Source organism: Geotrypetes seraphini, chromosome 3, assembly GCF_902459505.1.
Source record: "Geotrypetes seraphini chromosome 3, aGeoSer1.1, whole genome shotgun sequence".
In the NCBI taxonomy this organism is placed as follows: domain Eukaryota; kingdom Metazoa; phylum Chordata; class Amphibia; order Gymnophiona; family Dermophiidae; genus Geotrypetes; species Geotrypetes seraphini.
Genome location: NC_047086.1, coordinates 301,973,474 through 302,117,652, shown reverse-complemented (window position 1 = coordinate 302,117,652; position 144,179 = coordinate 301,973,474). Strand labels below are relative to the sequence as shown.

General features: G+C 42.8%; 1 protein-coding gene across 2 annotated transcripts; it reads left to right on the top strand.

Moving 5' to 3' along the window:
- The first annotated feature begins 61,565 nt into the window (after positions 1-61,565).
- ETAA1 (ETAA1 activator of ATR kinase) lies at positions 61,566-110,803 on the top strand. Of its 2 annotated transcripts, none has more exons than XM_033937470.1 (6): positions 61,566-61,993; positions 67,804-67,938; positions 70,013-70,089; positions 75,349-75,467; positions 89,688-91,861; positions 109,768-110,803. In XM_033937470.1, exons 1-6 carry the CDS (start codon positions 61,759-61,761, stop codon positions 109,878-109,880), a joined length of 2,853 nt encoding a protein of 950 aa, XP_033793361.1. In that variant the 5' UTR covers positions 61,566-61,758; the 3' UTR covers positions 109,881-110,803. The 2 variants fall into 2 exon arrangements, with proteins under 2 accessions (XP_033793361.1, XP_033793360.1); XM_033937469.1 differs by having other exon boundaries at positions 61,567-61,993; positions 67,801-67,938.
- Positions 110,804-144,179: the final 33,376 nt, after the last annotated feature.

Sequence of the window (144,179 nt, the reverse complement as noted above, 5' to 3'; positions counted from 1 at the left end):
ACTATAATCAAAAGAGAATTTTACTCTGCACTAAAAAGGAAATGGATCAGCAGAAAGGATATTATGGTACAGTATTTACAACACAATGGTAAATTAAGTTTTCACATTAATTCTGATTTCTGTCCATAGAGTGCCTGACACTAGTGTGGTAATATATTAAAAAGATAATTATGTTAACAGTTATGTATAATATAACAATGTCGTTTTTCTCCAAATCCATAAATTAGAGGGGATTTTCTGCTTAGGTTCAGGTTTCTTTTTTAAATTGCATTCATATTTTAGCTTACATGAAAGTCCAAAACCGCACATGCCTTACTCCAAATCCTGAAAGCCCACTTATCTTCCATCCGAAGAACACGGCTCAGATGACTTGGTTTCTGAAGGAGGACATGAAAGAAAATGAGATTAGGCTATTCTTTGGAGTACTGTGGCATGAAAGAAAAGGGGAACCTGATGACTGGTGCAGGAAGATCTCCACAGAAGCAGAAGCTCTCTTGGGAATCTGACTTTTGCAATACTGAAAGAAAAGGGGCACCATCTAGTGCTTTTCCTGAGCAAAAGCTTTTAATGCTGTTATGGGCATATGCAACAAGGAATACAGCCTACTCAATTTAGAAAAAGGTGCTACATTTTAAATAAGAACAAGAAAAGGTTTTACCACTCACACAGTAACAGACCCTGTCCTACAGTTCATAATGATAAGAATCAAGTTTCCGGAGCTTCCTGTAGCACAATTATCAAAACATTACACTAATGCGTATTGTATCTGAATATTGATTATTGCAATATTTATTATTTTCATTTGATTTTTGTTTAATGGCTTTAGTTGCCTATATAGACCTTAAAAATCACTTTTGCAGTATGAGGTTATTGCAAAGAACTGCTGTTGCATTTAATCTCTCTGGCAACTTCCGTGTCATTAGAGATAGCTTTTACTGAGAAAGATTTACAGGCGATCATTTACTGATTCAGAGGGTCAATCCAAAAAAGCTTGCTTTAGAGCCGCATACTCATGGCTTACAACATGGCTTCTAATGCAAGAGTAACATCCAGTTTTTCCTTTCCAATGCAGTAAACAGATTACATGCAAACAGGGCCTGCGTATAACTTGTGCACTAATTAGGGAGTGCACATAGGATACATGCGCACAAGTTTCTGCAGTACGGGAAGCCAATGCTGTACATATGTCTGAGCATAAAACATATTGACACACCTCTGCGCACTTGCTAGAATGATATTCTGTGTAAAATATTTTGGTGATGTCGATATTGAGGCAGAGAATAGCATTCCAGTGCATGCACAGATGTGTGTCACTAAATTTTTTCTGTCTAGACCTGTGCACAACTGTAGTTGCTTTAGTGCAGAACTATCAAATCCCCGTTTTTTTGTTGTTTGTTTTTTTTACCCATGCTCTTCATGGAGGCCACAAAAAAATGTTAGTGGGTCTTGTGTGTTTGCCGGAACAAGAACTGGCATGCATCCCTCACAGATGCTACTGCAGAAAAATGAGCTAACCCTTCTACACTTCCTCAGACATGGCATTGTGATCGGCCTTAAAATCCTCTGGACACTTCTCCGCACTGGGGCAGAATAGCTAATAGCCTCATAACCAATGATTATACTACGCTATGTGTTGGTGTTTAATGAAAGGCTTTGAGTAAGGTTAGCCGTTTGTCTGAGGCTTTTCTTTCGCTTAAGTTATAAGCTAGCTTTCTTGGCTTGTGTGGCGCTTATGTCTTTGAGTGATATTTTTGGATTACACTTCTCTCCATTCCTCTCTGTTTTTTGTGGTTGTACACAAAATCTGTTTTCTACATTGTGTGCCCATGAATTTGTGCAGAGAGGCTGCACCAACACGTTTGCTGCATTAGTCCCTTTGAAGGGGCAAGGGGGGAGTAACCTGGATGCGATTCTGGATGCAGTCTCACTCTTTGGGTCGCTTGAAACTATGAAGGCTGCTGAAGAGCACTCATACTCTGAAAAATAAGGCAAAGCTCCCCTGCCATCACAGCAATACCCACAGACTGGAAACAGCTGTCAAGGAAGCTTGCCTGTAATTTATTTTTATTTTTTTTTAAATCTTTTTGCTATGCCCTTTTCCCTAGGCCACTTTAGATGGTTACTAGTGTTTCACTTTAGCTTGGGCTGAGAGTTTGGAAGAAGACAACCAAAACTGATAAGCCTATGAAGAAAATAAACCGGAAGAATCAATGAGGCATGTCTATGAGGTAAAAAAAAATCACAGGATATCTGCGATGGTTTTCTGCTTCATGTCAACAACTGGTGAATGGAGTCTGTCTATTCTATTAAATATATCATCAGTCATAGCCCTACGCCTGGCACAACATGCAAATGGAAGTGGAAAGGGAAGTCTCTTCATGACTCCACAACTCAGGTCAACATGATCAAATCTGTTTAAAAAGAACTGCACCATCATACTTTAATATGTTGCAGAAAGAGAGCAGTATTTTGAGGAATAACAATATCAAATGGTTGCTAATATGGCAACAGAATAGGTTACAGTGGGATATTTCTTGATTTTGTACTGTACAATTCCTTGCCATGCTACGCTTACACCAGGTTGAGCTGTTCAATCAAGCCCCTTCTGGGATATTTTTCCTCCGAAAGACAGAGAATAAAACAGCCCAAATGAAATCATCTCTGTAAGATGAATAGTTTATTTTTAACTTTGAGAAGACACTGCCTTGTTATTTTTGTTGATCTTCGAGAACTGAGTAGATGAATTCCTTAGTAAAGTCACTGTGCACATTCCTTAACCCTGAAGTGGGTGGAAGGATTAGATGAAGCTGATCCTGAGGCATTTTTTTTAAATCATCAGCAACACACACCTTGCCTGTGGGGTACTTTCATGCCATTTTTAACCTTTGTAAGCTTCTTTTTTAGGTGTGTTTTCCTGCACAAGAGAATCTACTGTGAAATTCTGATGGTAGTGGCAAGAGCGTGAAGCCAGTTTCTGTGCCAAGTCACTGGCAGAAAGACAGTCTGATATTTTCCAAAGGCAGGAATAGAACAGCTCAAGCTACAGACAAGCTTGATTAACACTGCAGTTTCCCCCACAGAGAACAGAATCATTTCTGTTAACACAAAAGAAATACTGAATTTGCTAGCAAGCCATGTTATTCCTAAGGGATACTTGAAAATTGCATCCTGCCAAATCTGGTTAAAACAAATGATGGCACTCAAAGCTGTTGACCTCTATAAGCAAATTATTTTTATTTTAAAATTTGATAAAGCAAATAAATAAAGCACTATTGGGAGCAGAGGGCACTCTGGTAGTGAGAAAACTAGACTAGATGTCAGGACTCTTGGGTTCTAATCCAAGCTTTTTTCTGGATCTCTGATACGACCTTGGGCAAATCACTTAACCTCCTTGTCAGCATGTCAAATAAATGGTATCATATTGTAAATGGTGATACAATATGATGGCAGATGATTCCTTTACTAATGTACTCAAACTGTATTTTGTGTAATTCAAAGCAGAGCTGGAAATTCCTATGTCATGCTCTGAAACATGATACAAAAGTCTGAAATATGCATTGTTCTTAGGAAGGTAAGCTGCAGCTACATTGCTGAAAATGTTCACCTGCTTCTGAATAGTACTTTAAACCCATTCCTAATGCCCAAGTCTACCAACAACACCTGGGCAATAATTGATAATTGTTTCCCCATCACTATCATATACTACTGGATTCCATATATGGTGTCCAGATTGGGTCTGGGACGATTCATCATGGCCAGTTCAGCACTGAATCAGCCGTGATACATGGTCCCTTTTGTTTATGCCTCTCTGTTCTGCTGTCCTCAGTCCAGCAAGTCTCCCTCTGAGGTTGCCAATACCAATCCCGAAGCTCAGCTTCTCTTCCATGATGTGCAGGCAAACATTCACCAAATTGCAGGCACTCCCCCCTCTTCTCCCGTTCCACATAATTCAGTATTTGGGAGTGTGATGCCCCCTCAGCGCCCATCCAGAACATGTGATGCCCCCCACAGCCCCCAAATTTCAACCATCCCCCTCTCCTCCCTGTGCCCTGTCCCCTCTCAGAATGGCACTCTTATCTCAGCTTTCCTTCTCTAGTGCCCGTCCCCTCTCAGAATGGGATGATTCATCACGGCCGGTTCATCACAGCTGTGATGAAAAGACCTGCAATGAACAGGCCACAATGACTCGTCCCATTCCAGTCCAAATTTGCGTACACTCCCGAGAAGCACATGCAAACTAATTGAATAATGATCTCTGAACCATTAATAACTGGGTACTAACAATTATAAGATTATTGACACCCTCCCCCCTCCCGTGTTTTTCTCAAAAGGGAGAATGACTATATCAGGGGCATTCTAAAAACCTACATGCATAGCTGTGGAATACTGGATCAGTGTGTCTAACTTGGGTGCCAAAATTTACACCAGATATAGCAGGTATAAATCTGGTGCCCACATAGAGTGACATAATTTAAAAAAAAAATGTCTAAATTCGTTTTGGGCCTAGGGTGCTAGTCACCCAAAGTTGGCAGCATCCAAAGTCCATTCTCGAAAAATACATCCAAAATATTTTTTTTTTTGAGAATCATCTAATTATTCGTCCAGCCATTTGATCATCCAGACCGCCAAGTGGTCTATCTTTATACCGCATCCTCGTCCAAAAAAATCATTCAAGTCCAAAACGCCTAGAATCAGACCTTTTGGATGTGGGAGGGGTTAGCAAAGTGATGGACTGGCCACCCAGACATGGCAACACAGTAGTGGGGCACCTTACAGGGCACTCCTGTGAACTTCACAAAAAAGGTGCCACATAAACATCGCATAAGAACTCCCTTATAAGTCATGGTGAGCCCCCCCAAACCTACTATAACCACCTGTCTATTACCCCAATAACCCTTATAGCTGCAAGTAATACCTATATGGCAGTACAGTAGGGTTTTGGGGGGTCTCACATTTTTCACTATGAATGCAGTGGTTAGAGTGGCTTATGGGCCTGGGTCCTCCTCTCTATGGTTAACTAGTCCACCCCCCAGAGTACTTAAGCCACCTCTGTGCAGCTCTACTAGGCTTTCCTATGCCAGGTGCTGATGTTTTGGAGGCAGGTATGTACGTTTTTATTCCAATTTTTATGGTGGGGGGTCAGTGATCACTGGGGGATTGTGTGGGGCTCTGAACTTTGTGTCTACAGTAGTTATCTGGTTAATTTGCATACCTTCTGTGCACTTAGACCTGTTTTTAGATCACCTAAGTCAGTTTCATAAAACATTCAATTATCGCTGCAGGACAACTAAGTTTGGTCGGCCCACATCCTGCCTACATTCCACCCTACCCACTCCTCAAAAAATGCCTCTTTTCTGTCTGGACGCACAGCAGCAGTCAAAAGGCCTAAGATGCCTCTAGATACGTCTAAAATCCATTTTGATTATCGGTACTTGAACAACCTGTCTTTTAGGTTGTCCAAGTGCCGATTTAGATGGGTTTTAAACGTATCTTCAAGTTTGATTATGTACCTCATAGGTCACAAGAATTGGTGCTAAGCACTATTCTATAAAGGGGCCCTTTATAGAATAATACTAGGTATTTATTTTCTTCTGAACCCATTTTGAACACCATTTATAGAATCCTGCCCTTAGGTCCTGATTCTATAAACAGCACCTAACATGTAGATGCCAAGGAGCACAAGGGTCAATCACAAGCTAGGCACCATTTATTGAATCATACCTAGCTGCATCTAAAGAGATCTTAGGTGCCAGTGGGTGTTAAAACATGAGGCACACTCTATTTATACCAGGGATTTATTGGCCTAATTAAAGGCACTTAAGTTATGTACCTACCGGTGACTAAGTCAAAACATGCCCAAGATTTGTCCACAATCCACCCCTAACCAGGCCTATTATATGGTAGGTGTCTTGGAGTAGATGCCTACCTCAAAGTTGTAGGTACTTGCCAAGTTAGGCGCCTACCATCATATTAATTATGATTTAATTGTAATTTTCAATTAATGGCACTGATTAAGGCTTATTAAATAATTAAGTTAGAACATAAGAACATAAGAACATAAGAAGTTGCCTCCGCTGAGGCAGACCAGAGGTCCATCTCGCCCAGCGGTCCGCTCCCGCGGCGGCCCATCAGGCCCATTGCCTGAGCAATGGTCCCAGACTATCCCTATAACCTACCGCTACTCTTATCTGTACCCTTCAATTCCTTTATCCTCTAGGAACCTATCCAAACCTTCTTTGAAGCCTTGTAACGTGCTCCGGCCTATCACAGCCTCCGGGAGCGCGTTCCATGTGTCCACCACCCTCTGGGTGAAAAAGAACTTTCTGGCATTTGTTTTAAACCTGTCTCCTTTTAATTTTTCCGAGTGCCCCCTTGTACTTGTGGTTCCCCCGTAATCTGAAAAATCTGTCCCTGTCTACTTTTTCTATACCCTTCAGGATCTTGAAGGTTTCTATCATGTCTCCTCTAAGTCTCCGCTTTTCCAGGGAGAACAGCCCCAGCTTTTTCAGTCTGTCAGTATATGAGAGGTTTTCCATACCTCTTATCAGTTTAGTTGCTCTTCTCTGGACTCCCTCAAGTACCGCCATGTCCTTTTTGAGGTACGGCGACCAATATTGGACACAGTACTCCAGATGCGGTCGCACCATTGCACGATACAGTGGCAGGATGACCTCCTTTGTCCTGGTCGTGATACCCTTCTTAATGATACCCAACATTTTGTTTGCTTTTCTTGAGGCTGTGGCGCACTGTGCCGACGCCTTTAAAGACGTGTCCACCATCACTCCCAGGTCTCTTTCAAGGTTACTTACCCCTAGCAGTGATCCTCCCATTTTGTAGCTGAACATCGGGTTCTTTTTCCCTACATGCATGACCTTGCATTTCCCTACATTAAAGTTCATTTGCCATTTTTTTGGCCCATTCTTCTAGCGTCGTTAGGTCCCTTTGCAGATCTTCGCAGTCTTCCATGGTTTCAACCCTGCGGGCGCCTAGGTGCCTAACTTTAAGCATCTTTTATAGAATCAGGGCCTTAGAGGCTTATAATCAAAAAAATAAAGACATCAAAAAACTGTCATAAGTCGGCACTTGGATGTCCTAATCGCCGGGACGTCCAAGTGCCGATTTCAAAGCCGACTTTCTGCACTCTAACCACTACATTTATGGTGGAAAGTATGAGGCCACCAAAACCTAACAAAACTCTACTCCACTGCCTGTAGCTTTAAGAGCTATTTGGGTGGTAGGTGGATATAGTAGTTTTGGGGGAAGATTTGGGGTCTCACCAAAATTATAAGGGGGTTATGTTGAGATGTATATCTGGTACCCTTTATGTGAAGTTCACAACAGTGCACTATAAGGTGTTCCACTTTTGGTAGCCAATGTGGCCAGTCGATTACAATGTTGGCCCTTCCACATCCAAGTGGTCTGGATTTTGACGTTTTAGAATTGGATATTTCTATGGTCGAAAATGGGGTATAAACCTAGGGGTTCTTAGGTTGGACATCCTTTTGGCCAAGACGTCTTAAAAAAACATTTTTGAACGTCTAGCAGTTCACCTTTCAAAAATGGATGTTTTTGTGTCTCTGAATTTGGACATCTAGCAGGAAACATCCAAATCGGACTTAGATGTCCTTTTTGAAAATGGCCCTCATGGTGTACATTCACTATAAAATGCTACCTAATTATTCACTCAGACTGACTGCCTGTGATGATGAGGTAGGTATAAGCGCTTGTAGAATTCTGGCATCTTCTCTTTACATTTAAGGAACCATATAAACCTAAAGTATCATAGTATCTATTCCAATTCATTAAGCACCAATGCACACATCTATTTTCTATCTATGCCTGTGTCAGTTGAATAGGAATATCTATCTATCGAGATGGATAGATAGATACTGCATGCCCTTGGCAGTGAAAAGGAATGTGCAATCCCAGTGGTATTTGCTTAATGCTATGCAGCAGATCTGGCAGAAAATGGGCAACAGTTCTTTAGTAATTCAATACTTCTCACTGAACTGGGGTCTGAAAAGCTTAAATGGATAATCTACACTAGCACAAATATTTCAGAAGTTGCAACTTAAAACTCTTGACTGAATACTCCAATTCCCTATTTTGTTTAACCTCAGGTAATTTTTTTTTCCTAACACCAAAATTTACTTCAATTAAACCATATTAGTGAAAAGCAAGATTTCATTGAGTTTATACTTTGAAGGCCCATTCTTAGCTCAGATGGAATTTTCAAAGCTGTGTCAATTGTGGGGGTCATATATTAATGGTTAGCACATGCTAATGCCAGTATCATATGCTATTACTATGGACCCTGCAGCACAGCGTATGTGTTAATGGCATTAATGTGCACTATTAGTAAATGACACCCTGTGGCAACATAGCGTGGAAAAGGCACATAAAAAACTCGCCAGTTATAACAACGCATTAAAATTTAGGTCAGTCCACCCTGAGTCTTTGAAAAAGCACTGCTTTGTGCGGTTTCTTATTGGACTTAGAAAAATAATTGTCAGGTAGAATAGGCTGCATATTGGCATTATGCAACCCTAAGACTTCAAGGGGAGAGTGTGGTGCAGTGGTTAAAGCTACAGCCTCAGAACCCTGAGGTGGTGGGCTCAAACCCACATTGCTCCTTCTGGCCCTGGGTAAAACATTTAATCCTCCCCCATTGTCTCAGGTACATTAGATAGACTGTGAGTCCACTGGGACAGATAGGGAAAATGCTTGAAGTATCTGAATAAAATTAATGTAAACCATTCTGAGCTTCCCTGGGAAAACAGTATAGAAAATTAAATAAATATCTATAACAAAAAACTTCAGACTGATTTTTAAGTTCCTTAAAATTTCTATTTCATCATTTATTTATTTTTTTGTAACGGCAAACTTACTTCTTGCAATTTATATTCCTTTCTGTTACTTGAATGATGGATACATTTTTTTTTTTTAAATGAATGCATTTTTTTTCCCCCTTGTGTTGTTTGCAATGGGTGAATGTGCCAGCATCGCCTCTTCCTAGGTGTGAGTCCAGGAAGTGACATCAGAGGAAGAGCCGGTGCTGGCGTGAGCAGCAGGTTGGGGTTGCTACTCGCTCCGCGAACGATAATGAGGTACGGGTACACATGTGGTACACATGTGGTAGTAGGAGGCAGAGAAAGAGCAGGGGGCCAGAGAGTAGGATGGGTGCTGACACCCCCATGAAGATGGCGCTTAGGACAGAACCCCCCCTCCCTTACTACGTTACTGTTTCCAGCTAATGGAGTTGCCTTCAAAACCTACTCCAGCCCATTCTGATCTATCTTGCTATCTACATAGATGGTAGAAGTTCATTTGGCATCAACTTCACTTCCCCACTGCTGGAGCTGCCATTTAAACACCACTCCTGCCCATCATAATGAACTTATAGCTGTTGATCTGTCAGTTTTGTTTTGATACTGTCCTCTTTCTATTTAAGGATCCATACCCCCCAAATTCTATATATGGCACCTAAAAAGTCGGCACTGACTAGTAACTCTATAAAAAGCGCACTGTAGAGAATTGTGCTTAGTGCCACCCAAGCAGCCTTACGTATCACTAGGCATTTTAACTTGGCCTACATGTTTGCACCTAAGTCAGGCACACAATGATGCCTATGTAAAAAAAACAGGTGCCTATCTTGAAAATACGCCCACAATCTGCCCCTAACCACACCCGCCTTTAACAATGCATTTTGATCTAGGCGACTTTTTATAGAATCGCGATTTTCAAGTTGGGCACCTAACTTACAATTAAGTCCAATTAACAGCAATTATGAGGTGTTAATAGCCAGTTATTGACATCAATTAAGCAAATTAATTAAGTTAGGTGCTTCCATCAGCTAGGCACGCCAAATGTAGGCGCCTAACTTTAGGCAAAATTTATAGAATTTGAGGGGTTGTGACTATCCCATGCATTTTTTAACTTTGTCACTGATTTTGTCTCCATCACCTCCACTGAGAAGTTATTCCAGGCATCTGCCACCCCCTGTGAAAATATAATTTCTGATGTTACTTCTAAGACTACTACCCCGCAACCTCATATTATTTCCTCTAGTTTTACCACTTCTCTGTCTCTGGAAAAGATTTGTTTGTGGATTAATAAGAACAGTCCTCAATTTGATCACTAAACACAACAGTAAAAAAACACTGGAAAAGTTTCTGGAAATGAATACATTAGAAGCAGTTACAGGCCTCTAGCAGATTATGAGGGAAGCCATATGGCCAGAAGCAGAACTAGGCTCTCAGCATTCCTTGAGTTGATTTCTGATGCCTTTATCAAGAAAAAAAAAAAAGTTAGCAAACTAAATCCAGTGCAATAACTTTGGAACGACCCAACAAAATGTGCTCATATATCACTTCTTCGAAGCAAGAGAACATTTACCATTTGTGAATTTGTTGGTAAAATAATTTGTGTTTTGTTGAATTTTCATACCCCTGACGAAGATATTTCAAAACATGGCAAAAGTCAAGTACTTTGGTTTTATAACTTAGCAAAAAATTAGAGTTTGTTTTTCATCTGGGCCATGATTCTATAAATAGCATCTAACTCCTAGGCACCATTTGGCACGGTTATCAATCATCCACTAGGCACCATTTATAGAATTGCACCTAGCAGTACCTAAGCATTCTTAAGCACCAATAGGCATTGAATCCTTAGGCACACTACCATTTAGGCCAGGGTTTTTTTGGCCTGAGTGTACCTAAGTCAATCACAGCCAACTCCTCCCAAAATCTGCTCCTAATCAGGCCTACTTGCTGGTAGGGGCCTTAGCATAGATTCCTACCTCGAAGTAGTAGGCACCTGCTGGCAAATTAATTTTTTTAATCAGTTTTAATCGGTTTTTAAATGCACTTTCAATTATCAGCGCTAATTAAGCCAATTAAAAAAAATTTGAGTTAGGCGCCTAAATTTGAATGGCACACAGATCTAGGCATCTTTTATAGAATCATGGTTCTGATGTCTATCTGAATCCCTCTGTTTTTGTGTCAATCTGCTGTGGGTGATATTTAGATGTTAGCCAACGTCAATCCAATCTCATCAGTTTCTTTGACTGGGTAACAAGGAAACTAGATATGGGAGAATCCCTGGACGTCGTATACTTGGACTTCAGCAAAGCCTTTGATAGCGTCCCCCACCGCAGGCTATTGGGCAAGATGAAATCGATGGGATTAGGTGAAACACTTACAGCATGGGTCCACGATTGGCTGAGTGGAAGACTTCAGAGGGTAGTGGTTAATGGTACCATCTCTAAAACGTCGGAGGTGACCAGTGGGGTGCCGCAGGGCTCGGTCTTGGGCCCGATCCTGTTCAAAATATTCGTAAGAGACATGACTCAGGGGCTTCAAGGTAAAATAGCATTATTCGCCGATGATGCCAAACTATGTAACATTGTGAGTAACGACAGTCTGTCTGACAGCATGACGCAAGACCTGGTTTTATTGGAAGTTTGGTCCTCGACCTGGCAGCTTAGCTTCAACGCTAACAAATGCAAGGTCATGCACCTGGGCAACAATAATCCGTGCAGAACGTACACATTAAATGGTGAAACCTTAGCAAGGACTACAGCAGAACGGGATTTGGGGGTGATCATCAGTGAAGACATGAAAACGGCCAATCAAGTGGAGAAGGCCTCATCCAGGGCTAGGCAAATGCTGGGTTGTATCCGGAGAAGCTTTGTTAGTCGGAAGCCCAACGTCCTAATGCCCTTGTACAGAACCATGGTGAGGCCTCATCTGGAGTACTGCGTACAATTCTGGAGGCCACATTACCGGAAAGATGTACTGAGAGTCGAGTCGGTACAGCGGATAGCCACCAGGATGGTCTCGGGGCTTAAAGATCTATCATACGAAGAAAGGCTGAACGAATTGCAACTATACTCTCTCGAAGAACGCAGGGAGAGAGGAGACATGATTGAGACGTTTAAGTATGTCACTGGTCGTATCGAGGTAGAAGATGATATTTTCCTTCTTAAAGGACCCTCCGCCACAAGAGGACACCCGCTGAAAATAAAGGGCGGGAAGTTTCATGGCGACACCAGGAAATACTTCTTCACCGAAAGAGTGGTTGACAGCTGTAATAAGCTCCCAGTGCAGGTGATCGAGGCCAGCAGCGTGCCGGATTTTAAAAACAGATGGGATGCTCATGTCGGATCTCTACAAGGGAAAGGTCATCAGAGAGCGATTAAATAGGGGGGGTGGGTCAGCGGTGTGGGCAGACTCGATGGGCCTCGGCCTTTTTCTGCCGTCACTTTCTATGTTTCTAAAGGACCGTTTCTTCAGGGCTTATTAACATTCACTATCCTCCAATTAATTAAGCTGCTTGCTCATTCAAACCAGCGTCCAATAAATTGGAGGATATTGAATGTTAATAAGCCCTGAAGAAACGGTCCTTTGACCGTGAAACTTTGGCTAACATCTAAATATCACTTGTTTCCTCACAATTTGGAGCGATAGCTATTTCAGTCCTGCAGTAAGAATTAAATGTGGTAATTTGCACATTCTCTCCAGAAGTTTTTTTAGCCAATGATGTTGGTGGAGGAGGTTTGAGCATTCATGCTCTACCCTAAGAAAACCTGAGGCTTTTTCTTCCGTTGAAAGTGGCTCCCTAAATTAAAAGTGGAGTAATCATTGAATATAATTTAATAGTAGTAGCAAATTCACTGTCAATATAGCTCTTGTGTACTCTTTCCTCATCCCTGTCACCTTTCAGTACTGAACAGCTCTTTTCCATTCTGATTTGTTTAGGATTTTGGTACTCCAAAGAGCGTCAAATATCACCTATGTAACCCTTTCAAGACCCCAGATTTTTTTTCTAATCTCACATAGAGTATGGGCGCTAGAGAATTGATTCACTGTGAATAAATCTCAAAGCCCTGTACTCTGGTGAACAGCATACACTCTTTAAAAACTGTGGTACTTTTGACTGGACCATCTACTTCTCAAACAGATATTATTTAAATTAATAGGTAGACACTCACCATCAGATATTTCAAATTGGCAGAGAGAAAGATTTATAAGCTTGTTCAGCGCTTTGCCGATATCTTACGGTGAGGTATATTTATTTATTGGACTGTCCTATCTTTGTTATGTGTATATGTTTTAATAAGTGGGCAAACTTACTGGCCTGTGTGCCCAATTGCATTTAGAAACTGTGCAATTAGCAAATCATGCATACTCAAAAGTGTGAGTGAAACATACGTCTCAAACAATTTTGAGCATTTGTTTCATCTTTTTGATGAAAAACAAATCCTACATATTTAAATGGTCCCTGTCTCCCTTATATTTATTCCTGGGTAATTATCCCTTAGTACTGAGAGCTTCACAACTGCCATCCTTTCAGCAGCTTTGTTTGTGAAGTGTCTCTGGCAATAATCTCTCAGCATGTTATTATCTATTCCTTTTCATCACATTATTTAATCAATAGGGTAATGTCCTCATATCAGCAGTTCCCAGAGCCGTCTTTCCATGAGTGTTATATAAACTAAAGCAATGCAAGCAGTGCTTGCTAGCATTCTCAGCAGTGGCACAGTGAGGGTGAGCGGCATCCGGGATGGTGGCGTCCCTCCCCCACCCCCTTCTGCATGTGCACGTCCCTTCCCCGTCCCGTTTTAACTTCGACACGAGCAGCCACCAACATACTGCCCGCATCGTCTTCGGCGCTCTCTGTGATGTCACTTCCTTGGCGAGGGTCCCGGAAGTGACATCAGAGAAAGCACCAGAGCCGAAGTGGGCAGCAAGTTGGCGGCTGATTGCGCCAAAGGGATGGGAGAAGAGAAGGGGTGCGTGCACGTAGCAGAGGGAGGAGTGGGAAAGGGGGGTGGAGAGGAGGAGGGGTGCCGGCACCCTGAGCAAGATGGCGTCCCCTCACCTCCCACCCCTTACTATGCCCCTTCCTCAGCAACCTTTGCCAGGAAAAACATCGTATGACTGCCACCTACTATAAAAATGGTGAAGAAATATATAAATAAACATCTGCAAAGGGGGCAGTCAGGTTTGCTTTAAAATGTGCAACTTTCTTCAAATTGGTCGCTTAAGCCCATATTCTATAAATGGCTTCTTAAATCAGGCACTCGTAGGTGCCCTATTGACACCTAACAAGTAGAAAATGCTGTTACAAAAAGCATTTTAAATCAAAATATGTAGGTGCCTATCAGCGCCTTAAAAAAACGGCACCTGCTTTGCACCTACGGAGGCACTTTACAACACCTAACACCACTATAGGCGTGGCTAACGCCGGAAGTGGCGTTAGGTGTTGCAAAGCGCCTCGATAGGTGTGATTCACGCGAAAGGTAGGTGCCCAAAATGTAGGCCTTGAAAACTCTGGCCTACATTTCAGGTGCCTATCTTTCCCAAAGCTGCGATTCTAGAAGCGGTGCTGTTGCGTTATTGACATGCCATCAGCGGCCGTTTTTAAGGCAGCCGACGACAGCGGTGCCATTTATTGAATCCGGGCCTTATTTTCTAACCTCTGTTACTCTATCTCTCCTATCTATATACTCCTTCTTTGCTTACACCCTAGGCTGTCTATTAAAATGTTTTATTGTGCATTGTGTTGAAGCTGTAATGTAACATACTATCCTAGGCCAACACACAACTCCAAAAAAGTGGAAGCTCAATACATAGAGATGAAAGACTAAAGTTCTCCAGTGCCCAAGATTCACAGCCAGAACTAATCTTGGTTGTTGAACCATTAACTGAGCTATCATCGAATAAGTCTTATTTTCTCTAAGAGCTTATTGAATTTTCATTTGTGAATGAAACATATTATAAATTGTTTCTCAAACTGTTGCATTGCTAATGCTCTAATATTAGCTGCTGTGACAGCGTGGTACTTAGCTGGATACCCGCCCGGCAGAAATCCCACGCCTAAAGACAGAAGATCTCCGTTTCGCTCTGTGTCTTTTACTCAGGGCTTCTTCAGAACAGCAGAATATTAACGCTACAAATGAAACAAATACAATACTTGTGTTACAATAATTCTTAACTGCAAACATGCTAAGTTAAAGTGTCCTAGAAAAACCCCCAGAACAACCACCTATCATAAATATTAAACCGAAGCACTTTAATCCCGAAATAAACTAACTTTATGTACTTACTGAACTGCGGTTTGAGTCCGACTTCCCCGCTGTGTGAATGCAAACTAAATCAGCGGGAGGCTCAAAATTTAAAGCATTCTCTTAGCGTCTGACTCACTTCCGGAAATTTAAAAGTTTAGGGAGCCATTTTGTACTAAAAAGTTCTAGTTATTCTTGTTTAAAGAACATATTATGTTATTGTTGTTATTTACTTTAGCAAACATATTTAAAAAATTTTTTAGATTTATATTATTTAAAAAATTTTTTAGATTTATATTATTCAGGAAAACCTAATACAGTGGTGCCTCACACAACGAACTTAATTCGTTCCAGGAGCAAGTTTGTTATGCGAAAAGTTCGTTATGTGAAACGCGTTTTCCCATAACAATACATCGGGCATTCCCTCTGAGTCTCGCCCATGCGGAAACAGGAAGTTGAAACAAAATAGGCGGGACTCAGAGAGGAAAGATCCCGACGTCGGCAGCCTGTCTTGATCATTGCCCCTGCCGAGTCGCCAAAGAGGGCCACAGGGAAGCTGCAAGTAGAAGGGAGATGGTCAGCGGTGGGGGGCAGCATGTGGATTGGGACCATCAGCAGCGTCTGTGCTGAAAGCCTGCCCACGTGCAGAATGCAGCGGATAGGGGCCTCCGGCTCATCTTGGGCGGCAGGGCCTGCGGTGCAAAGCTGTTTTTGCCGGCTTGGGGTGGGGTCACGAATGTGCAGGGAGCCTTCAACAGTGGCTGTCTCCTCTCCTAGCAGCTCTGTACTTACCAGGGCAGTGATTCACTTTGGCAACTTCCCCTTTCCTCAGAGGCGGCAACGGACCCAAGGCTGCCTAAGGAAATCACTTCTGCAGGCAAGTACTGAGAGCTACTGGAAGGAGAGGAAGCCACTGTTGGAGGCTGGGAAGCTGATGGATAAAGGGAGAGCTGCTACTGCACCTGGAGGGAGGTAGAAAGAGAGATGCTGCTGGGAGAGGAAGAGGGAAAGGGATGGGAAGAGAGCTACTGTTGGATAGGGGGAAGGGAGAAGGGAAAAAGGAAGGAAACAGCTGGCAGAGAGATTAGAGGAGGGAAAGGGGAGAGACAGGAATGAGAAAGTAGAGAGAGATTGATTCTGGAAAGGGGGTCAGCAGAGAAATGAGAGAGGGATAAAGATGCTAGATCTGGTGTAGGAGAGATAAAAATGAAGAAAGCAGTGAAGCTGGAATGAATGATGTAAAATGGAGAGAGGAGGCACAGGCTGGATGGAAAGGGGCGAGGGGCATAGAAAGAAGTCAGATACATATGGAAGGAGGAGAGGCCAGACAGTGGATAGAACGGGCAGACGCTGGAAGGAAGAGTGGAAAGAAGATGAAAGCAGAGACCACAAAAGGTAGAAAAAAATCATTTTATTTCTATTTTGTCATTACAATATATCAGATTTGAAATATATATCCTGCTAGAGACATAACTGGGACTGCAAAGCCTAACACTATTCCTATCATGTGTGACTGCAGTATTCTGTTAGCATGATATTTCTGTGTAGCATTCTGTAATAATTTGGCTTGTTCAGTTTTCTTGATAGTAGAGGGGATATATGTGAAGGGGAGGGGAGACAGGGGTTTTGTTGGTCCTTGCTCTGAATATTTATATTTATAAAATGACAATTGTACAGAATATTGTTTCTTTTTATACTTTAATAAAATACGTTCAATATAAAATCATAACTGAGGCTTGTGCAGATGGGATCAGATGGTTTGTGGGGACCGAGCTTGCGGAGACGGGGCGAAAATGTGTTTTTTTATTTCGGTCTTAGTAGTTTGCCGGTCCACAAAATAATTATTTTATTTCTGCCGGTCCACGGGTGTAAAAAGGTTGAAGAACACTGGTCTAGACGATCAAATGGCTAGATGTATAATTAGATAATTCTCAAAAAATATATATATTTTGGACGTATTTTTCAAGAATGGACTTTAGATGCTGCCGACTTTGGGCGACTAGCGCCCTAGGCCCAAAATGGACTTAGACTTTTTTATTATGCCGCTCCACGGGCCCAAGTGCAATTCTATAAAAGATGTGTGCCCTTTACAGAATCGCAAAGTAATCCAAAAGGAAGAAAAAAAAAACAACCCACAAACAAACCAGGGAGTTATTTTACTATGGCGCACTAGCCATTTTAGCGTGTGCCTAAACAGCTAGCGCGCCTTAATAAAAGGACCCCAAGGTAAACCAAAGAAGGAGTGGTGAAGGGACTGAACACAACCTTTAGGAACAAATAAAATTGTATTAAAAGCACAAAATAACATAAAATTATATCATATATGTAAAACCAAGTCTTATTAAAAAGTCCAAGTCTTGTTAATTCACCCTTCCCCACTCCTTTGCTTTACAGAATCACACCTAGTGCCAATTCTTGCTCGTAACTTTAGGCACCAGGACTTTTATGTTTCAAGCAGGTAAACAGCAGTCTTGGTTAGGTAATTAATAATAATAATAATTTTATTCTTATATACCGCCAAAGCCATAGTAGTTCGAGGCGGTTTACAATAAGAAGAGCTGGACAATCAGCGAAATAATTACAATGAAAGTCGTTGAATACATGTAGTTGGTTAAAGAGGTAATCAGAGAAAGGGAGAAAGTCAGAGTAATAGCCACAATGTAGGGACATCGAGTACATGTAAGTAGAATACAGAGATAAGGCTTTTAGAGGTCTTGGTTACAAATCAGTTAAACAAGTTTGTTTTAACTAGTTTTCTAAAGCTAAGATAGGATGAGGACTCAATGGAACCAGGTTGACCTATGGCGCATTTCGGAAAGAAATTAAGACTATATTGTTTGATAGATTTATTTCCTAAATAGAAGTCATACTAATTTCAACAATTTTATTCTGACTATTCTTGAGAAATATGTTGTACTTTTACTATTTGTATTTTGTGTTTCGATGATTGTCCAGCTTTCTTCAGTGTAAACTGCCTAGAAATCGTCTGATTGTGGCGGTATAGAAGAATAAAGTTATGTTATGTTATGTTATATACCTGTTGAAACCTGGTATAAATGCTGGTGCCCCAGTCAGGCTTGCTGAGGTCATATTCTATAATTCAATATGTGACTTTTCAGAATGCCCTGACATGCCCAAGGCCATGCTTCCTTTTGAGACCACATTAGTAGAGTTAGGTGCCATGCGTGTGGCACAGTAGTTAAAGCTACATCCTTAGCACCCTGAGGTTGTGGGTTCAAACCCACACTCCTCCTTGTAACCCTGGGCAAGTCACTTAACCACCCCCCTCCCTCCCATTGCCCTGGATACATTAGATAGATTGTGAGCCCATCAGTACAGACAGGGAAAATACTTGAATACCTGAATAAATTCATGTAAACTGTTCTGAGCTCCCCTGGGAGAACGGTATAGAAAATTGAACAAATAAAATTGAATAGCATGCAGCCAGATACACACACACACATTTTAATGCATCAATAACCAGGGCTCGGCTGGAAGGGGCAGAAAGCAGAGCGGCAGAGATGGGCTGCAGGGCTGGGATTTCAAGCCGAGGACAGTCAGAAAGGACGTTTGCGACTGGTCCCCAGCAGTCGCTTCTTGTGTTGATCGGCCAGCCCAGTCGGTTTCCAAGATTTCTTTAGTGAATCGCGGCCCTGCCTACTTTGCATGCCGTTCCCCTCATTTGCATGCACAGATTGGAATCGGATTGGCACAGAGGTAAGTGAATCAGGCCGGAATAAAATCGGGTCGCAAAGGGGTCGCAAACCGATCGATACACGATCGGTTTGCTTAGTGAATCTAGCCCTAAGTCAATTAACATCAATAACTGGTTATTAGCGATCAATTATTACTCATTAATGGCTTGTTAGCCAATTAAGTTGCATGTGCATCTTGAGATTGTATGCAAATTTAGATATCTAAATCCGGGCACCATATAAAGAATCCAAGGGATAGAGTGCACACTTTCCCAATAGATGCACATATGTGAATCATCATGCATGTGTGGAAAGAGCAGAACCATGGCCCCAATTCTATAAACAGTGCCTAAGACAGGGGCACATAGCACCTGTCAATCTTCAGTTAGGCGCCATTTATAGAATTGTGCCTAGGAAATCTTAAAAAGGACTTAGGCGTCACTTATTTATGCCAGGGTTTTCTTGGCCTACATACTGGCCTAAAACTCCAATTTAGGCACCTACCTAGAAAACATGACCAGGACCCACCCGCAATCCATCCTTAACGCCTTTCTATCTCTGACAGAAAGCTTAAGTTTAAAACTATGCAAAATCTATGGAAAATAGCTAATAAATAAAGTTTGCTGTTTTTTTTTTTTTTCTTTTTAATTCAAACTGTCTTTAGCAATAAACCTACACTTTTCTCTTTATCCCCAATCTTTAAATCAACAAAGCACAGAGCAAAGATTTCACTTTTCCAGAGAAATGTTCTCTTGTCTCAGAAGTAAAAGCTACCTGGGACCTTTCCTCTCTTTATAGCAGGGGTGTCAAAGTCCCTCCTCGAGGGCCGGAATCCAGTCGGGTTTTCTGGATTTCCCCAATGAATATGCATTGAAAGCAGTGCATGCAAATAGATCTCATGCAGATTCATTGGGGAAATCCTGAAAACCCGACTGGATTCTGGCCCTCGAGGACCGACTTTGACACCTGTGCTTTATAGCTTTGATTCTAGGGGGACTGCTTCAGAAAGACCCTTTGAAGTTAGCACAGTAATCAGATTGCCCTAGTAACCTTTGCAGCTATCCTACCTTCCTTACAATACCTCAGTTAACCCTTAATTTGCTTTGAGTTCTCAACCAGGTCACCTCCTCCCACGCCCCTTCCTGCTGTCCATTCTGCCAACCTCCCTTCAACCCCTGCCACTTTTTTTTTCTTTTCGGAAATCACTGTAGAAGAAACTGGATGTCTTCTCTCCTCCTCCAATCCTACTACCTGCTTCTCTGATCCTATTCCCACGCTATCTCTCCCACTGTCATCCCCCCTATATGTCACATCCTCAACCAATCACTCTCCACTGCAACTATTCCCGATGTCTTCAAAACATGCCGTAGTTACACCTTTCCTCAAAAAACCCTTATTAGACCTCACATCCCCTTCCAACTAGTGCCCCATCTCCCTCCTCCCCTTCTTATCCAAGCTATTTGAACGTGCTGTTCACCGTTATTACCTGGACATCCTTTCATCTCAAGCTATTCTTGATCCACTTCAATCAGGCTTTCACCCACTCCATTCCACGAAAACTGCCCTTGCTAAAGTTTCTAATGACCTCTTCCTAGCCAAATCTAAAGGCCTCAATCCTCATCCTTCTGAATCTATTTGCTGCTTTCGACACTGTTGATCACTACCTACTCCTTGAAATGCTGTCCTTACTGGGATTCCAGGTTTCTGTTTTTTCCTAGTTTTCTTCCTATCTCTCCCATCACACTTTCAATGTATAAAATGAAGGATCCTCAACCACTGCTATCCTATTGTCAATTGGTGTACCTCAGGGCTCTGTCTTAGGACCTCTTCTTTTCTCCATATATACCCAGTCCCTTGGTGCACTGATCTCCTCCCATGTTTTTTAGTAACACCTCTATGCTGATGACTCCCAGATCAGCCTCTCCACATCTGACAGCTCTACATAAATCCAGACCCAAGTCTCAGCCTTCCTGTCCAACACTGCCATCTAAAACTATATACCTAAAACTGAGCTCCTTATCTTTCCGCTTAAACCCTCTCCCCTGTTCTTTGTGTCTGTGGATAACGCTCTCCTCCTCCCTGTCTTGTCAGCTTATAATCTTGGGGTCATCTTTGACTCCTCTCTTTCCTTTATCACTCAGATCCAACAAACTACTGAAACATGTTGCTTCTTCCTCTATAATATTACCAAAATCTGTCCTCTCCTTTCTAAGCACACTACTAAAACCCTTATTCACATTCTCATCACCTCTCGCTTAGATTGCGGCAACTTGCTTCTCTCAGGTCTTCCACTCAACCATCTCTCTTCCCTCCAAACCGTGCAAAATTCTGCTGTATGATTTATATTCTGCAAGAGCTGCCGTACTCACATTACCCTTCTCCTCAAGTCACTTCACTGGCTCTCCATTCATTTCCGAATACAATTCAGTCTCTTCTTACTGACCTACAAGTGCACTCATTCTGCAGCCCCTCAAAATCTATCCTCACTTATCTCCTCCTGTGCTTCTCCCGGTGAACTCCGTTCATCAAGCAAGTTCCTCCTAACTGTACCCTTCTCCTCCACTGCCAGATCCAGACCTATCCCTTATATCTTGTTGTGCCGAAGGCATGGAACAGACTGCATGAGTCATTACGTTAAGTTCCATCTCTTGCAGTATTCAAATCCAAGCTAAAAGCCCACATTTTCAAGGCTGCTTTCAACACCTAACTCACACTCACCACAAAATTACCTATGCCTTACTATCATTCTCTCTGCAAGGACTTCACCTATACTTATATGTCCTGTCTGTCTGTCCAAACTAAACTGTAAGCACTTCAGAGCAGGGATTGTCTATTACATGTCAAATGTACAATGCTGTGTATACTTTTCAGTGCTATAGAAATGTTAAATAGTAGTAGTAGTTAACCGTGCCCGCTTTCTGGAAGGCGCCTTGAGCTAGATGCGTACCCTACAGTGGTAGGTGTCTACCGAGCTAGGTGCCTACCACCCAATTAATTTTAATTTAAGCTAGTTATAAAGTGCTGATTGCCAATTATCAGCATTGATTAAGCTTATTAAATAATTAAATTAGGCAACTTGATTAGCTAGGAGTGCTGATCTAGGTGTCTAACTTTAGGCATCTTTTATAGAATCAGGGTCTATGTGTGCATTATGCATTCTCTTATTGGTAGAAGACATTTGTTTCAAATGACTGTCCATCCCTATAAATGAATGGAATTGGGCTTTTATATCTCAGCATTAATTCCCATTGCCCATGACTATTAATGTTCAGAGCACCAACAAAATTGACCCTGGTCCCTCCACAGAGAGTAATAGCAAAGAAGCAAAGAAATCGTGGAGAGTCGATGTCCAGAATGAAGGCTTCATGCAAACAAAGAAATAATCCACATAAAAATGTCTAGGGCCTGAACCTCTGGTGAAACATATGGACCCAACACGGTCCATATTTCGACAGTATAGTCTTCTTCAGGGGTCTCTATTTGGCCCCAAATGCAGGCATGTGGATCACATATTGAACATAAAGGGCTCCTTTTACAAAGGTGTGCTAGCGTTTTTAGCGCACGCACCGGATTAGCGCACGCTAAAATTACCGCCTGCTCAAGATGAGGCGGTAGCAGCTAGCGCGCACGGTATTTTAGCGTGCGCTATTTTGTGCGTTATGGCCCTAATGCGCCTTCGTAAAAGGAGCCCAAAGACTCAATGCAGTAGGGACTCCTGAAGAAGACTATACTGTCGAAACACAGACCATTTCACCAGACCGTTCATGGATCGTTTCACCAGAGGTTCAGGCCCTAGACATTTTTATGTGGATTATTTCTTTGTTTGAATAAAGCCTTCATCTTGGACATCGACTTTCCATGATTTATTTGCTTCTTTGATATTAATGTTCAGAAACACAGACATATATGACAGAAACTGCTTTTGATTCACAACTGCCCTTGTCAGGGCTAAATTACTCGGTTTTCCTTATAGTTCTACCCCTCCCATTATTTTTCCCTTACATTGTTCTCTTTTCTCAGAATATTGTAGTTCTTACCTTTTTCCTTTTGTTTTCGTTTGTCCATGGCTTATGTCTTTGGTTGTACGAACAATTCCCAACAATGACATGTAATGTAAAGTTTTAACCTTCTTTTATAGTTGATGTATGCTGCATAAATTTTTATTATTATTGTACACCGCTTAGAAGTTTGATTAGGCGGTATAAGAAATTTTAAATAAACATGAAACCTGAAACTATCTATCCACTAATGAAACTACTTCAGAAATAATATTATGAACATCTAAGACCACTAATACAATCTTTAATAAATGTAAGGTAAATTTTAATTACAGTTTACGAAGTATACAATACATTTTCTTGTTGTTTTATTTCATTACTTTGGGAAGTACAAATTGCAACACTAGTGCAGTAAAATGAAGATAATTTTGTATAATCTCAGCCCAAAAAAACATCCAATCAGTGTATACCAGAGAAAGCTCAAATTCTTTTAAATAAATGGAGAAAAAGACCTCAGTATTTCCAGGGATATATTACATTGCATTACATTAGGGATTTCTATTCCATCATTACCTTGCAGTTCAAGGCGGATTACAAAAGAATTATCAAGGAAGTAGTCGAGGGATGCCGTCAGTAGATTGGCGATTTGGTTGTCTAGTTTGGCTGCTTGAGTGGCTAGTAGGCCATCATATAGTTTTTTCTGTTTGATTTCCTTAATTGGGGGGTATGAGAATGGGATATGAGTTTTCCTATGTCTGGTTGAGGTGTTGTGGATGAGGCGGTTGTTCAGGTAGCTTGGACTGTCTCCGTATAAAGTCTTAAATAGTAGACAGTAGAATTTGAATTGTATTCTTGCTGGGATTGGAAGCCAGTGCGATTTGAGATATGCTTCTGTAATGTGGTCATGTTTCTTCAATGAGTAGATGAGTCTTAGTGCTGTGTTTTGGATTGTTTGTAGTTGTTTTGTTATTGTTGCAGGGCAGGGGTGATAGAGGATATTACAGTAGTCTAGTAGGTCTAGTATTAGGAACTGTACTATAAGCTGGAATTGTGATTTTTCGAAGAATTTCCGCACGTATCTTAAGTTTCTCATGATTGAGAATGATTTTTGTATTGTTTTATTGATTTGCGGTTGCATGGTGCAGCATTTGTCGATTGTTATTCCTAGTAATTTAAGAGTTGGTTGTATGGGGTAGTTGATTGCATTGATTTCAATGTTGGTTATTGTTGGTATTTTGTTGTTTTCGAGGAGGATGAATTTAGTTTTGTCTGGGTTCAATTTCAGCTTGTGATCTTTCATCCAGGTCACTACTGATTTTAGTGTTTGGTGTATTGTGTCTGTCATGGAGGGTTTTGGTTGATCGAAGGATACGAGAATGGTGATGTCATCTGCATAGCTGTATGAGGTTATGTCTTGTTTGTCCAGGTGGGAGCTGAGGGAGACTGTATAGGAGATAGAGGGGATCCCTGGGGAACTCCGCAGGGGTTTGACCAAGGTTCAGATTTTTCTTTGTCTGATTTAACTCTATAGGTTCTTGATTTTAGGAATCCTTCAAACCACGAGTATACTTTATCTGTGATACCTATTGTATCTAGGATTTGTAGTAGGATACTATGGTCCACCAGGTCGAATGCAGCAGTCAGGTCTAGTTGTATGAGCATCATTTTTTTTTCCTGTGCTAAGATGTTATGACAAATATATTACAAATACTATCTCCTGGATATCACTATTTCAGCAAAAAGCCAATAAAGCAGCAGTTTTTTCTTTAGGATATTTTCTCCTGAAGAAGCTAATAGCAAAACAGGGCCTTGTTTGCGACTGATTTCCTTTTGGGGCGGGAGGGAGGGAAACGTCGCGATGCTCCCATGGCGAGGGCTGAACTACAGCTTCCGCTTCAGTTTGGGTCGCCTCACCCTCACTCACCCCGCCCCATGTTCCTACGTCCTTGTCCCTAATTAGCCCGTCCAGGCCCTGTTTCTCTCTACCCCTGATTTCCCCTCCCCCTCCCCCACCCCCCTTTCCTTTCTCACTCCGGGCAACAACCTCAGCCCTTTTGTCGCCGTTGTCCCCTATTGGGGGGGGGGGGGTGGCATGTCCTTTTCAGCAAAAAGCCAATGAAGCAGCAGATTTTTCTTTATGATATTTTCCCCTGAAGAAGCTAATAGCAAAACAGGGCCTTGTCAGGAAATCTATGGATTAATATGAATTTGAACCTGGGAGTGTCTATTGTTCTAGCGTGACCGTTTTTGGCTACAACCCCTAGGAGTTTGATCTCTGCTATGGGCTTTTGGCAACTGGAGATGGGGCATATTTGAGATAAGTGCTTTTGATCTTAAACGATTTTTGAAATGATATTTGAAATGAACTGATTGAGTGAATTGTAAATAGAGTTTTTGTTTGTTTGTTTTTTTACCAGGGATATATTTCCTATCTCAGCTTTGAAGCTGAAATAGTGATATCCAGGAGATAGTATTTGTCATTTATCCCTGGAAATACTGAGATATTTTTCTCCATTTATTTACAATAATTTGAGCTTTTGTCCCTTTCTCTGGTATACGCTGAGTGGATGTTTTTTTGTGACCTGAGATTATTTTTGACATTCAGCTTACATTTGGTAATTTTGTACAGTCATTCCCACATGGATGTCGCCACATACATACATAAATGACCTCTTATAAAATACTGACTGGTATACGGAGAAAGTGTGACGCAGTGGTTAAAGAAACAGCCTCAGCACCCTGAGGTTGTGGGTTCAAACCCAGGCTGCTCCTTGTGACCCTGAGCAAGTCACTTAATCCCCCCATTGCCCCAGGTACATTAGATAGATTGTGAGCCCACCGGGACAGAGAGGGAAAAATGCTTGAGTTCCTGAATAAATTAATGTAAACCGTTCTGAGCTCCCCTGGGAGAACGGTATAGAAAAATTGAATAATAAAAAAAAATAAAAGTACATGACATGGTGGCATGAACTTTGCCAGTGGGTATGCATAGGGGCAGAGACTGAGTAGAGCACAAACTGACAAAACACTTACACATCTTAATCTTTGTGCATAGATTCATGAAGTACTGTATATGCCTTCATGTGCACCAGCTCTCGAGCAGGTGTTAAGTGATCATGCCTACATTCAAAGACAAGTAGGTACCTACTTAGACACCTCTGCAAGCACCTAATCATGGTTCCCTGTTAACCCTTTCAGGACCATAAGGATCGTAGGCCAATTTTTGTGGTTTTGACGACATTTTTATGGTAAAAAGGGCTTGCAGATGCCAAAAAATTGATTTTTTTTTTGTGAAATATCATTATTTTTTTAAAAAAAATCACACTTCTGGCTTATGGACAGTGTGGCAAGTGAATCTTCTCGTCAATCTGGCAACGACGCTAATGAATGAATGTCGGAACCAGTTTGTTTACATAAAGGCAGTATCATATGGAATCCGTACATATCAAATTTAGAACTGTAGACTATCCCAATCAAAATTTATAGGATTTTAAAGTTATGGGACAAATATGTCCCTTGGTCCTGATTAAATATGAAAAGTTAGAGAACTTGTAAGAGTGGTTTGGAGAGCAGGATTTATTGTTGAATGTGAAAAAAACAGTAGCAATGTGGGCATCACGTCAGAATAGACTAATATGGTCTATGCCTGCTGAACCGGACGTACACGGGTAGGGATGGTCTCGGTTAGGGCACTGGTATTTGAACTAGGGGCCCAATGAGATGTTATTAAGTTTGTAACTTGTTATAATGAGCTGCTTTTAGAATTGTAAACTATTATAACACTTCATTTTTTTAGCGTTATATTAAGTATTAAAATCAAATCACAGTAGCTATTAATCGCTAAAATTAGCACACAGTATCTGAAGAACCTTTGTATTAAATTTTGGAGATGTTTGCAGCAGCTTCCCAGTCAATTAACCCAGAGATTCATTATTTTTAAATGTGCATTAACTATATCACAGATAGCATACAATTAACTATACTTATTCTAGTGGAATTAACTATGCTCTATTATCTTCCATGTTAATAACTAACATAAGGTAACTATCTCTGCATTAACAATAAGGCACAGTTTCTGCCCACTGCCCTCCCCATTCTGCATTAGCTGTTAATGAAATAGAGGAGCAGCCTAATGACTACATGTGAGCTGGATTCTGTAATTGGCAAATAAAAAAGACAGGCACCTAAAGTTAGGCGCCTATCCACGCTTAACGGCCAATTACAGAATCACGCTTAGCAGTGCCTAACTTAAAACCTACAAACAGAACGAAAAACTCCCACCAGAAATGTTTAGAACTACCAAACACACCAGTTGCTAGAGCAGTGCTGCTTTTAGAGCAAAACGAAAGAAAAAGGCTTAGTCTTCATGGGACACAGAGGATTTGCACATTGAACTCTTATGGTGCTATTTGCATGGAGGATGGCCCTGAGGAACTAGCGTCTAGACTGGCTTGTGACAGATAATTTCATGTGCTACTTTTTTGTGCGCAGATTAGAAACACGTTGCTCCTCTTGTTTTAAATATACTAGTCTTTAAGCCCGTTACATTAACGGGTGCTAGAATAGATGTGTCTGTCTGTCTGTGTTTCCTTATCTCTCTCTCCTTGGCCGCTGTCTGTGTCCTTCTGTCTCCTCCCCCCTCCCCGAGCAAAGCTGTCTGCCCCCAGCACACACCTCCCCCCAAAGCAAGCCTCCTTTCCCTCTCCCTGTCTCTCCATGGCCCCTTCTGTCTTCCCCCAGAGCAAAGCTGTTTGCCCCAAGCACACCTCTCCCCGCAAAGCAGCCCCCTTTCCCTCCCCCTGTCTCTCCATGGCCCCTTCTGTCTTCCCCCCCAGAGCAAAGCTGTTTGCCCCAAGCACACCCCTCCCCCAAAGTAGCCCCCTTTCCCTCTCCCTATCTCTCCATGGCTCCTTCTGTCTCCCCCAGCACACCCCTCCCCCCAAAGCAGCCCCCTTTCCCTCTCCCAAGGGGATCAATTCTTACCCTCCCTCCATCCCAGCGTCTTCTGGCCTGCTCCTCTTCAAAGAAGCCTGCGATCATGGTGGCTGGCTTTAGCGAACCTCGCAGGCCGCTCTCCAACTCGGTAGCACGTTCCCTCTGACGCGATCCCGTCCATCAGAGGAAACGTGCTATTGAGGTTGGAGAGCAGCCTGTGAGGTTCTTTAAAGACGGCCACGATCACAGGCTGCTCTGAAGAGGAGGATCAGCGGCGGCGGCAGCAGTAGCGGTGAGCGAGGGCGGGAGGTGTGTTCCCTGCCGAGGACGTGGGCAGGGAGAGAGCTTGCCTGCGCTTTCTCGCAGCAGCAGTTGGTGAGTGAGGGCGGGAGGAGGGGAGTGGCCAGAATGTCCCCTGCCGCTGGGTTCTAAAATGGAACACGGCCACGGATCACACACCACAGCGGCAAGGATCACGCTGTTTTAACAGCGCATGCGCCGGTAAGCTTTTATTATATAGGATTTTGCAGAGGGTGCCTACTTATAGCAACAAAAGTTTTTTTCTGCCTCTGATGGATGGATGGCGGTGAGGGTCATCCCCACCTATAAAAGCAGCATTGCGCTAGCAACTGGTGTGTTTGGTAGTTCTAAACATTTCTGGTGGGAGTTTTTTGTTCTATTTGTATGGTATTATTAACCCCAGCCTCTTTTTTCAATAATTTAAAACTTAGGCACCTGTAATGTAGGCTGGGATTTTACAGATTTGAATCCCACTGCAGCTACTTGCAATTCTGGGCAAATCATCCCCCAATTCTGTAAATTGTCCTTTAAGTTACATGTTCAATTTAATTGCATGACGATCCAATTAGCACTAATAATTGGCTTCTTAACCAGCAATTATTAGCATTAATTGATTTTAATTTTAATTTACACACGTAAATTTGGACACGGGATCTGCATTTAAAATTTACACACGGCGTCAAAAAGGGAGCGCGGAAACGAGGGGGTCATGGGCAGTTCGGGGGTGCTTCTCAAAGTTACACACATAATTATAGAATATGGGGCATCCGCACCTAATTTTAGGTTTTGTACCACATTTCACTGGTACAAATGGTCACACCTAAAGGTAGGCATGACTCACTATTCTATAAATCACACTCAACGTTAATTGTCTTTCATATAATAGAATTTAGGTGGGTTTTTTCCAGTGCTAATTTGTTAGGCACAATATATAGAATTCAATCCTTAACCCTCTATTGCCCCAGGTACAAAATATGTACCTATATATAATTTGTAAACCATGTTGTAACCACAGAAAGTCCCATCTCCTTTCTCCTTAACATACGTTGACCAATAAGGTACTAGCTTAGGGTTGCCAGATTTTGTCCTCAAGAAAAGAGGACGGTCCCACCATTCCACCCATAAACCCACCCCGTTATGCCCATAGCCCTGTCCCATTCTGCCCCCCCCCCGAACCCCGATCTCATTGGTGCCATGTTTGGAAGGCATCGGCGCATGAGCACATGCAACACAATGATGTCACACACAGGTGCATGACATCATCACGTTGCATTTGCGCATGCACAGATGTCTTCCAGATGTGGCCTCGAGTTCAATGGTGCCGGGTTTTGAAAATCTGACCGCACGCCTGGACAGTCTTCTAAAAAGAGGACATGCCCAGGTAAATCTGGGTGTCTGATAACCAACCCTATGTACTTTCACTCTTAACAGGTGTAATTTGTTGTGAGAACTGTTAAGTTATGTGTGTGTGTATGTGTTAAGTGTGTGTGTGTAGCACGGGGGAGGAGTTAACAACATGGGCTACCATTAAGGCTTATTTTAATATTAACCTGGACTATCAGTAACTATGAGTAGATCGCATTGCATCAGATGGGACCTGCGGACTGTGTCAGAAGGGTTCGCCGTTGTGGCAGGAGCAATTGGGTAGTTCTGCTGCTGTGGACATTTGGGGGGGGGGCTTTGGGAGTTCTGGCAGGAAGGAGTGGCCATTCCTCCTGCTTGGAGATACCTCAGAGAGTGGTGGCAGGAACATTTGGGCAGTCCTCCTGTTGCAGACATTAGGTTGTGGGGGTTTCAGGGGTTCCGGCAGAAGGGAGTGGGCATCCCTCCTGCTGGCCGACTTCGCAGAGGGACAAGATCCCTGCTGTGGCCGCTAAACTAATGACAGCAGGGAGATTCCCTTGCCGTGATCGGCTCAGTGGCCACGTCTGTTTTAAATGTATACCAGCATTTTGCTGGCCTACATTTCAGGCGCCTATCGCGGCCTTAGGGAGACACCTAGGGCTGCCTAAGTGCACTTAAGGCCAATTCTGGGCAAAGCCACACCCATGCCTAGCCATGGGTGAGCTTAAGCGGCCCTATATGTCTCCCTAGTCTCGCAAAAATGCCTACAGTGTAGGCAACCTGCCTCGGGATGTTTATTTTTTTAAACATGTATCCCGATTAACTGGTTAGACAGCAGTAGGATGCCTACTGCCTCCTACAATTGGGATGTTGTTTATAGAATTTGGCCCTTTGGATGCAGTACCACAGTTAGAGACACCTCACGACACAGAATAATATAAAAGATGTGCAGGTCAGGAGTGGAGGCGTGGCCTAGTGGTTAGAGCTGCTGCCTCAGCATCTTGAAGTTGTGGGTTCAATTCTAGTGCCACTCTTTGTAACCTTGGGCAAATCACAACCCTCCATTATCCCAGGCAGTAGCATAGTGTAGCCCAGGACAGGGCTCAATAGCATTCTCAGTGGTTACTACAAAATAGCACACCAGCGTGTGACCCGAAATGGAATCACCCTGCAGAACTGAACTGTTTTCAACAGGAACCAAAAATCCCAAAACAAAACACAACAATTGAAGTTCATAGGAAATAAATCAATTTTACTCATTCCTTCCTGAAGGTAAGTAGTTCATGATACAGCTGCCAAACTTGTCAGAATGTTCCCAAACAGCAGCAAACAAAATATCAAAATAAGCAAGCCAACAAACAGCATACAATAAAGTCCTTGGCTTGCTCTCAGCAATGATTTAGTCTCAGCTGTGTCTGAGAGTTCAGCTCTCCTCAGACCTAGTTCTGACTGCTCCCAGGCAGGCAGTTTCAAAAACACAAAAAAAAACAGTTCATGGCACTTATTCAGTAGCACTAGTGCTCAAAGTTCATTAAAGCCTCTGGCCAGTTCAATTCACTGCCAGGACAGGAGAGTGTCAGGTTTTGCACAATAAAGCCTATAGACAGGCTTTCAAAAATTCCCTCCCAGGGTGTTAGCAAAACCTCTCCCAACAAATCACCCTCCTAGCTTGCACAACAAAAATAGTCCCCAAACAGTTCAGAGCAAAACTCACAACTCACTGTTCATAGGTGAAAGCCCAGCCCACCTGCATGGCTTCAGAAACATCAGGAGCATACTCTGTCAGACTCTCCTCATACTCCATGGGCTGTTCTCCTGGAAATAACAGCTCCTCAGCTTGTCCAGCCTCTAGCAGCTCCATGGGTGAAGGTTGGTTGCTCCTGCTTGGCCCAGGGGACTCTCTAGGGAGAAAAGGTTTAAACCCTCTCCCTAGCTGGCCTCCTTGTCTGTTCTCCACTGCTGGCTTAAGTACTCTGGGGCAACGCCCTACTCTGGGTGACTCAGCAGTGTTCCAGGGGCCTCTTGAGCTCCCCCGGTGGTAGCTCGGGGATGAATCACCCAATTCTTCATTACATAAATCAGGCTCCCTCTGGTGGTCACAGGCTAAATTATCAGTCTCAGGATTTACATGGACCTTCCTGATTCCACCTCGGGTTTTCATTTTTACTTTTTTTCCTGAACTAACAGGGACCCTGGCAGGCATCGTGTCTGCCTGGTCACAATAGTAAGGGTGAGTGGCACCCAGGGCAGTGGTACCCCTCCCCTGCCCTCTTCCCAGCCCCCACCCTACCTTGCGTGTGCTCCCTTCCTTTTCCCTGTATCTTTTTAACTTCTCTGGGATGAGGAGCATGCCCACGTCGATGTCCGCTTGCCCTTTGACATTACTTCCTAAGCGCGGGTCTCATAAATGATGTCAGAGAGAGTGCCAATATTGACGTGGGCAGCAACCTTGCGCTGGGGAAGCAAAAAAGGTATGGAGGAAGGCAAGGGGTACACACACGCGGCAAGAAGATCAGGGGCAGAGAGGAGGAGGGGTGCTGTGCCCTTAGGAAGATCACGCCCCGGGCGGCCCACCCTTCCCCCCTTACTATGCCACTGGTCCCAAGTACCATTAGAGCATGATCCCACTGGGACAGATAGGGAAACTAGTTAGAGTAACTGCTTACTATTGAATGTATTGTAAACCGCTTTGATATCTGCAGAGGAAAGGTGGTATATCAAATAAAAGGTAATCATAACCATTATGGATCTAAGGAGCATTGTTGTTGAAATAAATTGCAAGAAATACTAGTTATAGATGTAATGCATTTTGTCCAATGAAATGTATCACCTATGACTTCTTTGTTGAGTCTTATTTTAATATGTTTGAGTGGATTAAGAGGGCAGACACAAATTTGTTTGGTACAGATCTTTTTCTTTGGTCAAGGAACACAGGGAAATCTGTATAAGATTTGAAAGCGCAGGTCATGCTATAAAAATGAAAGATTGTGGAATTGTATACAACTGTCTGCATCATGATATTTGAGTTACATCTGGTCTGTTTAATGGTCAAAACCTATTTTATACATTTATTCAGAACACAGTAAAATGCTATAAAGTCCTATTGACTAATCATTCTGATTGCCTGGCTGATCTTTTGATCATGAATATTGTGACTGGGTGTGGCCAAACTTGCAAAAGCTTTCCTGGAGCACACAGACCTTGGCCAAGTGGTTAGACGAGGCTTGGAGAGTGGAGTAGAGAATGCAGTAAAACACAGACAGGTTTCAAGGTGGAAAAGAAATGTACTTTATTGCATAAAGTCAGTTCAGCACTTTGTATGGCTTCACAGTAGTTCCAATGATGGTGCAAAACAAAGAGAAAAACATATCATACTCAGTTCACACTTCACCTTTTCTTCCACTGCTGGGGAATTGGAGAGTGGGCGGCTTGCTGCTTTCCAGCCCTGTGCTGGAGTAAACTCCTTTCCAATATCAGTCAGTCTTGCTCTGGGAGATGGTGTGGGCTTCCCCTGCTTCCTAGCAGCCACACCCTTTTCTCCCACCCTGTGCTGATTAGAACTCACCCCAGCTGAGCTACCTTGTCTCATATTAACTACCTTCTGGATTGTTCTCAGCTGATTATAGCTCTTCACACCTGGGCTGGTTGGCCTAGCAGTTCCACCTCTGGTTTGTCTACTTCCCACCCTGGGGCATGCTGGGACTGGTAGTTCCTGACCTTTCCCTGGTGCATCCGGGGAGGGGCCTAAGGCTCTGATTGGCCCAGATACCTAAAGCCTCTCCCATAGGAGAAGCCTTAAACAACCTGGGTCAATCAGAGCCTCAGGCCCCTCGATGCACCGGGGAGGGGAAGTCCCACCATTTTGAAGAGGCGGGCCATCTGGCTGGAGGGAGTAGGCATCCCTTTGGCCAGCCATTGTAAGTAAGGTAAGGGGGAGGGGCATGGGTCATTGGAGGCATGGGAGCATTGGGGGGGGGGGGTTGTGTGGCAGTGGGAAAGAGTGGGCATCTCTCCCACTGCCCAGGGGAGGGGGGGTGTCAGAAAAACAGCAAATGGATAAGGTGGCCCTGGATATACAGTTAAGAGCATAGACAGAAGGAAGTATTGCCAGAGACTGAGAAAAGAAGGTTTGAAACCCAAAATCACCAGACAACAAAGGTAGGGGAAATTATTTTATTTTCAATTTCATGATTGAATTGTGCCAATTTTGGGAATTTACATCTGCATTGTTAAGGAAGAAATGCATTTGTTTCTATTTCTCTGGGGTTGTACTGCATGCAGAGTCTTGAATCTTAGGGTTTCGTTTATATATATTAGTACTTTTAGTTTGTGGTTCCGTATTTGCATAGGAGTTAGCTGTGTTCTGGTAGGAATGAATGCTGAGAAGCATACATACAGTGTGCTTTGTGTAGTTTAATTTTGTGGTTAACCATTATGTATTGTTAATATTTTGAGTGTATATATGAAAAATGAATAGAAAAAAATGGCATTACAATTAGTACTATTATGGGGGAGGGGTCTTGGGCGTAGATTGGGAGGTGTCTAGGGCAGAGCTTGTGGGACCCCCCAAACAAAAAAGAGTTCCGCTGCCTATGATTTGTTTTATTCAAATATATTTTATTGAGCTCATCAAGAAAACCAAGCAGCTGCCTATGATTTGTATTAGGCTAAGGTGTCACTAAACAACTTTCTTCTTAGTTTTATTTTTATGCAGAGGACTATAGGAATAATATTAATACAGTAGATGAATATCATTGAAGTCGCCTTTAATTTTTTTAGGTATAGTTTGAAATATGGCTTAAATCACCGCAAAAAATTAGTTTGGTCATCTCGGAACAGTCCACAAAGAAAATTTACCCATCAAAATCTCCGATATGCTATCCCCAGGGATCCACCCCCGATGATTTTTTTTTTTTTTTTTTTTGTTTATTTATTTATTTATCATTTTAATGCATCCTATACAAGATGTTTAAGAAATACAGAAATATATAATTCTCTTAGTCATTTTACATACCAAGAATTGAAATTTAAACATCCATATAAATCATATAATACAGTCCACAACTTGAGGAGAAGAGACAAGATGAAAGTAACACCCCTCGGGAAAGGGGAATATACAAAGGAAACAAAAAACTTTAAGAAATGGAGCAGTCAGATCTTACCTATCCAAAATAAAATTAACCGCAATATTATTAACCTGTATCATCCGGTCTGTGTAGAGATACCTTTACCTTCAAGGAAAAAACCTAATTGGGCAGGTTCAAAGAAAATATATTTACTTCCCTGATAAGAAATAAAACATTTACAAGGAAATCGCAACTGAAAACTTGCCCCCAAAGCAATCACCTTTGATCTATATAACAGAAATTCTTTCCTTCTGGACTGCGTCCACCTCGAAACATCAGGAAATATATATATCCTTTCCCCCAAATAGGAAATCTGCTTTAAATTGAAATATAATTTCAGCAACATCTCTTTATCCTGAAGAAATACCAATGAGACCAATAAAGTTGCTCTTCCCTGAATTTCAATATCAGAGGACCGATGATTTATAAAGAATTGTTAAAACTCTCCCACTGTTGAAACAAATTATTGTAATGTTGCAGCTATTTATTTAATTTGTTTTCTATCCCATTTTCCCCAAAGAACTCAGAACGGGCTACAGGTTAAACATACATAATATATAGTTAGGTTACGATTTACACTGTATTTGCCATAACTTCACTACAAGTTTATGATCCAAATTTTTATCCTAACTTGACATATACTAGGGGCCTAATGCTAATATACATTATACAGTTTAAAGCAGGGGTGTCCAACCTGTGGCCCGAGGGCTGCATACGGCCCAGTGAAGTATTTTGTGTGGCCCCGGTCGAGGGCGATGCAGTGTTTTCCTTTGCTGCCCCTGGGTATTTACCATCTTGTTGGCTCCCTTCTGTGTCTTACTGCAGCGTTTGCACGTTTGTGCGGCCCCAGAAACATTTTTTCGGCCAATGCGGCCCAGTGAAGCCAAGAGGTTGGACACCCCTGGTTTAAAGGTTAAATTTGCCATAGTTGCAGTGCCCGATATTTCAATACAAGTTTTCCTAGCGTGATATGTACTGGGATCCGGTACCAATATACATTTCTTTAGTCCCAACTCATATGCTAGAGTTCTTACTGCAAACAGAAATTGTCCTACTACTGTAAGAGTTGTGCCCACATCGTTGAAAGTGCCTTACCAATTGTATTGTTGCTGCAATTAAATCCCAAGTGCATATTTTTCTTTTTCAAGCTATGTATAGAAATTGTCTCTCAACTATGTGTGCCGCATCATTAAAAGGCAAATTCTATAAGAAGCGTCCAAATGTTAGGCGCCTATATAGGCACCGTTCAGCGCGATTCAAGTAAAATTGGGTGCTGTTTAGTGAATCGTGCTGAGCGGTACCTATTTGGGCACTAATTTTGGAGGTGCCCAATAAATGGGCCAGCTCTAGGAACAACTAAAGCTTAGGCACCCATGCGTACGCTTAAGCACAATTAAGAGCAGCGATTCTGTAACAAGGCGGCTAACACAAAGCTACGCCCATGCCTAACATGCATAGCGCCTAATTTTTTGAAGGCCGCCTAAATTTTTAGAGGCACCTTGCTACAGAATCGCTCTTTTTTGATAGGTGCCTAAGTTTCAATTATTGCTGATTAAAAAGCTTGAGCTTGTTATTCAACTTAGATAGGCGCCTCTATCTAGATTGGCACCAGTGGCGTACATAGGGTATGTGGCACCCGGGGCCCATCATTTTTTGACACCCCCCCATCTATATGAAAAATATGATTTTTAGTAACAATCCACATATCGCACAACAAGAGTGTACCTAGGAAAAGGCAGCATCTTAAACACTGCAGTGAGCACTAGAACACCAACACATACATTGTAAAACTAAACAAACCAGATCCCAAACAGTCAATTAATCCTGTAGTCAATGCCAACTGAAAACTATGTTCTTTTTATACACACAGAACAGAGATACACCCTCGCCAAATATGGAATAATCACAAACTAAAAATAGAAATATGTAGACAAAAGTTAAACTGAACCGCCAAGAAACCAGACCCTGGATACAATGCAACACCACAAAAACAGTAACACATGTCCTCTAATACAGTGCAAAATATAAAGACAGTGGATGTAAATTTGAAAAAAATGATACATAACAATTACCCCTTTACAAATTAACAAATAAAAATAAAACAAATAATGAGAAATAAAAAAATACCATTTTATTGGATTAATCCCCGTAAGCTCAGTCCCCATCCCCGCAAACCACCTGATTCCATCCACACAAGCCTTGAATTGTTTATATTAAAGTATAAAAAGAAACAATATTCTGTACAATTGTCAATTTATAAATCAGCGTCTTCTCCCCACTCTCTCTTCCCCATTTCCCTTCAGCGTCCTCAGCCCACTCTCTCTCCACTTTCCTTCAGCGCACGCACATAAAAACAAGCAAGTAATTTATATCATTTTCATTCTATTCATTCATAGAAATTAAAGTCTAAATAATGCCAGTCATATAACAAAACATGATTTTACAAAAATAATTCCCTGCACAGTCAAGCCTGCAAAGATTAATAGATGTCTTTAAGCAGCAACCCTCCCTCCCTCCCCCTTACCTTTGTGGCCAAGTCAAAATGATCTACCAACAATAAAATTTTAAAAACACAAAGCACGCTATACGCAGAGAAAATGTTAATTATCATTTATATTCCATGGGTTTTCAAAGAGGTCAAGGCAGATGACTTTATGCAATGTCACCTCAGTAACAACTATAGATAAATAGACAAATATTCCCCTCCCTTTTTACTAAAACGCGATAGCGGTTTTTAGCGCAGGGAGCTGCGCTGAATGCCCCACGCTGTTCTCAACGCTCATAGGCTCCCTGCGCTAAAAAACGCTATTGTGGTTTAGTAAAAGGGGGCCATAGTGCAAAATATAGACAGCATATATAAATTCTCAAAGCAGACACATTTTGATCACTAAATTGAAAATAAAATAATTTTTCCTACCTTTGGTAATTTCATCAGTCTCTGGTTGCACTTTATTCTTCTGACTGTGCATCCAATATTTCTTCCCTTCTTTCAGCCTCCTATATGCTTCCTCTCCTCCAGACCTCATTCCCTCCCCAAACTTTTTCTTTGTTTCACCCTGCCCCTTCTGTCTTTTTCTCTCTCTCATACCCCCTTTCTTTTTGTCTGTTTTTCTCTCTCTCTCCGTGCTCCATTTCTTTCTTTGTTTCACCCTGCCCCCTTCTTTCTTTCTCTCTCCATACCTTCTTTCGTTCTGTATGTCTGTCTTTCTCTCTCTCTCCGTGCCCCATTTTTCTTTGTTTCACCCTGCCCCTTTTATTTCTTTCTGGCTCCTTGTCCTCCCCCCTTTCTTTCTTTCTCCCTGCCCTCCCCTATGCCACCACCATTGGGAAAATGCTGCCACCGCCGCTGGGGAATAGGCTGCCACTGCCGCCATCGGGAACAGGCCGGCGCCGAGTTCGCCCTGCTTCTCTTCCCCGTGGGGCCTACCAACTCTCGCCACCCGTCAATTCTAACGTCGGAGAGGATGTTCTAGGCCAGCCAGGCAGCCATTGGCTGGCCCAGAACGTCCTCTCCGACGTCAGAATTGACACGGGGGCGAGAGTTGGTCAGCCCCACGGGGAAGAGAAGCAGGGCGAACTCGGCGCCGGCCTGTTCCCGATGGCGGCGGTGGCCCTCAAGTGGCTAAAGAGCCACAGTTTGCCGGCCTAGGGAGAACACTGGAGGGTGGCCAGCTGTGCACCCCTTGGGACGTAAACCCGTGGCGGACCGCCCTCCCCACCCCCCCACCTTGGTATGCCACTATCTGTACCTCACTCCCTCCCTATGACCAAAAATTCTCCTTTCTTCTATTCCCCGTGTACACAACCATCTCTTTCCCTCCCTTCTTCTCTCCCAAGTCCATGTCTTCTGTGTCCAAAAACCCATTCCCTCCCCCACCTCAGCATCTCTTTCCCTCCCTTCCTCTCTCCCAAGTCCATGCCTTCTGTGTCCAAAAACCCATTCCCTCCCCCACCTCAGCATCTCTTTCCCTCCCTTCCTGTCTCCCAAGTCCATGCCTTCTGTGTCCAAAAACCCATTCCCTCCCCCACCTCAGCATCTCTTTCCCTCCCTTCCTCTCTCCCAAGTCCATGCCTTCTGTGTCCAAAAACCCATTCCCTCCCCCACCTCAGCATCTCTTTCCCTCCCTTCTTCTCTCCCAAGTCCATGCCTTCTGTGTCCAAAAACCCATTCCATCGCCCACCTCAGCATCTCTTTCCCTCCCTTCCTCTCTTCCAAGTTCATGCCTTGTGTCCAAAACGCACTCCCTCTCCCTTTTGTGTTCCGCGTTTGCCTCCCAGCCCATCTTTGCAACTTTTTCAGCAAAACGGACATCGAGCCGCGAGGCTTTACTTCTGTTTCCTGCCTGCCCTGCCGTGCACAAATAGCCGACCAGAAGTATTTGCTTTGCTTAAGCCCTCCCTCCGACGTCAGCACTGACATCGGGGAAGACTTCCCATCGGCTATATGTGAGCGGCAGGGCAGGTAGGAACAGAAGAGGAGCCTCGCGGCTCGAGATGTGTTTAACTCCGCGGGTCCCCTGTCCAGCTCTCTCCTGTGCACCCCCTTGTGGCGTGCACCTGGGGCAGACCTCCCCCCCCTAGGTATGCCACTGATTGGCACCTCCATAATAGGTGCCTAACATTAGGCGCCAGTTACAGAATTTGGGCCTAAGTGCCTTATCAATTGTCTTATTGCTGTAATAAGTCCCAACGCTTATGTTTGATTTTTCATGTCTAGAAATTGACTCACTACTATATAAAGCAGTGGTCTCAAACTCAAACCCTTTGCGGGGCCACATTTTGGATTTGAAGGTACTTGGAGGGCCGCAGAAAAAATAGTTAATGTCTTATTAAAGAAATGACAATTTTGCATGAGGTAAAACTCTTTATAGTTTATAAAACTTTCCTTTAACAGTTAAAAGGAAAGATATATAAATTATAAAGAGTTTTACCTTATGCAAAATTGTCATTTCTTTAATAAGAAATTAAGTATTTTTTCTGCGGCCCTCCAAGTACTCTATTTTTCTGCAGCCCTCACATTTAAAGTTTAATATCTTTTCTTTCTCAAAATTGACACATTTCAATCACTATATTGAAAATAAAATCATTTTCCCTACCTTTGTTGGCTGGTGACTTTATTTTTCTGTGCTTTTAACTATGTTTCCAGGGCCTTCTTGTCCTTTGACTGTTTTTCTCTCCGTCTTCACTTTCTGCCTTGCATCCATCTTTGGTATTAACTTAATATTAAATTTTTCTGCTTTCTTTTCAAAATCTACGTTTCCATGACTTACCTTCCTTCTATCTCTCTCTTCTTCCATCCCTATTTCCATGGTCTGACATCTCTTTCCTTCCTTTTCTCCCTCCCTCCTTCTTTCCTTTTCCCTGGTCTTGCATCTGTCTCCTTCCTTTCCCCCCTTGCCCTGGTATCTCTCCCTCCCCCTCTATGGTCTGATATCTCCTTTCCTTCCCTCCCTCCCATGAACTTGGCATCTCTTGTTCCTCTCCTTTCCCTTGTCTTCCTTCTCCTTCCTTCCCTCTCTTTCCCCAATTGGGTGCAGCAGCAACAAAAGCAGCATTTCCCTTCCCCCTTTCCTGTGCAGGAGAGGCATTTCTCTTCCCCTTCCCTCCCTCTCCCTATTCCTGTGCAGCAGCAGCAGCATTTCCCTAGGGTCCTCCTTTCCATATGCAGCAGAGCATTTCTCTTTCTCCTCCCCTTCGGTTCCCTTCCTTGTGTAGCAGCAGCATGTCTGTCCGGCTCCCAATCGATCGTTCCGTTCAAAGCCGCGGGTGGCGGCTCCTCGCGAGATCCGCGCCTGCATCAGAAGCCTCTCTGATGTTGTGGTGTCAGAGAGTCTTCCGATGCAAGAGTGGATAGCACAAGGAGCCGCCACCCGCGGCTTTGTACGGATCGATCGACTTGAGCCGGCCAGACACGCTGCTGCTCCACAAGGGAAGGGTGAAGAGAAATGCGCGAGAAGCCGCCGCCGCTTTACAGTTGATCATCCCGTCCAGACTGCGGGCCACAAAATAGCACCTGGAGAGCCACATGCGGCCCATGGGCCGCGTGTTTGAGACCGCTGATATAAAGAATGTATCCATCTAGTTGCTAACCTGAAATGATCCCTGCCAACTTACCCACCTTTTACAGAACCGCAAAAGTGATTTTTAGCGCCGGCTGGCACACTGAATGCTCTGCGCTGCTCCCGGCGCTCATAGAGTTCCTATGAGCGTCAGGAGCAGTGCAGAGCATTCAGTGTGCCGGCCTGCGCTAAATACCGCTTCCGCGTGTTTGTAAAAGGGGGGAGGGGGTTAGCAACTAATCTTAACAGAGGACAGAGTTTAGAAATATCTCACTATTGTATGAAGACTGTGCTTCCCTTGTCGCTAATGTAAATTTGTAACCCGCTCTGGGCTAGAAAATGTAATGAATGAATAAATAAATAAAAAATACTTTTTAGCAATAGGAACAGAAAAAAAAAAACTAGCTTGAGATGAAATTTTATATAATGTGCGATAAAAGTGTGGTAGCACTGAGATTGTAACATACTGCAATGCTATCACTAAGATAATATATGGGTTCATGAATAAAAAGCCTCGACAGGATGAATTATATTGATTTTGGTGAGGACAAGAGAGGGAAATGGTGAGGAGTCTTTGCCAATGATTATGGCTGGTGCAGCAGTGGCTGTAATTTGTGTATCTCTGGCTGCCCTAATCCATCATCTTCATGAGCACTTAATGTCATTCAAAATTTTGAGAAAAATAAAATGGCAATAGTACAAGTTGTGCAGATGACGGGCAATTAAATTAATCATGCATGATCTTATGGCATTTATAATTACACCTTCACCCAATCCATTTAGCTAACATTCATGAATTTCTAAAGCTTTGTCTTAAAGGATTAACATATTGTATCAGGAGGAGATCTAAAATTCTTAACTTCACCAAGCCCATTTGTTGGTTTTGGCACTTTCTTATTTAGGTGTGTTATACAAATGACAAGGTGCCAGTCATCCAAGCTGCGAGACATCAGCTAAAGCTGTTCTTGGCTACATTAATTTGCACATGAATGAACACCTCTCAACAAGTATTCACATAAATACCTACAGGTTCCGAGCAACTCGGCACTGAACAGGTATCCCTCTTAATGAGCCAAAATGTGATCAGTCACAAAAAAGTCTGCAAGGGTCTCATGGCAAGTACATGGCCAGGATCCTGAAGAGCTGATAGAATTATACTATCCAAGCAAGGTGTGTGGGGGGGGGGGGGGAGTGGGGAGGCAGTAGGAGGGAGGAGCGGAAATACCAAACACCAAGGAAAAAAGCTCCAAAATTGTTATAGAAATACTGTACTTGCAGAATTTAGATCAGAAACACCAAAGAGCTGATGTGCCCTTGCCAAAGAACATGCAAATTAAAAGCAGAGGTTCTAAAAAATACTAAATGAATATGATGTGCTCACTTTTAGTAGGCAAGCTGAGCATGTCCCTCTATGTTTTGTTCATCGATCAGTAGATTATCAAATGTGACATATGCTAGTGTTTCTGTGGCTATGACTACACTACCCTCTCACTTTAAGCCAAAAGTGTAGCAAAGTTAATATAGGCTGATCTGTCGCCTAGAAGCCCCCCCGCCCGAAACATAGAATATTAGTGAAGAGCTAAAGACAGGCATTTGTAAATCAAATGGATCAAAGGTCTCATTTATAAATATTTGCTCAAAACAACCTTATTTAAAATAAAGGTTAAGCAACATTATCATTTTCCGCAATTCAAAATCAGCCACAGACAAGGCTTGTGACTACTATCTCTAAATGACTTTTCTGACAGAAACTAACAAAATCCTTTAAAATCAGAGGCAATATGAATCACAAGAAAAAGATCTGTACCAAACATTACTTCAACCAGTGCAGATGCTTACTGTACTGTAGTTCCCCTAAAAGCTACTGTTTCTTCTTTGGGATCTGCCTGGACAGTCAGCTTGACTTTGGGGAACAAGTTGTTTTTTTTCTTGTAAGTTTTTTTTGGTCTTTGGAAGATCCATTACATTATTCACTCTTTGATCTTAAGGACTGAAAACCTTCCCCTAAGAGATTTTTGGACCATGGGAGGCAGGCAGCCAAGCTACCTCCCGCAGTCAGTGGTGAACCTAGAAATTCAATGAAGGGGCAATATCTGGTGACTGACATTGAATTTCTGCTCTACGTATTTTTAGCTGGCCAAGCCAATATTCATCAGTTAACTTGCTAAGTCCCACTGAATATTAGTGATTAGCTGGCTTAGTGCTATTTATTTAGCCAGGAGCCTTTTGTGAATAGCTAAATTGCGCTATATATTAGGCAGTTTGTCTTTTCACTTGACCTGAATTGACTCAACTAGTGTAACCCTTTTCTGTGGCCTACAGTTTCAGCTATAAAACACCCTCAGAAGATAGAAGGTTATATGGGTCCTAAAAATATGGTCATATTGCCCCCTTGTTGAATGAGCATTATTGACTGCCAATTCAAGGAAGATACTCTTGTTTACCCACTCTGCACTATTCATATGACTTTCACATTATCTCTCAAACCAGATTACCCCTACACCTCTTCTTGATCCCTCAGGCCCAGCCAACATTACCTATTCCTTGTTCTGCCACAGAGCCACATTTGACTAATAATTATCTAGTCCTTTTATTAAGGTGCGGTAGCCGATTTAACGCGTGCAAACAAGTCCATAGGATATAATGGACGTGTTTGCCCGCATTACCATTTAGCGCACACTAAAATGGCTAGCGCACCTTAGTAAAAGGACCCTATGTCATTCCACCTTCAATTATGAGTCTGCAGTTTCATGGAATTCCTTATGGCACAAAGAAAGAAATCCAACTGAACTGCAGTAGATGTCAAGCAAAAAAAACTCAAAGAAAAATTCTGCAGAGACGATGTACTTGATGCCAAGTCTTTATTTCTATTAATGAACGTTGTTTTTTTCAATGTGGTCCACCTTGGAAATAAGGGAACAAGGAACCGACACGGTCCGTGTTTCGATTAACACATCTTCCTCAGGGGTCCAAGTTGGTTTCCTAATAGGTCATAAAAATATGCAAAAAAATCCGAAACTTGTGGTCTCAGGGAAATGCGTATCAGTGAAAAGCTGATAGACAAAGGGCAGTAGCAGATGGGCAGTGTTAGAGATGGAGGATCGTGACTGATGTGACAACAACATCAAATTTATACTGCGCAAAAGAAAGGCCCAGCAATCTACAATACTTCTGTATTCTACCAAGAAAACTTGATGATGATGAGACATAAAGAATCGACATATAGTGGTGGAAGATGGTCTCCTAGATCAGAAGGCACTCACCATACTACTAGGGAAGAGCTGACCATCTCCCAGAGTATGCCCAATGTTTATGAAGATGACGGATCAAAACCGCCATGACATCCTGATGCTGATGTTGCAAGGAGATCAGAAGCTGTAAAGATATTCTCAACATAGGAACATGAAATGTACGAAGCATGAATAAAGGATTTGATTTGATATGGATCAGCTTTCAAAGATGGTACTAAAGTACAATGTTATCAGTGATAGTCATGTCAATCCATCTGCAGGGAAAGCCGATCAATGTCACCTTGATCAAAGTATATGCTCCAATGACAGACGCAGAAGATGAGGATGTAGAATTGTTCTATGAACAACTTCAAAATGTACTAGACCAAATGCCGAAACAAGATCTACTGATCATTATGGGGGACGTAATGCAAAATGGAAAGCACGGTAAAGGAGAAAGAAATGAAGCTGGTGATAACTTAGTACAGTTTTGTAAAACAATCCAACTGTCAATCATGAATACACATTTGCAACACCACCACAAACGTCACCAGTATACATGGACCTCTCCAAATAGCATAGTAACATATTAACATAGTAGATGACGGCAGACCCGAATGGTCCATCCAGTCTGCCCAACCTGATTCAATTTAAATTTTTTTATTTTTTTTTATTCTTATTTTTTTAATTTTTCTTCTTAGCTATTTCTGGGCAAGAATCCAAAGCTTTACCCGGTACTGTGCTTGGGTTCCAACTGCCAAAATCTCTGTTAAGACTTACTCCAGCCCATCTACACCCTCCCAGCCATTGAAGCCCTCCCCTGCCCATCCTCCACCAAACGGCCATACACAGACACAGACCATGCAAGTCTGCCCAGTAACTGACCTAGTTCAATATTTAATATTATTTTCTGATTCTAAATCTTCTGTGTTCATCCCACGCTTCTTTGAACTCAGTCACAGTTTTACTCTCCACCACCTCTCTCGGGAGCGCATTCCAGGCATCCACTACCCTCTCCGTAAAGTAGAATTTCCTAACATTGCCCCTGAATCTACCACCCCTCAACCTCAAATTGAGCATGTATTGAAATCAAATTGACTACATATGCATAGGACAGAGATGGAAATCTGCAGTTTTGACAGCAAGGACTAAACCAGGAGCTGATTATGGAAGTGACCATGAGCTTTTGACATACAAGATCAAGGTGAAGCTTTGCAAGAAGATCATTAGAGACCTCCCAAAATACGACATTGAAAACATTCCATCAGACTATTGGATAAAACTAAACAACAGATTTTCCCTGCTTGATACAGGAGATAGAGAGTCTGAAGAGATATGGAATAGTACTTGGTCATTCTTCAATGAAGGCCCTCGACAAAATATTCAAAGTTTGGACAAAGTTTGGAGGTAACACTCCAAATGAAGATCAGACTGGTCTACACACTCATTTTCTCAGTGGTCAGTTACAGCTGTGAAAGCTGGACACTACGAAAACAAGACAGAAAGAAGATTGACTCATAAGAACATAAGAACATAAGAGTTGCCTCCGCTGAGGCAGACCATAGGTCCATCCCGTCCAGCGGTCCGCACCCACGGCGGCCCATCAGGCCCACTGCCTGAGCAGTGGTCCCTGACTAATTTTATAGCTTACCATTTAAATCTATCCCTATAATCTACCTCTATTCTTATCTATACCTTTCTATCCCTTTGTCCTCCAAGTACCTATCCAAGGCTTCTTTGAAGCCCTGTAGCGTGCTCCTGTTTATCACATCCTCCGGCAGCGCATTCCATGTATCCACCACCCTCTGTGTGAAGAAGAACTTCCTGGCATTTCTTCTAAACCTCTCCCCTTTCAATTTCTCTGAGTGCCCCCTTGTACTTGTGGTCCCCCTTAATTTGAAAAATCTGTCCCTGTCTATTTTTTCTATACCTTTCATGATTTTGAAGGTTTCTATCATGTCTCCTCTAAGTCTCTGCTTTTCCAGGGAGAAGAGCCCCAGCTTTTTCAGTCTGTCAGCATATGAGAGATCCTCCATGCCCTTTATTAGTTTAGTTGCTCTTCTCTGGACTTTCTCAAGTACTGCCATGTCCTTCTTGAGGTACGGTGACCAGTACTGAACACAGTACTCCAGGTGCGGTCGCACCATTGCGCGATACAGTGGCAGGATGATTTCCTTCGTCCTGGTCGTGATACCCTTTTTAATGATACCCAACATTTTGTTTGCTTTCCTTGAGGCTGAGGCGCACTGCTCCGACGCCTTTAATGTTGTGTCCACCAATACTCCCAGGTCTCTTTCAAGGTTGCTCACCCCTAGCGGTGATCCCCCCATTTTGTAAGTGAACATCGGGTTCTTTTTCCCTATATGCATGACCTTGCATTTCCCTATGTTGAAGCTCATTTGCCACTTTTTGGCCCATTGTTCTAGTGTTGTCAGATCCTTTTGGAGATCTTTGCAGTCCTCCATGTTATTTACCCTGCTATATAGCTTGGTGTCATCCGCAAATTTGATAACCTCACATTTTGTTCCTGCCTCCAGGTCGTTAATGAATATATTGAACAGGAGCGGTCCCAGTACCGACCACTGCGGAACTCCGCTCGTGACCCATTGCCAGTCTGAGTAATGGCCCTTTACTCCAACCCTCTGTTTCCTGTCCGCCAGCCAGTTTTTGATCCATCAGTGGACCTCCCCTTGTACCCCGTGGTTCCATAGCTTCCATAGCAGTCTTTCGTGTGGCACCTTGTCGAAGGCTTTTTGGAAGTCAAGGTAAATGATGTCTATGGATTCCCCTTTATCCACCTGGCTTGTTACCCCCTCAAAGAAGTATAATAAGTTTGTGAGGCATGACCTGCTCTTGCAGAAGCCATGCTGGCTCGACTTTAGCTGCCCATTTTTTTCGATGTGTTCCCAGATGCTGTCTTTAATCAGCGCTTCCATCATCTTACCCGGGACCGAGGTCAAGCTCACCGGCCTGTAGTTTCCTGGGTGTCCCCTTGAGCCTTTTTTGAAGATGGGCGTGACATTTGCTATTTTCCAGTCCTCCGGAATCTCACCAGTTTGTAAGGATAGGTTGCATATTTGTCGAAGTGTCTCAGCTATTTCATTTCTTAGTTCCTCATTTGAGCTTTGGTGCTGGAGAAGGATTTTAGGCATGCTGTGGACCGCCAGAAGAACTAAAAAATCAATTCTGGAAGAGATCAAACCGGCTATGTCACTCGAAGCCCACATGATGAAGTTATAATTGTCTTATTTTAGTCACACCATCAGAAGAGAAAGATCACTGGAGAAGGACATCATGTTTGGGAAGATCGAAAGAACCAGGCGAAGAGAGTGATCTGCATTCAGATGGATGGACACTATGAAAACAATCATTGGGATGACGCTGGAGAACCTTTCTGGACTAGTACAAAAATGATTTCTTTTTAGATCTGCAATTCATCAAGTCGCTAGGACTCGAGCACGAGTTGATGGCACCTAACAACAACAACAACTATATGGCTCCAAAATATCTTTTTGGTGGTTACTTATATGCATGTATCAAATCCAAGTGCATGCAAATGGCAAGGAGGTGTACTTTATACTGGGCATGTTTTAGATGGGACAAGGGTGTGGCAAGTTGATAGATGTTTATTCCCCATTTCAGAAGGGGCCTAAATTCCTGTGTCCTAACAGATCAACATCTGGGAGAAGATGCTCAAAACCTTGCCATGGAAGTAAGGCGGGTTGTAGCCAGTCTTACTTGCAAGGCAGTTCAGCCTTTGATGCACAAAAGGGTTCTTGAGGGCTTTTACCAATCGCGATAGCAGCCACCGGTGGCAGCGTGTTATTCTTTAAGGAGAGAGGGAAGAATCAGAGTAAAGGGCACAGCCACTGACCCTCAAGGCTTGTATTGAAGAATGCTGATGTATAAGGACTGAGGTTGAAATAGACACTACAGAATGACATGGAATAATTTCCCTTGGTTATCCATGGGGATGGGGACAAATTCTATTCCCATGTCATTCTCTATGGCGAGAACCCTATACAAATGCATTACAAGGAGTTCATTAGTATTAAAATGAGTACCGTATTTTCACGCATATAACGCGCGCGTTATACACGATTTTACAAACCGTGCATAACCTTGCGCGTTATACAACTTTTTTTTTCAATCCGATCGGCATCCCCCCTGCGAACCGGCATCCTCCCCCCCCCCCCGCTCGCATCATCCCCCCTCCCCCGCGATCCTACAACCCCCCAGCACCAAACATCTCTTACCCGATTGGGCACCGGCACCAGCACCAATGTACAGGACGTGCCAGTGCCAGTGCCCGAAGATCCTTCCTCGTTGGTTTGGGCTGGGCTGGGCAGTGCGGTGCAGGAGAGATCCTCCATCTTCCTGCGCCGGGCTGGACTAGGCTTTGAGCATTTGCACATGCTCAAAGCCTTCTGGTCTCGCTCTCTATCTCGGAGAGAGCGAGACTAGAAGGCTTTGAGCATGCGCAAATGCTCAAAGCCTAGTCCAGCCCGGCGCAGGAAGAAGGAGGATCTCTCCTGCACCGCACCGCCCAGCCCAGCCCAAACCAACGAGGGAGGATCTTCGGGCACTGGCACTGGCACGTCCTGTGCATTGGTGCTGGTGCCGGTGCCCAATCGGGTAAGAGATGTTTGGTGCTGGGGGGATGTAGGATCGCAGGGGAGGGGGGTAATGCGAGTGGGGGGGAGGATGCCGGTTCGGAGTAGGTGGGAGGAGGTTTTAGCATGCGCGGTATACGCGTGTGCGCGCTATATTAAATTTTTTTTACATAAATTTGTGTTTCCCGCACGCTATACCCCCCATGTGCGCGTTTTACATGGGTGCGCGTTATCTACGTGAAAATATGGTACTCTTTGGAATGCACATAAAGGAACTCCCACCTCTTACCATGTAAAATTTTCCAGCAGGTCTGCAGCTGTTGGTAGCTGTTAGTGCGTCTGTTATATGAGTGTGTTGTGTGTCTGTTGTGTGAGTGCATAACAGCTGCGTTCATATAATATATAAGCAAACAAAAAAACAACAACAAAAATAAACTTGCTCAAGAGCTCAGGTGATCATGAATTGTACTTATGGTTATGATATGGCTCCAGGAAATGGAGGAATGATTGAAACATCCGTATTTTACTTCCATTGTGTTCAATGTAATTTTGCGTTTTACTTCCATTGTGTTCAAGTAAAACCCAAATGTCTCAATCCATCCTCCTTTTTCTGGAGTCATACAATGGAAGTAGAACCCAGATAGCTCAATCTATCCTACTTTTTCTGGAGTCATATGGTGGAAAAAAAACCTGGATATCTTAGTCCTTTTCCTGGAGCCGTATGGTAACCCTAACCATACTGGGCCTGCGCACAAGAGCTGTGCTTATCGCTCAGCTCTTGTGTACAGGCACCAGGCACAGTTCCTCACCCTTTCACCAGGATACTCAGCATACATAGGGTGCATATGATTTGCATGCTATTTGTGCTGAGCATAGGCCGGCAAATCAAAATCTCTCCCAACCCAGTGTTTTCTACCTGGTTGTTGGAGCTTTGCGTATTCTGCCTAGAAGTTATACCTGCTACCACACGTTTATAATTTTGTAAACAACTGCTATTGGGCAGTACTCCACTGGAGGGATTAGGAGTAGTTGATCCCTTAATCCATCAGTGGTTTTTGTCCCCCTTAAATGCCAAACAAGATGAACCAGTCACTGTGACTGCATCAGAATAACACCCCGTAATGTTTCTAAGGTTACAAAGATAACCAGTTATGTGCTGGATTTGAACCAATTACTATTATATATTTTTTTCTAAAATGGATGTTTATATGCTGGGTATATACAGCATAAACACCCATTTCTCCTGTATTTTAAATCTAACTCTATAAAATACTGGTGAAATTTAAGATGTCCTGTCTTGCACGTCTCATTTCCTGCTTCCTCGACCTGTCTACAAAGGGAAAGTGCACTCTGACCCTGATGCAGTAAGCTACACTCTCCTTTAGCTAGCAGTTAACTCCTGATTTTCCCATACTAATTTTACGCCCAATGAAGTAAGACATTTTATCATGTTAAAATCATCTATGCAATCATTGCAATAAAAAGCTGCACAGTGGGCATGCATTACACATGCAAAATTATTGAACAAAATATTGCATTGTTTTTTACCCTTCTAATACAGAAACTTTAAATTTAAGTCTAACCTGAAAACTTTTTTAGTCAATGATGCCTGAGACTTAGGGCTCCTTTTACTAAGGTGCGCTAGGGCTTTAATGTGCGGAATAGCGTGCACTACATTGCCGTGCGCGCTAGACCTTAACGCCAGCATTGAGCTGGCGTTAGTTCTAGAAGCATAGCACGTGGTAATTGCCTGCGTGCGCTAAAAACTCTAGCGCACCTTAGTAAAAGGAACCCTTAATGCATCAAGAAATCCAATAATAAATTACTTAACAACAGCATTATTAAGGATCTATTCCTAACATGAATTCAAAGATTTATTTATAAATTTCCTCTATCCTCTTTCTTCCTGTAATTTTCCCTCACTTTTCCTATCAAGGTACTGTAGTGCCTCCCCTTCTCCTCTACCTTTTCACTCAATTGTGTCGTATAACTAAGATTGTTGTTAATATGTTAACCCTTAATTTTATGCAATTCCTATTCCCTCTTTTTTTAATTGTAAACCACTTAGGTTCATTATGAGCAGTATATCAAAACCTAAATAAACTTGAAACTTTACACTATTTATAAGATACATACAGAACAAAAGCTACAGTTTAGCATTGGAGTTGACAGGATCAGAATAAGAACTGAGGACTGGATGCTCTAAAACCGCCGTTAAAATCCTGTGGGTCGCTGTGGGACTGGTAAATAGTCACATTTGAAAACGGCAATTGATATTCAAAACAATTTTGCATGCAAATGAGTTTCCCAGAGGACCGCCATAATCCCATTCTTAGGCCCCTGGGCCAATCAATCTTAGGTCCCTCCCAGTGCATCCCAGGATGCACTGGGAAAGGGAAGGCCTGCTATTTTCATGAGGCAGGCCTGCCAGTAGAAGGAAGCACTACAAACCATAGAAAAGACCGCAATTTGCTGTTTTGTGCATCGAAAGCTGAAATACTTCCACGCTACACTGGTTAAGACTGGTTTAGCGACCATCATTAAATGCGCGGTGAGTTTTGTGTATCTGGCACCGAATCACGTCTTTGTACTTGTGACTATTGGTGCAAGGAGGGATTGGAGGAAATCTATACATAAAAACAATAAAAATACTCAAACTTCTTATCCACAAGTCAGAAAACAGTTGCTCTAATTTATGAAATTAAAGTCAACCTTCTAGTATCTCACTCTATAATGAGTGAGAATTGAATCAGTCTCTAATTCAGCACATTTCTGAGTCTATTAATATATAATTTTACAATGCCTGTGCCAAAGTATAGGTGTGAAGCTGTATTTTTGGTAGAACAGGTGTTTTTACATGCAAGGACCATATTATATAATTTAACTTTACCTTCCACTTAGATTTACCCTCCCAATATATAAACAGTAATTGTTATGATTTTTAATCTAATCACAAATGAGTGTAAGTAATCATTCGTGCCACTTAGCTTCAGACCCAAGCTTGAACCCTTGACTCAGAAGTACACCTGGAGTAGAAAAGCATGTACAGGAACATTAATGAGTCTCTTTAATTATTAGTCAGAGCTTGTTAAGATTTTTATCAGCAGGTTAAGATTTACTAATGATGAATCACTCTAATAATTCACTTCATTGTACACACCTAATGTAACATAAAAAGAAACTATATTTTATTTGGCTTAAACTAGTAATTTTAAGACCTGCAGCAAATCAATTCTCTGCTGGGGCTTGCATGGTCTGTTTGATCTCTGATGGTAACCTAGAAGTGTGAGTACAGTAAACCATGGCTCTACTGCAGTACAAAGGAGTGGAAAATGCAAAGGTTTACAGGGGGACCAGGATACATTCTTTCCTAAGAATACCATACACCCTTACCACAGAAGGTTCTGATTATGGATGCAGTGTTTGCCTTAAAGAACATTGTTATTGGGTTTTTGGTCTATTATAAGTTTAATGTGACACTATGATAGGGGGAATTTGGCTTAGAGAATCACTAAGAGATCCCATGTGCCTATACCAGGCTCTCAAATCATAGTTTCCTACATGTGTTTCTCGTATTTATTTATAGGAGCATTATTTTCATTATTTTATAACCCCCCTCCCTCCTCTTTTTTATACAGATGTGTGTAGAAAGCCCCAAATCTCTATGGATCTCTATGGACTTCAGAGCAGTTACAGCAGCGGAAGCTGCTGACGTGGCTTTGAAAAAAGGAGATGGTAGTGGGTGGAGTTATTTTGCCTTTAAAGGCAAGAATGGGAAACAACTTAAGAGCAAATGACAAAAAGAAGGAATGAAAATTTATGAAACAATTCTCTCTGGCTTGTCAGTGGCTACACCAATCAGCAAAGCAAGTTCTATCAAACCTACAAAAGTAGTATTGTGAGCAGGCAACAGTTTAACAATTAAGAGACCCACAGTGCCAGAGCACATACAAACCAGCTCCCAAAACGGAAACCAAATAGTGATAAAGAATTTATAAAATCCATGTGAAATCAAAGAAAATGATTTTAATAGAACATAGTAACATAGTAGATGACGGTAGATAAAGACCCGAATGGTCCATCCAGTCTGCCCAACCTGATTCAATTTAAATTTTTAAATTTTTTCTTCTTAACTATTTCTTGGGTTCCAACTGCCGAAATCTCTGTTAAGACTTACCCCAGACCATCTACACCCTCCCAGGCATTAAAGCCCTCCCCAGCCCATCCTCCACCAAAAGGCCATATACAGACACAAACCGTGCAAGTCTGCCCAGTACTGACCTTAGTTCAATATTTAATCTTATTTTCTGATTCTAGACCCTTTGGGGTAAATTCTCTATTAGTACATCTAACATAGGCGTGCTTTAGACGTCCGGGAAACGCAAGTGCAAATCAAGCGGTACTTAGGCGTGTTGTAGACGTCCCTACAACCTCGCCGCACAAAATAGACGCAGGTTTCTGAAACGTCATTAAGACGTCTCCAATGGACCCGTGATAGACGTGGGTACGGGTTTTTTTTTTTTTTTTTTTAATTATACTTTATTTATACTCTTTATTATCACTCATTCAGCATTGTAAGTATAGGATGATGAAAAAGATAACTAAAACACAGTATACCATTTTGTAAACTATATATTAGTTGATCTAGCAATATCAGTGAGGTAGGGAATGGCAGACAGAGAACACTGCTGTGTTGTATCTTTTTCCTCTAGGATATCAGAATTGTACAGTTTACCATTAATACAAGGAAAAAAAATATGTTATGTTTCAAAGTAGAACTAGAAGATGAAACGTACCGAGTGGGTGTTGAACTTACATTATCAGTATGGAAGGTGGGAACCGGTAGATGTATGCTACACAGAAAGCTGTACAGAAATGTCATACTCACCTCCTATTAGAAGTGGAAAGGATAGGACTTTGAACACCATATAGACTTCTTATAAACTTCGTTTAAGTTCCACAAAGACTGGCAGGAAAGGCACCCTAAGTCATCTAATAAGCTTTCTCTCGATTTCCCAGAGACATTATTTCAGAGAGGATAGTTTAGAAGTGATATCTTGCTCGAAAGAACACTCTCCTGGTCTTAAAACATTGCAACAATCAGCTCATTCTTCAGAACAAAGGTAAATCCCATAACTTACACTGGCCCAACTTAGAAACAGAATCAAAACACAGATTAGACTTGAATGTGGCTTCTAGTTCACAGGAAGAGGAAGTAGCAAGCAGCACAATGCTGATCTCATTGTGACATCATCAAGGTGCACCTGGAAGGTAGATATGCCACAAGTAAAAGGCAAGCCGGGAGTTGAACTCACAACCTACAGATGATCGATATAGTGCTTTTACTCACTGACCTACACCTGTGTCTCTGGTTCCCCTGTCATAGCATACCTTAGTGATGTGCTAAAGTATACTCTACTTAGCTATCATATCACAGTCAGTTGAGGCAAAAGACTGGTAGCTCAATGGTGTAAAGCACCGTTGTCACGGATGCAACACCCATATTCTTAAGTATGGTTCAATAAATGTAATACAGAGTCAAAATTATGCTGTTTATTTTATCAAACCCAAGCTCAACTTTGTAATGTATTGTGTATAGTCTCGCTAATGTGTTTGTGATGAAAATGAGATGCGATAGGTGTATATCCTATATAATAAAACCCTAGCCGCGCATGCGCACATACCTACGTGCTTCTGTGATCTCTGCTCTGTGATCAGTAGGTCTGTGGCCAGCAGGAGTGCAGATGCAGCAGCCAGGCGACTCCCCCCTCCCGCCCTCACTCACCACCAAAACCACCACCGCCAAAGCCTCCTCCTTCTGCCCAGCCGGGAGGAGGGCTCCGAGTCGCTGAAGACTGTCCCAGATCAGCTTACACGGTCCCTAAAAATTGAACCTTTTCATCTGAGGCGCGAGGCTGCGGTGACCTCCCTCCCCCGGCTCACTAAGGTTTCGTCTTAAGAAATTCAAATGCGTTGTTGAAAATGCAAGTGACTGTTCTCTGTCATCCTAGACACCCCTGCAACACCCCAACAACACACTCCTGCAGCATAAACCCCTCATGTTATAATCAAGTAAAAGACAAGCAGGGAGTTGAACTCACAACCTATGGATGATTGGTACAGCGCGTTTTACTCACTGAGCTACTGAGCTATTTAACTCTAGCCTTAACCCTAACCATAAAGTAGCGTCTGACGTCATAGAAGCCGTTAGAATTTTGAAATCGTTTTGGACGTTCATTGGGTGTTCTCAGATCAAATACACCTGTAGATACTTGCAATAATTACCCCTTGTCAAAGCTTGTACCTAAAGCCATTTCTGGAGACTCCCATTCCCAAATCTCCAACATAGCTCAGTGCTTAAAAGCACTGCATGTATCTTCCAAAGGTCAGGGGTTCAAGTCCTGACTAAGGTTACCAAAGACATAATATTCTTTTTTTTTCCACCCACCCAAACATGCATAGCTAAGCTAAAATATGTGAACCTTACTTCCCAATCTTCATTTATTTAATTTATAACTTGTCATTGTGTTTGGGGGAGGTGAAGTTTCATTAGGTTTACATGGTAAGCTTCTAAGCGTTCTGCTATACTTTTTTGTATAACAGCGATATCGGCGTGGTTTAGGATGTAATCAACAGTGTTGATGTAGCGCGGATCGGCCGCTGCAAGCATGCCCAAGTGGCACAAAAACGTCATTGCGTTTTTTTGCGTTGTGACGTCATAGAATCACCCGTTCTTCATACGCAGTTATTTCTCCTAAAATGGCTGCCAGGAGACAGCCAAACTTTTCCACAGCTGATACCAGACTCTTGGCCAGGCTGTTTCTCCCCCGGGAGCATCACTACTTCGTGGTTCATGGCCACCGCAGGTCATACCTGCAGTATAGAGAGTCCTGGACCCGCCTGACCCGGCGGTACAATCGAAGAGCCTCATGTGCCAGGGAAGTAAGTATTCCAAGTCAGGCCCTCACAAATAATCATGTCAAATGTAATGATGATGGAAACCTGTCTCAATCAAATTGTCATGTTTTTGTGGGTAAATCTTGATTCCTTTTAAAAACTACAATTGTGCATAATAAATCTTTTACATTGAATACTGAAATTAAAGCACATCCCAAAGGAGCAGTAGTAGGATTTCAAATGACAAATTCAGCTCCTAGAAGGCATCTATTCCATTCACCACATGCACACAACTAATTTTTGGGTCACAAGCTTCGCATTTGTAATAGAAACATCTTGAAATCAACTTTGCCAAAGGAACACAAATATATTAAAGTGCTGCTATGTCATTTCAAATACCTTCACCTTTCCTGTATCAATCTGCTGGTCTAGGGAGATAGTGGCATGACGTTTAAAGTGACAGCGTCAGTACCCTGATGTCAGGGGTTTCAAGCCACGCTGCTCCTTCTGACCAAACTACTTTATTGCCCCTGCTGCATGATTGTAAGCTCACCAGGACATGCTGTAATGTGGGGCAGTGCTGATAGGCTACAGCCTCAGCACCCTGGGGTTGTGAGTTCAATCCCACACTCCTCCTTGTGATGCTGGCCATGTCACCTCACACACCCCCTCCCCCACTGTCCCAGGTACAGTAGAGAGATAGCGATGCCTCCAGCACAGAAAGGGGAAAATGCTGGAGTACGTGAATACATTCATGTAAAACATGTGGCAGAAGGGGGTGGAGGCAGGCAGCAAAGCGGATAGGGGCTCTTGGAGGGCAGCGTACTCCATTTTTATGTGCTTATAGAGGTCAATACTTAAGTAAACATGTTATGCCACAGTGCTAGATGGCACTCATCATATCCCTCCCTCTCTCTCTCTCTATTATCCATGTTGAGGATCTCAGGAAAAGGGGCGGCTGCTGAGGCGCCAGGGGCGGGCCTTCCTTGAGGGGGTGATGGAGGAATTGTGCGCTGAAGCCGGTGAGTAATGAGTCCAGCGTGTGTTTCTTTGTGATCAGCCTACCAGAATAAATAGATGCTTGAGTAGCTGTAAACCATTCTTAATCATAAAATCTGCAGTAAAGCTGCTATTGTGATATCATGTCACAATGGCTTTATGGTGTTCTACTTGCCTTACTTACTTACGCTACATTTTGATGTTTACAGTGGAGTAGGTGCTTTGCATCCTGTTATTAGCATTTGAAGAAAATAACGTAGTAAAGAATGTCATGTTCAAAAGTGTTGTGGACATATCTGACTGTATCCTGTTTCCCTCTTGTCAAGCAGCAGTGCAGGCACCCCCTCAGGAGGCACCACAGGTGATGGAGGGAGCCCCACCCTGGTCCTCAGCGGAGGAGGAGGAAGAGGAGGAGAGGGAAGAAGGGGAGGAGGAGGAGGAGGAGGAGGGGGATTATTCTCCCTGGGAGCCCTCACGACCACCCACACCGCCTGCTCCACCACTGCCCCCTGGACCTCCACCGCCTGCCCCACCACTGCCCCCTGGACTGCCTGCCCCACCACTGCCCCCTGGACCCCCACTGCCTGCCCCACCACTACCTCCAGGACCCCCACCACCATCCCCTGTTGGACCTTCCCCTTCCCCTTCCCCCACCCATAGCCCTTCCCATCACTCTCCTGCCCTTCCTGTTCCTGATCCCATCCCACCCCCTTTCCTTTCTGTTCCCCCCCAGGAGCAGCCTGACCAGCCTCAGGAGGGGGCGGGCAGGGAGATGGAGGCCTACTCTGCCATCTTGGAGGAGGTGCAGGTATTGAGAGGGTGTGTGGAGAGGATGGAACATGCCCTCTTGCGGCTGGTAGCCGAAAGAGGGCATGGTGCCAGCAGCCATACACCCTCTAGGTCAACAACGGTAATGCTCCTGTTCCGAGCTCTGAACTCTGAAACTCCCCGGTTCGACTCCCACCTTTGCTCATTTTAATAAGGTCCTAGTTAGCTCTTATAACAGGGTCTACATGGTGGACTTTGCCATTTGTAAGGTGCACATTTCCCTTTCCAGGCAAACCTATTTTCAACTTACCATGGCTCGGACATCCTAAGCAGTGATGAGAGCACATTAACCAGGCGATCCACAAATGTCATCTTGCTGTCAGAGGAAAGGTTTCCTCTCATCACTGCTTAGGATGTCCGAGCCATGGTAAGTTGAAAATAGGTTTGCCTGGAAAGGGAAATGTGCACCTTACAAATGGCAAAGTCCACCATGTAGACCCTGTTATAAGAGCTAATAGGAAAAAACTAGGACCTTATTAAAATGAGCAAAGGTGGGAGTCGAACCGGGGAGTTTCAGAGGTCAGAGCTCGGAACAGGAGCATTACCGTTGTTGACCTAGTAATGCTTTCTTGTGCTTATAGCAGTTTGGTGAGACAAAACACTGCAGTTGTATATTATTGTTTCTTCACCATTTCAGAAATGTATACTTTACCATGATATAAACTAACAAAGTATGCCATGTTTAAAAGGAGAAATATAAGATGAGTTGAACTCAAATTCTTAGCATGGAAGGGGGAAAAGTTTATTTTTCTGCTACACAGCAAAGTTGTACAGTAATGTTATATTCAACTCCTATAAGAAGTGGAAAGCATCATCAAAGTGCATCTGGAAGGTAGATATGCCACAAGTAAAATACAGGCTGGGATTTGAACCCTCAAAGCCCAGTAGAGAGTGCCTTTCCTCACTGAGCTACAGCTCCAATGCCTCTGGCTCCCTTGTCATATCATATCTTAGTGAAGTGCTAAGGGAAAAGGAGTTTAGCTATAATGTCATAGTAGGCTGAGATAAAAGAGTGGTAGCTCAATGGTTAAAAGCGCTGCTTTCACTGAGCCCCAAACCCATATTTCCAAGTGTGCTTGTATGCATGTGAGGTGGAGCTCTGTTTTTCTCACACGCTAATCTTCATTCTAAGCACTGTACTAATGCATATATGACTGTAAGTAATCTGTTCAGTTTAGGCGTCATACCGGAAAAGTGGTGTTTTTTTTTGCCCTTACCGATCAGCGTCATTTGTGCTGCAATTCTTTAATACATAGTTGATATTTGTTTTCTACTTGAAAACCTTCCAAATCTTTAGGCATTCCTTTGCTTAAACTTATTTGAGTTCATCCTGATATGATCGCTAATGAGCATAGACAGCTCAGTCAAGTATGATATGAACGGGTGGTAAGATGGACCTTAGTAGAAGCAGCTGTAGCTCTATGTGTTAGGCGCCAGCCTGTGCTCCTAACATCCAGAGGTTGTGAGTTCTACACCCAGCACATCTTTTAATTGTGGCATACTACTTTGAAGGTGCAGATTGATGAGGTCACAATGAGGTCAGTTTTGTGCAACTGAAGACCTCCATTTTGCAATGAGGGAAGCTTGAATGTTAAGGTGTGTATCTGTTTATTCTCTTTTTAAGTGCTGATAATGTGTGCTGTTTTTTCTTTGCTTTCAAAAGAGAGCCGATTGCAGTGCTGTTTGTTGAGAAAAAAAAGGGGGTTGTAAAAGCCATGTGTAAATTATATTATTGTTTGGGCAGAAATGTGGTTTGATATCCATGCAATATAATGTGTTCCATTGTTATGGTGTCATTATATTTATTAGGACAGAGAAAAGATGAAAATTACCTATTCAAACTCACTATTGGAATTATTGATGAAAAAACACAGCGGATGTCTGCCTCGCGTCTAACAAAGAGCCGCAATTACGATAGTTGAAACGGCATTGAAATCCAAGTTAGACCAGGGTTTCTTACGTCTACATAATACATGATATTTAGACGCAGTTGCTCGCTCAGGTAGCGCTCATCTAGTGTCCCCATTTGGCACGCCCACGGAACGCCCACGTCCAGAGCTGGAGACGGGACTATGCTTTCTATAGACGTCAGTCCGTTAACTACCTCATAGGGATGTCTATGTGTCATTAATTTCCCAATTAACATTAATTAAGACCCTTAACTCTGTAATTATTCACTTACATCGGACGTCCAAAGCACGCCTAAGTTAAACGCAGTAATAGAGAATTTACCCCTTTGTGTTCATCCCACGCTTCTTTGAACTCAGTCACAGTTTTACTCTCCACCACCTCTCTCAGGAGCGCATTCCAGGCATCCACCACCCTCTCCGTAAAGTAGAATTTCCTAACATTGCCTTTGAATCTACCACCCCTCAACCTCAAATTATGTCCTCTGGTTTTACCAGATGGAAGGTGGACAAGGAGAGAAAAGAAGTGTCAAATGGACAAGGAGACTCTGGCAAAACAGTTAAGAAAGAGGGAAGCAGAAACCAAAGACTAGAAACAACACAATAAGAAAAAAACGAGTAAACAACAAAGATAGAAAAAAGAATTTTAATTTTCTGTTTATTGATTGGAATATGTCCGTTTTTGGAAAGTACATCTGAAAGAACTAGTTTTAGCATGGCTGGGGCCTGTGAGAAAAACCTCCAGCATTGGGATGAGCCACCCTATGTTTAGCAATTAAGGTTAAAAAATCTAAGATAGAAGTACTGGGAGAGGAAAAGAAAAGCTAGGAAGGGGAGAAGCAGTTTGAATGAATAGGAAGGGGTAAGCAAACTTAAAGGGTTTATTGCCAAGAAGAAAGAATTTAGCTGTAAAAGGCTGAAAGAAATAGAAAGGAGATGTAAGGGGGAGAAGGACTGGGTGCTGGAAGTGGAGCTGGAGGGATAAGAATAGAGGGGTCAAGGAAGAGATGGCGGGGTTTGAAAGGAATTACTGGTAAGGAAAGAGAATTCTGCTGTGGAGGGCTGAAAGAGGCAGAAAGAACCTGTGAGGCTGGGTAATGGGGACAAGCTGAGAGTGAAGCTATAGGGAGAGGATTAGGAAGCGTTACTGCATGGGAGAATGCTGCTGTAAAAGACTAGAAGAAATATAATGGAACTGTAAGGGGGAGAAGGGCTAGGTAATTGGGACAGGCACTGGTAGTGGAGCTGTGGAGAGAGGAATAGAGGGAGCTAGGAAAGGGTTTATTGCAGTGGTTCCCAAACTTTCTCAGGTCATGACACACCTAGGCTACATATTTCCTCTCAGGTCTCCTCCCCCCCCCCCAACCCACAAACAGTGTTGAGACCTAGGGATGCTCAAGCCCTGCCAGCTGAAGAGGTCCACTGCCTGATGCTTCAGCTCCATGCTGTCTGCACAGTGAACATATTGGTGGCTTCCGTTACTGATGGCTGGCATTCTTAAGCATGCTCTCCTTCTCTTCTCCCTTTCCTTCTAGTTTCTGCCCTCTCTCTCATCTTCCATCCAGCCTAAGCCCCCTCTCTGTTCGCCTTAGCACAGCATCTCCTTCCTCTCTGTCCCTTCCAGCACCCCCATTCATGTCATTGCTGTTTCTCTGGACTAGCAACAGTGGCAAAGCAAGCTAAATCCAACATGAGGTAGGACTCTTAATTCAAGTGGCTGCCAGCTGTTCCCTGCAACAGGAAGTGAAGCCCAAGGGGGCAGAACTTGTCAGCTGCACTTTTGGAGAATTTGGTCTCATGGTGGCTGCAGTTTGTTTTGTCCCTGCTGCTACTCATCTATTCTAGAGAAGCAGCAGCAGCAGCTTGGGTGGCAACAGAAGGAAAGTAGGAAAAATATGCTACAGTACCCCGGGGTGTCGTGGCACATATTTTGGGATCCGCTAAGTTATTGGTTGGGAGAGAGAATGTTGCTGTAAATGATGGAAGTGTCAGAAAGCTCTAAAAGGAAGAGAGGCTGAGTGATGGTGACAACAACTTGGACTGTAGCAGTGTGTCTGAAGAAGAAACAGGCTATAGCAAAGAAGCAATTATTTTTCATTTATGCAAGGAAACTATTAGGCACGTAAAAGGTCTTCTGGCCTCACCAGCAGCCGAAGCCATGCACTTTGATCAAAATGTCTGGAAGAGGGGGCTAGCCATTATTTCTGCAACAAACATACACAAAATCCGAGACCCAGTTAAAGCGCAAAGCCGCTTGCATTTCGGGCCATGAAGTTGCCTGTTGCACTGTTCTACTTAATGATAATTAGCTAAAACAAAAGTTACCAAGTTGGGATCAGCTTGGCTTCTATCTGCCACTCTGGCCGCAGGAATAAAGGAAGCAAGTTCAGAAAGGTCCCGGCAAAACCAAATGACAAAACACACCTTTGAAGTGCATCAGTCACTGACAGCTCTGATTCAGGCTGCTAAGGATGCTCCCAGCACCGCCCCTTTTCTCTTTGCCTCCCCCGCCCCCTTCCAAAAGCTCAGCCACGTCGCAAAGCACGCAGAACTTATATCCAGACCTCCCGGTGGCGGGTCACCCGCCAATCCCAGTCGCTTCCGGTCTCCAAACCTGCCAATCCGAGGAGGAGGCTGTGCCGCTTCGCAAAATGGTGGCTTTTGCGAACAGAAACCTCCGAGAGCGAGTTTGGATTGTAGCAACGAGCTGCTGCTGCCGCCGCTGTTGTTAAGTCTCACCCCGGAAAATGTACCGGGACCATGACTAGCAAGAAGAAGCAGAATGGAGAGAAATCCCGGATAAAAACGGTCCCGGATGAGGAGGCAAAGAGGCGCGGCGGGGACAATAGAAAAGCAACCCCGGTCAAAACTCCCCGTGGCGGCGGCAGCAGCAGCAGCAAACTGAAACGGGGGTTGCGGCCTAGGAAGGAGGCTCAACCCCTCTCCCCGCCTCCGGTTCCTGCTACAGCCGCGGGCCCCTCGGCTGAAGCTCAGGGTGAGGCTTTTGGACCCGAGAACGGCTCCTGCCGTAGCTTTTCGCCCCCTCAAAGTTCGCCTTCAAAAATACTTTCCTAACCACAGAAGTTTCATAAAAATAAGAGGATGAGAGTAAATTACATTTTTAATACAGTGCTCATCTTCTCTGCCCTTAACAAAAGGGATGGTGTTGTTGTGCTACAGTTCAAAGCATCTGAATTAAGGCTACTTCTAGATTTGATTACTATGGAAATAGGCCCTGCTGCCTGTGTAAAAATTGCCTCCTAGTGTAAAGTGCACCTTCCCTTGGGATACCTAGGGAGATCGGAGCAGATTGATGTAGCCTACCAGGATTTTGTTTAGCTCTGGTCAACTTCATTCACCTCTGCTATAACATTACAGTATTCATATTCCACATCTACCCTAAAGAGTTCTGTGCAGATTACAAATGGAGACTAGGCATACTTAGGAAATAACATGTTCAATCACAATTTAATCAGTAAATATTTTTTAAGAGATGCTTTAACATCCTTTCAATACAGCAGATAGTGTAAATGTCTGGTTTCTAAATGCAATAAATCCATATTTTAGCTGCTTCGTATGAAAGAATAAGGTAAATAATCATTTAGATCAAAAACCTTGGAAGATTTTGAAAGCCATCATATGCCGTTTAAATAAAATACTGGCTTTTTAACAGCCAATCCAGATGTATTAGGATAAGGGGAATTCTGGTGGACTGCAAAAATTAATTAGGCTGCTACATTTTGTAAGATATGTAAAAGTAGATACTTGTCTCCCTAAGTATATTATATTACAATAATCAAGCTGGGATAACAATAAAAATTATACTAACAGTCTAAAAAATTCTGGTTGCAAATAATTTTAGTCTTTTTACTTTCCATATTGTTAAAAATGTACTTTAATTAAAAGTATTTATGGCTTCATGATTAATTCATAGTCTAAGAAAATTCCCCAAATTCTTACTATGAATAGCTTAAAATTCAATTTTATAGTTGAAGAAGTGGACTAGAACCATTTTACCGATTTGATTTTAAGGCTTACATAGTAACATAGTAGATGTCGGCAGATAAAAAGACCTGTGTGGTCCATCCAGTCTGCCCAACAGTCACATTCATTTTAGAGGCAATGATAAGCCAACAATCCAATAATTATTCATTTTACTCACTAAATTCCACTTTAAGATGTTTTTCCCCTGAGATAAGAAAGACTTGTACTCAGACTATATGAATGTGGTAAAAAGAAAAATTGCCGCACAAAGGACATAGGCTGCAGAGGTCCATCCAGCATTGGCCACAATGTCCCACTGCTGGAGTTGCAGTCCAAGTTAACTCAATCCCTATTGCCACATACTGGACCCAGTCTTTGGTTTCACTGCTGGGGCTGTCATTTAAGCACTACTCCCACACACTCCTGCTAATCATAATGAAGATATATATCTAGTTCTGTAGAGTTTTGTGTTACACAATCTAAATTTCTAAGTGGTGCATAAATTATAGAATCAAAATTAAAATCAATAATATATGTCCTAGTGACAGACTACACATAAATCCTTCTCAGACAGTAATGACTATAAAACATAAACATCCAGGTCTCTCTTCCCACTGCTTCAGTGCCCCCATCTTACAGTAAATATTCCAAAGACCCCCCAAGTTCACTCTCCTCATGGACCTCATCGATACCACTCATTGCTCACACAAGCTCATAGCAGTAGAGCTTTATGTGTCAAATAATCATCTGTCCCAATATTTTAAATTTTAATTTTTTTATCCCTTCATAAATACAGTAGCATTATAAATTTTTTGTAAAAATTCACTTATCTTTAAAGATTTTCAGCACGGTCTGGGAGGTTTATTCCAAAATGTTTCGCCCATGGCTTTTTCAAGGATCCTCCCCAACAATGCCCTTTGCCAACCATAGGCCTGCTTGAAAAGTAAGATTTTTAGGCCCTTTTTAAACATTTTTAAATTTTGCTCTAATCTCAGATAAAATGAAATTGCATTCCACAGTTTTGGGGCCACAGATGTAAAATATTGGCTAATAATTTTCAGGTACTGCTTAATAAAGAAAAAAGAAAGACTGTTCTTGTTTCAGCTAAGTGCAAATTAAGACATGCAGAAAGCTGGCTTCAAAATTGTACCACTCAGCAGCAAATTGTACATAAATTGTCATGCAGGGTCAGATCAATGGTTTATCAATTCCAGTATCCTGTTTCTAATGGTGGTCAGTCTGAATCATTTGCAAATATCCAGCAGCTCTCAATAGAAAAGTCTGTTCTATGCTGCTATTTTCTCAAAGTAAGAGGTGGCAACATCTTTCTGGCTAATACATTTTTTAAAATGGGCCTGTCTTTCAAATCTTGTCCAAACTGTTTTTTTAATTTTTTTAAATTCAACTGTACTAATAGCCTGAATCAAATTTGTTCTTAGTTAATTTTATGGAGTGTCCCTTAATGCTAGTACTACATGTATTTTTGATAACATTCTCTATGAGCTTCTTCCATGTTGCACATTGTTTTATAAATTCTTCCATGCCATTGAAGTCATCTCTTCCACAAGCTAAGATGCCATCATCAGTTTAGCCTCGCTTCATAACAGAGCTGATCCATACCTATAGTCTTTTTTATTGATTGCCTTGGTAACTTTTTTGTGGTTCTACTATTTTTCTTTCAGTGTGTGTTGTGGTTCTTTTTCCTTTTCCACAGTCTGCACTGGAAAATTACAATGCTTGCTAGGCAGAATATAGATGGACCTAGAAATAAGAGTGATAAGACATGGCCCCAATTCTACAAATGGCACCTAAAACATAAGCGCCAAGGAACACAGCACATAATGCATGACAATCTTAAGTTAGGTGCCGTTTATAGAATCGTGTCTATCAGTGCATAAAGTGGACTTAGGCATGGGTAGCTATCCTAACCTTAGATGTACCCTATTTGTTTCAGTGTTTTCTTGCCTTAAATACCGACACCTAAGTCCAAAACAGGTGCCTAAATGCTGAACACACCAATGATCCACACCTACTTTGGTAGGTGCCTACCAAGGGCCAGATTCACTAACCTGCCCAATCGGGCCTGATCCGGGCAGGACCGACGAATTCAGCAAACTTCAATATGCAGATGGAGGTGATCGGAGGAACGCCCCCCCCCCTATCTGCCGGTACAGATCGCTCTATAGTGATCTCTGCGCATGTGCAGACCATCTTTAGATGGTCTGCGCATGCGCTGGACCTCTGGCCAAGAACTTGTTTTTTTTACAGCCTGTGGTTTTAACCTGCACTGTGGGGAAGGGTGGGAGTGTCGGAGCAGGCAGGCGATCAGGGCAGCTACAGTTGGGGCAAGCAGATTGGGGAAGCAGGAGATCGGAGCTGACAGGGCTGAGAGCAGGGTGGCAGAAGACAGTCGGAAAGGGCTTCAGCGACTGGTCCTCAGCAGTCACTTTTTGAGTTGATTGGCCAGCACAGTCGAATCGGCAAATTTGTTTAGTGAATCGCGTCCCTGCCTACTTTGCTTGCAGTTCCCCTCATTTTCATGCGCGGATCAGAATCGGATCGCAAAAAAGGTTATTGAATACTGCAGGAGGGAAATTGGGTCGCAAAGAGCTCGCAAACTGATCGGTACACCATCGGTTTCCATAGTGAATCTAGCCTCAAGTTAGTTGTCTACCATCCAATTAATTTTAATTTAAGCCAATTAGGAGGTGCTAATTGCTTGTTGGCACCAATTAAGCTTTTTAAATAAGTTAAGGTGCCTAGATCGGCTAGGCGTAACGATCTAGGTGCCTAACTTTAGGCATCTTTTATAGAATGTGGGCCTATATGCATTGACTGGTATTTCACTCTGGTATCATAACTGCATTTTAAAAGGGGGACATGATAATTATGCCTACTGCATTTGTTTTAAAAATATTTCCCTTCTCATTCTGGAAAGCTGAAATTGAGTTTGTTTGAACATTGTCCAGAATTTATATGCAATTAAATAGCATATTGTAAATATTGGCATAAATTGTGTAATAATGTGGCTACCTAATAATCTCCCCTCCCTTTTACAAAACAGTAGCACAGTTTTTAGCGCTGGCCACGGTGGTAACAGTTCCAATGCTCATAGAATTCCTATGAACGTCGGAGCTGTTACCACTGCGTCTGGCGCTAAAAAACGCATTATGGTTTTGTAAAAGGGAGGGAGGAAGTTATTTTAAAATTTGGCATTACTTTTATATTACATTGACTTTGATTACATGCTTCTGTATCAAAATACATAAAGCATGTTCTGTATATAACAGAAAATCAGCACATTTTCATCAGATATAAGGCTTCTTATACAAAGCTGTGCTAGCAATTCCTGCGCAGCAAGAGTGATAAAGCCCCTAGGAACTGACTGGGAATTATTGCATTTGTTGCATGGGAATCTCTAGCATGGCTTTGCAAAAGGAGCCTACTCATGGTAAAATTGGCAGTACTATGTAAGAAAATGGGGACAGAAGTTGGTTACTACTATTTATGCTCCAGATTTTAACATTTAGACTCGAGACTGCAAGTCTATGCTGGTGTCTCGTAAGTCTATGCTGGTGTCTCATCCAGACATGACCAGATATTTGAAGGATGCACTATGCATCAGACCTCTGGTAAAAGGCCTGTTCCCTTTGTGAGATCTTACCATGGATCTCCGGGGTCTCGGCCAAGCCGAGCTATTGAAGAATGAGTCTCTGATGGATTTGATGCTCAAAACTGTTTTTCTTGTGACAACAGCGAGACGGGTCTCGGAACTCCAGACTCTTTCTTGTAAAGAGCCTTTCTTTAAAATCCACCGTTCCTTCCTTCCTGCCGAAAAAGGTGGTTTTGGAGTTTCATATCAATCAAGAAGTTTGATTGCCAACGTTCCAGTCCTCGGTTTCCAAGAAGCAGGATCACGTTTTAAAGAAGTTGGATGTGAGAAGAGTGCTTCTTAAATGCCTTGAGGTCACCAATGAGTTTAGGCTTTCTGACCATCTTTTTGTGCTGACTAATCTAGCTAGATGAGATGTGCCAGCTTCCAAAGCCACGATTTCCGGGTGGATCCGGAGGGCCATTTTCTCCGCATATATTGTTTATGGGAAACCAGTCTCCTTTTTCCTTTAAGCCATATTCTACCAGAAGTGTGGCTTTGTCATGGGCCGAAGCTAGAGTAGTCTCCCTGAGGAGATTTGTAGGACAGCGTCTTGGTCCACGCTACATACATTTGTTAAGTTTTACAGAGTGGATGTGGCGGCAATGGAAGACTGGGTCCTCAGTGCTACGTGCCGATGCAGTCATCCCGCCCTAGATTCCTGGGACTGCTTTTGTATGTCCCGCTGTCCAGAATGACAGGTTCTTACCTTGCTAATATTTTTTCTAGTAGATAGGTGTGTCATTCTGGACTCCTGCCCTGTCATTTGTTCCCTACGCCTGTCTACTGTCTCATTAAGAATGTTCTTCTCCAAGTCTGACCTTTGGAGGTCAGTCAGCCCTTTGAGCCAGATCTGAGGAAAAAGGGTTACCTTTGAAAGCTAATCATAAACTATATTAAGTTAGTCCAATAAAAAGGTTTTTTTTTTTTTCCTTTATGTTTTTGTTTTATTTCTGCATATTACCTTGGAGAGTGGACTAGCATGGCCACCATATCATTTCATTTAGAATTACATAGGATATTTGGACTTGTATAGTTCAGCTTCTGTGTTCCTTGGAGACACAGCTATCATAAAATGTATCAAATATTTTTGTTTTCTTGTAGGAAACAAATGTACCTGTGGTCCACAGTTTTTGAATTGCTAATTGTCTCTTTTGTTCACATAGAAGCACATTCATATAAGACCCCAAAACGGCTTTCAAAAAGAAACCTTTTGCTAGCTGCCTTCAATTCCCCTTCCAGTGATGCAGAGCTACAGGAGGAAATCTTTTGGGATCCGCAGTCACCAACATCATATGCACTGGGTAACGTGTAATACATTGTGCTGTTTTAGTAGTAGCATTATTTAGAGACACATTTGGCCTAACAATTTAATGAAAAATGAAGATCGTGACTGAATTATTTAATATTTGCAGCATGTAATTTTTTGTCGTTTTTTTGTTTGTGTTTACTTATTGTGCTTTCTGGTGCAAAAGGCATATCAGTCTTGAGCAGTGAGTTATTCTCCTGACCACAAGTTACATTACATTACATTAGTGATTTCTATTCCGCCATTACCTTGCGGTTCAAGGCGGATTTGTGTAGAAGACATCTACTTTTTTCAGCTCTGCCTCCTTTCTCAGTGGGCTGTGCTGCATCTCCCCAGTCTTTTCTTCTACACACAAGTTGGAAGATGTCGTTCTGCTCTGCTCTGAGTGTAAAGTCATGTCAGATTTAAATTTATCCTGCTTTCTTTCTCAGATACTGTGTTTCCCCGAAAATAAGACACCATCATATTAATTTTGGGCCCAAACAACGCACTAGATCTTATTTTCAGGTTAGGTCTTATTTTTTTTCATGTACAATTATCATCACTCCCTTCCTCCCCCACCCCAATTCTTCCTTTATCCTTTCTCTCCCCCACACATGCAGTATCTTCCCTCCCCTCGTACCCATCCCCTTGTGCCTTCCCTCTGCAACATCTTTCTGTCCTTCCCTCCCATCCCTTGTGCAGCAGAATCCTTGCACAGCTTCAATCCCTCCCTTCCTCCCATCCCCGTGCAACATCTTTCTATCCTTCCCTCCCATCCCTTGTGCAGAAGAACCCTTGCACAGCTTCAATCCCCCCCTTCCTCCCATACCCCCAATGCAACATCTTTCTATCCCCCCTTGCACATCCGAACCCTCTTTGACCCTTCCATCTCTCTCTCCCATTAGAACGCCGTCGACCGCAAGACTGATATACCTTGCAAACGGCAGCATTGGCATCAATCTAATCAGGCTGCTTTGTGGCCTTCTCCCACCTGGGCGTTCCTCTGCCGCATCACTGATGATGTCATCAGCAACGCGGCACACAGAAAACCTGGGCAGGAGAAGGCTGTGATGCTGCCATTTGCAGGGTATATCGGTCGACGGCGTTCTATTGGGAGGAAGAGATGGAAGTGTCAGCGGGGGTTCGGCTGCGGGTGGGGGGGCGGGGGAAGTGCTGCTGCCGGCGTCTAGGGCTTATTTTCGGGGTAGGTCTTATTTTCGGGGAAACACGGTATATGTGAAACAGGTCTGAAGAAGTTCTGAATGACGAGAAGGTCTTCACAGTGTCTGGAGCTATTTCCACCAGAAGAGAGGTTTTAGATCTCTCTCTTGAATGTAAAAAGAAAAAAAAGAGGTCTCAGTAAGTTTGTTGGCACATAGACTACATAAGTGTTAGTGTTGGTTTCACTCAGGTAGGTGGTTTATTGGCTTCTACCTTGTTATTTTGCTTAACTGCTTTTTTTTTTTTTTTTTTTAATTACTGACTGAGCAGACTTGTTTCATCAGAGGGGTCCCCCTGCACCTTCTCTTTCTTTTGCCCTATTCTAGTGGATTTCAATTGCTTTGGGATGTGCTAAGGAGCATGTTCATAGAGTATAAAGGAGGCGGAGCTGATAAAAGTAGATTATTTCTTCTACATAACTCGTGATTAGAGGTGAATAACCCACTGGTTCAAGACTCATGCCTTTCTTCTAGAAAGAAGATTATCAAGGTAAAACTTAATCTTCCCTTAGTATGTGGATCTTTTATTTTGTATTGCTTGATGTAGCCACCTAGATGGTATGCTATCCGGTATAGAAATTTGCATTAGAGCACTATGTAAATACTAAAATACAAATAGTAATTATCTGTTGTGCTGAGGCTCATCTTTAGTTTTTTAAGATCTTTTGCAGCAAAGGCACTCACAACAATGCTTAAGAGCCCTTCATTCTGTTATGCCTACATAGTTCCTAAAATCAAAGTTTAATTCAGTAATTAGGCTGAAAAATGTGCATGAAGCAATCTCTCTCTACTGTATGTAAGCTTAATGCAAGTGATATGCTTTATTATTCTGATTTTATAGCAGCTTCCTTTCCCTCCACCTTCCAGGAAATGATAAAAGAAAACAGGCTGGTAAAAACTGTACTGTCGAAATTTCAGAGATTGTTAATCGTATTCCTCCTCAGGTAAGCATTAAGATTTCTGCAGAAGCCATAACAAAAGGGGGTGTTAGGACAGAGCCTGATTCATATCCAACAATAAAAGCATTCATTTATACAGCTCCCTAGGACACACATGAAATTTATGCTTGGTGGTCATGTCTATGCAGTTATATGACCCCAGACACCAAATTGACAACGTGTTATATTGTTTTTATTGAACTTTGACTAAAAAGACTAAATTTACAGGGTGTTAACAAATGGGCCATTAGCACTACAATCCTACTTTAAATATACAGACGTAATGTGGGGTTTTTTTTAGCTTGAGTTATTTAGAAATGGTTTGTCATTAAATTGTAATATTTTTGTTTTGTTTTCATCAAAATGGAAATTATTGTGACATCAAGAAGAGAGTGAAAATGGGAGATGACTGTTGTAAGGGGCTCTTTTAAGTCAATGTATTTTTATTGACAGTTTATACAATTACAAAAAACAGAAGTAACAAAGTATGAAACAGGAAAACAAAACAGGAAAAATAGTACAAGAAGCATAGCATATCATTGCCTCAGCATCCCAGCACTGTTAAGAAACAAAGAAGTACATAAATCAACTACGGATATATTGTTTGTTAGTGGAAGAGATTAAAAAAAAAAAAGGAAATGCACTGTTCTAAGAATAAGCCTCTGAGTTCAAAGTAAGAGTATGTGTGTTTTCAATACTTTGAAAATTTAACATAGGTTACTGAACACATTTTTGTGGTTAATCGTTGGACATTACTGAACTTGCTAAGTTTTTTGATGATTATGCTTGATTGCAGGTGATACTTGTAGACATGCCCTGATAAACTATACAACCATTAAAGAAAAATGTATTCCAACTTCTCATGCAGAAATCAAAATATTATAATGCAGACTTGGTATTGTGTTTCCTAGAAAATTACCTATAGAGAATTTATCTTCCTTTCTTGGTTTTAGAGACATCTAAAAGGCTGTTGGAGAAAGCCTATGTCAGGAACGGGGTAGGTTTTTATAGAGGACATGCAGGGAAAAGGCACAGAAAGGATACCATGCAGCATACTTGAATGCCTTATTTGGCAGGTTGACCCTTAGTGATAATATGTGCCATTTTGAACCCCAAGTGCTCATTTGGGCATGAGCTACTGTGATAAGTCCAATCATTAGTTATACACTAGGAAAAGCCCCTAGAGCTGTCAGGGAGAGGACTGAAGCAATGAGGTTAGGAGAGGAGTAGTGAGATATGGTTCAGACATTAGGAGGGTGGGCCAGGGTTGAAGATGTATGGATCAGGGGAGGGAGCAGCAGTGGATTATGGTGTCTTTGTACTGCAGGTCATTGATTTCCATGGTAAATAATCACTGCAGTAAAATCTGTTGTGTTTACTATAGCTTAGTAAGTACCTCTCTAAAACTGTTTTAACCCATGGTTGCTCTCTCCAATCATTTTTATACTTCACGCTACTACACAGTATAAAAGATGGTATTATGGTGTTCTTTAAAGATATTAACAAAATGTAAAGATAAAACCCACCTTCATTAGGGTTAGGAACAGCCTCAGATAAGGAGCTAGCACCCAATTAGGAGTCAAGTATGATAAAAACACAAAATGCTCCTACTCAAGTCATCAGCAAAAATCTCTCCATCAGCATTTCACACATATATCTCTTAGTGCAAAAAATATATATATATTTTTAAAGTGAATTTCAAAGAACTTCTAGTAATCTTTGAACAACTTTAAAGAGAAAAAGCAATATTTATATTTATTCTAATATAAATCATTCAGTTCTGTGCATAATATCTTGGTAGAATATTATCCAGATTTATTAAGTATTCCAAGGATCTCTGTTCTATGTTTTCTCCAAATGTTAATTCACTTTATCACGTAGTCCTGGGGAGCCAGAGTATTTCTAATAAGTCAATATCAAAAGGAACACTTATAGTTGATTCTTCTTCAATAAAAAGACAAGTTATTCATTTATCTAGCAAAATAAAAAAAAAGACTGCAGAGGTGATGTACAAGATTCAGAAACTTTATTGAAGACAATAAACCATTGGTTTCCAAAGAATGGTTCAGATTGGTTAGAAACCTGGACCTTATATGGTCAATGTTTTGAATAACACTTCTTCCTCATGGATCCAAGGTGTTATTTGTCCAGTATACCAAGAATCATATGGAGTATAGCGGGGGGCCCTGCATCATTCAGTTTAGTCTCTTCCCTGCTGAAGCAGGTAACCAAGCATTCAGCCCTGCGTGGCAGCCTGCATGACTTTCAGGGCATGGCTAATAATTCTGTCCACTTGCAAAAATTTATTTCAAGGTATTTTTTTTTGTCAAAAACAATACTATTAGTAACTTTATTACTCTGACAAAACTCTGTTGTCCAGAGCTCCTGGCTGAAAGCCACACTTTACTGAAAATGAGCCTCAGAGACACAGGCAAAGCACTGAACGCCTTAGCCCAGCATTTCTCAGCCAATAAGCTGAAGAACATCAATCATAGGCTTCTATTACCACTGGTAGCAGACACAGTAAAAAAAAACCTCAAACCATGAAAAAAAACCCCGTGCTGCATCTGGTTGTAGAGCATACATAACTCAGTGCTCCAACACAAGACAGTGTTCAAAAACATGGTAATACAAAAAACACAGTTCAAGAGATGTTAGATCTACAATAAGAACATAAAAATTGCCGTTGCTGGGTCAGACCAGTGGTCTATCGCGCCCAGCAGTCCGCTCACACGGCAGCCCCCAGGTCAAAGACCTGTGTCCTAACCGAGACCAGCCCTACCTGCGTTCGTTCCGGTTCAACAGGAATATACAACAAGATGACGCCATGGACATTAACGCATATGGGCATTGTCCGGAACGACATTATGACAATATGTCATATTGTTATTTTTAAGTGTGAACATAATATGAAGAGGTTATATTATAACACCTGGTAACAGTAAGAAGTGATCCTACTGCTATTGCAGCACCTCTTTCAGAATGACTTCGTTATTCTATTTAAGGTCCTTAGCGGGCCACCACACACTCAAATCATTTCATAGTGTGGGGCTTTATGCTCCCATTCGTCACTGGACCCGTTTATATAACTATAATTTTTGTTGAAAAAGTTTTTTAATTATAATATATAGATACTAAAAGTACTTAGCTTATGGTTTTGACGCTAGCCGGGAGGGTTCAGAAACATCAGCCACCAACATGTTTCGCCCATGTAACTCTAGGGCTTTATCAAGGCTCCCTCTCCCTATACAAAAGTAGAAAACATACCTAAGTATGACTAATCCCATAAAGCATAAAATAAGCCAATATTAAATACAAAACTTTACCGTTCATAATCAGTTTACTCCCACCATCGCGTCATATACGAAATGGCGGTCGGGTTCATTCTCAGCTGATTTATACGTGACCCAGACGTCGACGTCCCAGGTGATCAGGGACGTCAGGGTCTGACGTCAAAACTTACACTATCCATATCAACATTTATTTTTATCGCTTGCATTATTAATCATGAAATAATATATAGAAAACCCAGGATCCAAACTCATATTAGGGATGCCCACTCCAGCTCGTTATTTAGTCCGTAAGGGACCACCGTGTTAAGACGATAAATCCAACGTTGTTCAATGTGATTAAGTCTGCTCTCCCAATCCCCTTCCAATTCCTTTTCAAGTACATGGTCTATAACCCTCCATTTAATATGTTCAATCCCTTGGCCCTTATCCAGCCAGTGTTGGACAATAGGGGCTTGTACCGCCCTAGTGTTAATACGGGATTTGTGTTCATTGAGGCACACATTAATAGCTCTTTTGGTGCGCCCCACATACACAAGATTACAGGGGCATACAATTATGTATACCACCCTCATGGTTTTACACGTAGTATCAGCCCTAGATCTCACCAGGTAACCTAATTGAGGGTCAGTCCATAGAGGCCCTTCCAACGTGAGTTCACACCATTGGCAGTGGTGACATTTAGTGTGACCCGTACCAGTCCTGCAATAGCAGTAGGATCACTTCTTACTGTTACCAGGTGTTATATGTATACATTCTTCTTTCAAAAAGTGGTGATTTGAGTGCCTAGAGTTTCATTTTATGAGGTTATATTATAAACATTAAAAATCAAGTTTATAAATAAAATCTCCATATTAATGTTCATTTATTGATGTAGTCTACTTTTTATATTTTACTTATTACTGTTTGTATATTTATTATATCTTTAGACTCTGTGATTCCTGAAGCAGTTGATTCTGCCAAAACACAGCCTGGTGTCAAGTCCTTGATTTTATCTGTTGTATACACAGCAAAAGAAAATCTGTGTATGTTATTATTTTAATTATATAGTCAAGATATCTGTTGGATGCATAATGAAACTCTTAAATCTATGTTTTGTGGAGAAGTCTCTGACTTTTTTGCTGAGGAGCCTTTTATCTTTTTTTTTTTTGGAACTAGACTTCTTCGTTCTATTTTTTGGGTCATCCCTATCGGGTTTTTTATATGGATTTTTCTGTGGGTAATTTGTTGTTCTTTTTTGTTCTTGGTCTTTCAATATATCACATGACCAGCACTGACAACCCCATCCAATGAAATAAAATTCAGTTAAAATCTTCAATAAGTCTATTAGCTACCACTCTGCCAAGCATGTACATTCAAAAATATTCATGGTAATTTAATTGAAAATCACAATCCCAGAGGGGACTTGATCTATATGTCAACCTAAATCATCCTAAACAGGATGGAGTCTGTCCAGAGGAAGGCTACTAAAATGGTTGGTGGTCTTTGTCATAAAGCATATGAGGACAGACTTAAATATCTCAATATGTACACTTTGGAGGAAAGGCTGGAGAGGGAAGATAAGATAGAGAAATTTACATAAATGTGCATGAGACAAGTCTTTTTCATGAAGATGCTCCAGAATGAGAGGGCATAGGATGAAGTTAAAGAGGTGGATAGGCTTAGGAATATTCTAAGGAAATACATTTTTAGAGAAAGGGAGGTAGATGTTTGAAATAGTCTCCCGGTAGTTGTGATAGAGACAAAGACTGTTGGATTCAAGAAAGCATGGGACAGGCATGTGGGATCTCTTAGGGAGATGAGGAAATAGTGGATGATGTGGATGGACAGACTGGGCTATTTGGCCTTTATCTGCCATCATGTTTCTGTGTTTCTATTCTTATCTGACCAATAGGTAACCAAAGATGTTACCAGAGTTCTAATCTATAGTTTATTTTTATGTTCATTTATGAATATTATAAAATTAATTTTTAAGGATAAAAACCAAACCAACTCTGAAGTGGCTCATTTGAGAACTTGGATTGGTGAGGATGCAATTCCATGTACGCCAAGCATAGTAAAAGTACGAGGAAGAACAAAGCTCAGTGACACAAAGTAAGTATCTGTCCAGCATTACATATTTCTACTAGAGCTATAAAGGTGGTAGTAGTAGTAGGAATTTAAAGTGAATTCTACTTTACTCTTTTATAAGCAAATGTGTGTGATCTTTAGTAAACGATACATAAGTTTTTCTTTGTCGTATTTTGTGTGGTATTGTAAGAAAATCTATAAGAATCATTTGAAACCTTACTTTAAAAAAAAAACATTTTGCTTGGAAATAAGTACAGTGGAACCTTGGTTTACGAGCATAATTTGTTCCAGAAGCATGCTCGTAAACCAAAATACTTGTATATTAAAGGGAGTTTCCCCATAGGAAATAATGGAAACTCGCTTTGATATGTTCCCCCCCCCCCCCGAGACCAGCGGCGCTGCTCCCTCTCCCACTCGCAAAGGCCCCCCCACGCGAACCGGCACCCCCCCCACCCGAACAACTGGCACCGGCACGCAGTCCACAAGATATGCCGGGGCCGCTAGAAGATCTTCCTGCTTCTGCCGGCCTTGAGCATGCATCTGCGCATGCTCAAGGACTTCTAATTCTCCATCTCGCCGGTTTACGTTCAGGTACTCGGTTATTTTGGGCTCACAATCTTTCTAATGTACTTGGGGCAATGGAGGACTGAGTGACTTGCCCAGGGTCACAAGGAACCGTTTGGGGCTTAAACCCACAACCTCAGAGTGTTGAGGCTGCTGTTTCCACACATGCCTAACAAAAACCCTGGAGAGAACCACCTCATGTCTTACCTTTAAGGCAGAAACAGCTCAGTCATACAACCTGTGCCATCTTGGTGACAAATTCTACTGAAGAAATTTAGGAAATTAATCAGCATTTAAATAAATGTGTGACAGTTCTTTGGCATTTTGCTTCATAGTCTGCAGTAAACTAATTTTTATTTGAATAATTTTTTTATTACCTATTCTAGTGTAATAGGTTTTGTGCAAAAGATTTTGTAATCTCGTCAGCCAGATCCCCAATCGAATATCTCCAGTTTAAAACGTACACAAATCCCCAATTTGACTTATGACTTATGTTCTTCCCCCGATTAGTTGGGATGTTCTCACACTTCTGCAGTCAACACTATTTGACCTTATTACACCTGCAAAAAAATCCCCTAATCCTCAGCAATTTAATGTTCACTTTGACAAAAACAACAATGCAATTACATCAGATCTTTTAAACTTTTTCACTGACATAAACTTATTCCCTACAATGGCTAAGCCCACACACTGCTGGTCATACCCCCTGGACATGATTCTAATCCCGAAACCACTAAATATCGACTTCTGTGTCTCCTGATAGACCGATACAGTTCCTTACGGTGACCCACAAGTGGAGACTGAGATCAAACTTTGATTGTAATGCTCCTCCTCCTAACCCAGTCTTCTCCCAGTCTCCAGCAGAGTGGTAAGACTAATTTGGCTCCCCCTACTTGGGCTGTTGGAATTTGGTTTAGGACTCCTGGTCCCCTTTTTGTGCCGGATGGAGCTTGGACGCATCCTGTTTGGGGATCCGTCAGATCTTGGGGATGTTAAATCCGGCGGGTCTCGTACTAGGTCCCTCCCCCCCTTCCTCTACCTCCCAACATTTTTGTAGAGGTGCCTCAGCAGGCAGCCTGGCCAGTGGAGTCTGTTTTGGGGGAAAAAAAATGCTGAGATTGTGCTGGTCTAAAGGGCTCATTTCCCTTTAAAATTGTTGTTTCTTTAGCACTCTCCAGACCAGTAGAGGTTAATCCTTACGAATGGTATATATCTAATCATGACCAGCAGGTGGAGACTGAAAACAAAACTTTAGGGACAGTATATACTATCCTCCCTTCTCTATTTCCCTCAGTCTTCTTTCAGTCTCCAGCAGGTGTTGATGTGATCTGTACCCATCTCCCTTGGTAGGGCTGTTGGAATTTGTTTAGGGGGTTTATTGTCCCTGTTTTTGGCCGGACGGAGCTTGGGCGGACTCTGTTTGGGGGTTCGTCCGACCTCGGGGGTGTCAAACCCGGCGGGTCTCGAGCGGGGTCCCTCCCCCCACTTCCTCCACCTCCCCACATTTTTTTAGAGGAGCCTCAGCAGTAAGCCTTGCCCCCTAAATCAAGCAAGGCATATTGCTTCGAGAGCCTGTGGAGTCTGTTCTGTAAAAAAAAAAAAAAAAAAAAATCCAGAGGTAGTGCTGGTCTGGAGGGTTGTTTCCCTTTAAGAAAACTGTATTTTACTGTATTTTTTCAACTAACCGGCACTTTTTTACAGCTAGGTCGCGTATGGAGCAATGAGCACTTCTAAAGGGAAAAAGTGCTCATTGTGCTCCAGACGCGAGGCACTCGCGGCCGGCCTGTGCAAGCGGTGTTCAGGCCGGTGCGGTGGAGGAGCTCCGTCGGCAGCGGCTGCAGGCGCCCAGAGCTCCCCGCTGATGGTGCCTCGCGAGTCGGCAGGGAACGGTGGGGAAGCCCGGTCTTCTCCGTCCGCCCACGGAGGGATTCCCCGAGCCGCCGACGGTCGGGTTTTGGAGGATTCCCTCTCAGCTGATTTTTTGACAGCTGATGCCGGCTTGCCTGCTTTAGCGGCTGAGACTGTTCAGGTTTCTCAGCCGCTTCAGGCTATGGAGGGAGCTTTTTTGGCGGGAAAACCGCCATCTTCTCTGTCTGGCCCCTCCATTTTATCTTCCACCTCAGGTGACCTTCCCCCTGTTTTGACTATGCAGGGGCAGGTTTCTGCTGGGTCCCCTGCTGTGGCAGGGAGTCCCTTGGGACCCTCGGGGGGTTTTTCTCCTGATTTTTTCTTTTCTTTATGCAGAGCCTATTTTCAGGCGGCTGGGGGTCCCGGTTGCGCCCAGGGGGTTTCGGGGGGGTGGGGTTTCCTCCGCGCTCCCTGCGGCTTTGCCTCTCTCGTCTGACGTGACGTCCCCTCCGCCGCCTCCCTTGTCCAAGCGTCCGCGGGTGTCGTGGGACGAGGATTTGTGGTCGGAGGAACGTGTCGGTCTGGAGGAGGACCTGGACCCTTCTGAGGAATTCCAGGACCCTCTGGAGGGGACGGAAGCTGGCGGCGGGTTGTTGGGTTTCCCGTTCTCCAGTGACGAGGCGTCCGTGGTGCGCCTTTTTCAGAGAGATGAGCTGCCTGACCTTATTCAGCAGGTTTCTTCGGTTTTGCGTTTTGAGGACGCGCCACCGGAGACTCCGCGTGTGGGGGACCCTCTGTTACGGGGGATCCGTTCCGTTTCCCGCTCTTTTCCTATGCATCAGGATATTCGGGATATTATTCTGGAGCAGTGGAAAACGCCGGAGACGCCGTTTCGGCTGGCGCGCAGCATGGCTCGCCTGTATCCCATTCCAGAAGGGGATCGGGCTACGTTGGCTTCGCCAGTCGTTGATGCGGTGGTCTCGGCAATTTCTAAGCGGCATACCGTGCCTGTTGAGGGCGGTTCTGCCTTGCGGGACTCCGAGGAGCGCAAGTTGGAGAACATTCTTAAGCAAAATTTTCAGGTTTCTGCTTTTGGGGTCCAGGCAGCTATTTGTGGGGGACTGGTCGCTCGCGCCGTGTTTCGGTGGGCGGAGCGTGTCTTGGATCGGGAGTCTGATGACTGGTCTCTGGTGGATCAGGAGGTAGCGAAGATTGAGATGGCTGCCTCATTCCTCTCAGATGCTCTATATGACTTGGTGCGGATCTCGGCTAAGTCTATGGCTTTTGGCGTGGCCGCAAGGCGTGTGTTGTGGCTGCGCGCTTGGGCGGCGGATGCTGCGTCCAAAGCTAAGCTTACTAAATTTCCCTTTCGGGGGTCGTTTTTATTTGGAGAGGACTTGGATAAGTTGATTCAGACTCTGTCGGACTCGAAAGTTCCCCGTCTGCCGGAGGACCGTGCCCGCCCTGCGTCTCGGGGTGGTGCGGCCCGGGGGCGTTTGCGGGAATTTCGCAAGTATCGCCCTGGGCGTGGGGCTGCTTCTTTCCAGTCTCCGGGGTTTTCCCGGGGTCGGTTCTTCCAGCGCATGCAGCCCTTTCGGGGGGCCCGTCGGGGGGCAGGGAATCCCTCCGCCGGTTCCCCCGCTTCCCGTCCTGCACAATGACGCCTTGCCGGCGCCCCCTTTGGTTCCGGTGGGGGCCCGGCTGCGCAACTTTTTCCCCAAATGGGCCGAGATCACGTCCGATCAGTGGGTCCTGGAGGTGGTGCGGGACGGTTATGCCCTGGAGTTCGCCCGCTCTCTGCCGGACTTTTTCCTCGCTTCTCCATGTCAGACTCCTGGGAAGACGCAGGCTTTTCGCCAGACCCTTCAGCGCTTGCTAGATCTCAGGGCAGTTGTTCCAGTGCCCCCTCTGGAGTGGGGCACGGGCAGGTACTCCATTTACTTTGTGGTGCCCAAGAAGGAGGGGACCTTTCGGCCCATCCTCGATTTGAAAGGGGTCAACAGGGCTCTCAAGATTCCCTCTTTCCGTATGGAAACTCTGCGGTCGGTCATTCTGGCGGTTCAGCCGGGGGAGTTTCTCACTTCTCTCGATCTGACGGAGGCCTACTTGCATGTTCCCATTCGGGCCTCTCATCAGCGTTTCCTGCGCTTTGCGATCTTGGGTCAGCACTATCAGTTCTGTGCACTTCCCTTTGGGCTGGCCACGGCTCCCCGGACGTTCACCAAGGTGATGGTGGTCGTCGCGGCAGCCTTACGGTCGGAGGGCATCCTGGTACACCCCTACCTTGGCGACTGGTTAATTCGGGCAAAGTCGTTGCAGGAAAGCTCCCGGGTTACGGCTCGGGTGGTGGAGTTTCTCCGGTCGCTGGGCTGGGTGGTCAACCTTTCCAAGAGTCGGTTGGTCCCGGCTCAGCGTCTGGAGTACCTAGGGGTGCTGTTCGACACCTCCTTGGGGAAGGTCATCCTCCCAGAGGCCCGGGTGAGCAAATTGCAATCTCAGATTCGCCTGCTTTTGGCGTCCCGGTGTCCTCGGGCGCGAGATTTCCTCCAGGTCTTGGGGTCGATGGCGGCGTCCCTGGACGTGGTGAGGTGGGCGCGGGCCCACATGCGTCCTCTCCAGTATGCTCTGCTCCGGAGGTGGTCTCCCCAGAGGCACGGGATGGATGTTCCGGTTCCCCTGCGAGGCTTGGCGTGCTGCAGTCTGCGTTGGTGGCTCCAGACCCCTCACCTAGTTCAGGGGGTGGGTCTGGATCTTCCGCAGTGGACGGTGCTCCTTACGGATGCGAGTCTCCTGGGTTGGGGGGCTCAGTGTCTGGGTCACTCAGCTCAGGGTACCTGGTCCGCGGAGGAGGCCTCCTGGTCGATCAACGTGTTGGAGACCAGAGCGGTCCGGCTGGCGCTGTTGGCTTTCCACTCCCTTTTGTTGGGCAAGTCGGTCAGAGTCCTGTAGGGACAATGCCACGGCGGTGGCTTATGTCAATCGTCAGGGGGGCACCAAGAGCACTCAAGTGGCGCAGGAGGCGGCTCAGCTCATGGTTTGGGCGGAGTCGCATCTTCTGGACCTCTCAGCCTCTCACATTGCCGGGGTAGAAAACGTTCAGGCGGACTTCCTCAGTCGTCACTTCCTGGATCCAGGAGAGTGGTGTCTCGGCGCCGGGGCGTTTCAGTTGATAGTGCGGGCTTGGGGGCAGCCCCTGATGGATCTGATGGCCACAAGTGGCAACGCCAAAGTACCCCGCTTCTTCAGTCGTCGCAGGGACGGTCTGGCCGAGGGTCTGGATGCTCTGGTCCAACCGTGGCCAACGGAGGGGCTGTTGTATGTGTTCCCTCCTTGGCCATTAGTGGGCAGAGTACTGCTTCGCATTGTTCGCCACCCGGGACTGGTGGTGTTGGTGGCTCCGGATTGGCCTCGTCGTCCGTGGTATGCGGATCTGGTGAGGCATCTGGTGGCGGATCCTCTTCCTCTGCCTCTTGTGTGCGATCTTCTGGTGCAGGGTCCCATTCCCATGTTCGACCCGTCTCCCTTTTGTCTTACGGCTTGGCTCTTGAAAGGGGCCGCCTGAGTAAGAAGGGATATTCAGATAAGGTGATCTCTACACTTTTGGGGTCCCGGAGGCTTTCTACCTCTCGGGCTTATGTGCGGGTTTGGCGTCTTTTTGAGGAATGGTGCCGGGCGCGGGGAGTGGTCTCTTTTCGCGCTTCCCTGCCTTACATTTTAGAGTTCTTGCAGGATGGCCTGGATAGAGGCCTGGCTTGGTCTTCTCTCCGGGTTCAACTGGCGGCCCTGTCGGCTTTTCGGGGGTTGGTGACAGGTCAGCGTTTGTCGGCCATTCCTGATGTGATTCGCTTTCTTCGGGCGGCCAAGTTGCTCAGGCCTCCCATAAGGCCCTCGATTCCCTCTTGGGACCTCAATCTGGTTCTTTCGGTTCTGGTGCGCCCGCCTTTCGAGCCGTTGGATGGCTGTTCTTTGAAGGACCTCACGCTGAAGTCGGTCTTTTTGGTGGCCATTACTTCCGCTAGGCGGGTGTCTGAGCTTCAGGCTTTCTCTTGTAGGGCTCCCTTCCTGGAATTTTCGAGGGAGCGGGTTGTTTTGCGGCCTATTCCTTCCTTTCTGCCGAAAGTAGTTTCTCCTTTTCATGTCAATCAATCGGTGGTCCTCCCGGTCTTGGGTAGTCGGGAGGGTTCTTCTGAGCAACGGCAGCTGCGCAAGTTGGATGTCGGTCGGGTCCTCCGCGCTTATGTGCAGAGGACCCGGGAATTTCGGAGCTCCGATCATCTCTTTGTCCTTCTGGCGGGTCCTCGTCGGGGGGCTGGAGCTTCTAAGGCTACTATTGCGCGCTGGATCAAGGAGAACATAACATAAGAACATAAGCAATGCCTCTGCTGGGTCAGACCTGAGGTCCATCATGCCCAGCAGTCCGCTCACGCGGCGGCCCAACAGGTCCAGGACCTGTGCAGAAATCCTCTATTTATACCCCTCTATCCTCTTTTCCAGCAGGAAACCGTCCAATCCTTTCTTAAATCCCAGTACCGTACTCTGCCCTATTACATTCTCTGGAAGCGCATTCCAGGTGTCCACCACACGTTGGGTAAAGAAGAACTTCCTAGCATTTGTTTTGAATCTGTCCCCTTTCAACTTTTCCAGATGCCCTCTTGTTCTTTTATTTTTTGAAAGTGTGAAGAATCTGTCCCTCTCTACTCTCTCTATGCCCTTCATGATCTTATAAGTCTCTATCATATCCCCTCTAAGTCTCCTCTTCTCCAGGGAAAAGAGACCCAGTTTCTCCAATCTCTCAGCATATGGAAGGTTTTCCATCCCTTTTATCAGACGTGTCGCTCTCCTCTGAACCCTCTCGAGTATCGCCATATCCTTCTTAAGGTACGGCGACCAATATTGGACGCAGTATTCCAGATGTGGGCGCACCATCGCCCGATACAACGGCAGAATAACTTCTCTCGTCCTGGTTGAAATACCCTTCTTGATTATACCCAGCATTCTATTCGCTCTCTTAGCGGCCGCTGCGCACTGTGCCGTCGGCTTCATTGTCATGTCCACCATTACCCCTAAGTCCCTTTCCTGGGTACTCTCATTCAATAACATCCCTCCCATCGTATAGTTGTACCTCAGGTTTCTGCTTCCCACATGCAGTACTTTACATTTCTCAACGTTGAACTTCATCTGCCATCTCGTCGCCCATTCCCCTAGTTTATTCAGGTCCCTTTGTAATTCTTCGCAGTCCTCTTTAGTCCGAGCTCCACTGAATAGTTTGGTGTCGTCTGCAAATTTTATTATCTCACACGTCGTCCCTATTTCTAGATCATTTATGAATATATTAAATAGTAGTGGCCCGAGCACCGAGCCCTGCGGAACACCACTTGTGACCCTCTTCCAGTCCGAGTAGTGGCCCTTCACCCCTACCCTCTGTTTCCTACCCGCCAACCAGTTTCTGATCCATCTATGCACATCTCCGTCCACCCCATGGTTCTTCAGTTTCCGGAGTAGACGCTCGTGAGGCACCTTGTCAAAGGCTTTTTGGAAATCTAGGTATACGATGTCTATGGGGTCTCCTTTATCCGTCCGTTTGTTGATTCCTTCGAAGAAGTGCAATAAGTTAGTTAAGCACGATCTCCCCCTGCAGAAACCATGTTGGCTTGGTATCAGAAGTTCATTTCTTTCCAAATGTTCATCGATGTTTTCTTTTATCAGCGCTTCTGCCATTTTCCCCGGAACCGAGGTCAGACTCACAGGTCTGTAGTTTCCCGGGTCACCTCTTGATCCCTTTTTGAAGATGGGCGTGATGTTGGCTATCTTCCAATCCTCTGGTATCACACCTGTTTTCAGGGATAGGTTGCAAACTTGCTGCAGTAGTTCTGCTATCTCCTCCTTTAATTCCTTCAGAACCCTTGGATGGATTCCGTCTGGACCCGGGGATTTGTCAGTTTTTAGTTTTTCTATCTGCCTGCGCACATCTTCAAGGCTCACTTCCATGGATGTTAATTTTTCTACTTCATTTCCATTGAAGAATTGCTCAGGTTCCGGTAAGTTGGTTGTGTCTTCGTTCGTAAATACAGACGAAAAGAACATGTTAAGTCTTTCTGCGACTTCTTTCTCCTCCTTCACTACCCCCTTCCTGTCTCCATCATCCAGCGGTCCCACCTCCTCCCTAGCTGGCTGTTTCCCTTTAACATATCTGAAGAATGGTTTGAAATTTCGTGCCTCCCTGGCTAGCTTCTCTTCATACTCTCTTTTGGCTTTTCGAACCACTCGGTGACATTCTTTTTGATACTTCCTGTGCTCCATCCAGTTCCCCTCAGTTTTGTCCTTTTTCCATTTCCTGAATGAATTTTTCTTATTGCCTATCGCTTCCTTCACTATTTTAGTCAGCCATACCGGGTCTTTTGTTCGACTCTTTTTGCTCCCCTTTCTGAATCTGGGTATGTACAAATTTTGCGCCTCGCTCACCGTGTCCCTGAAAAAAAGCCAGGCATGTTCTACCGTTTGCCATTTCTTGGAAGTGTTCCTAAGTTTCTTACTTACCATTTCCCTCATTGCTTCATAGTTTCCTTTCCTGAAGTTGAAAGTTGTTGCTATGGTTCTCTTTCCTTTCGGTATTCCTACTTCAACTTTGAACTTGATCATATTATGATCGCTGTTTCCCAACGGTCCCATTACTTCCACTTCCTTTGCAGGGCCCATTAACCCATTTAGGATTAGATCCAGAGTGGCATTTCCTCTCGTCGGTTCTCTAACAAGCTGCTCCATGAAACAATCTTGTGTAGCCTCCAGAAATTCTGTCTCTCTAGCGCATCTGGAGCTTCCAAGTTTCCAGTCTATCCCGGGGTAGTTGAAGTCTCCCATAATAACTGTGTAACCACTTTTGCATTCTCGCTTCATCTCGGTTTCCATTTCTCTGTCGATATCTCCGGTTTGCCCGGGTGGACGATAGTATAGGCCCATCTTTATTTCATGTCCTTTCCTATCCGGTATTTTAATCCATAGCGATTCCAGCTTGTTGGTCATCTCCACTGTGTCCATTCTTGTCGATTGTATGCTTTCTTTTATGTATAGGGCTATTCCACCTCCTTTCTGTCCTGACCTGTCCTGGCGATAGAGCTTGTACCCCGGCAGTGCTGTATCCCATTTGCTTTCCTCATTCCACCATGTTTCAGAGATTCCAATGATGTCTATGTCCTCTGCATTGGCCAAAGCCTCTAGTTCCCCCATTTTGTTGCTTAGGCTCCTTGCATTAGTATATATGCAATTTAGGTCCTGGCATTTTCTTGTCTTCACTACCTTTCCCTGTGCTTCGATCCTTGGTGTTTTCTCTTTTGCTGCACTCTTTCTAACCTCCTCTTCTGGGTTAGTCGACTCCTGTAATTTATCCCTTGCTTCTTCCCAGCCTTTTTTCCCCTTAGTATCTTCATGGGATACCTTCTTCCGAATCGTCGACTCTAGGTCGACTGTCGGCTTTCCCCTTCCTTTTAGTTTAAAGCCTGTTCTATTCCTCTCATGACGTTGCTTGCTAGAAGTCTTGTTCCCGCTGTGCTCAGGTGCAGTCCATCTCTCCTGTAGAGCTTGTTCTTGCCCCAGAACGTTGGCCAGTTCCTCACGAAGTGGAAACCTTCTTCCTCACACCATTTCCTCATCCACGCATTTATTGATTGTAGTTCCTCCTGCCTTTTCACATCTGCCCTCGGTACCGGTAGGATCTCTGAGAATGCTATCTTCTGGGTCCTCATCTTCAGCTTCCTTCCCAGAATCTTGAACTGTTCTATCAGCGTGCCTCTTCTGTAGTCTCTCCTGCTGACATCATTCGTCCCGATGTGGATCATTACTGCGGTCTCTTCCGTCTCTGCTCCATCCAGGATCATCCCAATTTTGTCCACGATGTCCTTGGTTCTCGCTCCTGGGAGGCAGGTCACCAGTCGATCCTCTCTCCCTCCTGCTATGTGGCTGTCCACATGCCTCAGGATCGAGTCTCCCACTAGGATCGCTGACTTTCCCTTCTTCAGTTTTCGCTTCGGTCTCAGGTCAATGTCCTCGGTGTGCTTCTCTCTCTCTTCTGGGCATCGACTAGCCAATTTCTCCCCCTCTTGTGGTATTCCTCCGTGGCTGTCTTCTTTGAGGTCATCTGCTTCTTGCTCCCCCTTCCATATTGGTGTAACTTCATCCTTCATCTGGAGTTCGTTCTCTGCCACCCTCCTCCTGTATGCTTCCTCAATGAATTCCTCGAGCTCCCTGACTTCCTTCTCAATGTGTCTCTCACTCCTGAAGTCTTCAAATGCCTTGATAGGGTCCTCTGTGGTGTGGAGACGATTGCTTCCGCTTATCTTCTGAGTCAGAAGCCAGTTCCGGAGTTTCTCAAGGCTCATTCCACTCGGGGTCAGGCGGCTTCTTGGGCTGAGTCGTCGCTCGTGCCTCCGGTGGATATTTGTAAGGCTGCGGTTTGGTCCTCCTTGCATTCATTTGTTAGGCATTATCGGGTAGATGTTCAGGCGCGTCGGGACGCGGTGTTCGGTGAGCGTGTTCTGGTATCGGCCCTTCGGGGGTCCCGCCCGTGAGGGGACTGCTTTGGTACGTCCCATTCGTAAGGATTAACCTCTACTGGTCTGGAGAGTGCTAAAGAAGGAGAAATTAGGTTCTTACCTGCTAATTTACTTTCTTTTAGCTTCTCCAGACCAGTAGAGGTCCCCACCCTGTCTGTTGTTGTTGGGGCTGTTTCGCGGGCAGTTTTTGTTTTTTGCTGCGGGTTCTAGTATTTTTCTAGGGCCGGGGAGAATTAAAGAACAGCGGCTGTGGCTCGGCTGGCTTAGCTGGCGAGCTGTGGGGACATTTTCCTTCGGGTATTTCTCCTCTGCATTTTCCAACAGCATTTGGGTATGTTATTTGTTACTCCTGTTCGGAGTATTGTTTTCTTCCTGTTTTCCAGTTCTTGGTTCTGCTTGGCTATTCGGCAGACTGAGGGAAATAGAGAAGGGAGGATAGTATATACTGTCCCAAAGTTTTGTTTTCAGTCTCCACCTGCTGGTCATGATTAGATATATACCATTCGTAAGGATTAACCTCTACTGGTCTGGAGAAGCTAAAAGAAAGTAAATTAGCAGGTAAGAACCTAATTTCTCCTTTTCTCACCTAACTGGCACTTCTTTTCCAGCTAGGAAGCATTTAAACACAATGAGTTTTTCTAGGGGAAAAATGCTTATTATGCTCCAGATGCGAGGCACTCGTGGCCGTCCTGTGCAAAGTTGTACAGGCTGGAGCAGTGGGGGATCCTCATTGGCATCAGGTGCCAGTGGCCAGGGAACCCCGCTGCAAGTGCCTTGCAAGTCGGCTATAGCTTGGGATTCCTTTACTGCTGCTGCCAGCTTGCCTGCTTTAGCGTCTGGGACATTTCAGACTTCCCAGGCACTACAGGCCTCTGGAGCCCCGATTTTGGCGGTTTCTGCTCTGGTTTTGGCAGGAAACACCTCCATTATCTCAGTGTCCTCAGATGTATTGGAAAAACAGGGGCAAGTTTGTGCTGGGTCCCCTGCTGTGGCAGGGAGTCCCTTGGGGCTGCCAGGGGTTTTTCCCCCTAAATTTTTTTGAGCACTTTGCAAGGCTTATGTGCTTGCAGCTGGAGGTCCTGTTTCCACTCCGGTGGTCTTGTTGTAGAGGGGGGTTGCCCTCAACATCTTCGGTTCAGCCCCAGACAGCTCTGGTATTGCCCCCCTTGTACTCCTCTCTCGTCCATGCGGCCTCGTGCCCCTTGGGACAAGGATTTTTGTCACAAGGAGCAGGATGTTGTTGATGAGGACCTGGACCTTTGGGGAGAGATCCAGGAACCTCTTGGCTTCGAGCACGCTGTACCTTGTGGCTTTGAGCCCAGGTGTCTGTGGTATGCGGACCTGGTGCGCTATCTGGTGGCGGATCCTCTGCCTCTCTTGACAGATCTTCTGACTCAGGGCCCCTTTCCAATGTTCGACTCGGGTCCCTTTTGTCTTACAGCCTAGGTAATAAGAGGTATTCAGATAAAGTGATCTCAACCCTCTTGGGGTCCCGGAGGCTTTCCACATCTTGGGCTTATGTGCGTGTTTGGCATATTTTTGAAGAGTGGTGTGCTGCGTGTGGGTGATAGCTCTTCGCGCTTCCTTGCCTAACATCTTAGAGTTGGCTTGGTCTTCTCTCTGGGTTTAGCTTGCGGGCTTGTCTGCTTTTCGTGGGTTGTTACAAGGTCAGCGTTTGACTACCATTCTTGATGTTATTCGTTTTTTGCGGGCGGCCAAGTTGCTTAGACCATCTGCTCCATCTTGGGATCTTAATCTGGTCTTGTCCATGTTGGTGCATCTACCTGTCGAGCCTTTGGGTGCCTGCACGTTGAATGGCCTTACTCTTAAAGCGGTCTTTTTGGTGGCGATACATCTGCTAGACGTGTTTCTTAGCTGCAGGCTTTCTATTATAGGTCTCCTTTCCTAGAGTTCTCTAGGGAATGGATTGTGTTGCGGCCTGTTCCTTCCTTTCTACCAAAAGTAGTCTCTCCTTTTCATGTCAATCAGTCCTCGGGAGGGCTCTTCTGAGCAGAAACAGTTGCACAAATTGGATGTCTGCCGGGTCCTTCGATCTTATGTTCAGCGGACCCAGGTGTTCAGGGAATTTGATCATTTCTTTCTCCTTTTAACAGGTCCTCGCAAGGTAGATGGAACTTCCAAGGCTACCATTGTGCGCTGGATCAAGGAGATGGTTGCTTCTGCATACCTTCTTCAGAAAAAGCCTGTTCTGGAATTTCTCACGGCTCATTCCACTTGAGGTCAGGCAGCTTCTTGGGTTGAGTCTTCTCTAGTGCCTCCAATGGATATTTGTAAGTCTGCAGTTTGGTCTTCTTGCATTCCTTTGTCAGACATGTGGACGTTTAGGCACGTCGGGACGCAGTGTTCGGTGAGCGTACTGCTTTGATACGTTCCATCCATAACGAACTGTACCGGTCTATCAAGCGACACAGAAGGAGAAATTAGGTTCTTACCTGCTATTTTTCTTTCTGTTTTCCCACCATATTTGTATTTATGCGGTGATTGCGGTTTTTGCTTGCGTGCAGATTTTACTTTTATGCGGGTTCTAGTATTTTTCTAGTGCTGGGGAGATATAAGAACAGCGGCTATGGCTCAGCTGGCATAGCTGGTGAGCTGTGGGGACATTTCACTGCAGGATTCTAGTTCTATGCATTTTCCGACAGTTGTTACCATATGTTTTGTTGTTTTACCTTCCTGTTCAGAGTGTTTTTACTGTTACATGTTAGTGTTTCCTTAGTTCTGCTTGGCTATTTGGTAGACTCAGGAGGGGGGAGCCTCAGCTAATATACTCCAATCAAAATTTGATGGTTTATATCTCACTGCTGTTCAAAGTGAGATATAACCCATCCGTAAGGAACTGTACCGGTCTACAGGCTAACAGAAAAAAAATTTAGCAGGTAAGAACCTAATTTCTCCTTCTTACTCTTCAGAGCAGAGAGCAAGTTTTAAAATGTAGTTGCAGTTCTAAGCTGTAATGTTAATAAATGCTTAACTGATATATCATGTATTTTATGTATGTGAAAGTGCCAGGAATCATTAAGAGTGCCAGGTGGTACCCATTAGGATTTTATAAATAGTTTAAGTCTAATATAGAGACTAATGTAATAAGTAAGGTTTGACTTTTTTGGATCTGCATTTGTTCCAGGACCAACCCTACTACCTGTCGGGGATAAATGAATAAATATTTTTTTAATCTCACTCTATAAATAGTATTGTTTAAATCTGATTCTGTAAAGCAGAATGCATTTTTTTTTGTTAAATTCTTATGTTTATCTTTGGTTGGCAGGCTTAAATTAAAAAACGGTGAAGAAGAACTGATGCAGTTTGTTAAGCAATTTAATAGAAACATGGTAGATGCAGTCCAGCATCAAGATATTGAAGACCATACCTTGATTTCAGAAATGAAAACTTTAAATAATGATATACATGAGGATGCACACATTCAAGAGTTTCATGCATTTGTAGATGACATCCCTGAAGCAGACATTGCTCTGTCTTTAAAGCCAATCAAGCATAGCTCAGGCATACCTCAGTTAGAACCCAATGAAAAGAGCAGTCAGAAATCTATAGACCAAGAAGCTGAAGTTGCCTTCAATGCCATTTTTGATTGTTCTACTCAGAAACTGAGTGGACGGTTGAGCCAGAGTATGTTGGATGCATCAGTCAACAGCTCGCATGAAAAAAAATTTGCTCAAAGAGAGAAAAGCCAGTACGTTTCTAAACAAACCAAAACTGAAGAACAATGTATTTCTATAGATATGTGTCACAAGCAAAAGTCATTGCTTTCGTTTCCAAGTTTGATCCAGATAGAAACTCCAAAGAATGAAAAGGCCCTCTTTACATCAAAAGAAAACACAACATCTAAGGCAGGAATAATAGAATCGAGTATACAGAATACAGTGCCTTCCAAGAAAGATGAGCTTGATGAATGGGGCAGTAAGGATGAAGACTTACTAAAGGATGATTCTTTTATCATGCAGATTACTCAAAACCCTGAACTAATTTCAACTTCCTTAGATTTACCACTTCTTAAACCATCCAGAAGTTTACTTGCTTCCAAAGAAAACAGTAAAATTAAAGCCAAAACAAATGAAAGTTCTTCTTGGATAGCTGGTGAAACTCTTTTAACTCCATTAAACCATTTACAGTTTGTGCCCAGCAAAGCAAATGAGGGCTTGAATAATGTTTCAAAGCCTTTTTCAAACTCAATTGATGGAATAGATAAGCTAAACATAAAAGGGAGCCCTCTGAAAAATGAGAGTACTTTTAAAGCTGTAAAAATATTGTGTGACAAAAGTACTGCAAACAAAGTTTCAAGTACTGTATCTCAGATTTCAATCAACCCTGCAGTTAAAAGTGCAAAGATTGATAATTTGCTAGAATGTAGTGTCAATCTCGGCATTTCAGAAAAAGGATCATCTTTAGTCTCTAAGTCTTATTATTCTAATGCTTCACAGTCTGGAAAGTGTAATAATAACATACATACTGGCTTTCAGCAGTTGTCATCAAATTATTCCACTAACAAAGAGTCTTTTGGGCCAGGAATATTAGCAGTCCAAACAAACACAGGTAAACAAAATCAGTCTGAGACTATAACCCAGAATCCTGCCCCTTTGGATGACTGGAATGATCCTAAATTTTCCGAGGAAATTCTAAATAAATTTTGTGAATTCGATAATGTATGGGAAACCAATGAAAAGGATGATGATGATTTGCTGTACCAAGTATGTGATGATATAGAAAAAATTACTCAGACCCAAGATGTTATGCAGGGGAATAAGACGACAAATGCATTTATAGAGCAGGTACTTGTCAGTTGCAATTCTTATCCAAGTATGGGAGTAGCAATAAATAAACCAGGACAGATTTATCAAACAATGCAACTGAAACATGGAAGTCATAGTGTTTCTTCACTGGACAATTCTTTCTCTAAAAGCAACACATTGATAAACAACAAAACTGTAAAAGAAACTGAAGTAAAACCTGGGAAATCACCTGTAAGACCTGCAAATCCTATGGGTGTTACTGAGCATTCACTGGCAATGAACAAATCTCTAAATTCCCAAAACTCCAATCCTAGTGTGTTGAGGAATAAAGTCAATAAAGGTCCAGTAAAGCTAAACAGATTTCATTCTGCAGAACATTTTGCCTCTGAAAATTGTTCACTTAGTTACAGCCATGACAAGAGTATTTCACAGAACACAGCCAGGCCACTTGCTAACAAAGTATCATTACTACCTTCAAAGTTCACGTTTACAAAGACTAAAAGCTCTCTGCTGACTGCTGTTCGTACTGACCATGGTAGTACTTTTTCAAAATGCACCTTTCAAACTGAACCTAATTTGAATTTGGGTAAAGGCCAGTGTCAGTCAACTATCCCTTTGTATCAGACTGTACAAAGTAGTCAGAATTCATCTCTTAAGAGGCATCACTGTGAGCCTTCTATACAGTCTACAAAAGGTAAGCTTTTCATTTTTTTATGCATAAAAATTTTGAATGTGTTAGCAAATATTGAAACTTAATTAGTTCTAAGCTTTGTATAACAATGTAGAAGTATTGGAGTCAATGCCGAATGGCAGCAGCTACTATATCTTTTTTTTTTTTTTAATGCCAATTACAGCACATAATTATACATATATACAAATCATATGTGTGTTGTGTGTGTATATATAGATACTGTAGATATAGAGATTGTTTAACAATGCTACATACATATATTTGTAATTGGATGACTTCAGCTGGCTATACATATGGCAGCAATATTCAGCCACTATATGTGTGGCCTAGCAGTTTACTTGAGGTCATCTGAGCTCCAGTATGTGTTCATGCTCTTTCCTAACTTTACCCAGGCACTATAAGGATAGTGCCAATGCTATTAGAATTATTTTTCTGACATTCAGTATAAAGCTTTTGAAAACTGGCAGTTAGAGGAATTACATTTCCCAGCAGCCAATAAACATATAACTCTCTCTGAATATTTACCTGATTATATCTGTGGACACTAGTGTAAAATTCCTAGTTTCCTTTGGAAAAGTAGAGTTGTTAGGAAATAAAAGCTGAAAATAACTGGTTCAGAATTTATCATTGAGAATGACTTTTTGTTTGTTTGTTTACATTGTTGCCCATAGAAACAGAATGGGGAAAACATTTAGGCCCCTTTTTATCAAGCTCATAAAGGTTTTTTTATCCGCAGACGTAAAAGCTCCAACGCTCATAGGAATTCTATGAGCGTCAGAACTTTTACTGCAGTGGCTGGCAATAAAAAACCCTAACACATCTTGATAAAAAGGGGGCCTTAGTATTAGGTTCTCAGAATTTCAACTTACAACTTTCTTAATTCTTGTAAGTATATTTCTTGTCCTTTTTTTGTTTGTTTTAAATCATAGAAACAGAGAATATGAAAACACATAATGATGGTAAGGCCCATTTAGAAACATAGAAACAGAAAAATGAAAGCCGAGAAAGAGCATATTTATGCCATCTAATATCCCTTCCTTGCCTTTAGAGATCCAATGTACTTGTCCTAAGTTTTCTTGAATTTACTTTTTTTCTCCTCTGCATTACCTTCAGAGGGAGACCATTCCCATGCATTTATCATCTTTTCCGTGAAAAAGTATTTTCTGAGGATACTTCTGAATCTGTCCCCTTTCAATTTCAGCCTATGTCTCTCCCTCATTCCAGAGTTTCAGTTGATGAGAATTGCGTTGTGTGCTCATCATTAGGGTCTCCAACATCCTTATCTGAAAACTGTAGATCTGGTAAAATTTCAGCATTGTTTTTATAATGGCAGATGAGTGCAGGTCATCATCAACTGCCACATAACGATCAAACTCAGCTGAGACTGAGAGATCCACAGGCAGCTCATCTGTGTTTACTACGGAGAAGGCAGGATTTTCATCATAGTATTCTTTCACAAAGCTAGCTCGACTGTAGCAGTCAGCAATTGCACTCTGGATAACACAACGCCAAGCTGTCTTCTGCATTTGTAGTGAGTCCAGTAGGCTAAACTTGCAAGTCATCTCAGCAACTCACTTGTAAATGTTAACATCATTATCCATTGTGCTTATCAATTGGCATAGCACCAGTACCCTGTAATGCATCTTGAAGTGGCTATGATACCCTGATCCATCAGTTGAATAAGAGAAGTTGTGTTGGGTGGTTGAAACACAAACTTAATATTTGATAGTCTGTCTTTACTGTGTGCTGTTCAGTTGTCTCATCAGAATTTCATGCTTCTGCCTTTGCATTCTGTTATAGCCAATTTCTCCAGTCATCTAAGCATTTTGTTTGCCTCATATGCCACTGGAAGCAGTTTAACATTGTTGAAACAATGTGGCTGTTTACTTTTCCTGATTGTCAGTGGCTCTAACTTTCACTTTTATTCATGGGCATATTAGCAGTGTCGGTTTGTCCTTTGGCACTTTTATTCCAGCCACCTCAGCCTGCGTGAGTGTCACTATCCCATTTGGAATTGCCCTCCAGTAAAGACTTGTTTCATCTGTATTAAAAATGTCACATGGTTTGTAATTTTTCATGTTGCCAGGTAGAACATTTGTTACCCATCTTGCTGCACCTAACTTGTCTTCATCTTGTTAAACTAGTTTGCTATTGAGACAGACATGAGGAAGCCACTCTTTGTCTTGGGATCAGTAGCATGGAATGTTGCTACTATCTGGGTTTCTGCCAGGTACTTGTAACCTGGATTGGCCTCTGTTGGAAACAGGAAACTGGTCTAGATGGACCATTGGCCTGACCCAGTATGGCTATTCTTATATTTTTAATGTTTCACCATGCTGTTTCTTGAACTAGATGATGTCTCTCCAACCACCTAACAGTTGTACTAAAACTGACCAATCCAAGGTTTTTTTTGCCAATTATTGGCCTGATCCAATAACAGAGGACCACTGATAGGAAGCTGTCTAATTCTTGTTTGTGAAAAGCAGCTTCTTCCATATCTTCTACTTTTCCAGCTCTCTTGTCTTTTCTTTCAGGATTGGTGGTGGTCTGCCAATCCTCAAGAAATTTGTTCTGCCTCTCAGTGCATAAGATTGGCTTGGATGCTCCCTATAAACTTGGCAATGGAAGCCTGACTTTCTTTATCCAATCTTTTTATAACATCTGTCCTATCAGCAAGTGAAAGAGCCTTACACATGCATGATGACACAGCCATTTTCTGTGCCTTTCAAGTGAAGAGGAAGGCATAGTAAAGTGTTCAGAATAAGATGTGCCCTATTTCTCTACTTTTCCTATGTCTTTATAGGTGATAAGGAACTGTGCAGCACTTGTACATCATGAAGCTAGGAACCGATGGGGTAGAGGCGTGGTTTGCCTCTCTCCCTCATTGACTCACGTGATACTTGTATATCCCAAGACTGGAGGTGAATGAGGGAGATTGGTGATCCTTGCCATATCCTTTGGAGAGTGAACCTAATTGGAGTGATGTCTTCAAAAAGGCCAATTGAAGCATTGCAATTAAACAGAGCATGAGCTTATAGTCAGTGTGCCTAACTGGAGTAAGTTGACATTTCATTGAATGGGAAAAATTTGAAACTGCAACTTTTCATTGCAGATAAGCTGTTTGCATGCTTATCTAATATGCATTTAAATGGTGTAGCCTAGAACAGAGGTTACCAACATGGCGGTATGTATACCCCAAGGGTTAGGCATACCGGTGACAGGGGGTATGCAGTGCCAGTATATTTCCTGCGACTGCAGCACCCGGCATTATGTCCCCCTCCCCTGATGAGCTGCAGCTTGTAATTCCCTGCACAACTGCCAGCAAGTTGCTCTGGTAGAAGAGATCTACAACCACTATTCCAGGAAGATGAATTACTAAAAGAAATATTCCCAACTCTACCTGTGCTGGCGTTCCGTTAGCCACCTAATTTGAAACAAAAATTGGTAAAAAGCAAGCTTTGCACACAAACCCATGAAGAAGAAAATGGCACACATCCTTGTGGTGTGACAAACTGCAAACTGTGCAATCACATTGAAAAGGATTCCATGGTCACTCATATGGGAAAAACATTCAGCATAGAGGGATCCTTCACATTTTCATCATTCAGTGCAAAAAATGCAAAGAGGAATGTTACATTGGTGAAACAAGCCAAATGTTAAAGACCAGAATCAACCTACATAGATATCATATTAAGAATTGCACTACCAACTAGGATGTCACCTCTTTTGGACAACACTTTGGAAAAACTGACCACCGCACCAATGATTTTATAGTGAGAATACTAAAAAGGAACATAAAACCTTTGAAATCAAAATAAGGTATTTTGACACCTACTAGACAGGACTTAATAGAGATCTGGGCTTTCTTTCCCACTATAAAGATATTTAAAACTGCTCTGCTACCTTTCTGTCTCCTGCCCACCCACCCACGCTTCTCTCTTCCTATCCCTGAAATGATTTCATGTTTTCCTTATACGAGGGTCATTTCATAAATAATGTACACTATTTTTTTAATTTACATGTTTTATTTTTTTCAAGTATTTCTTTACAATCCTTCAGTATAGTCTCCCTGTTTTGCAATGACCGAGACCCAACATCCAGATATGCAAAACGATGTCCACGCATAGGTTGTTTCAACTTTGGAAAAAGGTTGAAGTCTGGTGGACTCATGTCTGGATTGTAGAGAGCATGAGGTAACACCTCCCAGCCGTATTCACAGTTTTTCAATGACATTATTCCCTATGTGCGGACGAGTGTTGTCGTGAAGAATGAGTGGCCCAGCCAAGAGCAACTGAGGTCGGGTTTTGTGTATTTTTTTCTGTGCATTTTTTGCAAAAAAATCATGATACACTGCTGTGAAACTTTTTCCATATGGAACTTTGTTTGTGATGATGATGCCTTCATGATCATAAGCAAAAATCATCATTTGTCTTTTGATTGAGCTCATCAAAAATTTTTTGGTCATGGGGAAGATGGAGCTCTCCAAGTTTCAAGTTTATTTAAAATTTCTTATACCGCCCAATCAACCTTTTAGGCGGTGTACAAAATCATAAAATCATAAGTTAGCTAAAATACAAATTTAAGCTGACAAAGTATCACCAAACAATAGCAATAACTTGCGAAGAGTTTTAAAGACAAAGACAAACAGGAACAAAAGGTAAAAAGGCAAGAACTACAATAGTCAAGGTAAAAGAGAACAATTAGGGAAAAAAACAATAGGAGGGGCTGCTATAAATAATGTCCCTTAAAAGGACAGTTAGGTCTCAGAGGCATCAAGAAAGAGAAATGTCTTTAGCTTCGACTTAAAATTATTAAGAATTGATTCTTCATGTAAGTAATTTGAGATACTATTCCAGAAAGAAGGGGCGGTAACAGAGAAATTAGTAGACCTCATTGTATTTATATACTTCAGTGACAGAATAGAAAGAAGGTTATTGGCTGTCGATCTTAAAGTCTTAGAAGGATTATAAGGGGTAAGAAGATTATTAATAAATTTGGGTTGATTGTTTTGTCTTGTCTTAAATGTTAACAGAAGAATTTTGTAAGTGATTCTATGTTCCACTAGTAACCAGTGGGCTTCTTGCAAGAGGGGGGTAACGTGGTCGGATTTCTTTGCATTGAATATAATCTTTACAGCGGTGTTCTTTATCTAGAGTCTTCTTATTTCTTTTTTAGTAATGCCTTTATAGAGGGCATTACAATAGTCAATGCGTGAAATCATGAGAGAATGAATCAAGATGTTCAAAGAAGCCGCATCTAATAGTTTGGAGAATGACCTGATCATGCATAGCTGATAAAAGCAACGTTTGACCATTGTACTAATATGAAGATGATAATTAAATTTACTATCGAAAGTAACTCCAAGTAATTTGAGTGAAGGTATGATTTTAATAGGTTGAGACTTGAATTTAAGAGGGGTCTGCATAGAAAGTCCTTCCTTGTAGGGAAAAATCATTACTTTGGATTTTTCAGTGTTCAAAGAGAGCATATTTAGGTCCAGCCAGGAGTTAATCTTTTCCAAATTTTGGTTTATGAACTTTATTTCTGTTTGATTATTTAGATCTATTGGGTGAAATAGTTGAACATCATCTTGTATTACTATTTAAAAAGGCTTACCAAAGACCTTCAGTCACTTTCCGCACTGGACAGAATGCCAGGAAATCAAAATAGTATACATATTAAGTTTTATTACATATATACAATATTTCTAGCCATAATCATTGATTAAGTACAGAGTTTGAATCAATACATTACCGGTTATCACCACTCCATCGGGGGACCACAATTAGGAGGCTTATTCAGAATGTCATCACATATCTCGTCAGCAATGGAAATGTCCCTCCCTTACAGGTAACTTTCCTCCCTTAAATTGTACTTTTTCCCCATCCCCTTTTTCCAGATTGGATATACAAATGCGTGCTTACCTCATGTTGAGAGGGTAATCCCCAATCAGCATGTCTTGAAAACAACTAGCTTAGCTCGTGGGTTGTATACCCAGCCCCTCTTTATGGATTGGATACTTTTTCCCCCATCCCCTCTAGCCAGATTGGATATACAAACGCGTGCTTATCTCATGCGGTGAGAGTGTGTTTCTGTCAAGCACCTATCATCAGGTGCTGAAAATTCCTAGCTGTGCTCGTGTGCTGACAGTGACCTGCTCTCATAATAGGCAGTTTATCAGCAGGTGCTGAAAAATTTCTGGCCTTGCTCGTTCTCATAATACTGTACTTGTGTTTCCCTGTAACAGCTATCATGGATCCTAGGCAGTGTCATTCAATATTAATAATCCTTTCATACCATACGTTTCACATTCGTATCACATTCGGTCCTTATTGAGTGATACTGCCATAGGATACCATCGTGGGCCGTGTAGGTTTACAGCATAGTCCATAAACCACGTAACAATTCCACAAGGACAAAACAAGTACTACTATGGTTAGTATAATTACTAATCTGGTGATGCTTTTGTTCAAATTCCTTATGGACTGATTTATCATACGGGATCCTAGTATTATAGCTTTTAACTTTCCCAACTTTAAATCCCAATTTGGAACGGAAAAGTTGTTCTCCCAGAATCCTATATCAGGTGTTCAAACATAAGTTTGATTCTGCCAAAGAAGTGTTGACATATTGTGTAAGCATCCTGCAAAGGGTACTATCATTTTTTGGTATTGTTGGCTCATTAGTCACCACACATATTACACGTGGTGCTATTTCAATAATATAGTCCATTCACACACATCATATATTATTGATTGTAATTTACAAATTTGCCCTTGCAATGTGGAGTCACAAAATGTTAAAATTAAATTTAGGTGCCCAGAAAAATTGCTTCTGAGGTTCCCCTAGTATGAGGGGTAACACTACATATTTACACATGAGTATCATTACATTGTACTTCTGGTGCTTGAAATTGTTTATTAAACACGGTCCTCCATATCTGCTCATTTCTAGTGTGTTCATTGCTTTTAATTTCTGTAATCCATGTATGGTCTCTTGTTGTCACATTTGCAATGATACATCTGGAGTTAGCGCTGCAAGTGAAGTTATCTTGCTTCCGATTCATTGAAGAATGCTTCCATCTCCATGACGTAACGACCCCTTCTTTAATTGTAATACGTCGCCCGGGGGCAGCGCCTCTTACCCCATACCATATTCCAAGGATTCCAAGGCACACGTATATCTGCAAGTTTCAGAAAACATTATTACTCTCTCAAATAACATTTCTCCTGAGGGACATATTCCCATTTTTCCACTCCCGGTTTCATTACAAGGAGAGCCTTATCTTTCCCGATTGCAATCACCTCCGCTGGTTCCGGAGGTCCTTTAGGATTGCTAATCCAGATTTTGGCTATGGACAGTTTCCCAATCGTCAAATTGGGGGTTACATTATCCCTCCACTGCCCATATTTGTCATCTGTAGTTAGTTTTTTAAGGGCCTCTTTCAAAAGTCCATTCATCCATTCAATTAATCCCGCTGCCTGGGATAATAGGGCATGTGATATACCCATTCAATATTATTTTCCTTAGCATATTCTTTTATCTGCCCTCCCGTAAAATGTGATCCATTATCAGTTTGTATTTGTAAGGGCATACCATAATACTGAATAATCATGTCTAAAGTCCTTAGAGTGCTCCATTGTGACGCAGAAGCACAAGGGAATGCTAGTAATAATCTACAGCAGTACACATATATCTACATTTACGACTTTCGGGTAACGGTCCTATGAAACCCATTTGCCAAATCTGGGCTGGCAAATCGCCCCGTGCCCCATTACCTTATGTGGTACTTCCCGTTCTTGATATGTTGACACACCGGACATTTTCCGATCACATGTTAGATCAAAGGAATCCCTCGTTCCTGAGCCCACCTGTAAGTAGCTTTTTCTCCAAGATGTCCACTTTTCTGATGTGCCCAAATGGCTGTACTTTCCAACCATTCTTCCACCTTAGGAATTTCATTAGTAGTTGTTACAGAAATGGTAGCTGCAGCATCTGCTTGGGAATTAAACAATCGTTCCATTGAATCAACAGGCATATGTGCATCTACATGAAATACTGACACTATTGTCTCCTGTACAATTTTTTCTATGTCTTGCCACAATTCTTTACCCCACAGTTAACCAATTATGGGACTTCCACCCCATTAACCATGTAGCAAGACCATTAGCGACCGACCAGGAGTCAGTAAAAAGATATCCCACTCCCCATTTCACTGGGGATTCATGAGCATATACTGGCTTTATGATTTCCAGCTCTCCGTTAGGAATATTAGCTATTTTTTCGTGCAAAATAGCTACCCCATGCTCACCTATTTTAGCTCTTTGGGAAATGTACCATTTCCATTTACTTTGTTCCTGAGCATGTCCTACTCTATTTGTCTTGGGATCAGACATTACCCATTGCATAATTGGAATCTGTGGTCGCAATAGTACTGTATGACCTAAGGTAATCTGTTCGGTCTCAGCCAACGCCCAATAACATGCTAAAAGTTGTTTTTCGAAGGGAATATATTTTTCACCTGCTTCCGGGAATTTCCTGTTTCAGAATTCTAAGGGTACCCATTTCCCACTTTGTTTTTTGCCATAATGACCAATTAGCATGCATTTGATTAATAGATACATGTAATTCCACTTCCCCCTCTCTCATGGGCCACAAATCTACAGCGGTCTGTATGGCTTGTTTAGCATTTTCAAAAGCAACCTGCTGTTCTTCTCCCCACATAAACTCATATTTTTTACTAGTTACCTTGTATATTCTTTGGAGTGGGAAAATCTAATATTTTTCGTTTTGCTTTCTCAATGATTTCCCTAATATCCTCTATTCCACTGAATTCCTAAAAATTTTACCGACGTTGCCGGTCCTTGTATTTTTGTTGGATTTATTTCCCATCCCTTCTTTTTCATATGGTCAATTAATAAATCCAACTGCCCTTTCTTAGTTTGTATGTCAATATGTCAAACTCATGTAATTTACTATCTTGCTCTATCTGTACCTCAAGCTGAATTTAGAGTCTGACTTCTTTCCCTTATCCTGCATCTCCAAAATTGAGTCCACAGGAAAATGATAGGAGTCCGGCAGGGCTGCTTCTCTCCTTCTTTTTCATTATAATTTGTTTTGTTTCTTAAATATATGCCTTTCTGACTGTCTGTTTTAATAATTACACAAATGTATTCCTACCCTTTTTCATTTTGTTTCGGTACGTTCCCCAAACAAACCGGAAACCTTATTTCAGACAATTGGTCTGTGTATCAAACGAACTGCTGAAAAGTCCGCGGCCAGTCTACAAGCAGTGCTGACAATTAGTCCCTGCTTTTCACTACAACAAAAGGCACATCCTTCCTTAACACGTCTCACAAAGCTTTCCTCCACATTCTTGTACGTTCGTTCTACAGATTATCTCCCTGCTTTTAACCATCTCTTAAAGAAACAAGGAAAAGAAAAAAAAATTCAGGCTACATCAGGCAAACAGCTCCTAAATTTTTATCCATAAACCCTTTGGTTCCTTGCTTACATTATTAATTTCATTACAAGTTCCTACATTTAAATCCATAATTTGTTAATATTTAAGCATATTTTAAATATCGATCCCTGTTTTTGCAACATTCGTAGAATTGCAGACAGACTCCATGCTGTCTCTCTCTATTTTTTCTCCCCTTCCCCCTCCCCTCTGCCTAGTGAACAAAGGAGAAACTCAAAAAGCCCGCCGTCAAGCTCACATGATAGCATCGAAGGAGGAAAAAGGTGGGGGTGAAAATCCCTCCCTTTGCAGTTTGCTCTTTCAAACAAAGGAACTTTTACTCCAACATCCTATTTACTCGACCGCGCCTTTTCTTATATTTTGTGGCAGCAATATGAACTGCTAATACCCAGCTCCTTCGAGCCAAAGCAACTACATCACCCGATTTATCGGGGCATTTTTTCTAAACTACATCACCCGATTTATCGGGGCATTTTTTTTTTCTAAACTACATCACCCGATTTATCGGGGCATTTTTATAAAGCTTGTATAAAATCAAGTGGTTCTGCCCTTCCCAGAACCCAGAGCAACTACATCACCCGATTTATCGGGGCATTTTTCTAAAGCTTGTACAAGATCAAGTGGTTCTGCCCTTCCCAGAACCCAGAGTAACTACATCACCCGATTTATCGGGGCATTTTTCTAAACTACATCACCCGATTTATCGGGGCATTTTTATTTCTCTAAACTACATCACCCGATTTATCGGGGCATTTTTTCTAAATTTGTACAAGATCAATTGGTTCTGCACTTCCCAGAACCCAGAGCAACTACACCACCCGATTTATCGGGGCATTTTTCTAAACTACATCACCCGATTTATCGGGGCATATTTCTAAACTTGTACAAGATCAATTGGTTCTGCACTTCCCAGAACCTTTTCCCATGACTCTGCTAATCCATGATTATTGGCTAGTTCTTGTGCTATTAAATTATACGGTGCCTCGATCCAGCTGGGCACCTCTGTAGGTTCTTTTGAGGATTTCTCTCTCTTCCTGAACATTCCTGTATCACAAGAGCGCTCAGGTTTTCTTTAGAGAAATCCTGCCGACTATGCCAATTAATGTATTACTATTTAAAAAGGCTTACCAAAGACCTTCAGTCACTTTCCGCACTGGACAGAATGCCAGGAAATCAAAATAGTATACATATTAAGTTTTATTACATATATACAATATTTCTAGCCATAATCATTGATTAAGTACAGAGTTTGAATCAATACATTACCGGTTATCACCACTCCATCGGGGGACCACAATTAGGAGGCTTATTCAGAATGTCATCACATAGCTCGTCAGCAATGGAAATGTCCCTCCCTTACAGGTAACTTTCCTCCATTAAATTGTACTTTTTCCCCATCCCCTTTTTCCAGATTGGATATACAAACGCGTGCTTACCTCATGTTGAGAGGGTAATCCCCAATCAGCATGTCTTGAAAACAACTAGCTTAGCTCGTGGGTTGTATACCCAGCCCCTCTTTATGGATTGGATACTTTTTCCCCCATCCCCTCTAGCCAGATTGGATATACAAATGCGTGCTTATCTCATGCGGTGAGAGTGTGTTTCTGTCAAGCACCTATCATCAGGTGCTGAAAATTCCTAGCTGTGCTCGTGTGCTGACAGTGACCTGCTCTCATAATAGGCAGTTTATCAGCAGGTGCTGAAAAATTTCTGGCCTTGCTCGTTCTCATAATACTTGTGTTTCCCTGTAACAGCTATCATGGATCCTAGGCAGTGTCATTCAATATTAATAATCCTTTCATACCATACGTTTCACATTCGTATCACACATCTGCATATGCAAACATTGTGAATCCAATGTTAAAAGGGGGGCCAGAAAAATATTGAAAAGTAGGGAAGATAAGATGGAACCCTGGGGGATACCATAGTAAATGAATCAGAAGATGTTGAGTTAATACTACCTTGGAGGAACAATCTGTAAAAAAAGATGAAAACCAGTCCAAGACCTAGTCTTTATTCCGATTTCACACAGACGAGACAGAAGAAGCTTATGATCTATCGTGTCAAATGCCGATGATAGATCTAAAGAAATAAGTAAAACAGACTGGTGATGGTCGTCATTGAAAAACTACGCAAATATGGCTGGGAGGTGTTTCCTCATGCTCCCTACAGTCCAGACATGAGTCCACCAGACTTCGACCTTTTTCCAAAGTTGAAACAACTTTGCATGGACATCGTTTTGCATCTCTGGAAGAGCTTTCTTCTGACGGTACACGTGCCATTTGGCAACTGAACAAAAACAGTGTCTTGGATGGAATAATGAAGCTTCCCAGACGTTGGAACTCGGTTATTGCAAAGCAGGGAGACTATTACATTACATTAGTGATTTTTATTCCACCATTACCTTGCAGTTCAAGGCGGATTACAGAAGAGGATTTCTGGACATGTCCAGAGGTGTTACAGAATAGAGCAGGTTGCTTCAGAGGATTGAAATGTTTCATATGGTGTTAGTTAGTCTTCATGGATTTCTTGAATAGCAGGGTTTTTATTTTCTGAAAGTTTTGTAGTCTGAGATCGCAATTAGTATATTGGAGAGTTGGTGGTCTAGTTTTGCTGCCTGTGTGGCTAGAAGGCCATTGTACAGTTTTTTTCCATTTGATGTCTCTGATTGGTGGGTATGTGAATGGTGTCTGGGTTCTCCTGTGTCTGGTTGTGGTAGTTTGGATTAGGCGGTTGTTCAAGTAGGCCGGGATTGTAAGGATTGAAAGATTGTAAAGAAATACTTGAAAAAAAATAAACGTGTAAATAAAAAAAAGTGTGCATTATTTGTGAAATGACCCTCGGATATACTGATATTTGTCCAATATTTGCTTTTTTCTGATCTGAAGAAGAGTTACCTTCGAAAGCTCATCATAAAATGCATTGAGTTAGTCTAATAGTCTAATGCATTGAGTTAGTCTAAAATTGTAAACCGTTTCTATCCCATATACTGTCAAATGTATCTTTATTGTAAACCGCTTCGAACTTCACAGTATAGCGGTATATAAGAAATAAATTATTATTATTAATAAAAAAGGTATCATCTTATTTCCTTTGTTTTTTTCTTTAGTTCTTTATATTAACATACATAAACAATGAGATGTAGTTTTCAAATTTAATGGCACCTTCAAAGTTCACGTTTCTTGAAACAATAGCATTTCTATTAAAAAAAAAAAATCAAATAGCTGCCAAAATAAAAAAGCCACATGAAACATAACTGAACTGTTTGCAAGTGTTTAAGAGAAGAAACAGGGAAGCCAGGTTATTGTAGTAATCAAGCTGGGGCAAAAGTTCAAGATTCCTTTCCCTGCTCCTCAACAATTCCACTAAAAAAGATATTTGAATCTACTGTTGAATTCCAAACTCCATACATTTGGAATAAACTCCCTGCATATCTGCAACATATCACCTCATACTTCTACTTCTGGAAAACACTTAAGACATATCTCTTTTCCTTATAAGATAACTCTAGCTATCACATTTAACACTACTGATCTCTCTTGCCTCATTCAGTGTTCGTACTGTAATGCTGTACTAAATCTTTTGTTAGCCGCATTGAATTCTTTATGAAAACCTGTGGGATATAAGACCTGTATAGTCCAGTCCAGTAGAGATCACTGTGGCACTCTATCCTCCTCCATTTAGAAAAAAATGTCCATTTAACCCTATCCTCTGTTTTCTTTCCAATAGCCAGTTCCTAATCCATAACAGAACATTGCCTCCTATCCAATGACTTCAATTTTCTCAGCAGTCCCCCATAAAGAACTTTGCCCAAAGCTTTCTTAAAATCCAATATGTTACATCAACCTGTTGACTTTTACCCACGTTTATTCACACCTTAAAAAAAATGAAGCAAATTGGTGAGGCAAAACTTCCTTTGGTTGAACCCATGCTGACTCTGTCCCGTTAAACCATGTTTGTCTCTATGTTCAATAATTTTATTCTTTATAATAGTTTATACTGTCTTGCCCAGCAATGAAGTCAGGCTTACTGGTCTATAATTTCCCAGATTACTCCTGGAACACTTTATAAAAATTGGCATTATATTGCCTATCCTCCAGTCTTTAGGCACACTGATAATTTCAACAACCGTTTACAGATCACTAAAATTTCATGTTTTGAGTCATTCAGTACCCTGGGGTGTATACCATCCATTATAGGTGATTTATCACCCTTTAATTATCAGTTTGGCTCAGTACATCTTCCATGTTCACAGAGATTGTTCATGTCTTCCATGGAGAAAGTGAATAAGACCTAAAGAAGAAAAGATCGAACAGTAGAGGAAATGTGGGTATTAAATGTCATTTGGGATCCAAAATTACACCTAAGTAATGCATCGAGTCCACTAGTGTGATTGGAGAACCTCATAATTTGGGAGTAATAGCAGGATAAGAGAGACTCCCAGTGACCCAGAGAGCCACAGTTTTTGATAGATTATGCTATGAATCACATGCTGTTCTGGTTTTCACTTGTTGTTTTCTCTGGCTGTTATATTTTTTCTGCGTTTTTTTTCATACTGGCTGTATGTGCCCTTTGCAATTGCTAATAAAGATAAATTAAAAAGAAAAAAAAAAGGAATAAGTTTATTGAAAGAAAGTCATTAATCAGTAGTTCCAGACAGCTTTGAAGATTTGAAAGATCCTGTGCAGAGGAGTTCTTAGTAGAAATAGCTAAAACATCATCAGCATAGATATACAATCTAACTGAAAATGATTGTGTGAAAAGTGTCAAGCAGAACTTTGAGAAACTAAGACCAATCTGTGAGAAATTCAGCATTTTCATGTTTTAAAAAGGTAAATTGCAAAATTTGACTATCTTGGTCACAAAGGCAAAATTTTATGGGCAGAAACATTTTCTATACGTTTAGACATGAGTGATTAGGAAATTACACTTACTGCCCAGGAACAAAAATTGTGTTACCTAGTGTTATCCAAAAAGAAACATCATTGAGGGTTCAAAATTATATATCTATTATTTTGGTACATACCAAACATTTTACATGGGAACTTAAGTACAAAAATGGCTCTTGAAACTTTCTTGCCACAAGGCAAAAAACTCTGCAATGCAGCTCAGTCTTTTTAAACATCAGGAAATATTGAAATCTTACCTCCCAAAATAAAAGCAATTGACAGACTTATTCCTAAATTCCTCTTAAGTCCAATCCAACTAATATGAATTTCAGTTCTGGCAATAAGCCCTTCAATTATTTGATGAAAAAAAGTTTACAAAACATGATCTCTGTTGTGACCAAATACAAAGGTTACAAGCAAAGTCATTCTGGAGAACACACCATTATCAGATCCCTCCAATACAAATGATAGACATATGCAAGAAATTTTAAATATATCTCCCAGTTCCCCTTCATCTCTTTGTTCTTGCTTTCTATTGACTCTGAGGTCCATGCTGAGAAACCAGTAAATAATAAATTCTGCTCGCTGGTGGGAAAGCATTATCTGAGAACTTAAGAGATTCCTTCAGAAAATTCTGGAAAAGTTCTTTAGCAGATAAAATTCTACTTCAAAGAAAGTTTAGAAATCTTAAATTTACTTGCTTCAACATTTTCTATTTTTTAAGTTTTCTGTGGAGCAATGTCTTATCTTGAATAAGATATTTGAACTGCTTTAATTTGTTCCAACTCAATACTCACGTGAGAAGATTAACCAAAATATTCTTGCTAGATTGAACCTTACCAACGGTCTAAGACAAAGTCTTTACAAAATTGGTACAATAGTGATGTAAAGAAGCTAGCAAGTTCCAGATCGTGTCAAGTGTTACCTCTGTTTTTTTAGTCAGGCTTGTAAGAGTCATTGAGGACAACTGCACTCCCCCTCCAACAATGTCCTTGTCTCTCTGACTATCCTGGGCCGCCACCTGGAATCTCTCCCTTCCTGCCGCTGATGCCTCCCTGCCTTACCCCCAAAGCTGACCCTGACACCCAACATGCTCCATTTCCACCCACTGCTGCAGGAGCAGCAGCATTAGGGACGTGCTAGGCGTGTGCAGCGAATGCACTTGGCCAGCCCACAAGCCTTCCCCCCAACGTCAATACTGATGGAGAGAAAGTTCCAGAACAGCCTGCCTTTAAAGTGGGAAAAGGCACTCCCGAGGTGGGTAGATGGCCTCTCATGTAACCTATTTGCATAATCAGGAGCAAGTATAGAAAGATTAAGGTAAATGTACACAAGTAGAGTTACAGAGCTCCCACTTGATACTGTTAGTCACCTTCTTGGGATCCTCAAGAGGAAGCAGTCCATTTCCAATTTGTAATTAGGCTTGGAGGTTAGATCTATATTATATCAGACCCTTTATTATTATTACAATTCTTGATATAACACAACATATCCACTATGTAGTTTCTGTTCATTTTACAACCAGGTAATTGTATCAGGTACTCTTTAAGTGTTTATCCCTGTCTCAGCGGACTTGCAATCTAGCTATGATAATGTCTTCAGTTTTCTGAGACTGAGCTAATTTTTTTTTAAGATGCCTTCTATTTACTAAATGTCATAAACATAGATCTTGTAAGTTGCCATAAAACTGTTCTTTACTCGGTTTATATATCTTAACAGTGGCAAGCTTTCTGCAGCATATCAGCACTCAGCTGGGATCCCAACAATTGGTAGGAAGACAATTCATAGGATAGAGTTGGTAGGATCTTCCTAACAATTGTTTTACCCAATTGTTCTACATCTACCAATTGTCATAACAGCATTGGAGGTGTCTGAATGGGAGAGGGCGCCCCCTTCCACAGGTGTGTGCCTCTGGTCCGCATGCACCTACTTCTCTTCTTCCTCCTTTCTTCTAGGCACATTTCTTCACAAATCTGCAGGCAGCAGCTGACCCAGGAACCCTCCCTCTGATGTCACAGAGACCCTGCCTCCGATGTTACAGGGAAGGCTTCCAGGTCAGGAGCTGTCTGTGGATTTGTGAAGAAGTGCGCCAAGAAGGAAGAGGAAAAAAATACCTATGCGGATCAGAGGTACATGCCTGTGAGAGGGGGTACAAACTTGGTACTAGGGAGAGAGGGAGAGGGGTGTTTTGGGCCATGGGGAAAGGGGGAGGGTATGTGTCGGGACATGGACGGAAGGAAGGGAGCATGAACAGGATAAAAGAAAGGGAAGGGGCACAAACCTGGGAACAATGAAGGGAAAGAGATGCTGAGGTGGGGGAGGGAATGGAAAGGGAGAATTGTTCAGCATAGGTGAGAGGAAGGAAAGGAAGAAAGATGAATTGTTAGGCATTGGGAGAGAGAATTGTTAGATGTGATGGGAGAGGAGTGAGATACAGATGCATTGGGAAGAGAGATGAGAGGGAGAAATTTGGGGAGGACACTGGGACAGAAAGGGATACGAGAGGGAAGTATGTTGACCATGGTAATGGAGGGAGAGAGGTGATAGATGGAGAAATGTTGGGTAAGGGGCTGGTGGGCAGGGGCAAAAGATAGTTCACACATTCCTAGGGAATGAGAGAGAAATGTTGGATATGGCAGTAGAGGTGGTGGGAGAGATTCTCCCTGGGACAAAGAGAGAAAGAGAGATGGTGGACAGTGAGAGAGAGGGAGATATGTTGTACATGGGGATTGTGGAGAGAGGAAGAGGCAGGGGTGGGGAGGGGAAAAAGAGCATGCTTTGTGTAGTTTAATTTTGTGGTTACCATTATGTATTAGTAAGATTATATTGTGTGTGTTTATGAAAAATCAATGGAAAAAATGTCATTACAATTAGTACTGTTATGGGAGCTTGAGCTGGGTCTGAGGCAGATCTTTTGAGTCCCCCATTGTTAGGATACAACAATTGGTAAGATGTCACAATTGGTATGAATTTTGATTTAAAAAAAAGTTTTTTGATAACGGTTCCTTCTCTAACAGCTTTTATTGTTGAGGATTGAGAGGGAGAGAATTGTTGGACATGGTGGTGGGATTTTGTTGTATTCTGTTTTGAAGTTATGCAGTAGTTTGGGGGGGTTTTTTTGCTTACAATTTGTCTTTAATTATAAATTATGTAAATGTGTTATTCCCTTTATAAAAAATAAAAAAAAACCTAGGTATTACAATCAACAATCAGCTTGTAAATATCTAGAACATTTAATTGGATATCAGGCAGCTAAATTTAGCTCTCCATGAGTTAAGTAATTAGCATGATAACACTTTCATTTAATGTTAATTCTCCACTTTAAGTACCAAAGGAAAAAAAAATCACATCCCAAACCCCCTACCTTCTTCCTATTAGCTCTCCTACCACACCTTTACTTTCACCCTCAACTTGTTTCTGTTCTTTCTCTACTTATGAAGTATATAGTTACTTCCCAGCTTCTTACCTCATCTAGAAATCTGCATTTTTAAGAATATTTAAGCAAGAATTAATAGCTATTTTGTTGTACTGTTTCATAGAACAGAAAAGTCAAAAATGTTCTCAAGAAGAAATTGAGAGAAAGAAACAGGAAGCTCTTGCTAGAAGAAAGATGAGAATGCAGACGCTACTTAAAGATTCTTCACCTACCTGATTATATCGGTATCAAAGCGATAAAGATTGCAAAGATCATATCTGCCTGTGACATTTGGTGGTGTTTCTCTGTGAGAAATGTAATGAAGAGCTGAAAGCAAGCACAATAATGTTTGTTATAGTTTAATAAATTGTTTACAATTGTAAACTGTCTTGATCTCTAAAATGAGGTTTGGATATATGAAAGTAGCAAATATAGCTTGTTTAGTGTTCCGATGTATAGTATTGCAATTTGTATTAAATAACTCCTGTAAAAATGATTTAAAATCGCATTCAACTTAATTGCACTGTCTCTAAAGCTATGTATATATGGTGAAAGAACATTTTTTTTGTGTAATTGATTTTCTTTTCCAGGTTTATGTATCCCATCATCTGTTTAATTTACTATATAAATGTACATACTATATACTTGGAAACTGAAGCTAGTACGCATCTGTGCCACAAGGACAATTTTAACAAGGTCAGAATAGTATGTATTGATTTTGAAGATGTTTAGCAACGGTAATAATGTTTGCACAGTATTCTCTTCTTCATCAGTTAAAGCAGCAGCCCTTCAAGATGTGTTACAGCTGGACATTGGCTTTTTTATTATTTTTGTTAAATACTTCTGAGTATTTAAAGGGTCCATAATTAGTCCTTTGTGCATATGAAAATTCTCCAAACTTTGAGCTAGTTTTTGGCAGAGTAATGCATAATCACTCCTATTTTAATAATTCATGGTTTCATTGATAATGTATTGTATACACTTTCTCCTCTAACCTTCAAAAATGAAATCCTCATTTTCGGTGTTATTTTAAGATCAAAAGTGATGCTAACGTTCTGTGCTATTCAGCATGTCTAGTTATAGAACAGTCAGTTCTGTTGACCTTTTTGTATGTGCACAAATAGATGTTTGCATTTAAATTTTTCATTGACAAAACAGAAGCATGTATACTTTGTGAATTTCATTTTCAAGAACTTTTAATAGTTATTTAAAGGGTTAGCCATGTCAATTTTGTACCAAAAATAACTGAAGATGATGGAACATTATTTATCAACCAATTTAGTGAAACATGAGATTTCAAGGGTGAGATTTCAAGGATAAGAATCTACTTCATCAAATTCATCTGACCAGATAGACCCTTGCTTTTCAAGAGCTTATAGTCAGTAAATAGCTAGTCTATAAGATGCTACCAGCCTACTCCAGGTAAGGCTTCATAGGATCACCTTTAAGAGATCAATATTGTACTTAAATGTATATATTTGAGCTAACAAATTTATAGGTGTTCAGCAGATTTGTGATTTAATAAAGTCAGTTAATTTTTCTCTGGTAACTTTTACTCATTGGCAACTTTGAAGGTCAATTCTGTAATCTAGGCACCCACATTTACATGCCATTTGTGCACATAAATGTCTAGCATACTAGCACACAACACCCTTCCTTTGTGATATTAATGGGAAGTAATTCTTTTTTAAATTTTTTATTTTTTAATTTTTTTGCTGGGGAATAGTAACCTCAAGTGGTCACAGTTGTTTGATTTTTGAACTAGTCTTGTCAGCTGTCAGCTTGTCAGCTGAGCTATCACAGGTCATATGTAACCCCTATATTTTTTCATCAATATTAGTTTGTTTTATTTTAATTATATATCCTTATTGATGTTAAAAGTAACCCTATTAGTTGGTTATTTCTTTTCAATAAAATTCTTGGTATAGAAATTAATAGTAGTCACTGTATTTGTTCCTCTCGCTATATTTTCTATAATATACTTAGCTTTCATCCATACCAAGTTGCCAGTGATGTTTACTCTCTGCTATTGGGAACGATAGTTCAAAAATAAAATAATATTGCTCAACGGAGCGTCCCCATTATAAATTAAATACAATAGAACACACATATGCCAAAGATAACCATCAATGACTCATACCAGGTGATAAAACAACCAAATAGAACCCTAATTTCTAACCACTGAAAAATAAAAAGAAAACCCATCCATTGCTTTCTTAACATGTGGAGGGGCATTTTCGAACAGCACATAACGCTCTGCTAACAGCACACCTAACTTTTACATAGCACATAAATGAAAGATGTATGCAGGGTTTAGTTTGGGACACAGGTGGGGCTCCCACTTAATTCATGTAACTTATAGAATACTGGACATTGTGTCCCGGATTCTGTATAGGATGCCCATCCCAGGCTATCCTATACAGAATTGGGCCTACACCCGCCCAAACTAAACCCATTTCTGTAACCGACATTCATGTTGCAGACGCCGGTTACAGAATCAGGTTTGTTTAGACTCAGCCGCTATACTTAATTGCGGCAAGGGATCTCCCTGCCGCAATTAGTATAGCGGCCGGGGCTACAGCCGCCAGTCTCCCCTCTTCCCCTCCCCGACGATCGTGGCAGGAGGGTGGACAACCTCTCCTGCCCACAGAATCCATGATCGCCGGCAGGAAGGTGCTCAATCCTTCCTGCTGGTAGGCCACCCCCATTGACCCCTCGCCGAACCCCCCACTCTGGAACCCCCCTCGGGCTTACCCACAAGCTGGCCAGACAGGTCCTTGCACTGTCCAGCCAGCAGGCCCACCTCCGTCCAAATGAGGTGGGCCCGCCCTTTCCCTGCCAACCCACAGGATCCTAGGACCTGATTAACCCAGGTGCCTAAGACCCCTCCTATGGTGGCCCTAGGATCCTGTGGGTTGAACAGGGTAGGGGCGGGCCTGCCTCATTTGGATGGAGGAAGGCTTGCTAGCCGGATGGTGCGAGGACCCATCTGGCCAACTTGTGGGTAAGCCCAAGGGGGATTTCGTTGGGGGGAGTTAGGGCGTTTTGATGGTGGGGGGAGTGCAGCAGGAGGGGTTGGGTACCCTGCTGGCGATCTTCGGGGACGGGACCTATCAGCAGGAACCTTCCTGCCGGTGATCGTGGGTTCTGTGGGCAGGTGGGGTGGGGGGGGTCTATGGGCAGGAAGGGTTGAGCACCTTCCTGCCGGTGATCGTGGGTTCTGTGGGCAGGAGGAGTTGGGCACCCTCCTGCCGCAATCGGGGGGGGGGGGGGGGAAGCGGGGAGACTGGTAGCCATGGCTGCTATAATAATTGCGGCAGGGAGATCCCTTGCTACGATTAAGTATACCGGTCATGTCTACTTACCATGTAGGCCAGTATTGTGCTGCCCTCATAGTAAGCGTCTCCCGCTCTACTAGGGAGACACGTAGGTCTGCCTAAGTTCACCTAAGGCTACCGTCTAGCCTTAGGCGGGCTTGCAGGCCTCCCTAGACTCCCGGAGGCACCTTTAATATAGGCAACCTGCCTGAGAAGCATATTTTTAAGAAAACATGCCTCCCAAATGGCTGATTAGACAGCTGTAGGACGCCTACAGCTGCCTACAATCAGGACGCACTTTGCAGAATCAGGGGCTGTGTGTCTCTTTTTGCATTTAGGCATCTGTATTTATGCCAGTTCTATGGCTGGTTGAACTGCAGGTGCCTAGTATTCTATAATTGAACTAGGCACCTAGAGTCTATTATAGAATAGGCTCCTACTGCATAGCCTCGGGGCACCCAGATATAGAATTGTCCCATTAGTGTGTTTCCCATATTGCAACTATTAAAAAAAATCTCATAAATAGGTCTGATGGTATAGATGCATTAGTAAATGCAGCTAAAATATTTCACTTACATATCAAATCTGAATTCAACAAGAATACAGCTGTATATACAGATTTGAATTTGAAATGTTTTCTGCTATTTTCCTGGAAGGGCATCAATCACCTGGGTAGAAGGGATATTGACAGAAAAAAAAAAAATATCAAATGAACTAATCTATTTGGCAGTTTTGGGCTTTTACAAATATATAACACAGTGTGTGAGAGCCATGCTGTAATCAAAATAATTTACATGACACCTTGGGATTTATAACAGTACTGGTGTGACATGGATTCAGGAAGAATGTCCTAAAGCATATAAAGCTGGGCTTGGTTATGAACATATTGTGCACCTGATGTGAAATTTTGCTTGCAGCAGTGTGTATTACTACATATTGTCTGAATTTGTAATCTGTAATTTTTTTCTGAAGAAATATACTTTTCCATCTGGATGAGCAACTTTGTTTTGTAAAATAACTATGCAAAAATTAATAAACACCTGTTTTCTAATTTAACAAATATATTTGCTCTGATTTATTGCCTACATTTATTTTTATTTTTCTGTTTTTTTAACTTTATTAAAATTAATATACACATACTGTAGTAGATAGTAACACAGATGATGGCAGATAAAAATCTGCACTTTTCATCCAGTCTCTCCAACAAGGTAAGCTCATAGTATATAATATGATGCAATATAGCATATACCTACTTGATTTTCATCTGACATTGCTATTTTTAGGGTACATACAGTCAAAACCCACTCCAGCTCATCTGGTTCTGTCTAGCCATAATGGGACACAGATCATAAATGTCTGCTCAGCACTGACCTTATTCACCAACTACTGGTGTTTGACAGTGCCACACATTAGCCTACACAGATCTTGTCTAGCCATAACCTGTGCACAGATTATAGGTCTGGCCTTATTTCCCAATTATTGGAGTCACCATCTATGCGCTACTAAGTTTGTTTACATAAACAGGAGAATAACCATACTAGGTCGGACTTATGGTCCATCTAGCCCAGTATCCTGCTTCCAAAAGTATCCAATCTAAAGATAATACCTGGCAAAATCCTAAATAACAGTAAGATTCCATGCTTCAAAGCCCAGAGCAAACAGTAGTTTCCTCCCTGTGCTATGTCAATAGCAAACTATGTACTTTTCCTCCAGGAACTTGTCCAAACCTTTTTTAAACCCAGATACGTTAAATGTTGTAACCACATCCTCTGGTAACAAATTTCAGAGTGAAACTATTCATTGAGTAAAAAATATTTCTGTTTTAAAAGTATTTACCATGTCACTTCACAGAGTATACATAACATAGCATAACATAAAACTCACTTTTATACTGCAAACCAATTCTATTCGGTTCACAAAAGATTTAGTGTACAGGGTGAATATAGTAAGTAAGATTATCTAATTTCCAAAAGATTTAATAAAAATATATGTTTTTCAAGCATACTGAAATTATTGTTATCCCAGGACAAGCAGACAGCCTATTCTCACATATGGGTGATGTCATCCACGGAGCCCGGATGCGGACAGCCTCACAAGCAGACTTGCTTGTAGAAACTTTTGAAGTTTCGAGTCAGCCGCACCGCGTATGCGCGAGTGCCTTCCCGTCCAGCATAGGGCGAGTCTCCTCAGTTCTCAGTTTTCTGCAGAGCTGAGAAGTCCGTCTTTGACTCTCTGCGTTTAACTTTGTTACTTTGTGCCTTCTCTCACCGCTGTTTGTGTTTATTTTTTTCACGAATCGTGTTTCTTTCTTTACAGTTTAAAAAAAAAAGACTTATTTTAATTTTTCTTCAGTGACTGGCAGGCCAAGCCATGCGAACGCAGCCTGCAGGCTTCAACTTCACAGCGGCTCTCTTCCCTCCTAGGTCCTGGCCGGTCACGGGCTTCAAGAGTTGTAGCCAGTGTGCAATTTCTCTCACGAATTGGGCATGCCTATAATCCGAAGTCGTGCGAGCGCTGGGCTACTCTTCAACCTCGAGCCCTTAAACGTCATCGAGTTTTCTTGGAGAAATTCTTTAGCATGAACTCCTCGGTGACACCCTCGACCTCGAGTGCTACCTCGGTCCCGCGTTCCAGCGAGGGTCCTCCTGCTTCCACCAACCTCGAGCCTCATCAGACCGTCCTCGTTTGGATTGTCTTTAGCCTCGAGTACACCTGCTTTATCTTCCTTTGAGCTCCCCTCAGGTCAGATACCTCAGCAGAAAGTTCCTGTGGTGGTCCTCAAGCTTTCCAAGACTTCCAAGTCCAACCACATCTCCACTGCCACCTTGGAGCCTTTAGCCTCAGCAAGTGATCCGGTTTCAGACGCGGATCCACCTTTGCAAGCTTCTCTCCAGACAATGTTGGAGCAGCAATTTGTTCAGTTATTGAGCAAATATAGTTCTGCCTCAACAATGCCTCCTGTAATCCAGCCTGGGCAATCAGCAGTCTCCCGCAAGGTCGAATCTCTGCTTGTGCCTCAAGCTGAAGTTTCACACTCTATGCAAGGAGCAGAGTCTTTGCGAGTGTCTGGATTGGAGTCTTCACACTCTATGCAAGGAGTGGATTCTTTGTGAGTGTCTCAACAGGAATCCACACACTCCATACAAGGAGCAGAGTCTCTGGGAATGCTTCAAGATTTCTCGATCCAAACCACTGAGTTTCGATCTACAGCTTCGAGCCCTATCCATTCACCAGCAGCGTTGCCTGTTTCCATACATAGGGCGAAGTTTCCTCGATCCTTGAGACCTGCTTCCTAGCACCACTCTTGTTGCCGATCGAGGCCTTCATCAAGACATCCATCAAGGCGCAGATCTTCTAAAGAGCAGCCTTCTTCATCTGGGCCTCATTCCAGACCTTCCAGTTCTTCGAGATCCTCAACTCCTCGCTCCACGTCACCGCTTCCGGACACTGAGGAATCAGCTGCTTTCATTACCTCCTCCAAGTCTCCATATTCTTTGGATTGTCACTTCTCCAGAGAGGCTTCACCTTCGTTCTCCGCTCGAGGCACCTTTAGGTCATCGAGCCCTTCTCGAGGCAAGGCCTTGGCGGATCAGCTGATGATCTGGACATTCAGTTTGATGCTGGTTCTAAATACTCTAAGGAGTATTTCAAGTCATGCATATCCTTTCTTCGTTGAGACAGTCTCTCCGCTGGTGGATGCTCTGTTCCTATCTCTCCAGAGGCTTGCTGTTTCAAACGCCCCCTCATCAGAAGGTCCTCACAACAGATTCCTCGACCTACACTTGGGGGGCTCCTCTTGATGGTCTCCGTATTCAAGGCCACTGGACCAGTACGGATCGTCAGTGTCACATCAATCTGTTGGAACTCAGAGCGATCTTCTATACTCTCAAAGCTTTTCAACATCTTCACGACCAGGTAGTCCTCATTCAGACGGACAACCAAGTTGCCATGTACTATGTCAGCAAACGGGGGGGGTGGGATCTACCTCCCTCCCTCCCTCCCTTTGTCAAGAAGCTCTGAAGGTTTGGGAGTGGGCAATCCTCCACAACACTTTCCTGAAAGCTGTCTACTTCAAGGGGCAAAAACTGTTTGGCGGATAAATTGGGTTGTCTTCTGCAATCTCACAAATGGACACTCAATTCCTCGCCTCTTCATCACATTTTTTTGCAGTGGGGAACTCCTCAGATAGATCTCTTTGCATCTCCCCACACCCACAAACTGCCTCAGTTCTGCTCCGGGATATATTCTCCTCATCGCCTCAAGGCAGATGCTTTTCTACTGGAATGGATGATTCGCTTCCTGTATGCATTCCCTCCATTCCCTCTCATTCTCAAGACTCTTGTCAATAGTTTTCTCAACCTGTCAGACATTTTAGAAGCTTCTAGAAAGCCAACCACTAGACAATGCTACCATCAAACATGGCCTAGATTTTCTACGTGGTGCATCTCTCATGATAAGGAGCCTCAAGAGTCCTCCTTATCTTCTGTTCTACATTATCTTTTGCACTTCTCCACCTCTGGCCTCAAGTCTACATCGATCCAAGGCCATCTCACTGCAATTGCTGCTTTCCACCAGCCTATTGAAGGGAAACCCCTCTCTGCTCATCCGGTGGTTTCCAAAATTATGAAAGGACTTTTCAATGTTAAACCTCCTCTCAAACCACCTCCAGTGATTTGGATTCTCAATGTTGTTCTTGCTCAATTGATGAAGCCTCCATTTGAACCAATGTCTACAGCTCATCTGAAGTATCTCACTTGGAAAGTGGTGTTTCTCATTGCCGTCACATCTGCTCGAAGAATCAGTGAGCTGCAAGCTTTAGTTGCTGATCCACCTTTCCCTGTGTTCCATCATGACAAGGTGGTCCTTCGTACTCATCCTACATTCCTACCTAAAGTGGTTTCAGAATTTCATCTCAACCAATCTATTGTTCTTCCAGTGTTCTTTCCAAAGCCTCATTCTCACCCTGGAGAATCAGCTCTTCATGCTCTAGACTGTACACGTGCTTTGGCCTTCTACTTGGAACGCACCAAACCACACAGAACTACTCCTCAACTTTTTGTCTCCCTCAATCCAACCAAGTTGGGACATCCAATCTCTAAGTGTCCCATCTCCAACTGCATGGCTTCTTGTATTTCTTTTGGCTACGCCCAGGCTGGACTACATCTACAGAGTCGAGTCACAGCTCATAAAGTCGGAGCCATGGCGGCTTCAGTAGCTTTCTTCAGATCTACACCTATTGAGGAAATTTGTAAAACTGCTACCTGGGCCTCAGTTCATACTTTCACCTCTCTCTATTGTCTGGATGTTTTCTCCAGACGGGATGGCCATTTTGGCCGGAGAGTATTAAAAAATTTATTCTCCTAAGTTGCCAACGCTTCCACCATCCCATTCTGGTTAGCTTGGAGGTCACCCATATGTGAGAATAGGCTGCCTGCTTGTCCTGGGATAAAGCACAGTGACTTACTGTAACAGTTGTTATCCAGGGACAGCAGGCAGCTATTCTCACAACCCACCCACCTCCCCTGGTTGGCTTCTCTGCTAGCTATCTGAACTGAAGAGACTCACCCTACACTGGGCGGGAAGGCATTCACGGTGTGGCTGACTCAAAACTTATAAAGTTTCTACAAGCAAGTCTGCGAGGCTGTCCGCATCTGGACTCCGTGGATGACGTCACCCATATGTGAGAATAGCTGCCTGCTGTCCCTGATAACACCTGTTACGGTAAGTAACTGTGCTGTGTCAGAAGACATAAGTAAATGATTCAGATCCTTGTCCCATGATGCCGCTTGAAAGGACAGAAGGCGCTGATAAAATCTTTTAAATTTGCAACCCTTGGCAGACGGAAAATTTAATAATGCATGAGATTTTCTGGGATGTTTTTAACTAGTAAATGTGAATGAATCCAAAAGATATTCTGGTATTAAACCGACTGATGTCGTAAAGCAAATACATCCAAATTTGAACTTAACCCGAGCCTCAAATGGTAGCCAATCGATTGTCTCTAGAAACTAGTAAATGTGAATGAATCCAAAAGATATTCTGGTATTAAACCAACTGATGTCGTAAAGCAAATACATCCAAATTTGAACTTAATCCGAGCCTCAAATGGTAGCTAATCGATTGTCTCTAGAAACTAGTAAATGTGAATGAATCCAAAAGATATTCTGGTATTAAACCGACTGATGTCGTAAAGCAAATACATCAAAATTTGAACTTAATCTGAGCCTCAAATGGTAGCCAATCGATTGTCTCTAGAAAGGTGTAACATGGTCATACGTCTTCAAATTATAGATCAATCGGACAGCAGTGTTTTGTATAATGCAGAATCTGAATATTTTTTGAATCTTGGCAAGATGCACAATATTACAGTAGACAAATTGGCTCAAAACCAGGGATTGCACAAGAAGTCTGAAAGAATTTCTATCAAAATATGCTCTAATAGTTCTTAATTTCCACAATGCGTCAACCTGTTTTTTTATGGTTAGATTACTGTCTAAAATTACTCCCAGTATCTTAATAATAGGTTGAATAATATAAGTTTTTGCATTTAAGACTACAGACATCATCCTGGCTCGGAAAGGCATAGAAAAATTTGGCCTTATCCATATTAATCTTTAGTTTAAATTCTGCCATCCATAATTCAATTATCAGCAGGATGTCAACGACAGTATGACTGATCTGAGAAAGAGAGGTGGAAATAGGGATCAGAACGGTTATATCATCCGCATAACTAAATAATTTGATCTTCAAATAAGACAATCTATCTCCCAAATAGGACAGATAAATATTAAAGAACAAAGGAGACAATGGTGAACTCTGTGGCACACCGCATGGCTTACTCTAACTATTAGAGTACTCGTTAAGTTGTACTTGATATGTGTGTGATGTTAAGAAGCCTTCAAATCATTAAAAAAACTTACCATGCACTCTAAAGCATCCAAGCACTCTAGTAATTTTTTGTGGTCGATTCAGTCAAATCTACTACTCAAATCTAGCTGTAATATTAGAGCTAGATTTGCTAAACAGGTTATAGAGATTATTCAAAATTGAAGCTAAGACTGTCTCAGTTCTATACAAAGTCCTAAAGCCTGATTATGATTCATGCAAGATGGAAAAATGATCCAAATAATTTAACAGCTGTCTATAGACCAATCCTTCCATGATTTTTACAAAACACGGAAGACGCGATAGGCCTGTAGTTAACTACTCATAAAATTGAATCTCTTAAGGTTTTTAGGGATGGCAGTAATAATGATATGACCTCCTGTAGATGGAAATTTACCATTATCAAGCAGATGGATTAGCCAACTAAATAAATCCAGTTGAAAATTTAAGGGAGCTGATTTCATAATTGCTGGGGACAAGGATCCAGAGAGCAATATGATTTTGCATACTTATTATAAAGCTTTCTGGATTTCCAGATGTACCCCAGCTTAAATTCACATGGCAGGTTACTATTGGGGATAGCTGGAAATCTTGATTTTTCTTGTTGGTCACTGAGCAAGATGTTCTTAAGCTGTCAATTTTTTGATTAAAATAGCTTGCTAAATCCTCTGAGTTAGGAGGACCAATTTGAGTTGATCGAGCAAACAAAGTCATATCAAAAATATTGGTAACAAGTTTAAACAATTCTGTAGTATTCATGTCTGTTATGCCAGTTTTTGTTGCGTAAAATACTTTATCTTTTATTAATTGCTTATAAGAATGTACTTTTTTTCTCCAGTTGTTGTGATCGATTTGTTTCTCTGATTTTATCCAGATTTGTTCTAATTTCCTAACCATACGTCTTTGTACTTTTTGGAAGAGTAAAACAAAAATTGATTCACTTCTACCCATTATTCACCACTCAGGATTTTGTAGACCTGTGTCATATCCTAGTTCAGTCATCTTTTTCCAAGCTGAAGAGCCTAATATCTTTAGCCTTTCTTCATATAATAATAATAATAAACTTTATTTTTGTATACCGCCATACCAACGAGTTCTAGGCGGTTCACATCAAGAATAGCTGAACAATCAGTGAATCATATAAATACATGAAATATACATAATAAATAAAATACTAAACAATCAAGATATAAATTTATCAAATAGGTTTTCAATACTTTTCTAAAAGAATAAGATTGAGCTTACGGTATTAGAGTACTCCACCAGGTATTCATTTTACTAGCCTGGAATACAAAAGTTTGATCAAAAAATCTTGTATAGCGACAAGCTTTGGGTGATGGAAACGCAAACTAATAAGATTTGCGTGTATTCATGTTTGTTCTATGAAATTCAAAATGAGATTCAGGATAAACTGTAAATAAACCTGGAAACTGAACCAAATAATACTTTAAAACAGATACACAACCGAATTTAAACAGAACTCTTGCCTCAAATGGCAACCTGTGAAATTGTCTATAATAAGAGCTAACATGAGAATTTGAGAATACACCTCAAGTAAATATTGAGTGAGAAACATAAATCATAACTCAGATCATTAGGTATATAGTTCACACCATGGAGAAACTTCCCAGATGATATGATCAAAACCAAAGATAACCATCAATGACTCATAACAGGTGATAAAACAACCAAATAGAACCCTAATTTCTAACCACTGAAAAATAAAAAGAAAACCCATCCATTGCTTTCTTATCCCACAAGAACACTTCTAACTGTATTGTGTTAACATGTGGAGGGGCATTTTCGAAAGGACGTCTAAGTCCGACTTCAGATATTTCCCACAAGATGTCCAAAGTTGGAGGCAGATAAATGGCCATGTTTGAAACCGGCAAAACCGCTAGACATCCAGTTTTTTTTAAATCGCTTATTTAGACAGCTGTCAAGATGTACTACTTTAGGACATTTAGCTTTTTTGGTTATTTTCAACCACAAAACCGTCCAAGTTCAAAATGTCTAAATCCAGACCATCTGGATATGGGAGGAGCCAGCATTGTAATGGACTGGCAATACAGACATACCAGCAGAGCAGTGGAGCACCTTAGAGGGCACTGCTGTGAACATCATATAAATGGTGACCAATGTACATCTCACCATAGGAGGGGTTAGGAGAGAGAACTACAATTTTAAAAGAATAGCAGGGAAGGCAAGCACATTAGGAAAATATAGAATTTCACATAGCTCCTCCAGTGTTCTCAACTACTGACACATTTGATATGCATTTGAGAAAAATGTTTTTAAATCAGCTTTGAACTTATCTATAGAAGTTGATAACCAAAGAGATAAAGGTAAATAATTCTAAAGCTGCAGGCCATTTACAGAAAAAAATTGCAGCTCTTAACTTGCTCATGAACAATTTTTTGGTACATTGGAATTGAAAGGCTATTTTGATTTTGCGATCTAAGGGTTCTCAAAGGTATATATGGATTCAAAAGACGTACAAGAGATGCTCCAATATTTAATACCTTAAAATCAATAAAAGTATTTATATGTGATATGATGCTTAATAGGAAGCCAATGAGTTGCTTTCAAAAATGGGGTAACGATCAAATTTACGAATATTATGAATTAACTGAATATCAGTATTTTATATGATCTGAAGTCTATAAATATCCTTTTGACATAGTCCTGCATAAAAAGAATTACAATAATCTGTTGAAGCACTAATAAGTGTACCAAAATATTTAAGGCTTTAGGGGAAATAATGATCAGATTGATCTAATAAGACTCTGTCTCTTTTATTTTTATATATTTATATAGGTGGTGTACTACATGCAAGTTGTGACTTCTTGGAATTTTGGGTTATGTGTATAATTTTTGGTCAACTATTATGGATTTGGCATTTGTGTTGTGTGTGTATGACCGAAGTATAGCCTGATTTTTCTATGCAGCATTTTGTAGTAATGTGGCTTATTCGATTGTCTCGATAGTGGAGGGGATATTTGTGAGGGGGAGAGAGGGTTTTAAAAAAAAAAATACGTTTTGTATTTGTGAATTATAAAATGACAATTATACAGAATATTGGTTCTTTTTAAACTAAAAAAATGATTTCAATATAAAATCATAACTTGTACAGATGGGATCAGGCAGAGTTAGTGGGGTTGAGGCAGGACATTCTCTAGGTGCCACTTTCACTAATATAAATATCATAACATATACAGTGCTTCCCTGAGAATTTGTGGTCCGCGGTCCCGGTCATTAAAGGTATTTTCTGACCATGAAGGGGAGACAGGAGAGGGCAGCCAGAGTGCCTGCGAGTGAAGGCAATCACTCACGGTGTGCTCTGACCACCTCTTCCTGTAATAAAGTTGGGCCTCACCAATCAGGAGCTGCGTGATATACCCCGGTGATAACTGCAGGCCCCCAATAGTGGCACCCCCTGACAACAACTGTGGGCCCCTGATGACAACAGCAAACTCTGATGACAGCTGTCAACCCCCCCTGACGATGATGGCCACCCACCCGACAGCAATGGCTCACCCCAAAAAATAAGAGAGACAAGAGAAATGCCCACTCCCTCCTGCCTCAGCAACCCTAGTGCATCCAGGTCTACTACTCCCAACCCCCTGACATGAAGGCCCTGGTGAGCTGGAGAAGTCAGCTCAGAACCCTCCCAGCTCAAGCATACACACCCTCCTCCCCATACCATTTTGAAGGACCAGCAGGATGGGTGCCCATCTCTTCAAAATGGCTGTATTATTTTTTTTTTTTTTAGCTTTCTGAAAGTCTAGATACAGTATCAAGACACTTAACAGCACTGCAAAAAAACTAATACAAACTATCTTAATAGCATGGAAGAACATTCACATGATATAGATGTGATGTCAGCATACTACCAATGAAACACTTAAGCATGCACTAGAACATTCAAATAGCATAGATATGATGCTAATACTGTCACTATGCTCACTTTACTATACATTTGATTGAGTTGTATGGTTCTTTGGCAAGATTTTATTAATTGGTATACATAATTTTTGAGCACTCTGGTGACAGGATTAATTTAATGAAGGTAACAGTTTTATAAAAGAAGACTTGATAATTGTAATATATATTATCCCAGGACAAGCAGGCAGCATATTCTTTACGCATGGGTGACGTCACCGACGGAGCCCACGGTACGGACCTTTTTACTAGAAAGTTCTAGTTGGCCGCACCGCGCGTGCGCGAGTGCCTTCCCGCCCGACGGAGGAGTGCGTGGTCCCCAGTTTCTTCGTTTCCGCGGAGCGAAGAAGACGTGTGTTTTTCAACGTCGTTGAAATACTCCTTTTGCCTTCCCGCTCGCGTTCTTTTTTCGATTTTTTCACCTTCGGGTGCTTTTTTCTTTCTATTTAAAAAAAAAAAAAAAAAATTCCTTTCTTTTTGCTTTATTTTTCGTTCCTGCCCCGGCGGGGCCTGTTAGCACGATCCAGGCCTCGGGGTTTGATTTTGCGGAGGCCGTGTTCCCATTCATGCCCCCGCAGCCCGGTTTTAAGAAGTGCCAGCGGTGTGCACGCCCGATCTCCCTCACTGACCCACACAACTGGTGCTTACAGTGCTTGGGACCGGATCATCGGGCGGATTCCTGCACCCGCTGTGCCACTCTTAAAAAACCCGACTATGGATTCGACCTCTTCATCTGCGGCACCGTCGAAATCGACACCGACCACTTCGACACCGCCTGAGTCGACATCGGCGCCCCCGGCGCCAGGTAAGCCGGCTAAGAAGCCTTCCACCCTTGAGCGCCCTCCCACTTCGGGGACGACACCAGTCCTTTCGGCTCCACGCCGAGCCAAAAAACGCTCCACTCCGATTTCGGTGAGTGCCTCGTCATCGGCCCCCTCATCGCCGGAGTGTAGAGCGGCACCCATGGAACCAAAGAAGAAAAAAGTGGTTCCGGTGCCTCCCCTGGATGACTGCATTGCGGCCATCCTCCAGGACAAGTTGCAGGAACAACTCCACAAGCAACTTAAGCAGCTCTTACCCTCTATCTTGGCACTGCTGCTCTCGGTACCAGACCGGCCCGAGCCCCATACCGTCCAACCGGTATCCACTCCCTCGGTACCTATGGACTCCTCCATGCCCATTCTCTCGGCACCGCATCTCCATTCCCATGCCGAGGCTATGGCCTTGACGACGACCGATCCTCCTCGGGACCGGGCAGGGCACCGGTCTCCTCACGACTCTGACCGGCACCGTACTTCTCGGGACCGAGACAGACACAGGTCTACATCACCCGGTAATGTCTCGGTACGCTCAGGCAAGTCTTTGTCTAAAACTCACCATGCCGAGCCTTCCACTCCAGTCTCTCGACACGCACATACCGATGTCAGAGACCCGGACCTATGGGAACAATCCCCTACCGGTACCGAGGAGGATGCATCGTCGTCGGATGAAGAGCCTTCGGCACCCAATACCGCATCTAAACCTGAACAATCTTCCTTCTCAAAATTCCTCAGGGAGTTGTCGGGTGCTTTGTCTTTGCCTCTGGAATCTGACTCTAAGAAGTCACAAGCTTTCCTGGAGGCATTAGATTTCGATCAACCTCCCAAAGAGTTCCTAAAGTTGCCCGTGCATGATATCTTACGGGAAACTTTTTATAAAAATTGGGAGAACCCGCTGACTGTTCCTGGGGCCCCCCGTAAATTGGACAGCCTCTATAGGGTTATACCAATCCCAGGATTTGATAAACCCCAACTCCTTCATGAGTCTCTCCTGGTAGAGTCCACTTTAAAAAAGACTCAGGGCTCCAGTGTCTATGCCTCCACCCCTCCTGGCAGAGAGGGCAAAACTATGGACAAGGTTGGCAAGCGGCTCTATCAGAATGCCATGCTTGCCAACAGGGCAAACAACTACTCGTTCCATTTTTCATTCTACCTCAAACATCTGGTAATGCAACTCTCCGCCATGCAAAAGTACATGCCAGAGCATAAGGTTCCACTTTTCCAACAGCACGTCTCTAGCCTGCTTCAACTTAGAAAATTTATGGTGCGCTCTATCTATGACTCTTTTGAGCTCACCTCCCGTGCATCTGCCATCGCCGTGGCCATGCGCCGCCTGGCCTGGCTCAGGGTCTCTGATCTGGACGTCAACCATCAAGACCGATTAGCCAACGCCCCATGCCTTGGTGATGAATTATTCGGAGAGTCCCTGGATACCACCACGCAAAAACTCTCTGCCCATGAGACCAGATGGGACACTCTCATAAAACCTAAGAAAAAGGCTCCACCTGCTCGTCCTTACAGGCCACAAACCTCATATCAACGCAGGTTCTCCGCTAGGCCGCTCAATCCACCTCCACAGCAACCTAGGCGGGCCCGCCAACACCAGCACACCCAGGCTCGTGCCCAGTCTAATCAACCGGCCAAGGCTCTTCCTCCTGCCAAACCATCTCAGCCCTTTTGACTCCTCTCTCCAGGGCTTAGCCAGTCTTCCACCCTCATTGCCTCTTCCTCAGCCGATCGGAGGCAGGCTCCACATCTTCATCAGCCGTTGGGAGGTCATCACATCGGACCAGTGGGTCCTAAACATCATCCGCCACGGCTACTCTCTCAACTTCCAGACTCTTCCACCAGACAATCCTCCCGTAGAGTCTGCTTCTCTTTCAACTCAAACCCCCCTCCTCCTGAGGGAGGTCCAATCCCTCCTTCTACTCAATGCCATCGAAGAAGTACCTCTGGAACAAAGGGGCCGGGGATTCTACTCCCGTTACTTTCTAGTTCCAAAAAAGACAGGAGACCTACGTCCCATTCTCGACCTCCGGGACCTCAACAAGTGTCTCGTCAAGGAGAAGTTCAGAATGCTCTCCCTTGCCACGCTGTACCCTCATCTCTCTCAGAACGACTGGCTATGTTCCCTGGACCTCAAGGAGGCCTACACTCACATCCCAATCAATCCATCCTCACGTCGCTACCTACGATTCCAGGTGCACCATCGCCATTATCAGTACAAGGTGCTACCTTTTGGCCTGGCATCATCTCCCAGAGTGTTCACCAAATGCCTCATTGTGGCGGCGGCCTTCCTCAGGTCTCACAACCTCCAGGTGTTTCCCTACTTGGACGATTGGTTAGTGAAAGCACCTACGTCTCCACTTGTGCTACAAGCCACTCATCATACCATCTCTCTCCTCCATCTTCTGGGGTTCGAGATCAACTACCCCAAGTCGCATCTGTTTCCCACACAGCGACTTCAGTTCATCGGAGCGGTTCTCGACACCACACTAATGAGGGCGTTTCTCCCCTCCGATCATCAGCGAACTCTGCTCCGCCTGTGTCGCCAGGTGCTCCTTCATCACTCCATTTCTGCCAGAAAAATGATGGTCCTCTTGGGCCACATGGCCTCGACGGTACATGTGCTTCCCCTGCCACGACTCCACCTCAGAACACCTCAATGGACTCTGGCCAACCAGTGGTCACAGACCTCGAATCTTCTTTCTCATCCCATCTCTGTGACATCGTCTCTTCAGCGATCTCTACAATGGTGGTTGGACTCCTCAAATCTTTCCAGGGGCCTTCTTTTTCATCTGCCCCCGCATTCCATGATCATCACCACGGATGCCTCCCCTTATGCATGGGGAGCTCACCTGGGAGACCTACGCACCCAAGGTCTTTGGACCCCGCAGGAGCGTCTCCATCACATCAATTTCCTGGAACTACGAGCCATGTTCTATGCTCTCAAGGCCTTCCAGCACCTTCTTTGCCCTCAGGTTCTGCTTCTGTGCACGGACAACCAAGTTGCCATGTACTACATCAACAAACAGGGCGGCACCGGATCTCGCCTCCTTTGTCAGGAGGCTCTTCGCATTTGGACCTGGGCCACGGCCCGCAGTCTCTTCCTCAAGGCTGTCTACATCCAGGGCGAACAGAACTCCCTGGCCGACAATCTCAGCCGCATCCTTCAACCTCACGAGTGGACTTTGGATCCTCCCACGCTCCACTCCCTCTTTGCTCGCTGGGGCACTCCGCAGATGGACCTATTCGCAGCTCCTCACAACCATCAGCTGCCCCAGTTCTGCTCCAGACTCTTCTCTCCTCATCGTCTGGCCCCGGATGCATTCCTTCTCGACTGGACGGATCGGTTCCTCTATGCCTTTCCTCCTCTACCTCTGATGTTGCGGACTTTATCCAAACTCCGCAGGGACGGAGCCACCATGATCCTCATAGCTCCCCGGTGGCCTCGTCAACACTGGTTCTCCCTTCTACTTCAACTCAGCTCCAGGGAGCCCATTCCTCTACCTGTGTTTCCTACTCTACTTACACAGCAACATCAGTCTCTACTACATCCCAATCTGTCTTCCCTCCACCTGACAGCTTGGTTTCTCTCGGGCTGACCTCTTTAGGAAATCTGTCTCAGCCTGTCCGTCTCATTTTGGACGCCTCCAGGAAACCGGCCACCCTCCAATGTTACCATCAGAAGTGGACCAGGTTCTCCTCTTGGTGCCTCCGTCATCATCACAATCCCACCTCCTTAGCGGTGGAAACTGTTCTGGACTACTTACTCTCCCTGTCCAACGCAGGCCTCAAGTCTACCTCAATCAGAGTCCATCTCAGTGCCATCACGGCATTTCATGAGCCTGTCCTAGGAAAACCTCTCACGGCTCACCCTCTGGTTTCCCGATTCATGAGGGGCCTCTTCAACATCAAACCACCTCTGAAGCCTCCTCCGGTCGTCTGGGACCTGAATGTGGTTTTGTCTGCCCTCATGAAACCTCCCTTTGAGCCACTTGCCACAACTTCGCTCAAATTTCTGACATGGAAGGTTCTTTTCCTCATTGCCATCACCTCTGCCAGGAGGGTTAGTGAGCTTCATGCACTTGTTGCCGATCCACCGTTCACTATTTTTCACCATGACAAGGTGGTTCTGCGCACCCATCCAAAGTTCCTTCCAAAGGTGGTCTCAGCCTTTCACCTCAACCAGTCCATTGTTTTGCCTGTGTTCTTCCCGAAACCTCATTCACATCCCGGAGAACAGGCATTGCACAGTCTTGACTGCAAGCGTGCCCTGGCTTACTATCTCGATCGTACAAGGGCTCACCGCTTGTCCCCTCAGCTCTTCCTGACCTTCGACCCGAATCGTTTGGGTCGACCGGTCTCTAAAAGGACGCTATCCAACTGGCTTGCAGCTTGCATCGCGTTCTGTTACGCTCGGGCCGGTCTGTCACTAGACGGTGCTGTCACGGCCCACAGGGTAAGAGCTATGGCCGCTTCTGTTGCTTTCCTCCGTTCCACACCCATTGAGGAAATCTGCAAGGTGGCCACCTGGTCCTCAGTTCACACATTCACTACTCACTACTGTCTGGATGCTTTCTCCAGACGGGATGGGCACTTCGGCCAATCTGTACTTCAGAATTTATTTGCATAATGGCCAACCATCCCTCCTCCCTCTGTGTTAGCTTGGAGGTCACCCATGCGTAAAGAATATGCTGCCTGCTTGTCCTGGGATAAAGCACAGTTACTTACCGTAACAGGTGTTATCCAGGGACAGCAGGCAGATATTCTTACGTCCCACCCTCCTCCCCGGGTTGGCTTCTTAGCTGGCTTATACTAACTGGGGACCACGCACTCCTCCGTCGGGCGGGAAGGCACTCGCGCACGCGCGGTGCGGCCAACTAGAACTTTCTAGTAAAAAGGTCCGTACCGTGGGCTCCGTCGGTGACGTCACCCATGCGTAAAGAATATCTGCCTGCTGTCCCTGGATAACACCTGTTACGGTAAGTAACTGTGCTTTTTTGTGTTTCAAACGAAAGAAAACATCATCTGATTTTAATACACCTCTTGATCACAAAATAAAATGATATTTCTTTTGGGGCTCCTTTTACCACGGTGCGCTAGGGTTTATAGCGCATGCACAAAATTACCGCACGCTATTGCACGTGTTAAGACCCTAGTACACCTTCATAAAAGGAGCCCTTGGTTTTGTATTTATTTCTGTTTTGTAAGGTTTGGTTTCATTCATATGGAACTTTATTGAACCTGTGGGCTGGGAATAGGGCAGAGACACTTTTCATTCTAGTAAAAAATGATTTTTATATAGTTAATTTTCCAATTAATTATAATTTAATACAATTCCAGCTCTGAGCTTTGGATCATTTACTTCACCAACCCGTGGTAAAACTCTACTGCTCCTTGATAAAAGGAGCCCCAAGTAGGAACTCTCCTCAAATCTCTAGTGACAAATTATCCCTAGATTGGTGCAGTACCTTGGATAGTTCTCTCTTTTGTATATTGAAGATTAAAATCAGAAACAAGGAATCTTCAATCCAAAAACAGGAGCAACTGTGAAAATTGGATCAAATCACTTAACTGCACCTGGAAGAAAAATAATTCTTATACAATCTGTGTAGTATTTTAAATATCATAGCTTTTAAATTCGACCCTAGCCACTAAATAGCCAGTATAAGGATTTTAAAAAGCGATTGCTCTATATGATCTGGCTCATCTCAAATTAATTTTGGCCACTGTATGCTGTAGCAATTGAAGCCTTTCCAAGGATCTCTTAGGGAGCCTCAAATATGGAAATAGTAATCCTGTTATTAACAATGCCTCCAAATCAGCAGCTGAAAGTGCAAATTACTGCTCAGGATTTATCTGACTTCTTTCAGGAGAAAATTAAAAAGATCACGCACAATATTTCAAAAGTAGAACAAAATGAATTAAGGGCATTACCTTACTCAGAAATCCCAAGGGAAGAGGGAATTCTTGGGATCATATTTCAGAGTCATTTTCATTAACATCACATTTTAAACTGCTGAAGTAGGTTAAAAAAATCACAAAAGGTTACTGCATATTATATCTTTGTCAGGGTACATTACCTGACGCTTATGGATTGGATATTGGTAAATCAGGTACTGTAGAATGGTATTTTTTTTCTGATCAAATGGGTAAGATTGTTTTTCCCACACAGTAGTTTTTCAACAATCGTCAATGGCAAATTTGCCTACTTTAGCTAAAATTATTGAGGCAATAATTGCTGAACAAATACAAGCTTATTTAGATCTTCACCAAGTTTTAAAAAAGGTTACAGAGGTGATCTGGGAAATTATAGATCTAGATGGGCCATTTGGCCTTTACCTGCCGTCATGTTTCTTTGTTTCATCAGCTATTGGATCCAAAACAATCTGGGTATAGTACAAAAGCAGTCTTGGTTTCTCTCTCAGCTAAAATTGCTGTTAGATAAGGGGACTGAGCTTTTTCTAATGCAACTGGATTTGTCTGCTGCATTTTCAAAATGACATCCAAATCGAAGTTTGGATATTTTGCAGAACACACACTAACCCCCTCTTCTACAAAACTGCACTAGTAGTTTCTAGCGCAGGCAGCCATGCTGAATGGCCTGCGCTGCTCCTGACTCTCATAGGAACTCAATGAGCATTGGGAGCAGTGCAGGCCATTCAGTGTGGCTCTCTGTGCTCTCTCTGCACTAAAAACCGCTAGTGTGGTTTCATAGAAGAAGGGGTAAAATCCAGTAGTGAACATGACCCTTTTCAAAACTGCAAAACATCTATCTTATTTTGTTTTGGATTTTTTTTTTAAGTGGCCAAGTTTAAAATGTTCTTGTCCTTAGTGTGTCTATATTTTTGAACCATTAAAAAAAAATGTCCAAGATATAATAGGTCAATTTAACAAATTGAACAGTAGCAAATCACCTGGACCAGATGGTATACATCCCAGAGTGCTGATAGAATTTAAAAATGAACTTACAGAGCTATTGTTAGTAATTTGTAATTTTTCTCTAAAATCCAAAGGGTGGCTAACATGATGCCAAGTTTTAAAAAGGGTTCTAGAGGTGATCTGGGAAATTATAGACTGGTGAGTTTGATGTCAGTGCCGCGCAAAATGGTAGAGGCTATTATAAAGAACAAAATAGCATGAATTAATGAAAGAAAGCCAACATGGATTTAGTCAAGGGAAATCTTACCTCACCAATCTACTGCCCGTCTGTATGATAGCTTTAGATGTTATAGCCAGACCTAGTAGAGCAGCAAGCAGGTTCCTGGAGTAGTCTGGTGGTTGCTATAGTCAACCATAGAGATAGGGACAGGTCCATACCCCACTCTACCTGCTACACGTATGGTGAAATATGTGAGCCTTCCAAAATCCACCCAAATCCCACTGTACCTACACATAGGTAATGCCTGCAGGCATAAGGCCTATTGGTATGGTGTACAGTTGGGTCCAGTAACTTTTGAGTGGGTTTTGAAGGGCTTACCATACAAAATAAGGAAGTTATGGTAAAATGTGTATCTGGGCCTTTTTATGTGAAGTTCACTGAAGTGCCCCCTATGGTGCCCCACTGCTGTGCTGGGATGATTGTGTGACCAGTCTACTAAAAATGCTGGCCCCCCTCCTGCATACCAAAAGTTTGTTTTATGCATTTTTCTTTTGGACTTTTTTTTTTTTAATGGTTCAAAAATGTAGACATGCTGAGGGAAAGCACATCTAAGGAAAGGTCATTTTGAAACAATAAGATAGCCATTTTTCTATTTTGAAAATGGGCATGTTCGTTACTGGATTTTTGTGTGTGTTCCGCAAAACGTCCAAACTTGGATTTGGACATCATATCGAAAATGTCACTCATTGTCTGTGAAAGCTAGTCAAAATATGTATATATTACTCAAATAAAAAAGGTATCAGCTTCTTTTCTATGTTGTTTTATTTCCATTTATTACCTGGTAGTTGTTGAATTTTATTTATTGCAGAAGATGTATCATATACTTTCTGATCCCCAATAAAATTGGAGGATTTGAGCATGGAAAAAATTTCTTAATATTGGCTTACCAATATTCAGCAACTATTTATCTCTTAATCACCAATAATGTATCAATAATTTATCTCAAAATCACCAATAATGTATCAACTTTATATGAAATTAGATGAGGTGGTTTAAAAACATTGCACAAAGAAATAGTAGAGATCATTTTCAAAGCACTTACGGCCTCTTTTACAAAGCCGCCCTAGCAGCTGCGCTGCGCTAACAGCCCCAAAGCCCATAGAGATTTAAAGGGCTTCGGGGCTGTTGCCACGCAACTTTGTAAAAGAGGCCGTTAGACACACAAAATACCATGGTGCTATGGTACTTAGTGTATCCAAGTGCTTTGAAAATGAGCCCCTATATCATATGTAGTTTTAAAAAAAATATATATTCTATTTTTTAAATCTTTTTGAGCGATGTTTGTTGAGCAGGGAGAGTGATCTAAAAGAATAATATACAGTAGACTTTCTGTTAACTGTAACTCAATTAACCAGAACTCTCAAGCAACCAGAAAAAAATATAAGAAATACTGTAATACTTTAAAAAAAAAAGAATATAAAATCAATTTCTGGCAGAAATTTAAGTGTAAACTTGGCACCCCACATCTGAGTATGCCCACATTTTGCCTACCACATATCTAGTAGTTTGTCTGGAATAGTTTATGGTATGGCATAGTATGGGGTATAGTATTAGTTAGGCCTATTTTTATTGGTAACTCTCAAGCAACCAGAAACTACATTTATCCAGCATCTATCAATCCCCATGTGTGCTGGTTAACTGAGAGTCTACTGTATAAATAAAACCAAAATATATACTTCATGGAACACAAACCTCTGGCTTTTATGCTCAATTAGAACTTAATAAATCAACTCGGTGTACTGTATATGTAGTACATAGTCACTATTTGTGGCTTTCTGACCAATTTAAATAGTCATTGCTTTGTGGATTACAGTGGTATAATTTTAGTTTTACGGAGGGTTAGCATGAACATGAAAATAGCCTCATTTGTAATCTGTGTAAGTGAATGTGGTAAATGGAAGTTGTCTTAAACCTCTTCATAAAGTTTATGTTAAAAATATGCAGAAGCCAAGATATGATACATGTGATTCCCATAAACTACTCCCTGGTATATCTTACTGTGATGGTTAATTTCCGAAGGCTGGGCATTGAGGGTACTGTGCTTACAGTAGACTATATAATAAGGAAAAACAAATTTCCAAATGTTATCAAAGCAAATGGTCTGTGAATATTGTTTCAAAGCTTTCCATTAGTTGCCAGGATATAACACCACTAAGCTTGTTAAGGAGGTTTTCCTGGAGGGGAAGGTATGACAAAATGAATTTCTTGGCAAGATGACTTTTGCTCAAATTGCAGACCACATTAATTCTTGTTTGGTACATAAATTTAATTAATGGATTAACATTCTATATGAAAATTTGCCAGGATTATTTTCCCCTTCCTTTCCTCTTTTTTTTTTTGTGCTGGATAAGACTCCAGGCCTTTTTTGTACACTAATGAAACTGCAAATTGATTTGTGTTTAAATGATGCTTGACTAAAATGAACAATTAAAGATATATTGCTAACAGTGAATTAAATTTGCTGATCTTTTCAACGATGAGTTTGTTTTAAGAATTATTTTGGACGGTAGATATCAAAATATAATACTTGAATTTTTAGAGTATCATTAAACAAATTTTTTGCCTTTCCAGTATATTTTTTCTGATATCACAGAAAGCCTTAAGATACTGATTCATTACATAGCGCAGATGATAACGTGATTCATTACGCAAAACATATAATTGGGGGTAGCTATGACTACTGCCTCCCTCCCCACCCCCACACTTTCTCCTACCTTACCAAAGGAGAGAGTGCTGGTTCACTGAAATATAAAGGCCACAGATTTACTTTTGATTACCCGAATGGGAAAATCTAGCCTGTATGCTTGAACAAAACACAAATTAATAACAGCTAGCATATATAACATAACATTGTGCCTATGTCCCATGAAAGCAGAGCTGGCTCAGGAGTATCTGTTGCCCAAGGCAAACCTTCACCATGCTACCATTCCAACTGTCTGTTTGCCCTCCACCTCTACCAATCTCCTTCCATTGTCCAGCATCTCACTTGTCCTTACACTCCATCCTCATGTCCAATACCTCTCTGTCCTTTCCCTCTCCTATCCATAGTCCAACACTGCTACTATTTAACACTTCTACAGCACTGAAGGGCGTAAGCAGCACTGTACATTTTGACATTAAATAGATAGTCCCTGCTCGGAAGAGCTTACAGTCTGACTTGGACAGACAGACATGACATAGAAGATTGGGGATGCAGAACCCAATGAGGAGAGTTAGGAGTTTAAAGCAGTTTCAAAGAAGTGAGTTTTTACCATGGCCAGAGACGGAGACTGCCATAGGGATTCAGGGAGTTTGTTCCAGGCATACAGCACAGCAAGACAGAAAGGACGGAGTCTGGAGTAGACAGAGGAAGAGAAGGGGACAGATAGGAGGGATTTACCAATTGAGCAGAGCTTGTGGCGGGTGGGGAGGGGGAACATAGGGGGAGAGAAATGAAGAGAGATAGAGGGTGAATGCATTTGTAGGACAGTAAGAGGAGTTTGATGGGAAGCCAATGAAGTAACTTTAGGAGAGGGATAATGTGAGCATAATGGCTCTCATGGTATATGAGTCGTGCAGCCAAATTCTGGACTGATTGAAGTGGAGAAAGATGGCAGAGTGGAAGACCTGAGAGCAGTGGCGTACCTAGGGTATGTGGCACCCGGGGCCCATCATTTTTTGACACCCCCCCCCCCCCCTCATGTAAAATTTTTTTTTTTTTTTTTTTTTTGCAATAACCATGAAATGGAATAAATGGTCAGAATAGAAACAGGCAGTGAAAATTTTCTTTTTTTTTTTTTTTTTTTTTCCAAAGTATTTTTATTGAGAATGGCAAAAGGTCCAGACAAGCAACCATGGTCTGTACAGAAACTTATACATTATCAAAAAGAACACAGAATGAGAGTAACAGCAACAACAAGCATGAACAAGCCTCTCCCAAGAGAAAATTGCCAATGAGAGGCATAGCAATACACAACAAAAGGCCAAAACTTGGGGCAAGCAAACAAATCCCACCCCAGAACCCACAAGAATAATAAGCCGGACTAGACCCTCAGCCATATTTTATAATGAAAAAAACCCCCACAAGCAACAACACCCAGACCGCTCACCAGACACACCAATCCGCACAACAAGCACCCAAGAAACACCCAGCCACCACCCAGACAAAACTACCAGACACACCTACCCCACCAAGCCCAGACCCAACCCCCCCTCCCCAGAGAGTGCAAGCGCAAAGTGGACCGTGAAAAGGGCAGCTGCAGAAGTGGAAAGCCCCAGATAAGTAGGTTAGCTAAAGAAAGCCCACAGATAGAAGAAATCAGGATAACAGAAGTTCCAACAAATGCTCCCACAGAAAATTTTCTTTTATTGAACCTCATTTATGTAACCATTATTCCAAACATAACATAACATAAATTATGTCTGAATTGTCATGACATCAGAAGTACATATGGAGTAGTTGCAGGTGATGCTTGGGACAGTTCTGATTATGTTAGTTTGGTTTTATGTGTTTTTTTAATAGAAGGGTTTTTATTTCTTTTTTTAAGGTTTTGTAGTTTGTGGTCGAGGTCAATAGGTTGTAGAGTTGGGGGTCAAGTGTTGCAGCTCGAATGGCTAGGAGGTTGTCGAACAGTTTTTTTCTTTTGACGTTTTTGGTTGGAGGGTGTGTGAATGGTGCGTGAGTTCTCCTATGTCTGTTTGAAGTGGATTGAATTATTTAGCTGAAGAAATTAGTTACCCCCCCCCCATTCCACACACATTAATTCTCTTCCATTTTTGTTCCCATTATAAAAACACTGATAAGTTCCCAGGAAAAAAATACATTAAAATAAGAAGTGAAAACAAAGGCCCCTACAGATGAGAACATAACATAAGAATAGCCTAACTGGGTCACACCAATGGTCCATCATGCCCAGTAGCCCATTCTCATGGTAGCCAATAGTGCTGCCCGATTTAGAGAAAAATATTTCATTCGATCCGATTCACCCTGTTGAATCGATTTTTCGATTAGATTCACTGTTAATGACACCGCTTTTTAAGTTTAAACAAAGTATAACAATAAATTTCACAACAACAATAAATTTCACAAAGTACTTAAAAAAAAAAAAATCACATTTTTCCATTAAAGCAGTTCTGGAGACATTTGCTTGAACAGTCTTTTTTCCCAGTCCATAAGCAAGCAATATGAAAAAGATTTCCTTAATTATCTACTCAAACATTTTTGCTATTTACTTTCATTGTACCTATACTATTATTCAGTAGAAAAAATGGACTTAACTGTGCAGGAAATGAATCTCCTCATACACCCACCATATAGTGCAAAAATGTGCAAAGGTCTGTTTTTTTCTTTCGATCACTACATAGCCTAATGCCACACAAGCAGCGCTGTTACAAACATATTCTGAAGGTCAATGCTAAGGTTGACAAAGTTTCCTTCCTTGGACCAGAAGGAGATACTGACAAACCACTGGAAGAGATTCTAAAACAACTACCCAGAAATAACACCCAAAGACCCACTCAGTGTGTGAACCAGTTGAGTGGAGTGGACTAACTGGGGGTGGAAATGGGCCCAGAGTTTGCTCAGCAGAATTTCCCAGACTACCTCTTCCTCTCAACACACTGACATGCTACCACCACCACCAACACTAGGAACACCTCACCGAGTATGCCAGCAATGCTTATAAACTTTATAAAACACATTATTATATTTTCTTATAAAGCATATATTTTAACTGAACTCAGCCTTGCCATTCACAAAAATAGAAAAGTTCCCATTTCAAGCTGTCTCATGTACACTTTTCAAATCTAACATATTGTAATCACAAAACAGAAAATAAAATTATTTTTTCTACCTTTTGTTCTCTGATCAATATTCAAATCTTGTTGGTCCCAGGCTCTTGTTGTCTTGCTTGCCAGGGTCTCCTTTCTCCGTGCTAACCATCCGTCTGCCATCTCTGTTCTCCCCTTCCGTTTCCCTTCCCTCTCCCAAAGATCTGGCATCTTTCCTTTTTTTTGTCTCCATCCACAGATTCACCTTTTCTCAACTCCCCACCACCCCAGGATCCACCATCTCTCCCTTTCTGTTCCCAACTATCCTCCTATCCAGTATCTCTATCCCCCCTCCACACCATCCCCTGTTTCCAAGTTCTCTCCCTTTCTGTTCCTTCCCTCCCTAAATCCCATTATGCACCATCTCTCTCCCACTCCTCTGTTTTTAGACCCATTATTTCTAACCCCCAAAGTCTGGCATATGCATGTATCTTTGAACCCCCCCTTCCCTCTCTCCCTCTGTGTACTTTTACACCAGGACCCCCCTCCCCCGAAGGTCTGTCCCCCCTCCGAAGGGCTACACCCCACCCCTGAAGACCTGCACCCCCCCGAAGGACTTTACCTCCCACCCGAAGGTCTGTCCCCCTCTGAAGGCCTAAACCCCACCCCTGAAGGACTGCACCCCCCCCCGAAGGCCTGCACTCCCTTGAAGGTCTGCACCCCCCCGAAGGCCTGTCCCCCCCTTGAAGGCCTGTCCCACCCCCTTGTAGGCCTGTCCCCCCTTTAAGGCCTGCCTGCCTGCCTTTCCCCCCCTTGAAGGCCTGTCTCCCCCTTGAAGGCCTGCACCCCCCTTGAAGGCCTGCACCCCCCCTTGAAGGCCTGTCCCCCCCCTTGTAGGCCTGTCCCCCCCCTTGTAGGCCTGTCCCCACCCCCTTGTAGGCCTGTCCCCCCCTTGAAGGCCTGCCTGCCTTTCCCCCCTTGAAGGTCTGCACCCCCCCGAAGGCCTGTCCCCCCCTTGAAGGCCTGTCCCACCCCCTTGTAGGCCTGTCCCCCCTTTAAGGCCTGCCTGCCTGCCTTTCCCCCCCTTGAAGGCCTGTCTCCCCCTTGAAGGCCTGCACCCCCCTTGAAGGCCTGCACCCCCCCTTGAAGGCCTGCACCCCCCCTTGAAGGCCTGTCCCCCCCCTTGTAGGCCTGTCCCCCCCCCTTGTAGGCCTGTCCCCCCCCTTGTAGGCCTGTCCCCCCCTTGAAGGCCTGCCTGCCTTTCCCCCCTTGAAGGCCTGCACCCCCTTGAAGGTCTGCACCCCCCCAAAGGCCTACACCCCCCCCCGAAGGTCTGCACCCCCCTGAAGGCCTGCCTGCCCCCCTTGAAGGCCTGCACCCCTTGAATGTCTGCACCCCCCCCCGAAGGCCTGTCCCCCCTTGAAGGCCTGCCTGCCTGCCTGTCACCCCCTCCCCCTTGAAAGCCTGCTTGCCTGCCCGCCCGCCCCACCCTGAAGGCCTGATGCCCCGACCCACCCCGAAGGACCGCTCGCCCCCCTGGCCTCCCCGCACCACCTATGAACAGCCGCAGCAGGATCGCGAAGTCAGCGTCGGGTACCAGCCCTAAGGGGGTGTTCCCGGCCTTGCCGTTCAGTCCCCCGCCACCCCCGAAGGACCGCTCGCCCCCCTGGCCTCCCCGCACCACCTATGAACAGCCGCAGCAGGATCGCGAAGTCAGCGTCAGCGATCCCTGCTGCTTCCTGCGCCACGGTCCCGCCCCTCCTCTGACGTCAGAGGAGGGGCGGGATCGCGTCGTAGGAAGCAGCGCAGGGATGCTGACGCTGACTTCGCGATCCTGCTGCGGCTGTTCATAGGTGGTGCGGGGAGGCCAGGGGGGCGAGCGGTCCTTCGGGGGTGGCGGGGGACTGAACGGCAAGGCCGGGAACACCCCCTTAGGGCTGGTACCCGGGGCGGCCCGCCCCCCCCCGCCCCCCCCCTAGGTACGCCACTGCCTGAGAGTAGCGAGTTGCAGTAATCTAAGTGTGAGGTGATTGAATAAAGGTTTTGGTAGCCTGCTCAAAGAGGAAAGGTCAGATTTTGTTAATATTATAGAGGAAGAAGTGGCAAGTTTTAGCGATCTGGTCAGAGAAGGAGAGAGAGGAGTCAAAGATGACCCCGAGATTGCAAGCAGACAAGACGAGGAGGATAAGAGTGTTGTCCACAGAGACAGAAAACAGGGGAAGTGGGGAGGTGGGTTTAGGTGGGAACATGTCTTCTTCCCCTCCCTCTGCCCACCATCTGTACTTTTAAACGTGTCTTTGCTTCTAGAGGTCAGCAGCAACAATAATTAACTTCCTGCTGTCTTCCCTCTGATGCATCCCACTTCCTCTGATGACACTTCCTATTTCTGGTAAGGTAGGATGCATCAGAGGAAAGTCTACAGGATTGGCCACAGATAGCCAATCCTGTAGAAGTAAAGACAAGTCTAAAGATAGACTTGGAGATGGAGGTTAAGAGAGAGAGAAAGAGATGCCAGTGTACCGGGCTGGATGGTGATCATGGGAAGGAGAGATGCCAGACCACAGGGAGAGGGGGTTTAAGATGTTGGACTGCAAACATGGAGAAGGTGGGGGAGATGTTGGAGAGGGGTGTAAGAGATGGAGAAATTTTATCACCTCTAAAATTGTGCAACCCTAGGTAGCTGTCTCATTTGTCTGGTACTAGAGCTGGCCTTGTATGCAAGCAGAAATGTAACTCTTGCTGCAAATGGCTAGGACAATGAGTGAGCTGCCCAACCAAGCAAGATCCCTTACCCTTCTGGACTTGGTTGGTTTCCAGCTAAGTGTTGCAAGAGTAGTGCCTTACCACAGCTCTATAGCCCCAGCATTAGATCTTCTGAGATGCTAACAGTCATTGATCCTGTGATTTCTCTTTTCGCTCTGGGGGGGGAGGGGTTGACTGTAGGCTGAAACATAGGACAGATGGCCATAACTTCACTTGCTAAAAACAGCTAGAGCCTTTTTAGCTTTGGTGCTTATCATGGTGGCTAATGTAGCTGAAAATCTAAAATAAGTGATAGTATACTTTGCCATACTTGACCAAAACCCAATTGTGCCTTATATGCAGGACTATCCTGAGTTGGAAACATACCTTGTGTGTCATGCTCCCTAGAGCTCCTGTCCTGCCCATTGTCTTCCCCCCTTTTTTAACATTTTGCCCTTGCAATCAGATGTGGTAGGATCTGTTCAAAAGATTCTTACATCTTTCAAAGATAGAAAATAAGTTTGATACTGAATCTCCAAATTTATTGAATATTATATACCCTTTCCACAACTAGATTATAGCTTCTCTTCCTTTAAGCTTAAGAGCTATCCATACTATTAGTGGCCTTAAAATATCATTCTGAAACTTAGGGGTCCTTTTATCAAGCCGCGCTAGCGGGGTTAGCGCGTCGGACATTTCATCACGCGCTAACCCCTGTGGCTGGCTAAAAAACTAACGCCTGCTCAATGCAGGCGTTAGTGGCTAACACCGCAGGCGGATTAATGCACGGTATTATGCGCGTTAAACCCCTACCACAGCTTGATAAAAGGACCCCATAGATATAAACCTATACAGCTTGAATAAAAGCATATTTAAAATAAGCTAAATAACTTAAAATTTCCTTTTGTATGGCATCAATGCATTACAAATCAATTCCCCAATTTAAAGGCCAAAGGGGAATCCTTGATGAATTAGCTGTTTAAGAATCAGACCAAGAGCTTATATACTGATGAGTTTGGAAAAAGACTCATGGTGAATAGCACTGTATAAATTGATAATTCAGTGTTTGATCTTTTATGTAAACTGCTTTTGTAAATTAGAAATGCATTTCATGCCATATTCTAATATGCCCAAGGCTCATTATCTTCTTGAACATGGTCAGTCTCGTGTTAGGCTGCTATAGAAAAAGCAGCACAGGCATTGAAGATCTTCAGTGAGTGGTGCCAGAATGTGCTAGAGGAAGGAAATTCTCACCCTCGGTTCAGTCACAACCCTGCCATGTATTCTAAAGCATTTACACAGCCCAGTTGCTTAGAAAATAATAAGAAAAGACAATTACTAGATATGTATAGAAAAATATCTAGTTTTATTGCACTTTCCGACAGTGTGAACCAATGGGTACTGCTTATCGGGCTCTGTAAATGAAAAGCACCTAGGGTAAATACTTTGACATTCCCTGCTCAAGGTTGTTCTTCCTTATGCTTCATATAATCCCTTTCCTGTCATATTTTTGTGGAAATTTACTCCTTTGCTCTTGTTTGAGGTCAGATTACCTATAATTAACCAGTGGACACCTAGATAACATGAGAGATGATCCCCAATTTTTTATTCTCTAGTCAGTCTCATACACAGTTTAAAACAGTCCAGGGTTAAACTTGTAGTGTCATCAGAAATAGCGCAAGTACCAATCATAGGCTCATCAGCTCCTACGCATACCTCAATCTTTTTTTTTTTTTTAATACTATGTTCAGTTTCTAGTTAAAAAAGATGTAAACCATTGTGTCGCAGCCAAACAGGGAAGGCAATGCCTACCTTGCACCCCATGCAGCCATACTGCCTGCACATAGTTCACTACAGTTTTGCTTATATGAATACCACTTAGCTGCTGTACAAATATGTCCATTTGTACAGACAAAATGAAGCCCACTAAAGTCGAGGGACAATCTCAGACCAGAAAATGTATGTATCAGGTAACCATGATGGTACTGACTGTCTCCCAGTTAAATTGCTAGTATAATTGCCACCTAGGTGTATTTATTTTATTTAAAATATTTATTTAAATAGTTTATTTAAAATATTTATTATCTGCCTAAAATCTAAGATGTAAGGGCAAATTGCTCTGTTCAGCAATTTATGGATTGGGGGAAGAAGGTCATCCAATTCCATATTTCTTTGTCCAAACCATCTTTCCCTTAGTGTCCCACAAATCAGTCCTAACTTGTGATTTATTCCCCTCTACCAACAGATGGATCTAGAGAACACCAAATTGAGTGCTGTCATACAGAAAGTTGTATAGCTGCTCAAATTTAGCATTTATCTTTCTCAATCAGGTGGAAGATATGCTAGCTGCAGCTTCTGGTCTCTGCTGTGGATGCTTGCTCCTGGTCTGGTGTTGATAGTCAATTGAGCTGAAGGAAAAGATTAGCCTCTATTCAGGGCTGTATCTGGTGGTACCAAGTCCCTAAACTCCTCCACACTCCTTTTGTTGCTCAACTTCTCTTCCCCCTTAAGAAAAAATAAAAACAAGCAGCGATTGCACAGCGACTGTACCAGCCGTGTCTGGGGAAGCGTCTCTTGTACTATAAGGTCAACAAGGCGCTTTTATGAGTTGTGAGTCAGTTTCTTTTAAGTGAAATTACATTGGTATGGATGAGTACAAACATTACTTATCCTCTGTTCAGGCTTGTTTCATGCTGTTGCTTTCAGCTTTCTCTGTCTCAGCCATGGCTTTTCTCATACAGTCTTTCACTTGGCAGCTGAGACAGTTGCTTCTGTTGTGAAGCTGAGAAGTCAGCATCAGGGCGGTGATACTCCTGCCTCCTAGAGTCACAGAAAACATTAGAGCAGTCGGAGGAAATATCAGGCACTTCTGGCTCACATTTCAATGGTAATATCACTGTTAGGGGAGAAACTCTGCACTCTCTACATGGATCAATTTCATTTTCCTGAGAGAGAGCAGTAATGGTAGCCATTTTAGATTAAAAAGGAGTGGGGAAGGGACACAAGCTCAAACTACTGTGGGAACAATCAATTTATTTAAAACATCATATATCAACATATTACAAAAAACAAAGTAGGCATACAATAATCCTTTTGCAGCCAAACTGGACCCCAACACGGCTGTGTTTTGGCTAAGTCAGCCTTCTTCAGGGGTGTATATAAATTAAGAACATAAGAAATGCCTCCGCTGGGTCAGACCTGAGGTCCATCGTGCCCAGCAGTCCGCTCACACGGCGGCCCAACAGGTCCAGGACCTATGCAGTAAATTTCTATCTATACCCCTCTATCCCCTTTTCCAGCAGGAATTTGTCCAATCCTTTCTTAAACCCCAGTACCGTACTCTGCCCTATAACGTCCTCTGGAATTGCATTCCAGGTGTCCACCACACATTGTGTAAAGAAGAACTTCTTAGCATTTGTTTTGAATTTGTCCCCTTTCAACTTTTCCGAATGCCCTCTTGTTTTTTTATTTTCTGAAAGTTTGAAGAATCTGTCCCTCTCTACTCTCTCTATGCCCTTCGTGATCTTGTAAGTCTCTATCATATCCTCTCTTAATCTTCTCTTTTCCAGGGAAAAGAGTCCCAGTTTTTCCAATCTCTCAGCGTATGAAAGGCTTTCCATCCCTTTAATCAGTCGTGTCGCTCTCCTCTGAACTCTCTCGAGTAACGCCATATCCTTCTTAAGGTACGGTGACCAATACTGGACGCAGTACTCAAGATGTGGACGCGCCATTGCCCGATACAGCAGCAGGATAACTTCTTTCGTTCTGGCTGCAATACCCTTCTTGATTATACCTAGCATTTTATTCGCTCTCTTAGCGGCAGCTGCGCACTGTGCCGTCGGCTTCATTGTCATGTCCACCATTACCCCCAAGTCCCTTTCTTGGGTACTCTCAGTCAATAACATCCCTCCCATCGTAT

What these genes read in the sequence shown, in the direction of transcription:
- ETAA1 (XM_033937469.1), top strand. Translation starts at nt 61,759, where the DNA reads ATGACTAGCAAGAAGAAGCAGAATGGAGAGAAATCCCGGATAAAAACG. An exon ending in CCCCTCGGCTGAAGCTCAGG is followed by an intron (nt 61,994 to 67,800) that starts GTGAGGCTTTTG and finishes TTGTTCACATAG; the next exon opens with AAGCACATTCATATAAGACC. An exon ending in ACAAAGCTCAGTGACACAAA is followed by an intron (nt 75,468 to 89,687) that starts GTAAGTATCTGT and finishes TTTGGTTGGCAG; the next exon opens with GCTTAAATTAAAAAACGGTG.